General features: G+C 36.6%; 1 protein-coding gene across 1 annotated transcript; it reads right to left on the minus strand.

Annotated features, from left to right (window-relative positions):
* Positions 1-45,408: 45,408 nt before the first annotated feature.
* On the minus strand, positions 45,409-45,786 carry LOC100661739 (small ribosomal subunit protein eS25-like). The gene has a single exon (XM_064286287.1). The coding sequence runs from the start codon at positions 45,784-45,786 to the stop codon at positions 45,409-45,411; it is 378 nt and encodes a 125-aa protein (XP_064142357.1).
* Between the last annotated feature and the right edge of the window lie 98,393 nt (positions 45,787-144,179).

Genomic DNA, 144,179 nt, shown 5'->3' on the forward strand with positions numbered 1-144,179 from the left:
GCTTTGCACAATATAAAAAAGCTAATAAGGTGGAACAAAAATACAAACCTAAGTCTCTCTAATACACAAATCTATTTGCCTTTTTATTCTCACATCTGTGCTCCTCTTGATTACCAACTTAGATTAAATAAGAGGTAACAATTTGAGATGGTCTTTTCCCCTATGATTTGCAGTTTTATTCTCCAAAGAAGTATCCTTTCTTAGCCTTGATTTTCTGAAATAACTGTCACCACCACCCATTCCCCAACATAAGCACACATGCACTCCATTATTTAACCCATATACTTCAACTTTTTTTTTTTTTTAACATTTCAACATGGAGAATTTCAAACATATTCAAAGTAAACAAAACAGTATAATGAACTAGAATGCATCAGTATGCATGATCAACACCTTTAATCTGTAACCCAACCCACTAGACCCACTCCTCACTATCTCACCTAACTTTTCAAATAAAATTTGCATAAATTGAAATGCAAAAATATTGAATATATAAGTTTGATAAGTGGATATACATATAGTCCACATTTGACAACAAGACAGAATATTTCCATCACACCAAATATGTCCTCCTATACCTTGCCAGTCAATTTCCCTAAACTGCAGAGATAAATACAGATCTCATTTTTTTCACCATAGATTAGGTTTTCTTGTTCTTGAACTTCATGCACATTGAATAACAAAGCATATACTTTCTTGTATTCAGTTTCTTTACCGCAGCATACAATCTATGATTTCATACCCATGGTTGTGTGTATCAGTAACTTGGTGTTTTTGTTGTGTTATTGAGCCATTGTATGACTATCCCACACATCTATTATCCATTCTGGGCATTTGGAGTACATATATTTTGGAAGCTGTTATGAATGAAGCTGCTGTGAACATTTGGGTGCAAGTCTTTCTGTGGACAAATATATTTACTTTTCTTGTTAAGTACATGGAAGTAGGATTGAAGAACCAAATTTTGCGAGACATTCCAAAACTGCATATCCAAAGTGATTCTAGTATTTACTTTCCCATCCAAAAACCAAACCAAACTCATTGTTGTCGAGTTGATTCTGACTCATAGTGACCCTATAGGACAAGAGAAGAATTGCCCCATAGGGTTTCCAAGGAGCAGCTGGTGGATTCTAACTGCCAACCTTTTGGTTATAAAAGTTCTAGTTGCTTCTCATCAACACTGACATTTGAGTGTTGTCAGCCTTTATGATTGTAACCTTTCCGATGGGTGTTTAGTGGTATCTCATCATGGTTTTAACTTGCATTTATTGCATAACTAATGAGGTAAGTCACAAAGATATTCTTTTAGGTTTGTTTCTAAAAGCTTTCTGATATTAGCTTTTACAGTTAGGTATAGTATCTACCTTGAATTAATTTCTGATTGTTGTGTGCAGTAGAGGTCATAGTTCATGTAGTGTCCATATGGGTATATCCATTGGTTCCTGCATAATTTGTTAAAAAGATCCATTTAAGTGTGGCTGTATTTCTGGATTCTTAAATCATTATCACTGACCTATCTGTTTATTCTTAAGCCAACATAACATCATCTTCTCTTTGGCTTTTCCGCTGTACTGTTTTACATAATTTTTGGTGTTTGCTCTAGAAATTACAGTGTATACCTTTAACATACCACAATGTACATTGAGTTGAATTATTCACTCTGTGTGAAATACAGGAAACTTGCAACACTATAGTGCTCTTCCACATTCTATTGTGATATTTATATTTTATTATATAAATAAATAACACTATTTTGGTGTTTACATTACATGTAGACATAATATACATCTATATGTTTAAAACACATATAGATGTAATATATACATATACATATATATTATGTCTACATGTATTGTAAACATATATATAATGTCTACATGTATTGCAAATACCAAAATAGTGTTACAAATAAATTTTTATTTATGAATAAGTGATAGATAAATAACACTTTTGTTGTGTAGATATTATATATATACAATGTGTGTGTATGCATTATAAACATATATATGTATATAATGTCTACATCTACATGTATTATAAATACCAAAATAGTGTTATTTATTATTTATTCATTCATTCATTCATATATGTGATCATTTATTTACTTTAAAGAGTCAAATGATTTTAATGAAATGTTAAAAACATATTCTTGGTCTTTTTTTTAACTGTTTTGTTTTCACCTCTTTTATTGAGGTATAATTGACATACAATAAACTACACCTATGTACGTACTCATGAAACTATTAAAACAATCAAGTTAATGAACGCACGCATCAGTTCCATGAATTTGCTTGTTCTTCTTTGTAATCCTCCACTCACCCACGCTACCATCCCCAAACAGGTGACCACTGATCTGGTGTATACATCTTACAAAATAATTTAGTTTTCATTTCTTTTTAATTTTATTTAAATAAATTCATATAGTATTCCCTTTTTTTGGGGGGGGGAGGTCGGCCTTCTTTTACTTTTATCATTCATATATGTTGGTCTACCAAACAATTGTTTGTTTGTTTGTTTTTTCCATTTTGTTACTGAGTAGTATGCCATTGTATGGTTTGTTTAACGATTCAACCCTTAAGGGCATTTGTGTTATTTAAAGTTTTGGCCTATTACAATTAAAGATGTTATGAACACTCATGTGTAAGTCTTTTATAAACATATATATATAAATATATATGTATATATTATATATATATATATTTATCCCTTGGATAAATCATAGTAGGGAAAAGGGTAGATCATAGGTTAGCTGTATTTTTAATGTGCTAAGAAACTACAAACTGCTTTCCAAAGTGGTTGATAATATTCCTTTCATCAGTGTATGAGAGTTACAATCGTGTACATCTTTACTGACATTTGCTATCTTCAGTTTCTTTTTTCTTTTTAGATACTCTAATTGCTGGTTTATGTCATTGTGATTTTATTTGGCATTTCCTTAATGACTGAAGATTTTGAGAATCTTTTCAAGTACTTGTCATCTAAGTTTATTGATGAAGTGTGTATTCAAATCTTTTGCCCATTCTTTTTTTTTTGTATTTATTATATTTTTAGAGTATTTTATATTTTCTTTTAAAAGTTTTAGAAGGTATGTGATTTGCAAACTTTTCCTCACAATCTGTGTTTTGTCATTTCACTCTTTTAACTGAATAGATCAAAGGGCAGAAATTCTTAATTGTGTTGAAGTACACTTTATAATTTTTTGTTTTATAAGTCTGCTTTTGTTGCAGTTTCCAAAACAGTCTTTGAAAAACCTCTAGTCACAAAAATTTCCTGTTTTTTTCTAAACATTTTATAGTTCTGGATTTTGCACATACGGCTATGATCCATATTGAAATATTTTTATGTATGATATATAAAAATCTGAATTCATTTTTTGTGTATGAATACCCAACTATTCCAGTAATATTTATTAAAGTACTAATTTTCTCCAAAGATTCGACTCAACAGCACCTAACAATAATTTTCTCCACTGAATTGCCTTCATGCCTTTGTTGAAAATCAATAAAACGTATGATGCTGTTAGTTGCTGTCAAGTCAATTTTGACTCATATTTACCCCGTGTACAGCAGAACTAAATCCTGGCCTCTCCAGTGCCATCCTCACAAACACTGCTATGTTTAAGACCATTTTGCAGCTATTGTGACAATCCATCTTATTAAGGATCTTTCTCTTTTTCACTGACCCGATACTTTAACAAGTATAACGTATCCCCAGGGTCTGGTCCCTCCTGAAAACATGTTCAAAGTACATGAGGTGAAGTCTCCCCATCCTTGCTTCTAAGGCACATTCTGGCTGTACTTACCAAGGCAGATTTGATGATTCTTCTGGCAGTCCATGAAATATTCAAAATTTTTACCCACAGCATAATTCGGATGCATCAATAATTCTTCAGGGTCCCTTATTCATTGTCCAGCCTTTAAATGTATCTGAGGCAATTAAAATACCATGGTTTGGGCCAGGTACAGCTTAGTCCTCAAAGTGACATCTTTGCTTTTGAACACTTTGAAGAGGTCTTTTGCAGCAGATTTGCCCAACAATACATCCTTTGATTTGTTATTTCTTGACTACTGCTTCCATAGGCATGGATTGTGGATCCAAGTAAAATGAAATTCTTGACAGCTTCAGTATTTTCTCTGTTTATCATGGTATTGCTTATTGGTCCAGTTGTGAGGGTTTTTGTTTTTTTTTGTGTGTTGAAGAGTAATCCATACTGAAGACTGTGGTCTTTGATCTTCATCAGTAAGTGCTTCAAGTTCTGTTCACTTTCAGCAAGGAAGCTTGTGTCATCTGCATAAAGCAAGCTGTTAATGAGTCTTCCTCCAATTCTGCGGCCCCGTTCGTCTTCCTATAGTCCAGCTTCTTGGAGTATTTGCTCAGCATACAGATTGTCTAGGTATGATGAAAAGGTACAACCTTGACACACACCTTTCCTGACACTAAACCACTCAGTATCCCCTTGTTCTGTTTGAATGACTACCTCTTGATCTATGTACAGGTTCTTCAAGAGCACAATTAAGTGTTCTGGAATTTAAGTCCTTCACAATGTTATTCATAATTTGTTATGATTCACACTTTCAGATGCCTTTGCATAGTCAATAAAGCACAGGTCAATATCTTTTTGGTAAACATCTTTCTGGTATATTTACAATATACAGAAATATTATTATTATTATTTTTGCATTTTGATCTGATAGTCTACAACTTTGATAAATTAATCTATTTTAGGAGGTTTTCTGTAGGTTCCATATGATTGTCTCCGTAGATGATCATGCGATCTGTAAATAATACCATTTTACTTGTTCCTTTCTAACATGGATGACTTTTACTTAATATTTCCTTATCATATTATATAGGAAAAACCTACAGTACAATGGTCAATAGAAATGGTAACAGTAGCCCCCTTTGCATTGGTCCTTGTCTCACTCAGAAACAGTTATAGTCTTTCACCATTAGGTACAATGACAGCTCTAGGATCTTTATTGATACCTTATATAAGGCTGAGAAAGTTTCCCTCTTTTCTGAATTTACTGAGTACATTTTTTTTCTTTTCTCAGGAATGCATCCTGAATTTTATAAAATACATTTTCTTCTATTTAAATGAAAGTGAAGATGGCTTGAAGCACTTACTGATGAAGGTGAAAGACTATAGCTTTCACTATGGATTACATCTATACAAAAGAAAATGAAAATCCTCATAAGTGGACCAATAAACATCATCAAGGTAAATGACAAAGAAATTGAAGTTATCAAGGATTTTATTTTTCTCGAATCAACAATCAATGCCCATGGAAAAGTTGTCAAAAAATAAAATGATGTACTGCATTGGTAATATCAGCTGCAAAAGACCCCTTTTAGGCATTAAAAAACAAAGATGTCACTGTGATAAGGTGCACCTGACCCAAGCCACGGTATTTCCAATAGCTTATATGTACGCAAAGAGCCCTATTGGCGCAATGGTGAAGCACTCAGTTGCTAACGAAAGGTTGGCGGTTCAAATGCACCCAGCAGTTCCATGGGAGAAACACCCAACAATCTCCTTCTATAAAGTTTACAATCAAGAAAACCCTATGGAGCAGTTCTACTCTGTCACATGGGGTCACTCTGAGTCAGAATAGACTCCATGGTTCCCAACAACAATGATATGCATGTGAAAGCTAGACAATTAAAAAGGAAGAATGAAGAGGATTGATGCATTTGAATTGTGATGTTAGCAAAGAATATTTAATATACATGGATTGTCAGAAGAACTAAAAAAATCTGTTTTGGAGGAAGTACAGCCAGAATGCTACTTAAAAGAAAGGATAGCAAGACTTTGTTTCACTTAATTGGACATGTCATCATGAGACAATCACTGGAAAAAAACATTATGCATGGTAGGGTAGAGGGTAAGAGAAAAAGAGGGAGACCCTCAATGAGTTGGATTGACACAGTGGCTGTAACAATGTTCTTAAATATAGCAACGATTGTGAGATGGTACAAGACTGGGGAACATTTTGTTCTGTTATGTGTAAGATCACTATGAGTCAGAGGACTCAGTGGCACCTAACAAAAACATTGAAATGATTAATTGTTGTTGTTTTGTCTGTTAGTATGGTGTCCGAGTTACTCCTCTATGTTTCACAGCATAAAAATTTTCTCCAGGCTATAACCTAGGCAAATCGTATGGCTCACCTCATTTCTTGCCCATCTCTCAGGGATCACTTTTGTATTGCTCAATGTGATTCGTTGTTTCAGATATTTTGTCTGAGTTTTTAGTGGCTTCTTTTTTTAGTGGCTTCAGGTCGTAAGGTATATTTCCTCCCTTTTACTCCGTTTTGGCTAGAACCAAAATAGGTCTTTTATGTTTACTCATATTTAACATATATATTCCTTCATGTATATTTAGGTTACCATCTGATGTCATTTTCTTTCAGCCTGAATATCTTCTTTTAGCATTCATTGTATTCAGGTCTTGTGGCAATGAATTCTCTCAGTTTCGGTTTACTTAAAAACATCTCATTTTTCCATCATTTTCGAAGGATAATTTTGCTGGGTACAGCGTTACAAGTTGACAGTATTTTCTATTTCAGCACAGTAAAGCTAAGGCTCCATTGTAGTCAGCCATTCTAGTTCCTGTCCCCTGCTTGTAATGTATCATTTATCTCTTTCCGTTCTTTTTTTCTCTTTATCTTCAGTTTGAACATGATATGGCTATATGGGATTTTTTTTTTTATTCTTCTTAGAGTTTGCTGAAGTTCTTGTATCTGTAGTTTTATGCTTTTTCTCCAAATTTATGAATTCTGGGCCATAATATAAATTCAAATAGTTTTCTGACCCATCCTCTCTCTCTTCTTCTTTGAGGACTCTATTTTACATACTCTAGTGTTTTGGAGTGTGCTTAATATTTCTGTTACTTAAGTTTAATAATTTCAATTGATCTATCTTTATTTATTTATTTTCTGTTTCCTCTTATCTGCTATCAATTTCAGGGATTTAATTTTTTTATTTCAGTTATTATATTCCTTAGTACTTTTATTTCCTTTTTTCTTATACTTCTATTTCTGTTGATATTCATAATATGTTTATTCATTATGAACACATTTTCCTTTAAATCATTAAGCATATCTTAATAAAAAAAAAAAAATCTTAATAGCTGCTTTAAATTCCTAGACTGCTAATTGAAATACCTTAATAATTCTAGAAAAGTTTTCCATTGATTGCTTACTTCGTATTTTCTTCTTATTTTCTGCATTCTGCCAATTATTTTATTGTATGATGCACATTATAAATAATATATTGTAGGGACTCTGGATTTTATCATGAACTTCATCAGGGGGTTGATTTTTGTGTAAGAAGGGATTTTGCTTGAGTGAACCCAAAACCAATCTTGTGTCTCCCCTTTGTGGGCAACAACCGAAACCTCCAGTTCTTTGTAGTTTGAACTGCTACTTTTCTAGAGCCCTGCATTCCTCTTCATGCCTAAAAATTCCAGTGTTTTATTGAGATTTGTGCAGAGTTTTTATACTTTTGTTTTGTTTTTACCACCTATTCCATTCTCCCTCTTCCAGAATTCGTTCCATAAATGTCCAGATGTCTTCCTAGTCCCAAACCTTGTCCTCTGGCACTTGAAGTTTGTAAAGCTCTGATCTTCTACTGGAAGAGCAGTGATCAATTGTAAAGTGCCTTTAGGCAAAAATCGGTAAACTCACAAATCTCACTTGTTCCAGTTTCCATTTAAGAACAGACTTCCCTCCAGTTTATGCTAGCTTTTGATCACTCTACGTTTCCTTTAAATTTCAAACTTTGTAAAGATCAGATTCAGTGCTAATCATCATAAAACCTTTCCAAAGACAGGTGAAAGAAAATGTGTATGTTTGCCAGACTTTCTCCCTAAAATAAGTTACATACTATACATATGATTTTGTATATCCATGTAAATATATTTGGAGCCCTGGTGGTGCGGTGGTTAAAGAGCTCAGCTGCTAATCAAAAGGTCGGCAGTTCAAATCCACCAGCCTTTCCTTGGAAACCTTATGGGGCAGTTCTACTCTGTCTTATAGAGTCATTATGAGGCAGAATTGACTCGATGGCAACAGGTTTATTTGTTTTTTTGGTAAATATATTTGCATTAAGTTGTGAAATATTTTTCTACATGGAATGGAATTATTTTGCCCCAATTTGTCTGCTTAAATGAGTGTCATTTTCTCTTTAATACTTTTTCCAGTTGACCTTCTCGAGGAATATTTCCTCAGACTGTCCCATTTCTATCATAAGCTGAGTTTGGGCAGCCTTTTCGTGTGGACTTTTAGAATGCTACCTCACTTTTTTTAAAGAAATTTATTGTATTATACATTAACAGTTGGGTTATCTTGCCTGTCTTGCTAGTAGATTGTGAGTTCCTGGAAGTCAGGTATTGAATCATTTATCTCTCAGAAGTAGGTACTTAAAAATATTTATTTCATTAAATTGAACTTTTAGTAGGTGGGATAATATCACTTGTTTTGTAATTTCTCCTTAAGTTTTATAGGTCCGTGCTGTAACTTACAAAGGCGTATTTGGATGCTTTCAGTGTTAGCCATTGGATTTTTTTTTTTTTTTTTGATGTTTCCTTATCTCAAAATTCCTGAACCAGTACACTGTAATTTTTTCCCATTTTTAGCTCAATCAAGTCTATTCCTTATTCTAGTGTAGTTGATATAAAATAACAAAACCTACCCAATTTTCTTTTTAAAATTGTAAATGAATAATTTGGCAGGTTTTATTCTGCTCATCACAATCTGTAGTTATGTTTGTTTTCTTGCAGATAAATGCACAGTTGTAGCTGTTTAGTTCTTTAAATAAACTGTTTTACTATTAATTCCATTTTTTCCTTTAGTAGTACAGAGGTCATTTTAAAGATATTTAATCTTGTTTTATATTTTGATTGAAATTGTACCTTTTGTTCTCGCTTAAAATTAATCAGGTTTACCTTCCTTTGAAATGCAGAGTAAACAATAAATATAAGACATACAAAAGTTTAGAAAATAATAAAAATGTTTCTCTACCAACAATCCATTATAAACTGTTTAAATGGAGTCATTCACTATTCAAAATATACTGTTTAAACAGAATCAATATTCAGTATTTGTTGCTTTTACTCCTTGTAAAACTTTTACATATCACAAAAATATATATACATATATATAAGGCAAGCATCATAAAATAATGCCCTTCAAAAGAGGATAATTTCTGAATGACAGAGAACTGATTCTACAAATGTATATCATTAAAGATAGAGAAATATTTACTTAAACTCTGTTTTTGATCTATATGCCTACATATGTACACACATATACCTCATAAGATTTAAAATCACTCTTTTCAACCCAGTGTTTAAAAAATAAAGAGCAAAGGAAAAATTAAAAAATAATAATAAAATAAAAGAGAAAAACAACTTATTGTGGTCTTAAGGTTCATTCTTATTGTGAAACATCTGAATTGCTACCATTTTGGAGTAGGCTGTACCGTCTGCTGAGAACACTGCTGTTTTGTTGCCTGCAACACAGCTAGCAGGTGGTAAATATGAGAAAAAGGCAGAAAATGGAACGCGTGCCACAGAAAAGGAAATGGCTTGCTCTAACTAGTTCTAAAAATAATTAAATGGCAGTTCTACAATATGTTGTTTGAGAAATTGATAGCCAATGTCCTAAAAAATTTAAAGTATATTTTACCAAGAGACTGTAAATATTGGTGTTTATATTCTCTACAACACTAAGCTAGGAACGTTTAATAATAATTAATGTTATTACTCAGAGCCTTTCACTCTGAAAAACTGTGTAAGCTGGAAGGTGGATTGGTGACACGTTTCATTTTTGTCATATTGAAGCTCTATAAAATGACTTATTCATTTCCTGCCTGAGTTGACTCAGTTCTTCATTTTTTTTTTTAATATAGGTAAAATTGCTTACTGTAATGCTTACTGAGGTTTCTTCTTTAAATGATTCTTAATACTCAGTTTCTCTTTAACGTCCTTTTTTTTTTCCTCCTCAGGGGTTCCTTCAATAAGGCCCACTGATTTCCACCCTGAATCAGGGTTTATTTAAAGTAGGACCTAATCAATCTGTTACCTCACTAAGAGTGACTCTAAAATGTCTTAAGAGGGAGTAACAGAAGGAGATGAAAATTTATATTTCAGTGCTTACCACTATCTATAATGTCAATCATTAGACCAGCTGCTCCTTTTTCTGTAGTCATGTAGAATATTCTTTATAATCCTTACGCTTAAATTTGTAAATAAAGAGAAGAGAGGGAAACAAAAAAATAAATGAAGGGAGGGCAAGATGATGGGAGGAATAAAGGAAGGAAGGAAGGAAGCAAGCAAGGAAGGAAGGGAGGAAAAGGAGGAAAGAAATGAAGATTAGGTGGAAAATAAGTACGCAAGATAGTTGCATATGCTAAAAATTGCTATGAGAGCAGATCCAAAGGTTAATGTGATTGAAAGCGATTAGGGGCCTGCGATAGCCATGGAGGTTAGGGGAGACTCTGAGGAGGTGACATTGGATATCAGACTGGATGATTATGACCAAGTGGCTATATAGAGATTTAGGAAGGAATGTATGAAACAAATGACATGAGCAAAATGGGACCAATACAGCTATATGAGAAGGAAATCATTTTACCACTTCTCTTATATCTTATTATGTTAACCAAAAAAAAAAAAAAAAAAATCGTTATGGAGTTTTTTCTAACTCATGGTAACCTCATCTGTTTTGTGGTGTAGCTGCACATAGCTTTGTCCATGGCTGTCATCTTTTGGAAGTAGATCTCCAGGCCTTTCTTCTGTGGTGCCTCTGGGTGAATTCAAACTGCCACCTTTCATTTAGCAGTAGAACACTTAATCATTTGTGCCACTCAGGATGTTTTATTATGTTAATAGGGCATTTATATCATTCCCAGACTTTAGTCACTTTTCCAAAACCCCCCACTGTTACTTTGCCTTCTGTGACTTTTCTCTTCATTAGTTTTCAAAGGCACTCAATATACAACCGGGGAAGAGCTGCCTCCTCAAAGTACAGTCAACCTTAATGACTTGGATGGAGTAAAGCTTTTGGGACCTTCATCTGCCAATATGGCACAACTCAAAATGAGAAGAAACAGCTGCAAACATCCATTAATAATAGGGACATCAAATGTACGAAGTATGAATCAAGGAAAATTGGAAGTAATTAAAAATGCAATGGAATACTAGAATATAGTTACCCTGGGCATTAGTGAGCTGTAATTGACTGGTTTTGGCAATTTTAAATTGGACAATCATATGTACTACTATGCAAGGGTTGTCAAACTGAAGAGAAATTGTGTTACATTCATCGTCAAAGAAAGCATTACAAAATCTGTCCTGAACTTCAACACCATCAGTGATAGGAAAATATTCATATGCCTACCAGGCAGACCAGTTAATATGACTATTGGTCAAATTTATGCACCAAACTCTAATGCCAAAGATGAAGAAATTGAAGATTTTTACCAATTTATGCAGTCTGAAATTAATCAAACATGCAGTCAACATGCATGGATAATTACTGGTCATTGGAAGATGAAATTTGGAAACAAAGAAGAATCAGTACTTGGAAAATATGGCCTTGGTGACAGAAACAACACAGAAGATATCATGATAGAATCCAATGAGTTGAATTATTTGAAGAAGTAAGTGGCATTTGGATTGTAGGGAAAATCGTTAACAGCCTACATATGCAGATGACACAACCTTACTAGCTGAAAGTGAAGAGGACTTGAAGCACTTACTGATGAAGATCCTTCAGCATGGATTACACCTCCACATAAAGAAAACAAAAATCCTCACACCTGGACCAATAAACAACATCAAGATAAATGGAAAATATTGAAGTTTTTAAGGATTTCAGTTTATTTGGATCCACAATCAACACCCATGAAAGCAGCTGTCAAGAAATCAAACGATGTATTACATTGGACAAATCTGCTGCAAAAAACTTCTTTACAGTGTTAAAAAGCAAGGATATCACCTTGAGGACTAAGGTGCGCCTGACCCAAGCCATGGTATTTTCGACCATCTCATATGCGTGTGAAACCTGAACAATAAATAAGGAAGAACTAAGAGGAATTGATGAATTTGAATTACGGTGTTGGCAAAGATATTGAATATACCTTGGATTGCCAGAAGAATGAACAAATCTGTCTTGGATGAAGTACAGTCAGAAAGCTCCTTAGAAGGAAAAATGGGGAGACTTCATTTCACATACTTTGGAGGGACCAGTCCCTGGAGAAGGACGTCATGCTTGGTAAAGGGTCAGCGAACAAGAGGAAGCCTCTCAACAAGACGGATTGACACAGTGGCTTCAATAATGGACTCAAACATAGAAAGAATTGTGAGGATGGTATAGGACCAGTGGTTACTTCTGTTGTACATAGAGGGTTGCTATGAGTCAGAACCGACTTGACAGCACGTAACAACAACAACTTTGGCTCTAGGAGACACAAGCCTATAGTAGAGCAGTGGCCAAGGGAACTTTTCTTTTTTTGTTTTTTACTGCTACAATGAAATCCAGCCCCTATCTCTCTGGTCTTCATCTTTTTATAGGTAACTATCACTTTTATTTTCCAAGGTCCCCATTGACTTTAATTCCATTCGTGTTCCAGACTTGTTAGCTTCTTACCACCTCTACACAAACTATTTGTTTAGAATGTTTTTCACTCTAGTTTCCTCATGGCAGTGACTCCCTCTCTTCAGATCTTACCCCTCATAGAGTCTTTCACTGACTCCTCAATCTGTAGAATCCCTCCCCCCAATATTCTTTATTGTAATGTATAGCCACAATTGTGGACCATTAACTTAGTCGTTCAGTTCAAAAATCTGTAAATAATTTTTTGGGAACTTGCTTTCTCTCACACCCTACTCGCCATTTATCTGCATGCCCTGTGTCCTGACAGCTTTACCTTCACGATATATGCCAATTGTGCTATCTCACAGTGCCCACCTTGTCACAATGTCTTGCTTAGATTACACACTGGTGTCCTAACTCCCTGTTTTCATTTTTAACCCTATAATGTATGGTCTATACATAGCACATAGAATGATCTTTTTAAAAAAATAGTTGACATAACTATTACTTCTTTCCACAGTACCTTCCAGTCTCTTTATATCACATTTAAAATAAAATGCTGAAATGGACTGGTATTGGCAATTGGCCAGCCTTTCATCTTGAGGGCTACTCTCTACCTTACTCTAACCAAAAGCCACACAACAACCTTCTTAATGTTCTTTGAACACTGTGAGTTTGTTCTAACTGCTGAGTTTTGGCACTTACTGTGCCAAGATTCTCTGCCTAAGAGTTTTTTTTTCTCCTATCTGAATATAACACACTCCTTCTCATTATTTAGGTCTGTAAAAGTGATTTTGTTTTTTCTTCTTTTAGCCAGTGTCTTTTCTTTATCAGAGTACTCTAGCTCTTCCTAAAAAAGCTCTTCCTAGATCTCATAAATGCTATTTAAAATAGTGTTAATGTTATTTTCTAGATTTAGAGAGTATTTTAAGAAAGGGATCAAAAATCTTATCTAAAAGTTGACATTTTTCAAATCCTAAGTAATAGAGGCTCTACTTAAATGTTATTTCTTCAAAGAAACCTTCCATGCATATCCCATCTAGAATAGTACACCCACGCCTGCTGCTAAGATTATCCCTTTTTTATGATTTTTTTCATAGCCATTGTCATTTTCTGAGATTACAGATGTATTTATATTTATTTATGACTGTCTTTCCCACTAGAAGGTCAACTCCATGAGGACAGAGATTTTCTCTTTTTCACCGTTGATGCTAAACGCCTGTGCCTTGCACATAAAAAATGTTGAGTAAATATTTGTGGAATGAATGAATAAATGAATATTCTTTCAGATTTGTTTATTATGTGGAGAATCTCATTGAGAGAGTTCCTTGAGATCACAGATAATCCCTTGATGCTTTATTTCATACCACAATTAAGGAAATCAAAAAGTATCTTTTTGACATATGTTTTTCTAGACTTTTTCTGAAAGGCAGTATATTCATCAACTTCATCATTATAGGCCTGAGATTCATATTTGGTATCACTTGGCATAGGCTGTTGCCATAATCTGTAGCCTTTTCTAGCCATTCTGAAAGTAGCCATAATTTTAGAGAAATCTTTAATCTATTCTCCACACCCAGGCAGTAATTACAGCTGGGTGGTTAAATTTTTATTCCAATTTTGATAATTTTCCTCCCTGCCGATAATGCAGTAGCATATATATTCAAAAAAAATATGTAAGAGTGGACAAAGCATGCCGTTTTTCCCACAATTTACTCTCAGATATGGTGCGGGGGGAGAGGGCAAAATCAACTGGACTTCCAGAGACAAAGAGCACATAATGCCAGATGTATTTTTAGTATCAGTAACTAACAATATCACTTGGCCTTAGAAACTTTCCTTCAATTCTCTTGACCAAAAATCTGGTAGGATTTGTTTAATTTCTGTACCCTTATTGTAGCTTATGGAATTACCTTCATAAATGTGTGATTCTGTGCAGAAACATTTCTTCTTAAATCCTAAAACCTATTTTAGCAATTTGGGGATTTTTAATGCTAATATTTTATTATACAGCTGATTCTAATTTTGGTGTTGTTGTTGTAGTAGAACAATTATGACCATAAATATTTTATAAATAATGCAATTCACTTGGCTAGTGGCACCACTTACAGCCTTTTTTTTTTTAACAGAGTTCTCATTTAGGACCCAATTTAAAATCTTAGAAAAAGCTTAAATTAAATGGTGCAATACTAATAACCAAAAAAAAAACAAAAAACAAAAACACCCATTGCCATCGAGTCAATTCCAACTCATAGCGACCACACAGGTCAGAGTAGAACTGCTCCACAGAGATCCCAAGGCAATAATCTTTAAGAAACAGATTGCCACATCTTTCTCATGTGGAGTGGCTGATGGGTATGAACCACAGATCTTTCATTTAGCAGCTGAGTGCTTAACCACTGTGCCACTGAGGCTCCTAATACACTTTGTTTATTAAGCTCACTGCAACTATTGGTGATGCCATATTATTTATTTTAATAACAGGACAATTAACAAATGATTCAGCGCTTTTATTAACCAGTAGACAGGATTTTTTCTCAAAAATGGTGAAGCGATGAGTTAGATGCTTGATTGGTGCCTACATTTTCTCAGATCTGCTTTTCTCAGGCTTAAAAAAAAAAAAAAAAAATTTTTTTTTTTTTTTTTTTACTCAAATGCAAGCAAAGATTCTTAAACTTAGTAAATGTGTATGTTAGTCATCTAGTGCTGCCATAACAGAAATACCATAAATAGATGACTTTAACAAAGAGAAATGTATTTCCTCTCAGTAAAGTAGGCTAAAAGTCCAGATTCAGGGTACTGGCTCCAGGGAAAGGCTTTCTCTCTCTGTTGTCTCTGGAAGAAGGTCCTTGTCCTCAATCTTCCCCTGGTCGAAGAGCTTGTCAGGTGCAGGGACCCTGGGTCCAAAGGACGTGCTCTGCTCCTGGTGCTGCTTTCTTGGTGATATGAGGTCCCCAACTCTCTACTTGCTTCCCTTTCTTATCTCTTGAGAGATAAAAGGTGATGCGTGCTGCACCCTAGGGAAACTTCCTTTTCTCTGGAACAGGGAGGTGACCTGAGCAAGGGTAATGTTACAATCCTACCCTAATCCTCTTAACATAAAATTACACAAAATGGAGGACAACCACACAATACTGGGAATAATGGCCTAACCAAGTTGACACATATTTTTTGGGTGACAGAATTCAATCCATGACAATATGCACATGTACTGATGTGTTCATCAGTTAATGATGTGATGTGGGTTTCAACATTGATATTAGTTACAGTTAAAGACCTGAAAGCTAATGATTTTTTTTCCATTTTACATGAATTTAAAGAGATTAATATTATTGCCTCAACAATGATACTGTCATTTTTTTTTCATTCTGACTCCTTTCCTTTAGTTAAAGGAGAAGAGAAGTTTACCTCTTGTGCTTGAAATTTTTCACAAATGAGAAAGCAATTGTGTCCCAGAGAACATTGCTCTAACACAGACTCAGTTCTTGAACCAATTTCTGAGCAAGCACGTTTTATTAGTATGTGATGCTAGCAGCATTTGGTCTCTGAAATAAACTTCATAGTTTATAAACTCCATAGTGTAAGTACCTTGACACTATGTGGCGTTATGCTTAATGAGTTCTAGCGAGCTCATGGGGTTCCTGCCTTCTTTATCTGTCCTTGACATGGAAGTTTCATTTGGATTTTTTTTCCTAGTGGGGATAGCCTGACCTTGAATTCCAGCTGACCCTTCTCACCCAGGGCTCAGAAAACCTTCCTGACCAAGCCTGAGAGCTCACTGAGAATTATGACAGGCAGATTCCTCTAATTCTGAATATCACAACTGCATAGGCAATTTGGCCACCTTACTACAACGGGTTGCTCAACTTTCTGGCTCACAATTCTAGTCCAAACATAGCCCACACTTTTAATCACCTAAAGCACGAATCAGCAAACCAAAATCTGAAGGCCAAGTATGAGCCTTCCCTTGTTTTTGTAAATAAAGCTTTTTGAACACAGTTGTGCTCCTTCAGTCAAATATTGTCTATGGCTTCTTTCATGTTACAATGGCAGAGCTGAGTAGTTGTGATACAGGCCATATGGCCTACAGAAATGAAAATACTGACCATTTACAGAAGTTTCCTAATCCCAGCTATAAAGTTTCTATTTGAACAGTCGGGGACCGTAGAGATGGCCTTTCTGACAAGTAAATTAGCACCTCTACTACCAATCAAAATATTGTCGTTGCTCTTCCTGTCCAATGACATCCTGTGAATCCAGCATATCTCCCTAGGAAGCTCCTTGACATATAACATTATATTATTTCCTTATTGTTCTTTGCTTAATGTTTCCTGATAGGTACTCACAAGCATGATGATGATAATGATTTTGAGACCCGTAAGAGAGAATTTTTTTTTTTTAAAGAGATAATACTCTCTTTTTTATAGGTACTCTTCTCTGTGAAACACAAAGACCATCAAAGTTAATTAATTACTGAATGTTATGATGATAAAACCTCTAACAGAAATAACCTTGTGTCTTTTTTTACTCCCCCCCCTTAATTGGGTTTCTGTTTTGTTCTCTCTCTCACTCTTTTTTTCCCTAAACTGAGTTCATTTGAAACTGATGATTCTGGAATTTGCAGATGAAAAGTCACAGCTTAAGAGCTTGGGCATTGGAAAACAATGAGACTGGGTCTAATGCCCTGTAAATTAATTATAATATTGCATGCTAAAATTGTAATTACTAAAATAAGTTCAAAATAAATGAATTATGCTTTATTTGTATGACCAACGACACTGGCTAGAGTGGGGCTGTTCAGCTTTATTTTACATTTTCTGAGGCTTATTTGAAACATACGATTTTATATTTTGAACACACGCACATATAGACTTTATGTAGGTATGAGTAGATATGACATTTCAAAGGCTGTAAATCATCAGTATGCACTTGCCATAATCAGTCTCATCATTAATATTGAGCACCCCCACAGGGCCTGGCATATAATAAAGTGCTATGTGGATGAATCAGAGTGTTCATTCCATGTTTGAAACCATGCCATCTTTACTGTCAGTAGTGCTTAGGTGAAGCATGTAAGAGTTCTTTTGAAATGTTGATTACATCCTATCTTGGTTTGTACTAGAAGAAACTATGCTGTATATTGTTGGACTACCCCAGAGTGACCTAATGTAGCCCATTAAGCAATGGCAATGTTCTGTGTGCACTTCTTAAAGCCTATGAGAAAATTTTATATTTTAAAAGAAAAGTAATTTCAATTGCCAATACTATTGACCTTGTAATTAAATGTTCTAAGAGAATGTTAAATTCAAAATATACAGCAACACAGATATTTAAAGAATTTTCAAAAACACGAATTAAAGAAAAATAAAAGAAAAAATTCTCAGGTAAAACTACGAACATTTTTCGTGTTCCTCAGTATAAAAAAATATTAATGGTGTGACATTACAGATCCTTATTTATAGCACATGTATCTTCTAGATCCCACATTTGGCCTGATTATTTTTAAATTTTACCAAAAAGAACAAAAAAAGCTTGCTGTCAAGTCAATTCCGACTCAGAGCAACGCTATAGGACTGTGTAGAACTGCCCCATAGAGTTTTCAAGGAGTGGCTGGTGGATTCAGGCCATTGACGTTTTAGTTAGCAAGCAAACACTTTACCACTGTGCTACAAGGGAATACAAATAAAATATTTACATTATAAATTAATGTATAATGCAGTATAACATATATGTAATATAATATTTACATTTATATATGTACTATATGGTGAACAAATAAATTATAACATATTCTTGATTGCAGTGAGAAGGAAACCTTGTAAGATCAAGTAAATACAGTGTACCTATATGTCTATATAATACAAAGAAATATCAGAAAGGATATTTCTCTAATTAATGTTAACCTGAGTGGTAGATTTGGACTAGTTTTCTTTTTTTTCTCAATATTTTTCTATATTTCTCAAAATTTTTATTGATAATGTATTATTTTTATGATTCCAAAAACTATTCTATCCAAGAATACATCTGATCAATCTCTTTCTTACACTACCACTGAGTATACTTTGAAAGTGCAAAATTCTTTAGTATGACAATTTTCTTCATGATGACTCTTACTGTTCATCATCCAGCAATATATCTTATGCTTCACCAATATCAAAATTCTTAATATTTTCCAAACAGGCGATTTCTCTCATGCTTTCATGCACTTGCCAATCTCTTTTACTTAAGTTTTATTCAACCCATTTTCACCCTTCAAACCAGTGCTCAAGAAATATGGTACAGTCAACTCAACCAAAGCCCAGAAAATCTAACCAGGCCACATAATAAAAATTAATACTGGCTCTTCAGTGTTCCCACTCATCCAGTTGTACATTGTTTCATTTCTCATTTCCCAGATGTAATTCCTATCAAAATTTGGATCTAGAATTTTTACTTTCTTCTCCTCATTCTGGTATTTCTATAGACCGATAGTCATTAGGGAAAATAACAAACAAACGAACAAACAGGCAAGCACTTAAACAAACAAAATCTGCCCCTTTTGGTCATGGCCCAATCATCTCTGTCCCACTGAGTAGAATTGAAAAATCTTAGCCCTATTAAGCCTCTCTAATTTCCTTACTTCAATTATTTTGGACACTACTCTGTAACACAACAACTTGCAATGTATTGAGATGTGTCATGGATTGAACTGTGCTCCCAAAAAATATGTGTCAGCTTGGCTAGGCCATGATTCCCAGTATTGGGTGGCTGTCATCCATTTTGTGGTCTAATATAATTATCCTCCATTTTGTGGTATTATGTAACTATCCTCCATTTTATATGTTGTAAATCCTAAGACCCCTGAGGTAGGGTTAGTGTAGGGTGTGACTCAAGTCATTTCCTCACAGAAGTCACACCCTTGCTTGAGTCATACCTTTTATCTTACCCCACTGCCATCGAGTTGATTCCGACTCACAGCAACCCCATAGAACAGAGTAGAATTGCCCCATAGAGTTTCCAAGGAGTGCCTGGCGGATTTGAACTGCCAAGCTCTTGGTTAGCAGCTGTAGCACTTAACCACTACACCACCAGGGTTTCACTTTTTATCTTACAAGAGATAAAAGGAGAAAGAGCAAGCAGAGAACAAAGGGACCTCATTACCACCAAGAAAGAAGGATTGGGAAAGGAGCGAGTCTTTTGGACTCAGGATCCATGTATTGACCCTGGGGAAGACTGATGGCAAGACACATGGAGATTTCCTAGGAATACTGGGTGTAGAGATGTTGAAAGGAGACAAGGACCTTTCTCCAGAGCCAAAAGAGAGAGAAAGCTTTCTCCTAGAGCTGGGCCCTGTATTCTGACTTCTAGCCTCCTAAACTGTGAGAGAATGAATGTCTGTTTGTTAAAGCCATCCACTTGTGGTATTTCTGTTACAGCAGCATTAGATAGCTAAGACAAAATGTATCTTAAAATATATGGACTGGTGTGTTAGTATCATGACATTGTTTGATGGTTAACATAATTTTTAATTCTATAGTGGTGCATAAAATAATGGTGTGTCTTACAATGATATTTAGAATTTAGAAATTCTAGAAAGCATTGTCTGTGTTAGAATTGACTATATATATGCATGAATGCATGAGTATGTGAACTTCTTTATCAGAGTGCAGCTCTGTTTCCCTGGTATAGTTGGCACTTACTACCCACTCAATAATCATTAGTAAAACGATTGAATAAAATGCTACACACAGTAACATATGTGGATACATGTGGCCTCATTGGAATATTAATGATGATACTGGAATAGTCAAGTAAAACCTGGAACGTGTCCCAAGATCTCAGGACTGTAGGCAAGTCTCCAAAGCTGAATATGATCAGGGGAAACTAGGGTCAGCCTATGAAGTCTGATTAGAAATGCTAGTAAAAATGAGAAAACGTCAGTTAATCCAAATTCAAGTCTGCCAAGAATTTTGAAAAGAACCATGATCAGTATAATGAGGAAGCAGATGTACAAGGTCTACTCACAGTTGTGTGGAAAATGCTTTGTTGTGAATTCATCATCTTTGGTTAAACAAGGCAACAGTGTCTCCATTTTTTTTATTTTCCTCTGCTTCTTTGGATCCTCATTTTTTCAGTCATCATAAAGAACTCATCTTCCTCCATTAGTTTTTGATATGTGTTTTAGACTGAATCATGACCCCCAAAGGTGTCAACATCAGAGTCTCCAGAACTTATGATTATGTTATCTTACATGGTAAACGGGACTTCACAGATGTGATTAAGGTTAGGGTGATTATCCTGGATTATCTGGATGAGCCCAGTGTACTCACACATATTCTTATAATAGGGAAGCTGAGGGACATTTGACTACAGAAAAGGGTTGTGAGAAAGAAAATGGTAATGTGACAATAGAAGCAAAAAATGGAATGATGTGGCTACAACCCAAAGAAATTAGACAGCCTCTACAAGACGTAAGGAATGAATTCTCCCTGGAATCCGGAAAGATCCAGCCCTGTGAACACCTTGATTTTAGCCTTGTAAGGCTCATTTCAGACCTGACCTCCGTAACTGTTAAAGACTAAACCTGTGTTATTTTAAGTCGCTAAATTTGTGCTAATTTGCTACAGTAGCAATAAGAAAACTAATAAAACACATAGTTCTGTTATTAGCTGTCTCCTTACTACATACTCCCCTCTGAGATCTCTCTAAATGAACCTTGTTTTTCACAAATCACATTCAATCAATCACCAAATCTGAGTCCCGCAACTTAATTGCTCCTGATTAAGGCTTAATTTTTCATTTTTTTTTTCTTCTGTCAGCACTACTGCGATAAAATCTATCATTTTTTTTTCATATTTCTTAAAATATTCCTTTGTGAATAATACAAAATGTTATCTATTTGATAAGACACTTGCACTTTTTTATAGTTTTATCCCAACCTGGAACGGGCTCCTTGTACATTGGAGAATGTTCTACATGCCATATTTGTATGATTCTGTCCTAATGGTGTTGCTGACCTTGTTCTTTTATCCCCTATGTTTCCTATAACTAAACATAAGACATCCAGCTTGTTTTATCATATTTTTACAAAAATAATGTGCACCTTCTATGTTGATTTGTCATCGGCAGCCTCCCCCATGAGGTATTTTCGTAAATGCTGCTATGCCAATTTCTTTTAACATGTTGCTGTAAAATAAATTAGCATAGCATATTTATAAAAATACCTCATGGGGGGATATCCAAGTTGGCAAACAAATGTAGAAGACACTCGTTATTTGTGTAAAAATACGGTAATCAGATTATACAGTTTGGTAAGTGCTGTTTCATAGATGATGCTGGGTACTTTATATTGTACCACTAGAAGGACCATGAAGTCAGAATGTAAGTCCATGAGTGATACTGATTTTAATTATTTTTACAGGTGCATTTGTTTTTATTTACAATTAATTAATGTGTGGAGTGAAACATGGGCATTCTGTTCATATCTTTTTCTCCAATATATTTCCATGTAATGATTTTAGGATCCACTGATGATATACACTTGAGTGGATTATAACATGGGGTGCATAAAACGGTGACTTTCAAATTCAATCATTTATTAACCCTCATTTTTATGCAAAGAGCTTTTTTCATTATTTTTATTTTCCTTTTTTGAGGGGAGTAGCAACATCTACTCACAGATATTCACTTACTCAATTCGCTATAATCAAAATATTATATTAATTTTTCTGCTTAAATCAATATCTGCTCTCTACCACTGAAAACACTGGCTCCACTAAAAACATTGACTAACCCATTGTTCCGGAATCAATTCTGACAGCGACTGTGATGGTTAAGGTTGTGTATCAACTTAGTTGGACCATGATTCTCAGTGGTTTGGCAGTCATATGATATTGTAATCACTTCCATGGTAAGATTTAATACAATGTGATCACTTCCACGATAGGATCTGCTGTGTGTAGCCAGACAGTTGAAAGGGAGTTTCCTTGAGTGTGTGGCCTGCATTGAATGTAAGTGGACCCTCTGGCAAGGCTTGTGGGCTTTTTCTGGCTCTGGATCCTGCAGCTGGCTCCTGTTTCTCTAGTCATCGATTCTTGGGACTTGAGTTAGCAGTTTGCCTGCAGATCTTGGGATTCATTGATCTTTGCAGCCTGTGAACAAGAGCCTTGCTCTCTGACCTGCCGATCTTGGATTCATGAGCCCATGCAACTAAGTGAATCAGGAGAAGCCTCTATTCTGACCCATGGACTTGGGAAGTTCCAGCCTGTACAACCACATAAGCCATTTCCTTGATATAAATCTCTTTATATGTATATTTGGAAACCCTGGTGATGTAGTGGTTAAGTGCTACAGCTGCTAACCAAAGGGTCAGCAGTTCGAATCCACCAGGCACCCCTTGGAAACTCTATGGGGCAGCTCTGCTCTGTCCTATAAGGTCGCTATGAGTCGGAATCGACTGAACGGCACTGGGTTTGGTTTTTTTGTTTTTGTGTATACTTATAAACTTTACTGGTTTTGTTTCTCTAGAGAACCCAGCCTGACACAGGAACCGCATATGACAGAGTAGAATTTCCCCATAGGGTTTCTAAGACTGTAATCTTTATGAAAACAAATCACCACATTTTTGTCCCATAGACTCGATGGCACTGGGTGGGTTACTGGGTTTAGAGTGGCTGGTGTTTTTGAACTGCCATCCTTTCAGCTAGCAGCTGAGCACTTAATCCCTGTGTCACCAGGGCTCCTTAACCAATAATTTAAGGATATCTTCAGAAATCTTTGATTCATGAGATGTACTAAAATTAATGATTTTAGCAAAAGTGAATCTGAGTGTTTATGAGTTTTCCGTATCATGGAAGAAAAGAGCATCTAACCACTTATTTATAAAATTACTGTTCTAGGAATTCTCATGCATTTTTTCCCAATCAATCCTCAAAACATACCGTGAATCTCTCTTGTAGTACCCTCTACTTTCCATCTCATTTTACAAACAAGGAAATCAATACTCTCAAAGACAAATGGAACTGCTCAAGAGCATATAGTTAGTTAATGATTCACAAAATCTAAACCCAGGTCTATTGGGGTTTTCCTTACACCACAGTGGCTCTCTGAAATTCCTGTCACATTTATTTTATTATCGTAATACATAATGGTGATATGTAGTGCTAACAATACTAAATTTCTATTTTATTTGTATATGTTTAGAGTATCAGACTTAACACATTTGATCTTCCCTGTGAGTCTAACTTTTCTTTTCACTGAAATAGATGCCTGAATTTAAATTCCTTAAATATTTTGCTCTTTAACCCAAATAACCCATTGCCGTTGAGTCCGTTCTGACTCATAAAGACTGTATAGGAGGAGAGAGTAGAATTTCCCCATAGAGTTTCCAAGGAGCAGCTGACAGATTGGAACAGCTGACCTTTTGGTTAGCACCCACAGCTCTTAACCACTATGCCATCAGAGCTTCCATTTTGCTCTTTATTGGCTGCTTTTTTAAAAAAATAAATTTATTAAACTGTTACATCTGCCCATGTATCAATAATCTATTTAGTATTTATTAAGAAGCTTGATGCACTTTTAACTAGAAGCTATACTATAGGTAGACACTGTAAGTACAATATTTGTTTCCATTTGTTCATTGAGTCTCAAATTATATCAAACTCCTAAAATCCCCACTTTCAAGAATTACATGGAAATTCTCAAGAGTTCCCCTCTAATTCTCAAGTAGCTGTAAACCAAGGTGATACACCAACATGTCCAATAGCTGAATAAAAGCAAATGATAAACCCTGTATATCCTTTCTTGGCTATAGCCCAGGTAGGAGTTCAATTTGTTTCTGGCCTACTTTGATTTCTTACCAGTTCTGCCCTTTTTAATTCCTAGGGAATTTTATTTGTACCTTATTTTTTTTAGTTCTCAGAACTTTGGTTCACATTCAGCCCTTTAACTTTGATGTTCTTTAGATAGATAATCCAGCTTTTCAAAATAAATCAGATGATTACATTTATGTGCAGATATTCAGAGATCTTCCAGTAACTTGCATATATACACTTACATGAGACTTGTTCTAAAATAGCAGAACACATGGGGACTGGCAAAATAGGAAAGAAAGGGATCATCTGGACATATACACCACATCTGTAACAGCAGTTCATATCTTTAACGTGTTTTTAGGAACCACTGATAATTTTTTTTAAAATCCTTAAAAGCATTAGTTATTTATAATTGGAAGCCTTGATATTGTTTAGAAAAAGTAGATTATCATATTGATTATGAGGACCATAGAAGGAGTATAGTTACTTTTTATTTTCCTTATTTATATTAAAAGAGAGAAAAAAAAAAAACTATGTGGAAAGTCCTATGGCTCATAGTAAACTTGTATCCGGAATCGGAAAAGACCTGGTGACATTACCTGTTTAGATTTGCCTCTGACCTTCAATATGTCCTAGAGTTTCAGAAAGTATTCTTTCACTAAAAATGAATGAAACTGAAGCAGAGAATTTCAGGGATGGCTTGGGGTCTCAAGGGATAGGCCTGTACACAGATTAGCATGACTAGAAGTTGAACAAAGGGACAGCCGCAAGCTCTCAAGCTTTCTCCTGACCTTTTCCCTTCACTCAGTGGCATTTATATGAGCTTAGGCTGCAAGTATTCTAGAGATGGCAGAAGATCTGCACACAGTTCAAGCTTTACAGATTCTTTTTTGCTCCAAAGAAATGTAGTAAGTTATTATTTTTTTTCTATTTTTCTCCTGACCCCTGACAGAAACTAAAAAAGAAAAAAGAACTGTCTCAAAGTAAACATAGAAATCTAACAATATATTCTATATTGTTATACATAAAAATGTACTTTTTGATACTAAACTACAAGGTAATTAAATTATTATGAACTTAATCCTATTCATTTTGTGGACAGGAAATTCCTATGGGCATTTTTATAGAGAAAAATTTAAAGGACACAATGAAAAAAACAATTAAAATGAAAATGACTTTTATATTCAGTACTAATGTTTCCAGTAACCCTATTTCTGAGAAACTTCCCTATACAAGTATTGTACTTCTATGAAAGATGAAAATATTAATATGATATTTGCAAATTTAATGTATCAAGCACTAGTCTCATATGCTAACGTTTGTGTTGAACTCATTAATGTAGAAACTTTAATAGAGATGATTTTTAAGTTTTCACAAAATATCTGTGTGAAAGCGAAGTTAAAGTATACGCAAATCTACATAGCAAATATTGTCCTTAGTTTCAGGATTTCACATTGGAGATAACACATACACACACACACACACACATACACAGACATTAACCCAGATACATGCCACAAAGGACAAAAGTCATTGTACCAGGTGCTGTTGATGTCTACATATTCTTGCCTCATCTGAGTTCACCAGCAATTTCTGTTGACGATTTCCAGCACTTTCTTAGCTTTTTGTCTTAAGCTCTTCTTCCCTCCATTCATCTGTCTGAGGATTTTTTCAGCATCTTGAAAACTTGCTTGGATGCAAGTAGAGCAACTTAGAATTTCTAGAGAGTGAGGTAACCATGAGTCAGAGCCCACTGGACAGCAACTAATAACAACAATATCCCTAGGGTCAAACGGTGGAGGATGAATAAACGCCCAACTTCCCTTCCTCTGGAGAGATATCTCCGAAGCCTGTTCCACGTGATTTCCCAGAGGGTCCTTAGCAGGCTGAGCACTCATTCCCTATAGTAAAAATACCATTAACAAAAAAATTTTTAGCTTTCTCCCTTCTTCACCTCAATTTTCCTACTTCCTTACCTGTGTTTCCTGAAATCAATTGTCTCACACGTTACCTATCTCCGAGTTCTTGTCTATGAGTTTGTGTTTATGGCAACTCAAACTAGGCATGATAGATGATTTGGCACACAGCAAATATAATTTGTTCATTGAGTTATCTCTGTTTTTGGAATAATCAATATTAGAGATAGAAAAACTTATCAAAAAGAATTCTGACAGAAATATAAGATAACCAAAATATACTACTTTTCAATTTGATTATTTTGCAAATGTAGATCGAAATCCGCTTGTCTTAGTTATCTAGCGCTCCTGTGACAGAAATACGACACACAGGTGACTTTAAAGAACAGAAATTTATTTTCTCACAGTTTAGGAAGATAGAAGTTTGAATTTAGGGCACTGGCTCTAGGAGAAAGCCGTCTTTCTGTCTGCTTTAGAGAAAGATCCTTGTATCTTCCAGCATTCCTGGATTCTTTGTTATTTGACAGATGACATCTATCTTCCCCCAGTTTGTGCTTGTTTGTCTCTGTTTACTCCTTGTAACTCTCAAGTGATTAGGTTTAGGACACACACTGCACTGATAGGGCCTCGTTAACACAACAAAGAAAACCCCACTTCCAAATAGGATTATATCCACAGGCACAGGGGCTAGGATTCTAATACATATTTTAGGGAACACCATTCAATCCACAAAACCTCTTATGATATATACTACTGCATTAAAACTCTAAATAAAATAGAGCATTTCTAAGTGTATTACACACTTATTTACTTACATGGAACTGAACATAATTCCACAACAACAAAATAATTGGAGATTTCCCCCAATTCCTTTTAATAGGATTTCAATTGTTCATATTTGCTAATTGTTAAAAAGAAGGGAAATAATCCTAGTGAATATGCTTATCACTATTGTAACTAATATGTTCTCTCTTGAAAAACCTATGTTTTGTTTAACTTTGAAAGTTACTTAGCTATCTTCAGTGAACTCTGTTCCCAGTAAATTTTCTTGTTTCTTCTCTTCACAGAGAATAAAGCACTTTCCTAAGAGAAAATCCAACTGAGGTGTTTCATGCTACTTGTCTTAAAATAAATTTGTCTTTATTTCCTCTTAAATTAACTTGGAATATTTGTATATCCATAATACATAATCATTTACAGTATGTGAGAGTGAGATTGTACATTCAGGGTTGCCCACAGCCCAGCTCATTTCAAGTAAATGTAAATAGTAATTCGCATATTTTTTGTTATTGGCTAATGCTGTAAGGTGGCATCTGTCATCAGCATCCTCGTATAAACTCACCATTGCTACAGCATCTGTTCCATCACACAATGTTCTATTTCTGTGTCTCGCACATTTAACTACAGAGGAACAGAGAGACTATTTTAAAATAAGTTGCCAGTGTTTCTAAATGACAACTCAAAGCATCTTTGCCAGAAACGTATGTGACAGGATGGGAATAAGCTGACCTTAGACTTTATAGAATATAAAAAGTGACTTCATTAATTTGTTTAATTTAAAAATTAAGATTGTATAACTAAATAATTGGTGGAAAAGTTTATGCTTCTTCACATATTTTCTATTTTTTCTAATACGTGGACCTTAATTTTAATTTTGTAATCTAGGTTGGTTTGGGTGGGTATCAATGAGTAGCATACGAATGTGACAATTATTTTTGAAACTTGGTAAAGTTAATATAGTTAATTGTCTGTACCAAACACTTCTCATGGGACAGTGAATTAGAATCAAAATATGAATTCATCCATTCATCCATCCTTTCATTCATTCAATAAATGTTTATTGACCACATTATGTGCCAGGGCATGGGGATAAAATAACGATCAAAGGAGTGGCAAAAGTGCCTGGTTTCATGGAGCTCATCACTGTAGAGGAGCCCTGGTGGCTGCTAACTGAAAGGTTGCCAGTTCGAACCCACCACTCAGTGAGAGATAGATTTGGCAGTTAGCTTTCATAAAGATTTACAGCCCTGGAAACCCTATGGGGCACTTCCATTGTCCTATGGGGTCCCTATGAGTTGGAATCAACTCGGCAGCAGTGGATTTGGTTTTTGGTTTTGATATCACTCCACAAGAGGAAGGCAGAGAATAAGAAAATAAAACTAACATTATATCAAGTGGTAACAAAAACTTTGAAGAGAATTAATGCAGGGAGTCAGAATCGACTCTACGGCATCCGTACAGGGGTAAAAGTAACAAAAGAAGGTATTATTTTGAGAAAAATTATCTGAGAATCAATGTTTCATTAAGTGTGAGATATCTCAAGTGGAGTTAATAATTAAAATAAGATTGAGCAAGTGCATAAATTGCCACATTCTCTTTTTAAATATGATGATTAGGAAACGTACTAATGGTTAAAATATATTGATGCACTGCTGGCAAGAGCTACTTAGGGAAGCCATTTCCAAGAAAGTAAAAAAGAACAGGATTCCCCAAACACATTTTTCAGATATCTCTGCAATCCGTAGGCAAAGGGTAAAAATACTTAGGAAAATCTCTAACAAGCCAATCTCTAAGAGGGCTTTCTACTTCACTTCAAAACAAACATTATATTTTGAGGCATACCCTATACATAGCTTACATGACTTAATGGAGGAAAGGCTACTTTTTCTTTGTTTAAGAAGTGCAGCATAAATTATTACCATGATGCAAAATTATTCTTCCTTCTGATGCACAACTATCTGAGAACATTTTGCATGAGAAAAATTATGTCCAAATATAACTGAAGGCCACCCAATGTGTGAAAGGTAGCAGCATTTTGGGGCACATGCCATGTTGCTCAAAGAAAGAAAAGACATGACAAAATTCCTTATAGTCATTTATTTACTCAATTATTTTATCTGAATAGCATCCACTTCAGACTAAGAAGATATGCCACAGACCAGGCAAGAGCTTTTGGTTTTTATTGCTGTCCACTGAGCATGAAACACTTCCATTTTTTTCCTATTTGTGTGTTTTAATTAAACAAAGGCCTCTTTAAAGTGTTAAAAAGCAAAGATGTCACTTTTGCTGACTAAGGTGCACCTGACCCAAGCCATGGTATTTTCAATCACCACATATGTATGAAAAGCTGTACAATGAATAAAGAAGACTGAAGATGAATTGATACATTTGAATTACAGTGTTGGCAAAGAATATTGAATATACCATGGGCTGCCAGAATAATGAACAAATCTGTTTTGGAAGATGTACAGCCAGAGTGCTCCTTGGAAGGAAAGATGGCAAGACTTCATCTTATGTATTTTGGACATATTTTCAAGAGGGACCAGTCCCTGGAAAAGGGCATCATGCTTGGTAAAGTAGAGCGTCAGCAAAAAAGTGGAAGACCCTCAATGAGACAGGTTGACACAGGGACTGTAACAATGGGCTCAAACATAGCACTGATTGTGAGGATGATGCAGGACTACGCGGTGTTTCATTCTGTTGACATAGGGTTGCTATGAGTCAGAACCAACTTGAGGGCACCTAACAACAGTAGAAATATAGTACGTAATATTTAGTGCATATATTTATTATATATTTCCAGGGAATTATATTTAATGTAAAAATTTAAATGATACTACATTAAACCTTGCAAAGTTTATTTCCTAAATAAATATACACAATTTAGGCATAAATTGATGGAAATATTCTAGCAAATACAATCTCTCACTATCATATAAAGATAGGGCCTTTTCTTTCAAAAAGTATGCAATCTAGTTATAACAACAGTACTATTAAAATATTTGCGAAATACTAAAGAGAAGATAATTGCGCATTATATTCATGACACTGAATCTACACCCTGTCTGACAGTGTATATATTGTCGTGGTAATCATACAGGGTCAGGAGTCAAAAGACATGGATTCTTATTCTGCCACTGCAATTTCTTAATGGGGGAAAACTTGAGCCTCATTTTATACACCTGTAAAGAGTCAGTTATGTGTGTGAGAGAGAGACAGACACACACACACAGAAAAAGAGAGCGAGACTCAAATGAGATAATATATGTACCAAGTACCTAAACGTTTTGATTTTAACCACCATTAACACAGGATTCCAGAAGGTAGGGTTTATGGATTCTTTCATCTCCTCATTCAACAGATGTTTGTAGAGCCCCAATTATATGGCAGGCATCATTCAAGATGCTGGAATTATAGCTCAGACAGACCAGTCCCCTGTTCTGGGCAAAGCTTACATTCTAGGGGAGGAAGAAGAAGATAAACAAATGAACAGACGCATCAAATATCAGATGTTTGCAAGCACTAGAAAAGAGATGCGGAGTAACAAACTTTGGGAGGACTCTTAAATAGGGTGATCCCAGAAATTACTTCTAAGAAAATGACATTTAATAAAAGATCGGAATGAAATGAGGATACAGGTTATGAAGTTTTTTAGGGAAAAGAGTCTTAGGAAAAGGTAAATAAATGCAGAAATACTGAGGGCAAATAAGTGTGGTGTGTTGAAGAAAGAACAGGAAGGACAATGTTAATGAGGGGCAGCATAGTAGAAGATGGGATTCGAGGTTTGTGGAGGAGGAGGGCTTAATATTAAAAGAGCATGGGCAAAGTCAGAAAAGGCTTAGAGAGAATGTAGAACTTTACCAAAATCTGGAAGGATAGTTGAAATTTCAGAGAGAGAGAAAAAGGCAGGGACTCCATGATGAGAGCAAAATAGCAAAGAAAGTGAGTAAATAAGAGTTACAAAATAGAGAGATTTAGCGGCATAACCAAAAAATCCACTGCCGTTGAGTTGGTTCCGACTCGTAGCAACCCTATAGGACAGAGTAGAACTGCCCCATAGTTTCCAAGGAACTGCCGATCTTTTGGTTAGCTGCTGTAGCACTTAACCACTACGCCACCAGGGTTTTCTTAGTGGCATAAGGGGGAGTATAATAAGGATATTGAGCCAAAGGAATAATGTAGCAATGGCAAGCCATCAAAAGGCTGTTTGATAGAAAAATTAATCTGATAATGGTAAGGAGGATGGTTTGAAATGCTAAGTGTCTAAAGTAAGGTTCTCTTAATCAGGCTATGGGTCAAACACACCTGCAAGATGATGTTTTAGCCAGAGTTGGGTAACGATTTAACAAGCATGCCACTAAATCTCACTCGTTTTACAGTTTATATCTTGCATATCTCAGTGAGAGCAGACCATTTACAGGTCCTGGGCTACTCCACAGTCTTCTGGGCACTCAGGATCCTTTCAGGTCATGGCCTCACTTACCTCTAAGCTCTTGAACTCCTTTCCATTCAGTCCTTAGATGGGAAGATCATGATCTGGGCATAGAAGGGTGCTCATTGTCCAGACGAGCAGGAGAAACATGTTGTTCACGTTCAGTAAGCGAGACATGTGACCATACTTCACTGAGAAGGATCCTGGAATTGTAGTTCTAGTTGTGTGACCATGAAGAAAAAGTTCAGAGATGTACACGTATTAGATATAAGTAGGTAGCACATACGAAAGGCAGTGAAAGAGAAAGCCTAATTAGAAAGGGTTAATTGCACATATAAAATAAGAAGCACATAAGATATAAAACAAATTATCCAATATTATAGATAGTATCTCATTAATACATCTATTAAAATACATAGAAAAACTTGTTATCATTATAAAAATGCTTTTGGGTAACCATTACAGGACAAAGTCCATATAACAAAATGTTTCAGCTCTCATTAGAATATTACCTTTCAAATAGAATTTCTTTTCACATAGAGTACATCAATGACATTTGGGTAATAGAATTAATTTTAATCATTCATTTTCTCCTTGTTCCCTAAATGAATAATGCTGGTTCATTTTGTCCTCATTTTAAAATGCAATATGTGTATGCATCTGTGTGACATTTATTTATTGGAAAACTTACTTTCCTTCCCAATTAGGAACAAAGAGAGCTAAAAGTGAAAAGATTTTCCTCCTAATTTAAGGCAGAGATGTTTTGAAAACAGAAGTTTGCTATCTGGAAATATTTGGAAGCATCTTGATATTCAAATATCACCATGTTCCTTACAGATACGGTAATGGTAATAGTAATCAGCATATACAGAAAAGATGACCTTACAAATTTAACCTATAGATAGTCACTTGTAATGACCTGTGGAAAATTGCTTAAATTCCATATGTCCAAAATATAATGAACCTGTGTAATAGTGGAAACGCTGGTGGCGTAGTCGTTAAGTGCTATGTTTGCTAACCAAAAGGTCGGCAGTTCAAATCTACCAGGTACTCCTTGGAAACTCTATGAGGCAGTTCTATTCTGTCCTATAGGGTCTTTATGCGTTGGAATTGACTCGACAGCCATGTGTTTATGTAGTAGTAGTAGTGGCGGTGGTGGTAGTTGTTGTAGTGTTATAAAGCATTATACAAAAAAAAAAAAAAAATGCTTTGATGTAGACTCATCTCAAGTGCATAATCCATTAGATAACAATTCTCCCAATACAGAAGACATTATACAGAATTATTATTGATACCATTCAGGTGTTTGTTATTGTTATGTGCCTTCCAGTTGGTTCCTACTCATAGCTACCGTATGCACAATGGAACAAAACACTGCCCTGTCCTGTGCCATTCCCACAAACATTGCCATGTTTAAGCCCACTTTTGCAGCCACTGTGTCAGTCTATCTCACTGAGGTCTCTCTCATTTTCAATGACTTTACCAAGCATGATGTCTTTCCCAGGGACTGGTCTCTCCTGATAACATGTCCAAAGTATGTAAAATTGAAGTTTAGCCATCCTCCCATCTAAGGAACATACTGGTTGTACTTCCTCCAAGACAGATTTGTTCGTATTTCTGGCAGTCCATGGTATATTTCATATTCTTCACCAAAACCACAATTCAAATGCATCAATTTTTTTTCAGTCTTCCTTATTCATTGTCAATCATTCGTATGCACATGAGGCTATTGAAAATGCCATGACTTAGTCTTCAAGGTGACTTCTTTGCTTTTTAGCACTTTAAAGAGGTCTTCTACAGCAGATTTGCCCAATGCAATACAGCCTTTGATTTCTGGACTGCTGCCTCCACGGGCGTTGACTGTGAAAGTAAGCACAATAAAATCCTGGACAACTTCAATCTTTTCTCCATTTATTATGATGTCCTTTATTGGTTCAGTTGTGAGGATTTTTGTTTTCTTTATGTTGAGATGTAATCTATATTGAAAACTGTAATCTTTGATGTTCATTAGTAAGTGCTTCAAGTCCTCTTCACTTTCAGCAAGCAAAGCCTACCTTTTAAATCTAGTTGAGTGAAATAACTTGGTTTTACATCAGAAATAGATATAAAAACCTCCTATTATCCTCTTGTATTCTCCCTCCTCTCTCTCTCAAACTTCCTGTCATTCTTTCGTTATCTATTCTCCTCTGTCTCTGGCTCTCATTCTTGCTCCCTCTCTCTGCCCCCAAAATGAACACTATTATCTGGTGGTTATAATCTGACGGGATATGCTCATCTAAACCAATGGCTATTAATTTGTTTTTTTTGTCTACATACCCTCTGTGAAAATTTAGGGGAGAAAAAGTATCTCAAGGAAATGTCCAGTTAACAATTATCACAATTTAAAATACATAAAAATGTTTAAAAAGAAAATTTGCCTATTTTAAATATTAGCATTTTAAAATGACAGGTTATATCAATCTATTAATTACATTAGTCAGCTCTAGATATAAATATCATGATTTGATACTCTCCATCATAATTGAAAAGAAATACATGAATAGATATAATATCACATGTTTTTTTCTTCTTTAAATAATAATTCCATCCCACCCTCTCCATACAATTTTATTCAATTGTATAGAATACATTTAAGAATCTTATGAAGTCTTTTTTTCTTTATTGTGGTGAATGTACAAGTAACTGATTGTCATTTCAATGTTCTTCAAATTCAGTGACATCAGTTTCGTTCATTATATTGTTCAATTAATACCAAAATTCCCTATCGCCCTTAAAGGAAGCTCAGTGTCCCCTAAGCAGTGAGTCCTCCTTTTCCCTTCCCTGCAACTCGTTATTGTTTCTCTGCAACAAAAAATATGTACTTAAGTTTAAAATTTTTTAAATTCCCTGTGAACATAAGGCTCTAAAGAATAAAAATGTTCTTCTAGATTGACATATATTTACTATTTTCATAACAAATATAATGAACAATTGAAAAAGAAGATTATCGTATTGTGGATGAATATTATTTATTGTGAGACTAACACAGGGCTTTGTATCCATTCCATTCCTTAAAAAAAGGTCTGAGCATGACGAAACTGTGTTCATGTAAATGAGCCAATAGAAATAGAAAGACTTTTGTTACAAACATGTAACTCAACTCTTCGCACTTGGCACAAAACTCTTTGAACCCCCTCTGAGTTTTGTGCCAAAAAATATGCTTAATAATCTGTCTTGTCACAACTCAACATGATCCTCCTTCAATTTTACGTAAAGGTATAAATTGAAAACAACCTTATAAAGTATCAGTTGACTGCACTAGGGTGTACTCATTAGAGTAATTCATTTTTTCAATTTTGACACCCATATTTAGTTTGCCCTGTCTCAGAGCCCTGGTGGCTCAGTGCTTAAGTTCTATGGCTGCTAACAAAAAGGCTGGCAGTTTCAATCCACCATTTACTCCTTGGAAACCCTATGGAGCAGTTTTACTCTGTCTTATACGGTAGCTATGAGTCAGGATTTAGTTGATGGCCTCGGGTTTTTCTGTATGTGTGTGGGCTTGTGCACAACTCTGGAGAATTTTGTATCTTGGAACAATGCACCATATTTAGTCTTAGAATAGATGAGAAGTGTTCCTTTTTAGTATAAAGTGAGGATAAATGTAATTAAAGAAGGGAAAGAAGGAAAGGAGCTCCTTGACTCGGGAACATTCTCTGGTACAGTAGTCTTAGGACAGAACACAAATATCAGGAAATTAATTTTTATACAACTATCTGTGCTAATAGGGCCCTTGTGGCACAGTGGTTAAGAGTTTGGCTGCTAATCAAAAGGTCAGCAGTTTGGAAACCGCTCCTTGGAAACCCTGTGGGGCAGTTCCACTCTGTCCTGTAGGGTCTTTATGAGTAGGAATTAACTAGACAGAACAGGATTTTTTTGTGTGTGTGTGTGTGTGTGTGTGTGTTAATGTCTTATAATCCCAGTGCATGTGTACCCCAGTTGCAAAACAATTGGTATAAGCATGCTGCCTGAAACAGAGAGACAATTTTTTGGAGATTTAGAATATATTGACTGACTTGCCTTAACTCCTTGATTAGTCCTCTTTTTGGATGGTCACATGTCACAGATGATATGCAATGTATCCTGTGTAGAGAGTAGAAGGCCCACGACCTGGAGAAGTTGACAGTGACACTACTAATCTTTAATTTAACTCAGCGTTTTTTGTGTCTTATTGAAGTTTGCATGTACATGGTTGAATGGACTTAGACACTATATATTTTAGAGTTTTAATTAATAGTGTTCACAAAGTGCACAAGCAACTAACAAAGATTTCTACCAAATATACGTGGATTAAGGGAAAAAAAGGAATAATAGTCCAAACATCTGCAAACATCAAAAAAGGGCAGAACTGACACTTATTACTCAAGTTCAATCTTTTAGTAGGCCACACTGCAAGACAAAAATCACAAAGATCTAAAGTGAAATAACGAGATGTATGCAAAAAAAGTCTAAATCATAAAAAAATTAATATGAAATTTGAATTATACATGTAAATAATAAATTATTTAAAATAAACTTATATCATCTTTAACATCTCTGTATTTTGACATGATTTACAATGAAAGTAATATATTAGTAAAGATATAAGCATATGTGCTTTATAAATATATAACTGTACTTGGGGCTATTTATCCAAAAATGTTACGATGATATGGCGTGTTATTGAAAAACTTAAAGATTACTGATCTAGAGAAAGCATTAGTGTTAACTGTTCTATAAGATGGTAAAAACATTAGCTTAGTATCTGCTTGTCTAGCAACTTTATCATCATTTCTTCACTATATTTAGCACTAAATGGGAAAACGAGAAGAAGCAGTGAGGTTTTAGGACAGATGATCAATTACCAATGATGCTTATGACAACATAATTATGCTGTCCTTCGTGTGTGAATAGTATAGATGACATTATGATTTCCAGGTAACTGATATATAAAGAATTAAGGAAAAAAAATTAAATAATAGAATGTAAAGATTGGGAAACAGTGCATGTGATTAAACTCAATTTTCATTCAAGGTGAGCCTTTTCCATGGTAATATTTTTAGTCAATGCAAACTCCAATGCAACTTACAAAATTTTTTAATCCTGGGCTGAGCAGATCTTTGTCTCAGGTTTGCATCCCTATCCCAGGGAAGCAGAGGGCTCTGGATAAAAAAAAAAAGAAGCAGCCTTTACCAATTTCATTAGTTGGTCCAGCTATTTTCATCAATTCTTTCACAGATACAAATTTTGCATGGAAGATATTTTTTGTCTTATAGACCTTTGAAGGCACACGATTTTGTAATAACATTATCATTAAATTATGTGCTTCAGGTCAACAAACACTGAATAATCATTTACCTTTCACTGCTGAACAAATTGTAGATACTTAATTCCTAAAAGACGCATGACGTCAAACAGCACTGTATTTTAATATAACCAATGTGTATTTAAAATATCTTCTAACTGAGTTCCTTATGTAAGATCTGAGAACTGCACTCAGACAGGAAGAACACAAAGACAGTGCTATACAACTCCAAGCACAATTCACACAACTTAGAACACCTAATCACCTGAGAAAGAACCGGCATGAATAAATGAATTTATCTGCACTAATTAGCAATTCTCCAGCTAAGGCAGGTGTGAGCAAACTGGACGAGAGGCTGGGGCTGAGACTGATTTGAAAACAAGGAAAAACCTACTTCTGAAATAGCTGTAAGGAAGTATTAGAAAAAGTGTGGAAATGGCTCTTCATCAGACACTGACCTTTTTAAGCTGCACTTGCCAACACATTTGCTGCAATTTTACCAGTAGTTTTGTATGAATATGAAAAGTAATTCTATTAGATTCACAGAATTTCATTAGAAATCCAGTGCATGTCTCTCTAAGATATATAGCATTAATGGAAATTCAGTTTCTTTTTTTAGTTAAGTAAAATAGTGAGTAAAACACTTCAGTTTATAGTTACTAAAACAGTTTTCTGTTAGACTTTTACTATTGCTTTTAGATACCTAATTAAAATTTATACTTAGAATGGCATCTAAAATTTTTTGTTAAGGTAAAAGAACTTACTCCACACAAACAAACCAACAACAACAAAAAGTATACCCAGGACCAATCCTAATCAGAACTTAATTCTTAATAACATTAGCAGCTTTGCTTAGGGTAATACTAAAAAAAATGTAAAGCGATTCTCCTCAAATGATCACATTCTTGGTTTACTAATATTCCAAAACAGAACACATGAAGAGATCAGAAAAAATAATGTTTAGTAAGAATATAGGCAACAATGCCCATGTATGTCATTTTAATACGGTTTTGTGTTGCTAGAATGAAAATATGTACGTTTTCCAAATGCAAAGGTACATGAAAAAGGCAGCATTTGATCTCCAACATTTTGCTAGTTATTATACTATGACCTTAGAGCTTGAAAATATCCTTAACAAATTTGATAAATGAACTAGACATAATTCTAATATAGAGTACCCAGACCCAGTGCCATCGAGGCGGTAGTTATCACAAAATCACAAAGTGTGATAATTTCTAAAAAGTTTTTACCTCTGAATAATAACGTGGGTTACATAAAAAATCAGTTTAATTCAACTCATAAATACGGGTTGGATACATGTAAGTCTCATCTTATTCTAGACTTTGGCAATTAAAAAAATTAATAGTGCAAGTTTTCTGTCATCAAAGATTTAATGTTCTAGGAAAAGAGCCACTACCACTACTAAGCCTAAAACAATATGTCAAATGACACCTTAGTAGTAGTGGAAAAATGCAAATGTAGAGGGTCATTCATTCTTTAAGGTTATGGCCTATTGGTAAATACTTCAGTAAGAAGTGATATTTGAGAAGATAATTATAGAATGAGAAAGAAATCCATAGGTAAAAAAATTGAGGTTATTGCATTCCACCTCATTGCTATTACATCGTTGAATTTTCTCTCCATCATTTTAAATGTTGTTAAATGCCATGGAGTAGGTTCTGACACTAGCAACTAAATGAATAATTTGTTTTATAAGGATCAGCACAGAGCTGGATCCTATGAGGCAGAGGTTAAAGATGTCCAGCTTTTCCAAGCTGCTGCACCCCTCCATCGTGTCTAACATCAACTACTCCTTCTCCCCTCAGTATTCTCCCTCCTGTCATTGGGTTCCCTAATTCACTGCAAAGTATCACAGAACTCACAAACCATGTAAAGAAAATGGCTCATGCAGTTGTGGAGGCTGTTATGTTGTTGTTAGGTGCCGTCGAGTCTGTTCCGACTCATAGAGACCCTATGCGTAACAGAAGGAAACACTGCCCGGGCCTGCGCCGTTCTTACAATTCTTGCTATACTTGAGCTCATTGTTGAAGTCACTATGTCAATCCACCTCGTTGAGGGTCTTCCTCTTTTCCGCTGACCCTGTAATTTGTGAAGCATGATATCCTTCTCCAGGGGCTGATCCCTCCTGACAACATGTCCAAAGTATGTAACATGAAGTCTTGCCATCCTTGCTTCTAAGGAGCATTCTGGTTGTACCTCTTCCAAGACAAGATTTGTTCATTCTTTTGGCAGTCCGTGGTATATTCAATATTCTTCGCCAACACCACAATTCAAAGGCGTCAATTCTTCTTAGGTCTTCCTTATTCATTGTCCAGCTTTCATATGCATATGATGCAACCGAAAATACCATGGCAACATCCCTGCTTTTCAACACTTTAAAGAGGTCCTTTGCAGCAGATTTACCCAATGCAATGTGTCTTTTGATTTCTAGACTGCTGCTTCCATGGGTGTTGATTGTGGATCCAAGTAAAATGAAATCCTTGACCACTTCAGTCTTTTCTCCGTTTATCATGATGTTGCTCATTGATCCAGAAGGAAACACTGGGGGATCTTTGTTTTCTTTATGTTGAGGTGTTATCCATACTGAAGGCTGTGGTCTTTGATCTTCATTAGTAAGAACTTCAAGTCCTTTTCACTTTCAGCAAGCAAGGCTGTGTTATCTGCATAACACAGGTAGTTAATGAGTCTTCCTCCAATCCTCATGCCCCTTTCTTCTTCATATAGTCCAGCTTCTTAGATTATTTGCTCAGCATACACATTGAGTAGGTATGGTGAAAGGATACAACCCTTATGCACACCCTTCCTGACTTTAAACCAATCAATATTCCCTTGTTCTGTCCAAACAACTGCCTTTTGATCTATGTAAATGTTCTTCATGAGCACAATTACGTGTTCTGGAATTCCCGTTCTTCTCAATGTTATCCATAATTTGGTATGATCCGCACAGTCGAATGCCTTTGCATAGTCAATAAAACACAGGTAAACATCCTTCTGGTAATCTCTGCTTTCGGCCAGGATCCATCTGATATCAGCAATGATATCCCTGCTTCCACGTCATCTTCTGAAACCAGTCTGAATTTCTGGCAGTTCCCTGTTGATATACTCCTGCAGCCATTTTTGATTGATCTTCAGCAAAATTTTGCTTGTGTTTGATATTAATGATATTGTTCTATAATTTCCGCATTCAGTTGGATCACCTTTCTTGGGAATAGGCATCAGTATGGATCTTTTCCAGTCATTTGGTGGGAAGCTGTCTTCCATATTTCTTGGCATAGATGAGTGAGCATCTCCAGCACTGAGGAGGCTGGCAAGTCCCAAATTTGTGGGTCAGGCATAGGCTTCTTCTGACCCACATGGCTGCAGGAGCTGAGGAACTCAAACCAGCAGTTCAGACCACAGGCTCCTGGCTCACAAGGCTGCAGAACCTGGTGAATCAGGTCATACAATAGGCTGCTGGCTCAAGGGGCTGTGGAGGCTGGCGAATCCCAGAATCATCAGGTCAGACAGCAAGCTTCTGGGAAGATCAACTGATCATGAACCAGGCGAAGTATCTAGATACAGAGAGAGAGAGCCTCGACAACACATACATTTCTCTAAGATGTAGACCATACCACAAGGAAGGGCTTAATTTTAGTTAACAGTGGGGCTTGAGTCACACCTTCCTGTAAGGCTGCAATTCAAGATACACCTTATACCAATCCTGCCTCATCAACATGTAGAGGTCAGAATTCACAACACATAAAATGAAGGACAGTCACATAATGCTGAGAATCCTGGCCTAGCCAAGTTGACACATAACCTCAACCATCACAGGTTCAATATACCTTATTTGCATAGTCCCACTCAATCGTTGTGTGTGAGTCACAAAGACCATGGCTGGAAAGGCCATATTATGTAATTCATTGCACCACAGCAACCCTATGTACAAAAGAATGAAACACTGCCTGGTCCTGCCCCATCCACATAATTGTGGTTGTCCTCGAGCCCATGGTTACAATCACTGTGTTAATCCATTTCCTTGAGGGTCTTCCTATTTTTCCCTGACTCTCGACTTTACCAAGTATGATGTTATTCTGTAGGGACTGATCCGTCCAGATAACATGTTCAAAGTATGTGAGAGGGAGTCTTGCCATCCTTGCTTCTAAGGAGCATTTTGACTGTATTTCTTTCAAGACAGATTTGTTTGTTCTTCTGGCAATCCATGGTATATTCAATATTCTTTGCCAATGCCGTAATTCAAAGGCATCAATTTTTCTTCAGTCTTCCTTATTCATTGTCCAGCTTTTACATGCATATGAAGGAACTGAAAGCACCATGTCTTGAATCAGGAGCATATTAGTCCTTGAAGTCACATCTTTGCTTTTTAACACTTAAAGAAGTCTTTTGCAGCAGATTTGCCCAATGGAATGCATCCTTTGATTTCTTCACTGCAGCTTCCATGGATGTTGGTTGTGAATCCAAGTAAAATGAAATCCTTGGCAAGTTCAGTCTTTTCTCCCTTTATCATGACGCTGCTTACTGGTTCAGTTGTGAGGATTTTTGTTTTCTCTTTGCTGAGGTGTAATTCATACTGAAAGCTGTGGCCTTTGATCTTCATCATTAAGTGCTTCAAGTTCTCTTCACTTTCAGCAAGCAAGGTTGTGACATCTGCATAGCACAGGTTGTTAATCTTCCTCCAATCCTGATCACCTGTTCTTCTTCATAGAGTCCAACTTCTCAGATTCTTTGCTGAGCATACAGGCTGAATAACTATGTTGAAGATACACAACACTGACAAATACCATGTAAAAGTTCCTCATGAGCAAAAGTGAAATTCCTATCCTTCACTATGTTACCCATAATTGTTATGATCCACACAGTCCAATGCCTTTGCATAGTCAATAAAACACAGGTAAATTTTTTTTTTTTTTTCTGATATTCTCTGCTTTCTGCCAAGATTCAAATGATATCCCTTGTTCGGCATCCTCTGCTGAATCTGGCTTGAGTTTCTGGCACTTTCCTATGTATCACCGCAACTGCTTTTGAGTGATCTTCAGCAAAATTTTACTTGTGTGTTGTGTTAATGATATTGTTCAACAATTTTCACATTTGGTTGGATCACTTTTCTTTGGAATGGGCACAAAAATAAATCTCTTCCAGTCAGTTGTCCTAGTTGTCTTACAAATTTCTTGGCATCAAACAAGCACTGCTTTCGTTTTTTGAAACATCTTAATTCCTGGAATTTTTTTTTTTTTTTTTTTTCACTATTCCCCTCAGTGCAGCTTGGACTACTTTCTTCAGTATGATCGGTTCTTGATCATATGTTACCTCCTGAAATTGTTGAACATTGACTGATTCCTTTTGGTGATATGACTCTGTGTATCCCTTCCATCTCCTTTTGATGCTTCCTGCATTGTCCAATAGTTTCCCCAAAGAATCCTTCAATATTGTAACTCGAAGCTTGAGTTTTTTCATTCAGTTCTTTCAGCTTCACAAATGCCGATCATGTTCCATCCATTTAGTTTTTCAACTCCAGGTCTTTGTACGTGGCCTTATAATGCTTTACTTTGTCTTCTCAAGCCACCCTTTGGAATCTTTTGTTCAGCTCTTTTACTTCATCATTTCTTCCTTTGGCTTTAGCTATTCTATTTTCGAGAGCAAGTTTTAGAGCCTCTTTTGGTCTTTCCTTTGTTTTTTGTCTTTTTTAATGACCTCTTGCTTTCTTCATGTATGATGTCCTTGATATCATTTCACAACTTGTCTGGTCTTCATTAGCATACAATGCATCAAATCTGTTTTTGAGACGGTTTCCAAATTCAGGTGAAATATACTCAAGGTCGTTATTTTGGCTTTCATGGACTGCTTCTAATTTTCTTCAGTTTCAGCTTGAACTTGCATAGGAGCAATTGATGGTCTGTTCTGCAGTTGGCCTCTGGCCTTGTTCTAACTGGTGTTATCGAGTTTTTCCATTGTCTCTTTCCACAGATGTAGTCAGTTTGATTCATGTGTATTCCATCTGTGAGGTCCATGTGTATAGGTGCAGTTTATGTTGGTGAAAAAAAGATATTTGCAATGAAGAATTGATTGGTCTTGCCAAGTTCTATCATGGGATCTCCAGTGCCATTTCTATCACCAAGGCCATATTTCCCAACTACTCTTCTTTCTTTATTCCCAACTCTCACATTCCAATCACCAGTAATTATCAATGCATCTTGGTTGCATGTTTGATCAATTTCAAGCTGCAGAAGTTGGTAAAATCTTCAATTTCTTTATCTTTGACCTTAGTAGTTGGTGTGTAAATTTGAATAATAATCATATTAACTGGTCTTCCTTGTAGGTGTATGGATATTACCCTATCACTGACAGCATTGTACTTCAAGATAGGTCTTGAAATGTTCTTCTTGAAGATGAATGGAATACCATTCCTCTCCAATTTCTCATTCCTGGCATAGTAGAATAGGACAATATGATTGTCCTATTCAAAATGGCCAATACAAGCCCATTTCAACTCACTAATGCCTAGGATATTGATCTTTAGGTGTTCCATTTCATTATTGATGAGTTCCAATTTTCCTAGATTCATACATTCCGTGTTCCTACTAATAATGGATGTTTGCATATGTTTCTTCTCATGTTGGGTCATGCCACCTAAGCAAATGAAGGTCCCAAAAGCATGACTCCATCCATGTCATTAAGGTTGACTCTACTGTGAGGAGGCAGCTCTTCCCCAGTCTTACAATGAGTGCCTTCCAAACTGAGGCACTATATTTTCTGGCAATATATGAGACAATGTCAGGCTGCTATTCATAAAGTTTTTCAGAAGGAGGCTGCCATGTCCTTCTTCCTAGTCTGTCTTAGTCTGGAAGCTCAGCTGAAACCCATCCACCATGGGTAACCCTACTGGTATTTGAAATACTAGTGGCATAGCTTCCAGCATCAAGGAACATGAAAGCCACCAAAGTACGACAAAGTGACAGACAGGTGGAGTCATTTTAAATATCTAAATAATTTTTGAGTTTTCTTATTGTTCAGATTTTATTGAAAGGATATTTTTGAAGAAAGACCTTCAATTATCCAACAGTGCAAATGGTTTTCCTGTCATTGAGTTTGAGCATCTTCATTTTTTAACCTGGAGTTTAAGCTGGTCAAATTTATTTTCATAGTATTATATTTAGTCAAATGCATCACTTATGCTTTTTTGTGTGTTTTCTTTTTGATCCATTTTTTGTTTTACTTATTTCCTTCTGCAATGATTTAAAAAAAGGCACTAATTTCAAGCACTTAAATTTTTTTAACCAGTTTGTAAAAAAGTTATACTAATATGTAAATTAAACTTTATTTTTTACTTTTATTCATTTTCCTTATGTTGCTTCCCTACCATTGTTTCTAGTCCATACTGAATTTATCTTGAGGTCACAAACCTCATGTTTAAAGAAATACATTTATCTTTGAAGATTGTTTTAGACTTAAACATTCTATTTTGGAGTTATAATGACAACAGCTATTTGCATTCATTAACATACTACACATTCCTTAGAATTTAGTACTGTTATACATTTACCCCTGTTTTTAGTTGTGGAATGTCCGTAGCCATTCCAGAGCTCATATTTTGTTAATCTCATTGGTGGTATAGAAAAATTCTCCAAAAAAAATTTTTTTGAGGAAAATATATTTGGTTGTTATCCTATTGAAACTAAGCAGAGTTGTAAATTTTTCATCAAATATAAACAATATCATGTTGGGTATAAAGTTTTTGAATTGTAGTCATTTTTCTATTAAACCTCTATTGACTTTGTTTCACTGTCTTCCTGCTTTTATTGTTGCATAGAAAAGAAAATTGAAAAAAAAAAAAAAAGAAACCCCATGAACTCCTTAGAAAAAAGGCCAGCATGGAAATTTAATAATAAAGTAAATATTACTGAGAAATATTTAGAAAAGAACTACTTTTTCCAGTCTTAGGGGAATGAGGTGCAACAGCATTCTTCCCTTGTCAAACTTCAAATATTATAATTTAAAGATTTTTATGAAATTTTGTAAACTTCTGGCAATGTCTAGTTAAGATTAAAATGTCTGCATAATCTTTCAATTCCATTTCTAAGTGTGTGTCCTTAGAGAGTTCTCACAAATTATGTACAAGAGTCTTCGTTACGTTGCCAACAGTGGAAGAATGGATAATTAAACTGAGCAGTAACCTATATATCATAATGCTGTAAACCTACATAAAAAAATGAAGGATAAGCATTTTTTTTGACATATATAGAAATTGAAAATACAATACTGGAGTTAAATCAAATCAAAGGATGGTACATGTATGTTAAATATTTAAATATTTGTAAAATATTTAACACCACACAAAACTATGGTTATTTTACTTTTATTTTTATCAACGTTACGTTTGCATATAATCTAAAGATTCATACAGTTTTACAAGATTTCTTGTAACACGTTGGTTCATTGACCATACCCCGGTACCCCATATACAAAGTCAAACATTTTCAACCCTTTAACTGATATTTCTTTGTATTTAAAAAAGTTTTATTTTTCAAAATGTACAGTTGGTTAGACACGTTCATGCATCTTCACCAGCAGCTGTGGTATCTCCACCTTTAATGTTTCTGGTGTAAATTACTTGAGCTCTGTGTTTTGAAACTAGGTTGATAAATCCTTTACTAAGCAGCTCCTGAAGGGCTGTCCTGGCGAGGGAATCACGAATCTTCAGTCTCTCAGAGATGACAGTTGAGGTTATAAGCAAGTGGTTGAGAACTTCCTTAGAGAGCATGTCATATGCGGCTTTGTCAGACAAGACCAGGTTATAGAGCTTGTCCTGCCGTTTCACTTTGGACCACTTCTTCTTTTTGGCCTTGTCCCTAGATTTGTTCATTGGGTCTTTGTCTTTCTTGGCAGATTTTCCAGGGTCTTTCTTCTTCTCGTTGTCCATGAGCAGCATTGCTAAGCTCACAGAGTAACTGTGATAACTGGTTATTTTTGTATATAACTCTACATTCCTAAATCGCATGTACATACTTTGTATCTTAATTTTAAAGGTTTCTATATTATATGTGTAATGAAACTCAAAAATTACAAATTTAAATTTAAGTAAAACAAAAATATTGACAACTGGACCAATAAGCAACATCAAGATAAAAAACCCTTTGCCGTCGAGTTAGTTGATCCTGACTCATAGCGACCCTATAAGACAGAGAAGAGCTGCCCCATAGGGTTTCCAAGGAGCGCCTGGTAGATTTGAACTGGTGAGCTTTTGGTCAGCAGCCATAGCACTTAACCACTATGCCACCAGGGTTTCCAACAACAAGATAAACTGAGAAAATATTGAAGTGGTCAAAAATTTCATTTTACTTGGATCCACAGTCAATGTCCATGGAAGCAGCAGTGAAGAAATCAAACGACATATTACGTTGTATAAATGTGCTGCGAAAGATCTCTTTAAAGTGTTAAAAAGCAAAGATGTCACTTTGAGGACTAAGCTGCACTTGACCCAAGCCATGGCATTTTCAATCACCTCATATGCATGTATAAGCTGGACAATGAAACAGGAAGACTGGAGAAAAAGTGATACCTTTGAATTATGATGTTGGCAAAGAATATTGACTATACCATGAACTGCAGGAAGAACAAATAAATCTGTCTTGAAAGAAGTACAGTCAGAAGGCTCCTTAGAAGCACGGATCATGAGACTTCCTCTCACATACTTTGGACATGCTATCAGGAGAGACCAGTACCTGGTTAAGGGCATCATGTTTGGTGAATTAGAGGGACAGTGAAAGAAAGGGAGATCCTCAATGAAATGAACTGACACAGTGGCTGCAAGTGTGGTCTCAAGCACAGTAACGAATATGACGATGGTGCAGGACCAGGCAGTGTTTTCTTCTGTTGTACATAGGATTGCTAGGAGAAGGAACAAATTCAGAGGTACTTAAAAACAATAACAACAACAGGTATTATGTAAGGAGACTGATAGCATAGTGGCTAAGCACTTGGCTGTTAACTGGAAGCTCTGCTGTTGGAATCCACCAGTCTAATTGGGAGAAAGATGTGGCAGTTTGCTTCTATAAAGATTAACCTCCCCTCCCCCCCCCAAAAAATTGATGTCCAGTCAATTCCGACTCACAGCTACCCTACAGGACAAAGTAGAATTGCCCCATAGGGATTCTTTTTTTTTTTTTTAATTGTGCTTTAAGTGAAAGTTTACAAATCAAGTCAGTCTCACACAAAAACTTATATATACCTTGCTACATACACCCAATTGCTCTCCCCCTAATGAGACAGCCTGTTCCCTCCCTCCACTTTCTCTTTTCAAGTCCATTTCGTCAGCTACTAATCCCTTCTACCCTCTCATCTACCCTCCAGGCAGGAGATGCCAACGTAGTCTCAAGTGTCCACCTGATCCAAGAAGATCACTCCTCACCAGCAACTCTCTCCAACACGTTGTCCAGTCCAATTCCTGTCTGAAGAGTTGGCTTCAGGAATGGTTCCTGTCCTGGGTCAACAGAAGGTCTGGGGGCCATGACCACCAGGGTCTTTTTAGACACAGTCAGACCATTAAGTACGGTCTCTTTATGAGAATTTGGGGTCTGCACCCCACTGCTCTCCTGCACCCTCAGGAGCTCTCTATTGTGTTCCCTGTCAGGGAAGTCATCGGTTGTAGCCAGGCTCCATCTAGTTCTTCTGGTCTCAGGCTGATGTAGTCTCTGGTTTATGTGGCCCTTTCTGTCTCTTGGGCTCATAATCACCTTGTGTCCTTGGTGTTCTTCATTTTCTTTTGATCCAGGTGGGTTGAGACCAATTGATGCATCTTAGATGGCCTCTTGCTAGCATTTAAGACCCCAGATGTCACTCTCCAAAGTGGGATGCAGAATGTTTTCTTAACAGATTTTCTTATGCCAATTGACTTAGATGTCCCCTGAAACCATGGTCCCCAAACCCCTGCCCCTGCTACGCTGGCCTTCGAAGCATCCAGTTTATTCAGGAAACTTCTTTGCTTTTGGTTTAGTACAGTTGTGCCGACCTTGCCTGTATTGTGTGTTATCTTTCCTGTCACCTAATGTAGTTCTTATCTACTATCTAATTAGTGAATCCTCCTCTCTCGCCTTCCCTCCCTCCCTCCCCCCCGTAACCATCAAAGAATATTTTCTTCTCTGTTTAAACTGTTTCTCAAGTTCTTATAATAGTGGTCTTATACAATATTTGTCCTTTTGCAACTGACTAATTTCACTCAGCATGATGCCTTCCAGGTTCCTCAATGTTATGAAATATTTCACAGATTCAACACTGTTCTTTATCGATGGGTAGTATTCAATTGTGTGAATGTACCATAATTTATTGATCCATTCATCCATTGATGGGCACCTTGGTTGCTTCCACCTTTTTGCTATTGTAAACAGTGCTGCAATAAACATGGGTGTGCATATATCTGTTTGTGTAAAGGCTCTTATTTCTCTAGGACATATTCCAAGGAGTAGGATTGCTGAATCTTATGGTAATTCTATTTCTAGTTTTTAAGGAAGCACCAAATCTATTTTCAAAGTAGTTGTACCATTTTATATTCCCACCAGCAGTGTATAAGTGTTCTAATCTCTCCACAGCCTCTCCAATATTTATTTTGTGTTTTTTGGATTAATGCCAGCCTTGTTGGAGTGAGATGAAATCTCATGTATGTGTTAGCTACATAAATGCTTTCTTTAGTGAAGTGTATGTTCATATCTTTTGCCCATTTTTAATTAGGTAATTTGTTTTTCCGTAGTTGAATTTTTGCAGTATTATGTAGATTTAGAGATCGGGAGCTGATCAGAAATGTTATAGCTAAAAACTTTTCCCCAGTCTGTAGGTAATCTTTTTACTCTTGGTGAAATCCTAGGGTGAGCATAGGTGTTTGATTTTTAGGAGCACCCAGTTACCTAGTTTTCATTCTGCTTTCTTAATAATGTTTTGTATATTGTTTACGCCATCTATTAGAGCTCCTAACTTTGTCCTTATTTTTTCTTCTGAGATCTTTATCATTTTCAATTTTATATTTAGGTCCTTGATCATTTTGAGCTTGTTTTTGTGCATGGAGTGAGGTATAGGTCTTGTTTGTTTTTTTTTTTGCAGATGGATACCCAGTTATGCCAGCATCATTTGTTAAAAAGACTCTTTTCCCCATTTAATAGTTTTGGGGACTTTGTCAAATATCAACTGCTCATATGTGGATGGATTTATGTCTGGATTCTCAATTCTATTCCATTGGTCTATGTATCTGTTGTTGTACCAGTTATACCAGGCTCTTTTGACTACTATGGCGGTATAATAGGTTCTAAAATCAGGTAAAGTAAGGCCTCCCACTTTGTTCTTCTTTTTCGGTAATGCCTTAGTTATCCGGGGCCTCTTTCCCTTCCACATGAAGTTGGTGATTTTTTTCTCCATCTCATTAAAGAATGTCTTTGGCATTTGGATCGGAATTGCATTAAATGTATAAATCGCTTTTGGTAGAATAAACATTTTTATAATGTTAAGTCTTCCTATCCATGAGGAAGGTATGTTTTTCCACTTATGTAAGTCTTTTTTGGTTTCTTGCAGAAGTGTACTATAGTTTTCTTTGTGTAAGTCTTTTACATCTCTGCTATGAATTATTCCTAAGTAGTTTATCTTCTTGGGGGATACTGTAAATGGCATTGATTTGGTGATTTCCTCTTCGATGTTCTTTTTGTTGGTGTAGAGGAATCCAACTGATTTTTGTGTGTTTCTCTTGTATCCTGATACTCTGCTGAACTCTTCTATTAGTTTCAGTAGCTCTCTGGAGGATTCCTTAGGGTTTTTTGTGTCTAAGATCATGTCATCTGCAAATAAAGATGCTTTACTTCCTCTTTGCCAATCTGGATGCCCTTTATTTCTTTATCGGGCCTAATTGCTCTGGCTAGGACCTCCAACACAATGCTGAATAAGAGCAGTGCTAAAGGGCATCCTTGTCTGGCTCCCGATATCAATGGGAATGCTTTCAGTCTCTCTCCATTTAGGGTGATGTTGGCCTTTGGATTTGTATAAATGCCCTTTATTATGTTGAGGAATTTTCCTTCAATTCCTATTTTGCTGAGAGTTTTTATCATGAATGGTTGTTGAACTTTGTCAAATGCCTTTTCTGCATAAATTGGTAAAATCATGAAATTCTAGTCTTTTGTTTTATTTATATGATGTATTACCTGAATTGTTTTTCTTATGTTGAACCATCGCTTTATACCTGGTATGAATCCCACTTGGTCATGGTGAATTATTTTTTTTATATGTTGTTGAATTCTATTGGCTAGAATTTTGAAGATTTTTGCATCTACATTCATGAGGGATATAGGTGTATAATTTTCTTTTCTTGTGGTGTCTTTACCTGGTTTTCGTATCAGGGATGTGGTGGCTTCAAAGAATGAGTTTGGTAGTATTCCGTCCTTTTTTACGCTCTGAAATACCTTTAGTTGTAGTGGTGTTAACACCGCTCTGAAAGTTTGGTAGAACTCTGCGGTGAAGCCAGCTGGGCCAGGGCTTTTTTTTTGTTGGGAGTTTTTGATTACCTTTTCAATCTCTTCTTTTGTTATGGGTCTATTTAGTTGTTCTAACTCTGTTTGTGTTTGTTTAGGTAGGTAGTGTGTTTCTAGGATTTCATCCATTTCTTCTAGGTTTTCAAGTTTGTTAGAGTACAGTTTTTCATAGTAATCTGATATGATTCTTTTGATTTCTGTTGGGTCTGTTGTAATATCACCCGTCTCATTTCTTATTCAGGTTATTTGCTTCCTCTTCTGTTTTTCTTTTGTTAGTTTGTCCAGTGGTTTATCAATTTTGCTGATTTTTTTCTGAAACCCAGCTTTTGTTCTTGTTAATTCTTTCAATTGTTCTTCTCTTTTCTATTTCATTTAGTTCAGCTCTAATTTTTATTATTTGTTTTCTTCTGGTGCCTGTGGGTTTCTTTTGTTGTTCCCTTTCTATTTGTTCAAGTTGTAGGGATAATTCTTTGATTCTGGCCCTTTCTTCTTTTTGGATGTATGCATTTATTGGTATAAATTGGCCTCTGAGCACCGCTTTTGCTGTGTCCCAAAGGTTCTGATAGGAAGTGTTTTCATTCTCACTGGATTCTCTGAATTTCTTTATTCCATCCTTAATGTCTTCTCTAATCCAGTCTTTTTTGAGCAAGGTATTGTTCAATTTCCAAGTGTTTGATTTCTTTTTCCTGATTTTTCTGTTATTGATTCTTACTTTTATGACCTTATTTTGTAATATGTAATATTTTGTAATATTTCGATGTTTTGGATTCTGCTAAGGCTTGCTTTATGACCTAATAGGTGGTCTATTCTAGAGAATGTTCCATGTGCACTAGAAAAAAAAGTATACTTTGCAGCTGTTGGGTGGAGTGTTCTGTATAAATCTACGAGGTCAAGTTGGTTGATTGTGGCAATTAGATCTTCCGTGTCTTTATTGAGCTTCTGGGTGTCCTGTCCTTCACCAAAAGTGGTGTGTTGAAGTCTCCTACTATTATTGTGGAGCTGTCTATCTCACTTTTCAATGCTGATAGAGTTTGTTTTATGTATCTTGCAGCCCTGCATTGGGTGCATATTTAATAAGGTTATATCTTATTGGTGTATTGTCCCTTTAATCATTATATAGTGTTCTTCCTTATCCTTTCTGATGGATTTAACTTTAAAGTCTATTTTGTCAGAAATTAATATTGCCACTCCTGCTCTTTTTTGATTGTTGTTTGCTTGATATATTTTTTTCCATCCTGTGAGTTTTAGTTTGTTTGTGTCTCTAAGTCTAAGGTGTGTCTCCTGTAGGCAGCATATAGACGGATCTTTTTTTTTAATCCATTCTGCCACTGTCTGTCTCTTTATTGGTGCATTTAGTCCATTTACATTCAGGGTAATTACGGATAGGTATGAATTTAGTGCTATCATTTTGATATCTTTTTTTGTGTGTTGATAGTTTCTTTTTCCCACTGGAGTTTATGTGCAGAGTAGATTTTTTTATATATTGTCCTTTCCTCATATTTGTTGTTGTTGATTTTGTTTGTGGTGAGTCTTTATTTTTTCCTTGTATTTTATTTGGATGAGTAGGATAGTTGCTCTCCTTTGTAGTTACCTAATTATTTACCCTTATTTTTCTAAATTTAAAACTTTTATTTCTTTGTATTGCCATATCTTCCTCTCCGTATGGAAGGAGTGTTGTTACATTTCTTAGTCCCTCTTTAGTATTTTAATGTTGTCTTCTTTTATATAATAACATTGCTGTTACCCTGTTTTGAGGTTTTTTTTTTTTTTTTTAATAGTCTTGCTTTGATTTTTTGGATTTCCCTGTCTGGGTTGACTTCTGGTTGCTCTGCCCAATGTTCTAGGCTTGGGTTGATACCTGATATTATTGATTTTCTAACCAAAGAACTCCCTTTAGTATTTCTTGTAGGTTTGGTTTGGTCTTTACAAATTCCCCAAACTTGTGTTTATCTGGAAATGTCTTAATTTCACCTTCATATTTAAGAGACAGTTTTGCAGGATATATGATTCTTGGCTGGCGATTTTCTCCTTTCAGTTTTTTAAATATGTCATTCCATTGCCTTCTTGCCTGCATGGTTTCTGCTGAGTAGTCTGAGCTTATTCTTATTGGCTCTCCTTTGTTGGTGACTTTTCGTTTATCCCTCGCTGCTCTTATAATTCTCTCTTAATCTTTGGCTTTGGTAAGTTTGATTATACTGTGCCTTGGTGACTTTCTTTTAACATCTACCTTATGTGGAGTTCGATGAGCATCTTGGATAGATAACTTCTCATCTTTTACAATATCACGGAAATTTTCTGCCAACAAATCTTCAACAATTTTCTCTGTATTTTCTGTTATGCCTCCCTGTTCTGGTACTCCAATCACTCGTAGGTTATTTCTCTTGATAGAGTCCCAGATGATTCTTAAGGTTTCTTCATTTTTTTTAATTCTTTTATCTGATTTTTCTTCGAATGTATTAGTGCCAAGTGATTTAACTTCAAGTTCAGAAATTCTAGCTTGTACTTGCTCAATTCTGCTCCTCTGACTTTCTGTTGAGTTGTCTAATTCTGTAATTTTATTGTTAATCTTCTGAATTTCTGATTGCTGTTTGTCTATGGATTTTTCCAGCTTATTAAACTTTTCATTATGTTCCTGAATAATCTTTCCTGATTTCTTCAGTTGCTTTATTTGTGTGTTCCTTGGCTTGTTCTGCATATTGCCTCATTTCCTTCCTGATGTCTTGAAGGGGTCTGTATATTAAACTATTGTATTCTGCATCTGGTAATTCCAGGAATTCACTTTCATCTAAAAGATCCCTGGATTTGTTTTGAGAGCCTGTTGAGGTGATCATGGTCTGTTTTTTTATGTGACTTGATATTGACTGTTCTCCCTGAGCCATCTATAAACTTACTGTATTAGTTTATGCTTGCTTACTGTGTCATAGCTGCTTGTTTTGTTTTGGCATACCCCTATGGGTTGCTTAAGTGAGTTAGTTTGATTATTTTCACCTTTGGAGCGCTGACGTCCTGTCCCCAGCTGGCTAGAGCTATTATCAGGTATATCAGTCTAGGAGTCCATTCAGTTTTCTTTTATGAATTCAGCTCAGGTTTCCAGGTAGCTGATCGAGTGTGTGGTACAGGCTCTGTCCCACAGTCTTAGAGGGCCGGGGTGATTGGCATATACGCTAGTGTCTGATTGCAGCAGGGGGTCACATGCTGAACAAGGCAGGGGGCTGATAACGGACCCCCAAGTGTCTCTGAGGAAAACGTGTCTCTGTTCCCTACAGCGTGCTGGTGGGTGGGTTCTGCAGAGGGACCATGGGCACCCAAAGTTTTTGGTTGTAAGGAGTGGGAGGTACCAGTTATCATTGGACCTCTGTTGCAGGTGGCTGGGTGACCTAAGTGGAGCTACCAGTCCTTAGGTCCCTGTTGTGGGTAGGTGAGGGTCTTGTTTAATAGGCAAAGCAATGTCAAACATCAAACACCCATCTCTCCACCATACAGAGGAAATGGTTGGAGTTTGTCAACAAGGGCCTATTCTCCCGCAATAGGCCTACACAGGTCCATGTAGAAGGGAAAGGTGCTCAAGGTCCACGGACGGTTTATGCCTGGACAGGAGCCGCTTCTGTCCTGAGCTCCCCCAGTTAATGGAGCTAGCAAATTATCTTTTCCCCCAGTGGTAAATTTTTTCCTTCCCCAAGGCCAGAAGGATGGCTCTCGGTGCTCACCAGGGTCTATCTCAGGCCCAGGGATTCAGCCACTGAAGCCAGCTTGGGGGTGGGGGGGGTGTGGTAAAATATAAGCAAGTACTTAGCTTTTGCCAACAGCACCATTCTCCTCAGGTCCCGGAGGTTTGAGTAGGCTGTGTGGCTGGCTTCTCTTCCCTGAGGAAACTGCGGCTAAACACTAGTACCAGCCTGCTGCTGTCACTGCTGCTCAGGGAATAGTGCCTGAGGGCTCCCCCCGATTCGGGTCCATAACTCCTCTCCACTTCTGAAAGGCCTCTTCCTCCTCCTGCCCCTCAGTTCGGTGTCTAAGCTTACCTTTGATGCTCAGGACCCCCAGCTTGTCACAAATATACTCTTTTCACTCATTTTTTCGGGTCTTTGTTGTAGAGGGCTAGCCGGAAGAGTCTGTCTATTCCACCATCTTCTGATCTGTTTCTTTATGTGACTTGATATTGACTGTTGTCTCTGAGCCATCTATAAGTTATTGTATTAGCTTATTTTATGTTTGTTTACTGGGTCACGTCTTGCTTTGTTTTGTTTTGATATGCCCAAATGAGTTGCTTGAGTGAACTAGCTTGATTATTTTTGCCTTTGGAGCTCTGACCTCCTGTCCCCAGAAGGCTAGAGCTGTCATCAGGTATATCAGTCTAGCAGTCCATTCACTTTTCTTGTATGAATTCAGCTCAGGTTTCCAGGTAGCTGATCATCATGTGTGTGGCACAGGCTCCGTCCTACAGTCTTAGAGGGGCAGGCGTGATTGGTGTAAGTACCGGTACCTGGTTGCAGCAGGGCGTCACACTCTGAACGTGGCAGGGGCTGAGAATCATCCCCCACACGTCTCTGAGGAAAGTGTGTCCCTATTCCCTAGAGTATACAGATGGGTGGGTTCTGCGGATGGACTATGGGCACCCAATATTTTTGGTTTTAAGGACTGGGAGGTACCAGTTATCCTTGGTCCCCTGTCATAGGTGGCTGTGACCTGAGTGGAGCCACCAGTCCATAGGACCCTGATGTGGGCAGGTGATGACCCTGTTTAATAGGAAAAGCAATGTCAAACACCAAACACCCACCTCTCCGCTGCACAGCTGAAAAGGTTGGAGTCTGCCAACAAGGGCCTGTTTTCCTGAAGTAGGCCCACACAGGTCCATGTTTAGGGAAAGGTACTCAAAGTCTACAGACCATTTATGCCTGGACAGGAGCCGCTTCTGTCCTGAGCTCCCTTGGTTAGTGGAGCTGGCAAATCATCTTCTCCCCCAATTGCAAATGAATTCGTTCTCCAAGGCCAGGAGGATGACTCTAGGTGCTCAACAGGGCCTATCTCAGGGCCAGCGAATTCAGCCGCTGAAGCCAGCTTGTGGGCGGGCGGGGGGCGGTAAAATATATGCAAGTACTTAGCTTTTGCCGAGAGTGCCATTCTTTTCTGGTTCTGGAGGTGTGAGTAGGCTGTGTGGCTGGCTGCTTCTCCCTGAGGAATCTGTGGCTGAACACTAGTACCAGCCCGCCACCACCGCTCCTGGGAATGGTGCCTGATGGCTCCCCACGTTTCAGGTCCGGTAACTCTTCTCCACTTCTGATCCGTCTCTTTTCCCCGTGCCCCTCAGTTCTTCTAAGCTTGCCTTTGATGTTCAGGGCTCCTAGCTTGTCATAAATATACTCATTTCACTTGTTTGTTCGCGTCTTTGTTGTAAAGAGGGCTTGCCGGAAGCAGCTGCCTGTTGCGCCATCTTGTCTCTGCCTCTCCCCATAGGGGAGATTCGAACTGCTAACCTTTTGTTTAGCAACTGACCTCATAATCACCTTGTCTCTAGGGCTCCTCCATAAGTATTGTAGCCTTGGAAACCCTTTTGGGGGCAGTTCTACTCTGTTCTATAGGGTTGCTGTGAGCTGGAATATTCTGGAAGGCAATGGGTTTGCTTTTTTGTTTTTTTGGAAGTACTAGCTACTGATTGTGCAATAAAAAAGGTAAGGATTTAGCTCTCTCTCATCATTCTCCTCAACAACCAGTCCTTTCTATCTTCCTATCATTCATACTTACTTTTTATTTATATCTACATTCACTATATACTTTGTAATTACTATGTAAAAGCTATTGACATCTGAACCAAGATTTTTCATACGATTACTTTTCCTTTCCTTAAAACATTTTTGTTTTCCTGACAATGCACCACTGTTTTATAAGAAACCTTATAGAATTTTGTGAATCTTGAAATTATTTGTATGTAAATTTGATAAAAATAAAGGCTAAAATAGTTACACTGTTCTTTTCTTCCTTTATGTAGTTTCCTATGTATCTCACTAAAATAACTCCACACTCTTTACCAAATAAATATATTAAATTCCTTTATTCGCATAAAGATGCATGAGGCATTCTATCAATTTTGTCTTCATAAAGAATCTAAGGGCTTTCTGATCTTTCCAATCAGTGTTGGTTGGTCTACATCCCTGATTTACATGTCCCACCTTGGGATCAATCCCTGACCATATTCTGAAAATTCTCTTCTCCTTTCCCAGTACTGGAGACATGTTTTTTGCATTCATGTGTTATTATTTTTCAGTTAATACAGTGGGTTTGGTACAGCACACCACCCAGCAGCTTCCTAGGAATGGTGGCATGAGAGATACTTGAAACCCGCACACATTAATTCAATCTTGATACATATTGGTAATTTAGCTGGGTGTCAAATTTAAGGTTGAAAGTATGATTTTCTTTTCTAGTATATTTAAAACATTGTATCCAGTGTTGCTATTGACACATTCAAAGCAATTGTGCTTCTTGTTTTATGTTTTCTATCTCTCTAAAAGCTAATAGCATCTTCTGTTTTTCAACATTGTTCTGACATGTCATATAGACATACCATGCTGTGAGTCTATTTTTATCCATTTATCCACTAGGAGTAGGTATGCACTTTCAATATACTAATGCAAATCCTTTATTTTTAGAAATTTTACTTTAATTACTTTAATGATTTTCCTTCTTGCCTTCTCTTTTCTGTCTTGGAATTATTACAGCTCCTGTCATGTCCTATGAACTTTTTGTATTTGCTTTGCTGGGTCCTAGATTTTTGCTTTCTCATTTTATTTTCCTTCACTTTACAATCAAATTTTATTTTTTAATTTGTATCATATAATTAATTTCTAACAGCTATTTTTGGTGTGTGTGTGCCATTCCATTTGCATATTCTGTTCCCATTTTATTGACTCAAAACTGAGTAGACAAAGAAGTCTGGCAATACTGGGGTTCAGGATACCAATGCCAGGTATGGTAGGCACACTTTTGAGATGTCCCTTATGATCCTGTCTCTGTACCTATACCCTTGTGTGATCTTCTTGTGTTTGGACTGACCTAATGAATCAAATAGGCAAAAGTTATGCAGTATTACTTCTGAAATTAGATTGTAAAAGATTATAACTTCTGTTTTGCTCACATGCTCTCTCTCTTATCTTCTTGGCTTTCTCACTTTGAGAAAGAAGATGTGATGTTGAAGAGGCCCACGTGGCAAGGAACTGAGGATGGACTCTGACCAAGAGTCCAGAGGAACTGAATTCTGCCACAAACAAATTGAGTGAGCTTGGAAGCAGATCTGTTACCAGTTATTCCTTGAAGTAATTACAGTTCCATTCAACACCTTAATTTCAGCCTCTGAGAGACTAAGAACCATGGAACTCACAAAGGTGTGCCAGAGTCCTGATCTACAGAAAGTGTAAGATAATAAGTTTTATTGTTTCAAGCCAAAAACCCATTGGGTATTTGTTGAACGGCAATAGATAGCTAACACAGCAGGTAATCCTCCTATATTCAGGATGCAAATGAATAAGGAAGATGGAAGAAGAATTTATGCATTTGAATTACGGTGTTGGTGAAGAATATTGAATATACCATGGACTCTCAGAAGAACAAATAAATCTCTCTTAGAAAGTGCAGGTAGGATGCTCCTTAGAAGGGAGGATGGCGAGACTTCATCTCACGTACTTTGGATATGTTGTTAGGAGGGACCTGTCCATAGGGAAAGACATCATGCTTGGTAGAGGGCCAGTGAAAAAGAGGAAGACCCTCAATGAGATGGACTGGCACAGTGGATGCAATAATGGGCTTAAACATAGCAATGATTGTGAGGATGGCACAGGACTGGACAGTGTTTCTTTCGGTTGTACATAGGGTTGGTATGAGTAGGAACTGACTCGACAGCATCTAACAACAACAATCTTATCCTCATTCCCCCTGCTATAAATCAGAACAAAGGCCTTCTGTTTTATACGTTCCAGAGAATAAAGCTCAGTTTTGAATGGATTAGGGAAGAGGGCAACCCAGCTAATTATAAAGTTTACAGAACAGGATCTGGGAATATAATTCTTTCTAATACACACTTTCCATCCATACTCTTGTTTTTATTCTTATCATTATTTCTCTTTCAGAGATATGTAATGCCATAAATTTCAGAGCCTTATGGGGCAGGTGACAATAAATATCAGGATGTTATTTAGTTTTTCCACCTGTTGATTTTAAATTAAAGTTTCTTAAGCCTGTTAAATCTTTTACCACATATCCACTTACTTTCCACCTTCCAAAATGTTTTTCTGTTATATACCTTTCCTATTCTCTTGGTCCTGTGGCTGTTTTTGTTTTTTTTTTTAATCTCTTCATTAATAATTTTAGGAGTTCCTGGGTGGAGCAAACAGTTAAGCACTCAACTACTAACCACAAGTTTGGCTATTCTAGCCCACCCATGGTTGCCTCAAAAGATGGGCCTGGCAATCTCTTCTGAAAGCTCACGACCTTGAAAACCTTATGGAGCATTTCTACTCTGCACACATGGGGTTGCCATGAGTCAGGACCAACTTGACAGCAACTAACAAAAACATTAATAATTTTAGTAAAGTTTCAGGAGTGAGCTAAGATGAATTCAGGTGGCCAATCTACTGTCTATACAATATTCAAATTTGTGTATATTTTAAAATTTTGAATATATGAGTTGTCATAATTATTTATGTAAGGTAAAGTGCACCAGAATGTTTTCATATCTTTTTTTTGCAATTTTCTCTTTTTAATTTCATATGTAAATTTCAAAAATTCTATTAAAATATTTAGTCTGCATCATACAGTTCTTGGGTTTTCGTACCATTACATTACTGACTGATAATAAGTTACAACATTTAACCTGTTTAAACCCACCAGCCAATCCAAAATGAGAGAACCTATAAGGGGACTTGAAGTAGAACTCTCAGATACAAAGTAATTAAGATGGTTGGTTTATGCTTTTTTAGTTTTTTTTTTCCCCCTGTACAGAAGGATTTTTTACTTAATCATGACAATCTTCCCATCATGTTCCTGGAGAAACCAAGCCATAATTCTATCCCCACATGTCTGACGATGTTTAAAAAGAGATCTGTTTCCATTTTTCTCAGACCAAACACCTGACATTTCCAAAGATAAGAAATACAGCTCAGATTGAATGAACTCAAAGACTATCTTTGCAAATGTATTTGAACTCATTTTTTGAAATGTCAGTTTGGGACCAAGTGATATGAGTTACTTGTTTGCATACCAGAATATGAGTTAAGACTCTAGCAAAAAATAAAAATGAGATAGATTGAAAATGAAGAATATATTTTGAATAAACCAAGGAAGTAAAAGTTTGTGTGGCTATTTAATTTTTCATTAAGATAATTAGTTATCTATTATAGGATATGTAGGTGCAAGTATTATAGACTTTATCAAAATATTCATTTTCTGAATTTTCCCCTTTTAATTTTCTTTTCACTTACTAAATATTCTATTCAGCTATTTCACATACTGTTTTTTGAACATGTTAAACAATTTTGAATTTTTTTTTTTTTTTTTTGACACTGAGTCAATTCTGGCTCATGGCAACTCATACATGCAGAGTAGAATTGCTCCATGGGGTTTTCAAGGCTGTAACTTTTAGAAAGCTGTTTTCCAAGCCTTTCTTCCAAGGTGACTCTGAGTGAGTTCGAACCACCAACCTTTCTGTTAGTAGTCAAGCATTTAACCATTCTACTCAGTCCTATAGTGCTGCTATGAATCTGAATCGCAGACTCCTCTTAACAGCACACAATATTTTTTTAATCAAATTTATTATACAATTGGATTTGATAACTGCATTTTTGGTTGATAAGTTTAGGATGTAACTGAGAACCATAAACATATATTATTAAAAATTCATGAGGAAAATGGACTTACCGTGTTATTGTTGTTGAGTTGCTTCTAAACCATAGTGACCTCATGTGTGCTGAGTAGAACTGCTCCATAGAGTTTTCAAGGCTGTGGCCCTTTGGAACAGATTACTAGGCTATTCTTCTGAAGCACCTTTGGGTGGGTTCAAACTACCAGCCTCCTGGCTAGTAACAAAGCACTTAGCCATTTCTGCCACTTAGGGACTCCTTGGACTTACCATATGACCCAGCAACTGCATTGTTAGGCATTTATCCCAGAGAAATGAAGACTTGTTTTCACACAGGAACTTGTACACAAAAGTTTGTAGCAGCTTTATTTGTAATAGCCCCAAACTGGAAACTACCCAAATACCCTTGAGGAGTGAATGGTTAAACAGACTATCTGCCACAAAATACTACTCACCAACAAAAAGAAATTAACTATTGATATACCAACAACTTGGACGAACCACAAGAAAATTATTCTAAGTGAAAAGTTAATGTCAACGAACACATACTCAATCATTCTATTTATCTAACATTTGTGAAATAGCATACCAAATGGAGAATTGATTAGTGGTTTCCAGGGTTTAGGGGTAAAGGGGTGGAAGTGGCTATAAAGGGGTAAGATCAGAGAATTTTTTCGTGATGATGTAGTTGAGTTCTTGATTGTCCTGGTAGTTGCATAAGGCTATGTGTGTGATAAAATTTCATAGGCATACAAACACACACATCTGAATAAGCTCTATAAATTTTACCAATGTCAATTCCTTGGCTTTAACTTCATCTTATAAATGTTAACATTGAGAAGACTCGGAGACTGGGACACAGGGCTTCTTTGTATATTTCTTTGCAACTTCCTCTGAATCTATAATTATTTCAAAATAAATTTTTTTCTAAAAACCCAAAGTAAATTAATTTTGTGAGGCAAAATCTTAAGAGAAAATGTGATGTTACAAAAATTTATATTTTGGGAGCCTGTCATGTTTTTTGAGAACTAATGTTCACTTCTATTGATTATGCAAAGGCATTCGACTGTGTGGATCATAACAAATTATCGATACCATTGTAAAGAATGGGAATTTACAAACACTTAACTGTGCTCATAGAGAACCTGTACATGGACCAAGAGACTATCATTCTAACAGAACAAAGGGATACTGCAAGGTTTAAATCAAGAGAACTGTGTGTCAGGGTTGTATCTTTTCACCATACTTATTCAATCTGTATGAAGAGAAAATATTTCATAAACTGGATTATATGAAGAAGAGCATTGTATCAGGATATCAAGATTGGAGGAACAGTCATTAACAACCTGTAATATGCAGATGACTACCTTGCTTCCTGGAAGTGTATACGACTTGAAGCACTTACAGATGAAGATCAAAGATTATAGTCTTGGGTATGGATTACACCTCAACATGAAGAAAACCAAAATCCTCACAACTGGACCAATAAGCAACATCATTATAAATGGAGAAAAGATTGAGGTTATCAAGGATTTCACTTTACTTGGATTTCTTTCAACACCCATGGAAGCAGCAGTCAAGAAATCAAAGGACATACTGCACTGGGCAAATCTGCTGCAAAAGACTTCTTTAAAGTGTTAAAAAATAGTGATGTCCCCTTGAGGACTACGGTGCACTTGTTCCAAGCTATGATCGACTCCAAAGCACTGGGGTTATGGTGCTTTCAATAGCTTCCTACACATGTGAAGCTAGACAATGAATGAGAAAGATCAAAGAACTGATGGCTTTGAATTATGATGTTGGTGAAGAATATTGAATATATCAAGGACTTCCAGGAAAAGGAACAAATCTGTCTTGGAAGATGCATAGCCAGAATGCTTATTAGAAGCAAGGATGGCGAGACTTTGCCTCACATACTTTGAACATGTTATCAGGAGGGGCCAGTCCCTGGAGAAGGACATCGTGGTTGGTAAAGTACAGGGTCAAAAAAAAGAGAAAGACCTTCAAAGAGACAAATTGACACGGTGGCTGCAACAACAAGCTCAAACATAGCAACAATTGTGAGGATGGTGCAGGGCCTGGCAGTGTTTCTTTCTGTTGTACACGGGATTACTGTCAGAATTGACTGAACAGAACCTAACTACAACAACAACAGTGTTCACTTTTGTTGTGATCCATAGTCAGGAAAAGGAAAAAATAAGTCTTGGAATAAGTAAAACCAATGTTCCTTAGAAGTGAGAATGGTGAGACTTCGATTTGCTTACTTTGGACATATCATCAGGAAAGAGCAATTGCTATTTGGTAAATTCTAGGGTAAGCAAAAATGAGGGAAACCCCTGGTGACATAGGTTGGCGTAATAGCTGCAACAGTGGACACAAATATACCAGTGATCATGAAGACGGCACAGAACCTGCAATATTTCTTTCTATTACTCATAGATCGCCATGAATAGGAGCTGACTCCATGGCAACTAACAGCAGCAATTTTTAATTTTATTCACTTCCACTTGGAGGCCCACAGAAATCTTTGTCCTCATCATAGTCTAACCATTTAAGTTTGCAAGAAGGCCTCATATACATGCCCGTGAGCAAGAGCAATGACAGGGGCTTTTCAAATACTGAAGAGTGCATTCCCAGTCTGTCTTTTTTCTTTTGGCATTTTAAATTTTTCTTTGTAAACATCTAATTGAGCCTTCTTATAGGACACAATATAATCAGGGTCAATTAGATGTTTACACACCTCTGTCGGTATGTCGTACTGTGGGGGCTAGTGTGGTCCTGTAATGCTGAAAGCTATACCCCTGGTATTCAAATATCAGCAGGGTCATTCACGGTGGACGGGTTTCAGCTGAGCTTCCAGGGTAAGACGGACTAGGAAGAAGGACCTGGTGGTCTACTTCTGAAAACAATTAGCCAGTGAAAACCTTATGAATAGCAGCAGAACATTGTCTGATATAGTGCCAGGAGATGAGCCCCTCAGGTTGGAAGGCACTCAAAATACCACTGGGGAAGAGCTGGCTGCTCAAAGAATAGTTGACCGTAATGACATGGAGGGAGTCAAGCTTTCGGGACCTTCATTTGCTGATGTGGCATGACTCAAAATGAGAAGAAACAGCTGCAAACATCCATTGATAATTGGAACCTGGAATGTGCAATGTATGAATCTAGGAAAATTGGAAATCGTCAAAAATGAAATGGAGCACATAAACATTGATATCCTAGTCATTTCTGAGCTGAAATGGACTGGTATTGGTCATTTTCAATCAGGCAATCATATGGTCTGCTATGCCAGGAATGACAACTTGAAGAGGAATGGCATTGCATTCATTGTCAAAAAGAGCATTTCAAGATCTAACCTGATGTACAACACTATCAGTGATAGAATAATGGTCATACACCTACAAGGAAGACCAGATAATATGACTATATTCAAATTTATGCAGCAACCACGAAGGCCAAAGATTTTGAAGATTTTTACCAACTTCTGCAGTCTGAAACTGATTGAGAATGCAATCAGGATGCACTGACAATCACTGGTGATTGGAATGCAAAAGTAGGAAACAAAGAACAAGGGTCAATAGTTGGAGAATATGGCCTTGGTGATAAAAATGATGCCTGAGATCGCATGAATTAATTTTGCAAGACCAGCAACTTCTTCATTCCAAATACCTTTCGTCACCAACATAAATGGGGACTATATATGCATAGACCTCACCAGATGGAATGCACAGGAATCAAATCGACCACACCTGTGGAAAGAGACGATGGAAAAGCTTAATATCATCAGTCAGAACAAGGCCCGGGGCAGACTGAGGATCAGACCATCAATTACACATACACAAGTTCAAGATGAAACTGAAGAAAATCACAGCAAGTCCATGAGAGCCAAAGTATGACCTTGAGCATATCCAATCTGAATTTACAGACAATCCCAAGAATAGATACGACGCACTGAACACTAATGACCAAGGACCAGACGAGCTGTGGAATGATATCAAGGAAATCATACATGAAGAAAGCAAGAGGTCATTAAAAAGACAGGAAAGAAAGAAAAGACTAAAATGGATGTCAGAAGAGACACTGAAATTTGCTCTCGAAAGTCGAATAGCTAAACAAAAGGAAAAAATGATGAAGTAAAACACTAAAGAGAAGATTTCAAGGTGCAGCTCAAGAAGACAAAATACCATATTACGATGACATGCATGAAGACCTGGAAACAGAAAACCAAAAGGGAAGAACACACTCAGCGTTTCTCAAGCCGAAAGAATTGAAGAAAAAATTCAAGCCTCAAGTTGCAATACTGAAGGATTCTACAGTGAAAATATTAAAGTACACAGGAAGAAAAAGAAAATGGGAGGAATACACAGAGCCACCATATCAAAAAGATACACAGAGTCACCATACCAAAAAGAGTTCATCAATGTTCAACCATTTCAGGAAATAACATATGATCAGGAACTGATGGTACTGAAGGAAGAAGTCCAAGCTGCACTGAAGGCATTGGTCAAAAACAAGGCTCCGGGAACTGACAATATACCAATTGAAATGTTTTAACAAACTTATGCAGCACTGGAAGTGCTCACTCATCTATGCCAAGAAATTTGGAAACTGGGCCAACCGACTGGAAGAGATCCATATTCATGCCTCTTCCCAAGAAAGGTGATCCAACCTAACGCGGAAATTATCAAACAATATCATTAATATCACATGCAAGCAAAATTTTGCTTAAGATCATCCAAATATGACTGAAGGAGTATATTGGCAGGGAACTACCAGAAATTCAAGCTGGATTAGAAGAACATGTGGAACCAGGGATAGCATTGCTAATGTCAGATGTACCCTGGCTGAAAGCAGAGCAAAGAATATCAGAAAGATGTTTACCTGTGTTTTATTGACTATGCTAAGGCATTCAACTGTGTGGATCACACCAAATTATGGATAACGTTGCGGAGAATGGGAATTTGGGAACATTTAATTGTGCTTATGAGGAATCTGTACATGGATCAAGAGGCAGTCATTTGAACAGAACAAGGGAATATTACATGGTTTAAGAAAAAGTCAGGAAAGGTGTGCATCAGGGTTGTATCCTTTCACCATACCTGTTCAACATACAGATTGAACAAATAATCTGAGAAGATGGACTATAGGAAGAAGAACGGGGCATCAGGATTAGAGAAAAACTCATTAACAACCTGTGATATGCAGATGACACAACCTGCTTGCTGAAAGTAAAGAGGACTTGAAGCATTTACTGATGAAGATTTAAAGACCACAGCCCTCAGTATGGATTACATCTCAACATAAAAAAAACAAAAATCCTCACAAGTGGACCAATAACTAACAGCATGATAAATGGAGAAAAAACTGAGGTTGTCAAGGGTTTCATTTTACTTGGATCCACAGCCAACACCCATGCAAGCAGAGGTCAAGAAATCAAAAGATGCTTTGGACTGGGCAAATAGGCAGCAAGAATCTCTTTAAAGGGTTAAAAAGCAAAGAAGTCGCCTTGAGGGCTAAGGTATGCCTGACCCAGGCCATTGTGTTTTCAAATGCCTCATATGCATATGAAAGCTGGGCAATGAACAAAGAAGACTGAAGAACTGATGCCTTTGAACTGTGATGTTGGCAAAGAATACTGAATATACCTTGGATTGCCAAAAGCAGGAACAAATCTGTCTTGGAGGAAGTACAACCAGAATGCTCCTTAGAAGCAAGGATGGTGAGACTGTGTCTCACATATTTTGGACATGTTGTCAGGAGGGATCAGTCCCTGGAGAAGGACATCATGTTTGTTAAAGCAGAGGGTCAGCGAAAAAGAGGAAGACCCACAAGGAAAACAATTGACACAGTGGCTGCAACACTGGGCTCAAGCATAGCAACAATTGCGGGGGTGGCTCAGGAGTATGCAGTTTCGTTCTGTTGTGCATAGTGTTGCTGTGAGTTGGAACTGACTTGACGGCACCAAACGGCAATATAACATAGGACACAAATGATACTGAGAAAATATTTTGTAAAAACAGTGGAAAATAATTTTCTCCCTTAGACTTTTTGCTTTCTGGAAAAAGAATTATTTGTGTAATATTTAAATATACATATTTTATGAAATAATATATTAATCCATGTTCATATTTCTAAATAGTTCCCCTTTGGTAACCAAATTCAGATTTAATGATAAAAATTGTTGGTAGATTCCAAAGCATGGTTTGTATTTTTGACTTATGATTCATAGTCGGGCCCTTTGTTGAGTCATGTTCTTCCGCAGAGGGCATCAAGTTTTGATGGATGGATTTATTTTCAATCACCAAAGAGTTCTGATAGTACCTTTAAATTTAATCAACCTGTTTTAGTAACATTCACCAAAATTTTTATATTTTCCTCATGTCCTTTTATCACTTTAAAGTTAATGATATATTAGTCCTATCTATATAAATTTCATTTTTTATAAAATTTTAAGAATCTTATATGGAGAAAACATGAAGGAAAAGTGTTTTTTCCAAAACTGGCTCCATTTTGAGCCAGTAGATCTTGGGACAGATCTTTATGGATTTTTTGAGCTATCACTGCTGAAGATGTGTGGGCATAGCCACAATGAGAGAGATTGGGCAAAGAAGAGTTTACTGAAGAAAATGATTTTGGAAATCTTTGGCTGCTTTGTTTGGGAAGATAAAATTTAGGTGCTTGAAGAAGGGAAAGATGGAAAAAGATGTTCAAAAAAGGAGAAAGACAGGAAGATGGAAACCAGGAATGAATTTGATGAAAAATATTTCCCTTGAGAAATTATCTGTGCTATTTTTTTTGTCAGGTCATGACACTTGAGAACACTTGAAGTCAAACATCAGTTTTCATTAGTTCTGTGATACAATCCTCCTCTGTTTTCACATGTTAAGACAATAAGCTATTTAAAACCTACACATTAATTGTAGCAAAGGAAGAGAGACATTGACTATTATGGGATAAATCGGTGTGGAAAGAGAAGACCATAACTGCAGTCAACAAAGTAGGGTGTTGGAATCATGAGGTACGCCACAGAAATTATCCACCTCAGAATTTTCAGAATACTTGGAAAATTTATGGACATGCCACAGAAAACCAGTAAGCCTAACAAGTAATTACCCCTGTTTCTAGAATAAGGGGCTAATTTGAAATACTTTTATTTTACTAACTTATGTTAATAGATTACTCATCAACATCTTTCTACTCCATTCTCTCCTTCCCTATCTCCCTTTCTTTAACTTTTCCTGGCCTGCTTTTGTTTTGTATGTGCGTGAGGGCATACGTAAGGGCATACACATTTTCTTTTAGATTTCTTTAATACATATGTTCTCTTGTTATACAAGTAATAAATGCTAAGTGTAGAAAATATAAAGTTAAAAAGTTGAAAGAGAAATCCTAAATATCCCACCAGCCACATACAAATATTATTAATGACATATAGCTTTCCAAACCTAAAAGAAATCATTTAAACTTATATTGTGTCTTCATAACTTGATATTTTAGAATTATCCTTTTATATACATCAACATGCATCCAAGGATTTCAATGGTTTCATTATATTCTAATATACAGATATCCTATTTTTGAAATTTCTTATTGAACATTAGAGTTCTTCCAATTTTTGTAGATTAGAAACATATTATCTTAAACTTTTGGCTCACCTTAATTAGTTCATTTGCTTATACTTTTAAAGTGTAATTGCTGGATCTAAAACTTCCAACATTTTAAATGATGATATAATGCAACTCCCCACCCTAAAAAGGATGTTCCAGATTAATTTCCCGCAAGTAGAGTGTGAGAGGATATGAGATTTTTTAAATTAATTAATTTATTTATTGTGCTTTTAAGTGAAAGCTCACAAATCAAGTCAGCCTCTCATACAAACAGTTGTACACACCTTGCTATGTACTCTTAGCTGCTCTCCCCCTAATGAGACAGCACATTCCTCCTCTCCTCCCTGTATTCCCCTTGTCCATTCAATTAGCTCCTGTTCCCCTCTACCTTCTCACCTCCAGACAACTGCCCACATAGTCTCCTGTGTCTACTTGAGCCAAGAAGCTCACTCCTCACCAGAATCATTATTTACCCTACAGATCAATCCAATCCCTGGCTGGAGAGTTGGCTTCAGGAATGGTTCCCATCTTGGGCTAACAAAGGGTCTGGGGACCCTGACCTACAGGGTCTCCCTAGTCTCAGTCAGACCACGTAGCCTGGTCTTTTTACGAGAATTTGAGATCTGTATCCCTCTCTTCTCCTGCTCCATCAGGGATTCTCTCTTGTGTTCCAAGGACATGAGATTTTTATTTCTAAATTTACCTAATCTGTTCCATGGACAATCAACAGTGGTCTCCAAGCCTGGTCGCATGTAAATTTCTTTTTTATTTATACCATTGAGCAAATTTATCACCTCTCAGCAAATCAAAGCCAGTTATAAAATATGTGCTTGTATAGGTGGATTGCCTATGGATTTCATGTCAGTATATGAAGTTTAATAAAAAAGTCCTCCTCTGAATATGAAAAATATTATAGTTTATTCTTCGCATATTATCAAATGACTCCAGAATCCAGAAGATGGATTAGAACAAGTGGAATTTTTAGCAAAGTGAACCACTCACACAATAGCGGCATCTGTATCTTCTGACTCTTGTGTACTTATTTCTACTTCCTCAGCCATGAAAGTCCTTTTTATTTCAATGCCCATATTTGTATAATGCTATTTGTCTAAGATGCTGGGGGCAAACAATAACCAAAGAACTTCCCAGAAAGTTAATTTGGCTCATCATAAGCTACAGCAATCTTGGCCTAATCAGTGTTGCAAATTTGACAATCCTAAAAAAAAAAAAAAATTTTTTTTTTTTTTAACTCACTAGTATAAGAATGATTAAAGAATAAACCACCATCAACAACAAAATCTGTGATTGGTTCTTTGGTTAACTATAATTGTGCTGAGCATTTTGCTCCCTTTTCTTTGCTATAAAATCATCTATTAATAATCCTGAATACTGTGAGAATTTTATTCTGTTCTCAATACTCATAGAAAAAAGAAGAAAACAAGTGCTATGATATGAGCATTTTTAATATGCGAGGTTTCTGATGAGTACTACTGTAACATACTGTTAAGTAATGGAATAATTTATATAATTAAACCTTTCTTACCTTATAAAATGGTATTATTATTTTTTAAATTAAACATGCAACTGATAACTGATTAAATTTAAATAAAATTAACATTATTAGTCAAAATATGGGTCATTAGTAAAAAGAGGATTTTAGGAAGTCAGAAAAAAATCTTAAAAAAAAATCCTGAATGAATATTAAAATAAAATAAAAATGTTTGTTTTTATGTTAATAAATTAAAATTAAACAAGTTAAGTAATGAATATATTGACATTATCTCAGTTGTAAACTTGAAGAGCTATTGATTGCTTAAATATAGTTTAGTTAATATTTACCTTTGGGATCAAGATATTTTGATATTCTCTGTGATCAAAATTAACATTACCATGTATCTAGCCTCTTCTATAAAACACGGACCTGAAAAATTTACTTCTTTGAGTATAATACCTTATAGAAATTATTATATCTTCTTTGGATTAAATTTTTTCTTTGCCTTTTTTTCCCCCTCAAATTGTTCCAAAGAGAGAATGTAACTAGGTGACAAAAACATTGAACACAATCATATATTAAAAAGAGCTAAAAAACCAAAACCAAACCCAGTGCCATCGAGTTGATTCCGACTTATAGCGACCCTATAGGACAGAGAAGAACTGCCCCCATAGAGTTTCCAAGGAGTGCCTGGCGGATTCAAATTGCCGACCCTTTGGTTAGCAGCTGTAGCACTTAACCACTACGCCACCAGGGTTTTCAAAAAGAGCTAAGATTATAAAATAATTTAGGGAAAAGTGATACATGAATTAAGGAATTTTGGCTTTTTTGTAAACACTGTTGCTTATGTTTTTTACCATGCTTTTTTTTTTTACATGGGCTTTGTGCCATCTGTTTATTCTAATATTACCTGTTCACAGACCTAAATCTTGTTATTTTTTTTAATTGGTCCATTATGTCCATTGTACACAAACCACATATGTATGTCTTTTTCTCTAAGTAATGCTTATTTTAGGATGCTTAGTTTCTTGTTTTCTCCTATTAAATTATTTGGTCTGTACTATATTATTTTTTTTTATATTATTTAGTTGCTTTTGGATTTAAATGAACCTGAAAATTATAATATTTATCTATTAATTGCTCATATTAACGCAGAATTTTTGAGTAGACTTTTTTCTTTCCTTTTTTTTTTGACCAACTGGTTATTAAATGTATTATTTACTTTTGTTTCATTATAATTTTCTCAATTTATTTCTCAAATAGAGTCAGCACCAGCAATGGATCAAAATCCTCAAGTCTTACCAGTTATGAGATCACTCAGAACATCTAATCTTGTTTCTTCAGAATTTTCATTATTAACATGGGGGTAATAATTACACCAATATCATGGTTGAAGGGTGAGCATTTAATACAATAATGTAAAAAGATCATCAAATACCTTTCACATTGCAAGTCTTTAGTAAGTACTAGCAAGTCCTCCTGTATTTTGTATTTTTCTGTTTTGAATACAATGAAGAGACATCAAAGCTTATTAATACATTGAACTTACTAATAATATTAAAACCTTATATAAGATAGTAAACCTTCGAGGTGCCTAATCAAGGTGACTCTGAATACTCTTTCTTCATGAAATGTTAGTACTAAAGCCAGATCCAGTCAGAAACCTAGGAAAACAGCAGCCATGTTGAACTTTCGCTGCCATAGCAGCCATGGCAAACAATGAGAAATGAAAACAATAGCACACCCAAACCACTACTGATGTGCAAAGCAGTAAGTATGGAGGAAAAAACACATTTAGTTTTCATGCAATTCCAAGGTACAAGGTAAGTATAATACATACATTCACATGCCAAGAAATCAACACATGTCCAAATAAAAGATCTTAGAATTTGAAGCTCAAGGCAAACCTCCTTCGCTGTCTTCTTGATAAATTCTCATTAGAACAAAAAATAACTTTTACTGGGCTTCATTTTACAGCAATTCGTTTTTTTGAAGATATGTAATAAATATTTATTAAATAGCCAAGTGAAAGACGGCTGCTATTTAAGGTGGCAAATACAAAGGATTTTTTTTTTTTTTTTTTTTTTATTCTGAGTCACTTAAGGAGTTAGTAACCTTGGATAGGAGATCATACAATTACTTATCATAGTCATCAGTGTCCCAGGTTTTCTTTAATATTCCTAGTTTAAATTCTCTCACTCTCTCAGATATATATAACCAACTGCCATCGAGTCAATTCCAACTCATAGTGACTCTATAGGAAAGAGCAGAATTGTCCCATAGAGTTTACAAGGAGAGGCTGGTGGATTGAAACTACCAACTATTTGGTTAGCAGTCGAGCTCTTAACCACTGCACCACCAGGGGTCTAAGATATATATATATATATATACATATCTTTGATATATATGTATATATATATATATACACACACACATATGTGGAAGTTGAATGCTTTGTTCAAGTTTCCCATTCAGAAATATTTCATTGTTTTAATTGATATAAACCATAAATCTTTGGATACTGAGGAGGAGGGTCAAGTCATTTCCTCCCGGGAAAAGCAGGAATCAGGCTTTAGTACCATTGGGCTGTCCTTGGAAACTAGGTAGGAAGATGGGAACAATGTGTATGTATTAAATATTTTCTGGAGGTGGAAATTCTGCAGAATGGAGAGGCATGAGTAAAAAACAGAGGTATGAGGCAGTTAATGGGAATATTGAGCTACAAATTTTAATGAAACTAAAAAAATTAAGCCCTTTGTAGTGGAAGGTTTTAAATGCTAGGCTAAAGAAATTCATTTATTTTGTAGTCAATAGTAAATAACTAAAGACAGATGAGCAGGGCAGTAACATAGAAATGTACAGAATAGAGAAGAAGGGAGCTTGAAAATAATTTTCTTTAAAGTCTCAATTTTATTGATGAGGATACTGAGGCCTACCGAAGTAAAGCAAGTAGCTCAAAGGCCCATTGAACTGCCTGTGTCTCATATTAGCTTTATTACATATCACTAGGCTTTAATTAAAGTAGTTGGTATTCTATTTAGATATTGTTAAGTAACTCGGCTATAAATGTGGGGAGAGGGGCTTACATTCTTAATGGTCTTCAAATAGAAACATAAATTTTAACTTTCCAACTTACTGTGAGGCTTTTTGCCCAACTGAAAGACCGATTCACTGCCATTCCTCTCAATTTGCCTCATGCATTTGGAGCACATTAAAACAGAAAAAAGCTGCTTTCAGACTTCTGATGCCAAAACATTTAAGGAAAAAAAAAATCAAAGATGAGCTGCTGCCTCTTTCCAAAATTGCATCTTTGCTGTTTTATTCTTCAGCTTTATTGCAAATATTTAAACAAACAACAAATGTCATCAGCTAAAGATTATGAGAATTTTATTGTGGAGGCAACCACACTCTAGATGTCAAGCTGGTGACTGTTCACCTCTTTTAGGTGAGAATGCAAGATCAATCTTTACAGTAGTTACCACACACCAAAATTAAATGATAGCCTTATTTCTACAATGACACTTTTTTGTAGATGCTTCTTTTGCAGTCTCTCACTTTCCCCTCAATCTATAAAACTGTCCTTCAGATTAATTTCTTTGAAAGAATGAATGAGACAGTTGAGGAAAAAATATTAAGGCAGAAGACACAGTAGAGGCAAAGCACAGAAAGTTTAACATTTTAAAGTGTTTTTTTTTCTTATCAATTTGAAAGACTTTCCATGTAGAACACAAAAAAATATACTTACACCAAAAAAAAAAAAAGGAAACAAACAACAACAAAACACTGAAATCATCTGACCCATGTTTTTAACTGGAATTAATTGCATGTACCTGCATACCATATAATTTCTAAAATCCTAAAACATCTCAATAAAATTAATGAATTAAATCGTGACATCTTAAAGTACCTAGCACACTATAAACCTCAATAGCCAAATTCTATTTATTCCGTTAAACCTAAAACATAGCTAACGTCTCTGTATTTAGATATTCTGCAATTTGGTTCTGAAGAAAATGTTGCGTAATAATCCCGTTCTAGCCGCAAAACTACAGGAAGAATAGAAATGGTCATTAACAGTGAGCGATATGGGGTGTTTAAGAAACTAGCCACGGACCAGCAAAGCCCGCGAAAGCGCGGCTATGTGACAACAAGGTTGTTGGTGCCACAAGCTTGTGATGGGGAGCAGGCAATGTGCCAAACCAAGGGATCCGCTTCTCTTAAGTGCTGCGGGGAGAGCCAGAGCTGTTTTCCCTTCCGCCTCCCGGGAATCCCGGTCCTCGCAGGCGTCGTCAGGGGGATTCTTCGCCCTAATTATCCGGGGAGGAAGACGTGCCTTTCCCGGAGACCGCTAGGCAACACTCACCACGGCAGCCTTCAGATTACTTCCCTCCGTGGGTGTGTGACTTCGTCTAAGCAACTCACACTTACAGTAGATTCTCACTGGCGAGGCTGCGAGCAGCAGAGGGCGGTGGAGCTGGGAAGAGGAGGAGGGAAGGGGAGGCGCAGAGCGGAGACGACGGAGCTCCAGACACAGCAGGAGCGCGCAGCGGCGGTGCAGTTTCCACCTCGCCTTCCCAGCCGCGCACGCACCGCCTCCCCCTCGAGCAGAAGGAACGGCAGCAGCTCCGGGCCGCTGCAGCCGGGCTCCGCGCTTCTGCGCGCTCGCCGCCGTCAGTACCTCCCCCTCGTCAGCACTCAGCCCGCAGCTCTTGCCTTCTGCCAACCGCTTTGAACTCTCGGGATCTTTTTTTCTCTTCTCGCCTCTCTCTTCTTTCCCCACACCAAAATTCTCAAGTCCTCTCCCTTTATCCTTAGCCACCTTCCTCGTTTCTCCTTTTTACTGGGGATTTCGTCTCGACTTCAGATGACTTGTCTTCCTTACACTCGTCCACTTCAGTCCTAAAGACTGAAAAGGAACCTTTACCTTTTCCTCCCAGTGGCATTTTAAAAACTTCAATCCTTAAAAAGTCTTAAGAAGCAAAGGCACGGGACGCGAGACCTTCTCGACACCCTTGAGCCCCTTCCGGCACTGCCCGAGCAACCATAACTAGCATTTTATTGAACCCTCCTGGAGGGGAGGGCTCTTCAGAGAAGCCAGGAGCAAACTTCAGCCGTCTCAGCGGATCCGTTGTTCCCGCATTTGGAGGAGCTGCGTGCCAGTAGGTGAAGGACCCACAAGGGACAAGGAGGAACCCTGCGTCTCCCTCGCCCCCTCCCGGAGGCCGAAGACTGGTACTGAGCCGCGCCGGACAGCGGCGGAGGAGGAGAGGAGAAAATGCGGGGCTCGGGGCCCCGGGGCGCGGGGCGCCGGCGGCCCCTGGGCGGCGGTGGCGGCAGCGACTACCCCAGCACTCCTGCGTCTCTGGCCGGCTGCTACTCCGCACCTCGCAGGGCCCCTCTCTGGACTTGCCTTCTCCTGTGCGCCGCGCTCCGGACCCTCCTGGCCAGCCCCAGCAACGAAGGTAGGGAGATGGGGGTGGGGGGGGACCGCGGCGACCAGGGTCGGAGAGGCAAGGCGGGGCCTGAGAGCACAGGTCGCGGCTCTCTGGACGCAGCTGTAGCCGACTTAATCTCACTCTTCGCCTCGAATTTACATTTATGGTTCGCTTTCTACTGTCTCTGGTTGCATTGTTTGACATTAGCTGTGGGAGTGGTGGAGGAGGAACCTGCATGTGGACAGGGACTGGTTGGGGGGCTGAAAGTTGGAAGCCAGGGGGAGAGAGGGGACTGAGACCAGCACCGGGAGGCTGGGTGCGGCTGGGTCTCACTTGAAGCGCGTGGGGAAGTGATATTTCGGGCTTGAAAGAGTGGGAGCTGTTTGGAGCACAGCTACAAGGATCGAGGGAGCGGTGGGGCTTTTAGAAACCGTTATTTGAGGCAGGTGATGAAAAACGTTGTGGGGGCGGCCGAATGCTTTTATTTTGCGGGAAAGTTCCCACTGAGAGTTGTTATTTAGGGCATCACCAGCTGCTATTCTGGGGTGGGTGGTATGAGCATTTATTTTTCTTGGGAGGTGGATGGCGAAAAACAGAAGGCACCCCACACCGTTGGTTTGGGAGGCTCTTGATCACACCAAGGAGGGGAAAAAAAAAAAAAAGAAAAAAAAAAGGAGACTGCCCTGAAAAGGCGGGAAGGTGGGATGCAGAGGGTGAGGGAGAGAGTGTCGCTGCCAGCAAGTTGCCGCTGGAACCCATGGGGGAACGTCTCCCGGGTTTCAGAGAGGAAAAAGCTCAGCTCCGGATTCTGGAGTCCCCAGCCGGCCTTTCCCACCCCCAATCCTGCGCGCCGGACCTGGAAGGCTGTCCCCGCCTTCCTCTGAGAGTGCGGGGCTGACAGAGGGAGCGACACCTGTATGGCGCTCGCTCCTCCTGGGGAGGTGCGCAGTGCCTCCGCCGGCGGGTGGCAAGGTCCTCAGCCTTTGGCCTCCGGGTCTCTAGCCTAGCTCGCTCTTTGATCACACGGGACTGCGCTCGAGTCTCAGCTCAAGGGCGCATTCCTTTGAGGGTAGGAGGTCAGCATTTTAGATTCGGATCAGGGCTATGATTGAGGGGTCAGCTACACAACGAAAGCTCTGAAAACCCTATGCTCTAGGGTGGTAGGATGGGGTTTCAATTTGAGGCTCGGATGGGTTGTGTGAGGAGCAGAACCTGGTAGAATTCCTTTCATTCGTAGAGCAGGGAACGCTGGAACGAAAAGATGAAGCAGCCGCGGCAGAGTCCTGCATGTCCCCGTGACTTCCACGGGTTCAATCTAGGCTGTAGGGTAAGGCGCTGAGCTGATTTCGAGCGCTGCCAGTTTCCAAGAAACAGTGCAAAAGCAGAACAGAGACGCCCGCCCACCATGAATTTTCTCTTTAACGCCTAAGTTTATTTTGTAAAGTCTGATTTAAGGAGGATGCATGTAAGTGTGTAAATATATATGTGTGTGTATGTGTGTGTATACATATATCCCCATGCCTAAACCAAGCAATTTACATTCCCTTTCCCAATAAAATTAAGTCGAATAAGTGTTTTCTGAAGTCGTAGTCTTTATATTAACATCCCTTGTTTGATTCAGTCTTTTAGTGCCAACCCGTACAAGTTGCCGCCCAGTCGGTTCCAACTCATACAGACCCTATAGGAGAGAGTAGAACCTCCCATAGGGTTTCCAGGGAGTTCCTGGTGATTCCAACTGCCGACGTTTTGGTTAGCAGCCATAGCTCTTAACCACTACGCCACCAGGGTTTCCCTTTTTAATGCCAGGAGGGTTTTAATAGGTTTGGGGTCTTTTTATTAAATGTCCTATTTAACGGAAGGGGACAGATATCCTGGTTTAGATTTAAAGAAGTTTAATAGTGATAATATGATCCTTGCGTGTTTCTGTTATATTTCAAGTCTGTTTCTCCAGGTGTGATGGGGGCGTGGCATTTATGTAGAGATGAAAGGGAGTCGCTCTTGGTGAAGTGAAGTGAAGAAGTAAAGGCTCAGGGTTGGTGATGCTGATTAGAAACAAGGGCGAGGGTGTGCGGGGAGGGAAAGAAGCCAGAAGGAACTGGAAGGAAGCAAGGGAAGAGCATTGGTCTTCTAAAGTGGTGTTAAGTACGGGATACTATGGCAGGTAGGCTGTTTGATACTACAGATTTAACGCAGATTGCCTGACCTCCAGCCAGTCAAACACAGCAGAATTCAGGCTAACGTGAACCAGGATTTGGGGAGATACCTAACCAAAATTGAGCACAAGTTTACCTCTCAGTATTCTGAAGTCACCAAGAATAAAAATGTGCCTGCTGTTTGGGGCACGTTTTGTAACATGTCACTCTTTTACATAATTAACAATAAAATCTTACTAATATCTGTGGCTGTGCTGCCCTCATCTCACCAGTGTTGTACAGTTTTCCGTCTTTCCATTAGTGTCATCCAGGACCTGTGTTTCTGTTCCTCTGTAAAATTGACGTTCTTTTTATTTCTCCATGCCAGTGCTGTTATAAATCAAACAGCGAAAATATATTGATGTATTTATAAACAGCAGTTAATTTGTTTATTTAGGGAGTGGAGTAGAGCTTTTAAACTAGTTTGTAAATTTTGGGGATGATCAGGGCAAGAGAGATGTGATGTATCCATTGTATTCATTAGTACTTGCTCTTGTAAACTTCGCTGTCTGCAACCCATAGATGTTTAGTGATTTCTTAGACTGTACTGTGTATATATATATATATATGTATGTTACATATATGTATAATAAGAATATTCTTGTTATGTGAGAAAAAATCTTTCAAGGCAAATGAAATAAATTTGAGTTTACATACAAAAATTAGTATTCTAATCATTTTTAAAGTGTACTTTGGTAGTCATAAATGAGAAAAATTAAACAGAAAAAGCCAAACATACATATCAACCTTGTGCTGATATAACTTGACAGTTAGAATATTTTGGATAAGAGACAATAAGAGGAAACTTTACTCTTTAGCTTGAATTCTAAAGAATTTACAAGAAGAGAAATATGTATTCTTAGTTGTCTTATTACATTAGGAATAAATTACATGCAGAAGAAACCTTGAACTACATTATAATACACAAAATTTAAAACATAATTCAGAGGCATATTTAGGAAGAAATTTGTTTCATATTGATGGCAGGACAACTATTAGCAAGTATATCAACAAATGAAAATTTTAACAGATTTAGTAAGTAAAAAGACATGTCTACTGTTATGAAATTTAGTGGTGGCCCTGAACTTAGTCAGTAACTGCCACTTTTTTACTGTCTGGAGATATATTTGTAAACAAGCATTATTTGACAAGTGCTTTTTGCAGCAGGGATTCTTGGCCAATTACTGCTGAACAGCTCTGCATTGAAAATGATTCCCAAGCAGTGAATCAAGCTTAATTCATTGAGGCTACAGTCAGTAATGTCCCAATAAAGTGCTTCTGACAGTTGTCAGCAGTTTGTTTATGAAAAGTCCAGTTTCTTGTCTCCGAATGTTTGTGTATTTGAGAAAAAGGGATAGAGGGGCTCTGGGAAAAACCACGTAAGGGTAAAAACAGCTAAACTGTTAGAAAACAATCATAAAATTGTATATGTGTTTTCACGGGAAAGGGAGAAAAGGAAGAAAGTTTGTTTTAGGGTTTTCTTTCTTTTGGTTTATAATAGGACCGGGCCCATAAAACAGACTGGATGACATTTTACATTTGTAATACTAAATGGCTCAGTTTTGTGGCCTTGTCATCCTGTTGTAATTCATTTCCTTTCAGATAAGCCTGGAGGACCCCACAGAAAAGAGACGGTAAAATCATTCCCTCACCAGGATGCTAGTGAACAAAAAAAGAGCTATTACTCCTGTTGAAATTATAAATTGTTGGAATTAAAGGAGGCCATGAAGAGTTTTGGCTTTTTGCTTTACAAACTATCAAAAGGGGGACTGGGTTTTGAGATTTTAAGATTTTTTTTGTTTTGTTTTGAGGTACACAAAACCTTAGGTATCAGGGTGACAGGTAAGATTATTTAATTTCCTCATATAAAGCAGAGAAAAAAGTAGGAAATGGCTTACATTTACAATGGAGATTTCTCCTTTGATTAAAATTATCCTTGTTGTAGTATCATCATCTATAAATACTGTTAATATTTTATTTCAATCTTGTTAGTTGCTCTGGAGTCACAGGCCTTTCTTCCTAGTCTGTTTTAGTCTGGAAGCCCCACCTTGGGTAATCCTGCTGGTATTTGAAATACCAGTGGCATAGCTTCCAGCGTCATAGCAACATGCAAGCCACCACAGTATGAAAAAGTGACAGATGAGTGGTGGTTATTTCATTTCAATCTACATAGAATATAATTGGTATGTGAAAAGAGTTCACTTTTTATATTTAAAAATATCATTTTTTATCTTATTAGTGCTATACAAAACATGACCAGTTGGCTTATGTGCTAACTTTTCAAAATTTTTTTTTATCTTTTTTTAATCTTTACAGAAAATATCAAACTGAGGTAATACAGATATTTATAGACAAACATTATCAAACTATTTAATTAAATATTACCAAAAAAAACCCCAAACCCAGTGCCATTGAGTCGATTCTGACTCACAGCGACCCTATAGGACAGAGTAGAACTGCCCGATACGGTTTCCAAGGAGCGCCTGGCAGATTCGAACTGCCAACCCTTTGGTTAGCAGCTTAGCACTTAACCACTACATCACCAGGGTTTCCATAATTAAATATTAGACTTTACAAAATAATGCTACTGGTAGAAAATGCCTATGCTTTACTTATTCAAACTACATTTTTGTTGCTTGGTGCTGCCTCATAACTCTCCTTTGTTTAGAGTGCTTTTTAAATGTATTTGCTTCGATGGCTAATTTATCTTTCATTTAGAAGAAACTTTTCTACTTTTGACTGTATAAAATATAGTATCATGTGTATGATTATTTTAACTTATATTCCTTTTAGAAGGCAAATTTAATGTTCTTTTCTGAAAAAAACAAAGAAATGTTTTGTTTATATCTTTAAGAAGAGATTATATTGTGCAAAGTATTCATAACTGTTTATACATTATTTTTTCAGTTTACATTAGAAAATATACTTAATTACTAATGAATAGATTGAATTTAAATTAACAGAGGTACCTAATTATTTACAGACTTTTGGGAATTTTTAAAATCTCAAAAGAGTTATAAAATGGTTTTCATAAAGTGTCAGAATTAACTGAAACTTGAATATTCAGTGCTGCTCATTGATTATTGAAAACTATAGTAATAAGTTCTACCTCAGTCTAATTGGTATACATATGTATGAATATAAAGATAAATGAAAGCAAAATGAGTTCTAAAGGCTTTGTAAACAGAGTCTGAAATGGTTCATATATTCTTTAAATCTTTAGTAATATATGTTTTTAAAATAATCAGCAAAATCTTTTTATTCTGTGAGATACAGGAAAATAAATGCATATCTTGGGAGAATTTCTGATATATTCTTAACAATTTTGAAAGCACTACCAATTGGAAAACTGGAATATTTGACTATTATCTACTGTGTAAATTTTGACTGAATTATTGATTTGATTTGAAATGTTTAAGTGTTTCATTTAGAACATCCAAAACAATTCGGTTGAGTACTTAGAGATTACACCTAGTTTTTTAGTTTCTGACTTTCCAGACATTTCTACACTCAGAGTTATTGAAATATGTTTTAAAATGTTTGAAGAAGGCAAAAATGAACTCCAATGTAAAAAGTTTAAATCCAAATTTTGTACAATAGCATGTTTTTGATAATGCATTTATTAGTATATGCAAATTATTCTTGCAATGAAAAATTTTTGACCAAAATAGTGGGATCACTGATGCCAAAAATTATACTATGAAATAGCTATTTAAAAATCAAGTTACAAATTCATGCTACAAATATTCTTGAAGATTAAATTTTGATTGGAATTTGCATCTGTCTCAAGACAGTATCAATTTAATGTATATAGGATTTATTTATTCCATTTACTCTGATCCCGTAAAATCAAGGTACAGCTCTAATTTAAAATTCATATCATAATAACAATAGAAAATATTTAATTGGAGGTTTTAAAACATAATTCTAATAATGGATTTGAAGAGAGTAGATTTTTATATTCCCACGTATCTTTCTTTACCATCTTAAAGAAAAAAGAAACTTACCCTACATAATGTGATAGTCTAAAGTAAAAAATAAAGGAAAAGAAAAAAAGAAAACCAAAAAAACCCCATCAGACACAAATCTAATTCAGAATTAGATTTGTGTCTGATGAAATGATGAAAGGTGCAGTAATTTATGGTCTTGCTCTTGTTTTTTTTTTTTTTTTCCCTTGAAAGCTTAAATTTTTCATCTACCATCCCTAATTAGAATCCCAGGTGTTACAAAATCATGAAATGAAATCGTGATTTAGAAGGTGTCACATTTAGAGCTTTTAAAATACTCTGTGGTTCAGTATGTTGACATTTATTAACTGTCATTTAATATTAGTATTTGAAATTATTTTTTATCTGTAGTGATTGAAAGGAAACATAAGGGGTCATTTCTGCTGTTTAAAAATTGCCTGAGAACCCTCTAAAATGTGTGTGAGCTTTGCCTTTAGAGTACAATTTACATTGTATTCCAGTTAGAGAAAACTTAGTACGACCTGTTCATAATCAAACTATTCTACCATGTCTTTTCCTACAGAGTCCACAGCCTTTAGTCATTGCTCAGCTCGTGTGCTATTTTACTAATATTATTTAAATTGTTTCTTAAACTGTGGGAGAAAATAGAAACCCCTGTTAATCAAAAGTAGTCTTAGGTCATACATATTTTTCTTCTGCAGCTTGATTTGATTCAGTCTTGATGACTTTAATTGCGGTGCATTTATTAAGCAGAGGGCAGTAACTTGGCTGGGATGTCTGTGTGTATGTGTGGGCACATGGACAGGTGTTTAGGTGTGTGTAAAGATTGTGGTGAGGCTGGAAGAAAGGGTATGGAGGAATATCAGGGGTATCACCATACACTAGATATTAAAAAGGTGTTGGGTGTTATTTTTATCTTATATAAAAAATACCATACCCACACACCAATGCACATACCTACACACACGCACACATTCTAATTTTTAGTCTCACCATGATTCTGATAATATGAAACCCAAGCTAAAGAGAAAAATAATAGCTCTTCAGTTATGTTTTGTCCATTTAGTTTTTCTTCTTCTTCTTCTTCTATTTCCCTATTAGGCCTACCATTTTGTTGATTCATACCAAACACTTGTGGCTTTAAACACCCCACCAATTAAACAAGTAGGATTAAAAAAGTCTGTGAAAATTCTGATTGTGTTTTAGTTGCTGGATTCTTCCTCAAGCTATCTTCTCCATCCACCACACATCTTCAGCTCCAAATAAACTGGGCCCCTAACTCTCTTAAGTAAATGATTTCATTATAAAATCAAAGAACCAAACTTGAGGACTGAAATATTGTGCATATGCTTTTAGAGAAAATGTTCCCACTTGGAAACATGTTTTGGGCTAAGTATTGGAAGATTTAGAGAAAATACAGTCTGTTCCCTTACTCTGTGGTGGGTAACTTCTTCTCTTATATTAATTCCTCACCCTTGTTTTAATGTCTGCCTCGCTCTCTGTCTTTCTCTCTACCAAACAAAACCAAACCCAGTACCATCGAGTCAATTCCAACTCATAGCGACCGTATAGGACAGAGAAGAACTGCCGCATAGAGTTTCCAAGGAGAGCCTGGCAGATTCGAACTGCCAACCCTTTGGTTAGCAGCTGTAGCACTTAATCACTACGCCACGAGGGTTTCCTTTCTCTCCACACACACACACATATATATATATATATATATATAACCAAAACCCAGTGTCGTCGAGTCGATCCCGACTCATAGCGAACCTATAGGACAGAGAAGAACTGCCCCATAGAGTTTCCAAGGAGTGCCTGGCGGATTCGAGCTGCCGACCCTTTGGTTAGCAGCCATAGCACTTAACCACTATGCCACCAGGGTTTCCATATATATATCAGACATTCCCTTTATACAAAATCAAAAAACAAGATCAGAAGGTAAGAGCCCATGCCCGTAATTTTCTAAGTACCAACACTCCAGAGAAAGTCATGATTTCAAATCAGGTGTTAAAACCATACATTCTTGCTTAAATAAATCATGGGATCCAGTCCCTAAGGGTAAATAATAGATTGTGTCAAATCCAGTCATATATTTTCACTTAATTCATAAATCAGAAGTACAAGAGTTTACGATGTTTCTGCAGTTTCGCTTTTCTTATAAGATAGCTCACTTATGTACTTGCCAAGGCTGTACCTTCCAGTTCCAGGATGCTTGCTGATGTCTTCTCTGTGGTAAAACAAACTCATCAGGTAGATCTGGCTGGCACCAGTTCAGCCCACAGTCCACAGCGGGAGCTCTCTCTGTTAGCTAAGTTTTAGCTTTCACCCAAAGTCCTCACCTTGTAGACTGACGTGAATGGTGAGGCCTACATCACAGTCCTGTGGAAGATGGTAGTAGACATTCTTCTTACTCAAGAGTTTCACTCTAGACAATGTAACACTCCCCCAACCCACACACACACACACACACACACAAACATCAGTTGCCTTAGATGGAGACTCCTAGTGTGTCAGAGTAGAACTCTGCTTCCTAGGATTTTAACAAGTTTCCTAAAAGGGTTAGAGCCAGACTTCCTAGGTAGAAAATAGTTGGAAACTGCTGTGTCTGAAGGATTTTAAACATGTCTAGATTCTATCATATTTGGTTTCTCTGGAAGAGAGAGAGGCAACAACAAAATAACAGCAAAGAACCTCCTTAATTCCACAGGTTTGGAGTCACTCTTTGACTTAAGCCTGTAAAACAAGGTTGGGAAAGAATTAGACATTATAGTATAAAAGAAAAATAAATAAAGCAAGACCACAAAGAAAATCCTCTGCCTTTGGAATTTAAAAACAAATTAGTTTTGTTTTTTTCTTGTTCTCCATAACACAGTAACACTGTGTTAAGCTCTGTGGATACTTGTCATGTATTTTCTTTTAACCTTAGTTCATTTACCTATAGTATGATGATAAAAGTACCAACTACTTCATTTAATTATTGCAGAGATCAAACTAAATGAAAAAATTTTCTAATTGATAGTGCAAATGTACGTTGTAGAAGGGCAGGGGAGGTGTCCAGTGAAAATTAGGTGATGAATGCCCTACATAATCCATGTATGTTAATGCCTCACTTGCTGGGTAAGGATCAGGGAATAAGAAAGCACTAGGTGCAGCAGTTTTGAGGGTCTAAGTAATGTTATTTGGAGGGAACTTCCTTAAGAAAAGGAAGACAAAGATACCTTTTAAAAATTTAACAGAAGCATGACTTTGCAAAACACTTGGCTAATGTGTCAATGGCTTGGAAGTAGCCCATGTCACTGAGGACCCTGTTGCTTTATATTCATTGACTCATGATATTTGTGCCTCTTACTGAGTATGTAATTCAGAATGTACCAGAATGGGGGGGGGAGGGAGGATGTGAGGGGTACATACCCTTCTCTGCCATGTACTTGTGGTGTGGTCTTGAAGCACTCACTTCATGTTCCACATAGTTAAAATGGGGATATGAATGCATGCTCACAGGATTGTTGTGAAAATAAAGTAATAATGTATATGGTGCCTAGTAACATTCTTATAGCAACGTGGGTACACACAATAAATGCTAGTCCCCGTCTTACCCTCACTAGTAAATATGGGGGTGTTTGGGATAAGATTTGGCAGTCATAGGTCATCATCTCCCTTGAACTGAATGATTAAGGGCAACCTGGACTGGGGGAATGATCTAACAAGAGCTGCATATGCAGATTTTTCACAGCACTATCCAAGATAAAAACCAAACACATAACATTGTCCTGATTTTCTGCTGATTTTCCTCATTATTTAATATTGAATGCTGGCATTTGATTAGGAAATAAAGGAAAATCATCAGTACAAAGATCATGGTTCTAAATATTTCATTTACCTCATCTTTCCTGGGGTAGGGAGCAGATGTTTCATATTAGCCACAAAGCACATCAGGAGATATCTTCAAATATTTTGGATCTATCATCGTATCATAGCATGTGATCAGTTACTGTTTTTTGTTTCCTAACTTCAGGAAATTCAAAATTCAGAATAGTCATGAAAATGACCATGAGATGCTGCTGAAAATGGATAATTGGAACAATTAAATCCTTAAAAGTTTCCTGAAAGAGGTGCCTGACATTATAATTTGACACCTCTATTTTAGTTTGAAATATACAGTTTTTCTTATCTGCCCAATCACATGTTGAGGTTAAAATAATTGGATATTCATATTTTCAGAAAGAATTCAGGATAAATCTGTGAGGACTTATCTTTTTCTGGATGTGAACAGATTGTTGTTAGGTGCTGTCGAGTAGGTTCCAACTCATAGTGACTCCATGTACGACAGAACAAAGCACTGCCAGGTCCTTTGCTGTCCTCACAATCGTTGCTATGTTTGAGTCCGTTGTTGCAGCCATTGTGTCAGTGCATCTGGTTGAGGATCCTCCTCTTTTTTGCTCACCTTCTGCTTTACCTAGCATGATATCCTTCTCCAGGGTTTGGTCCCTCCTGATAGCATGTCCAAAGTACCTAAGACAAAGTCTTATCATCCTCGCGTCTAACGAGCATTCTGGCTGTACTTCTTCCAAGACAGATTTGCTGCTTCTTCTGGAGGTTCATGGTATATACAGTATTCTTTGCCAACAACGTAATTCAAAAGTTTCAATTCTTATTTGGTTTTCTTATTCATTGTCCATCTTTCATATGCATAAGAGGTGATTGAAAATACCATGGCTTGGGTCAGGTGCGCCTCAGTCCTCAATGTGACATCTTTGCTTTTACGAGGGCTATATTAAATATTTTTAGTTACTTTTACATGTTTTATATTATTAAAGTGCTTTGTACTTTACAAAATTTTTAAACCTACGTTATTCCACAAGTGTCTCATTAAAAAAGACTGTAGGAGAGATTAGAGAAGATCATTATTGTAAGAGAAGGAACTGAGACAAGAAAGGTTAACTCATCAAAAATTAGAACTAGTCTCACAGTTAAAGTCTTGGGACTGCAAAATCAGTGCTAGACTTTGCAGGGGTAGTATCGCCTCTGGACCCTGACTTCACTTATAGCTCTGTCACTTTGAACTAGATAGAAAAGCTTCCTGTGCCTACATTTTCTGATCTATAAAATGGGGATATTAATACATTTTAGAATTGTAAAGATTCACTGAGTTAACATCAGTAAAATGCTTTGAAAAAGTTCTGGTATATATTAAGCATTATGTAAGTGCTAAGCATTGCATGTGCTAAAAAATAGTGTGTCTTGGCATTCTGACATTTAACAATGTCTAATTTTTGCATTAGCCAGTGAGTACTGTCTAATGTTTATTGTAAGTGGAAATACCAGAATAAAACCACTTGAATTCAGTTCAATAGCTCAAGGAGTCCTTGTTTACTCCCTGGGTAAAAGTCTCAATGGTCTTTCATTGTCCTCAGGATAAAATCTAAGCTTCTTGAACCTGAGTATAAAGCTCTCAGTGATTTGCTTCTGGCCCACCTCTCTTGCTGCTTTCCCACTACCCCTGTACTCCAGGCTCTGGTGGTAGAGAACTGTGCCAAGTGGCTTAGTCAGTACCTTTGACTCTTTGTGCTCAGTCTGAAACCCTCACCATTTTTCTCCTGGATACTTTGATATTTATGCCTGGGTCTAGACAGAAGACTCTTCCTTGATTTCTCATAGATGGTGTGCCCATTTATATTCTGGTTGTAGCATATCACCACTGAGCCATAATTGTGTTTTTACTTATCTGCACCTTTCTGATATTCAATCTGAGTAGAAATCCCAGTAAAAGTTTAACCAGGGAACAAGTTCTCTTCTGAACTGAGAATTCCGTACTTACAGAGATAGTGTGATTACCAACCAAAACAAATTAATTCCAAGAAATCTGGCAGTAGAATGTCTTACATTGCATTTACCAAGCACGTCAATATAAAGAAAGCTTTGCCTGTTCGTAATCTTATTGATAGTTAACCCCGATGCCTAATACTGCTTATGGAGTTTCTATTAAATATGTTATACTCCATAAATTTATATTTAATGAATGAAAGTTATAGTTACTGCTTTTAACCATACCCAGTCTCACCTCATTACCATCTTGCTGGTGGATCCAGCATAGCCCTTTTCCTAAATTTACAGAATCTGTGTTATTATATAGTATGTTCTAAGCTGGGAGGTTGCCAGCTCATGGATTTTATGATTTGCCAACCCCAGCAAGATAATATCAAGAAATTAGGCAGTAAAATATTTTATTTTAGATTTACAAGAAGTATCTGTATGAAAAAAAAAAAAATTCTACTGAGGTTAGGAGACCCTAGAAAATAATTAGTGCATATCCTGTGGTTATTAACTCTGTGATTTAATCAACTACTGTTTTTTTTTCTCTTTTCTTATGCTAAATTTTTAAAACTCATGTGAATATCAGCCAACAAAAAATAGATTTTTCTGCTTTATGCATGACTTATTTATTTATTTACCTCTTGAAAACAATTAATATAAAACATCTGTTTTATAAAGCTTTAAATTTCTTGGAAGGGGATGGATTTATTCTTTCATTTATTGTAGATTTCCTGTCACTTACTTTATGAAGCTCTTTAGATTTATAACTTCGTAGGAATTCTTATTTCTGCAGGGAAAATAGGGAAATGGATACAATTAACAATATGAATAAAATAGCATTAAAATAGATATACAGGGCAGAAAGTTTAAAACGTAATGATAAATGATTTTTTAAATTTTGTTTGGTTAGTGTCTCTTTAGTGTGCTCCATTCCCTATGAAAAATTCGAGTGTGGATTCAATTCTTATTTTTTTTTCCTCTATATATTATTGATCATGGAAGTTCTCTTGAGTTCTTTTTAGACTTTGGGAGATAGTAGCAATATTTGTTGCATGGCTCCCTGTATCTTTTCTCTCATGTTGTTATGTCATTGTCCCGAATATGTTTTTATTTACTCTAAAAATAATGGAAAATTTATCAGCGATACCAAAGGGTTACTATTAGATTCTACTAAGCTATAAGAATTCATTCAAATCCATTTTGTTATAGGTGGAAGGAATAGTAATAATAACTGCACAAAGACTATTGTCACACATCTCCTTTAATTCTCCAAACAATCCTGCAAGATAGTTATTATTATTCCAGTTTTACTGATAGGAAATTGAATTGGCAGAGGTTAAGTAACTTGCACTAGGTCATACAACCAAGATGACAGCATAGGAATCAGGTATGTCTGAAGCTGAAGCCTTTCGTTGTACCCACTAGAAGTCCCTGGGTAGTGAAAAAGTTAAGTGCTCGACTACTAGACAAAAGGTTGGTGATTCGGACATACCCAGGGTGACACACCCAGAGTCGAAGGCAGGCCTTGCAATCTGCTTCCAAAAAGTCATAGTCTTGAAAACCCTATGGAGCAGTTCTACTCTGACACACATTGAGTCACCATGAGTTGGAATCACTTCTATGGCCACTAAAAAGAATAACAAAGTTAACAGCTGGAAGTTCTTAGGTGGTGCAAATGATGAACACACTCAGCTTAGAGGTTCCAGTCTACTCATAGGTGCCTCGGAAGAAAAGCCTAGTGATCTATTTTGAAAAATCAGCCATTGAAAACCTCATGGAGCACAGTTCTACTCTGACACACAGGAGGTCGCCATGAGTCAGGGTCAACTTGATGGCAGCTGGTATGTTAGATTTTACATTTTTATAAAAGTATTAAGTAATATAATTTATATTTTATTTATACATACCAAATTTCAAGGAAAGAAAGTCTTATTTTTATAAGAAAATCAATTACCATAAGAATAATAAATATAAGCTCTATATAAGAAGACAGAAAACTCGTAACAAACTCGTAACAAGAAAATCTCACTGAAAAATGCTAAAGCAATTGAAGCAAATTTGAGTATGAGCTTTTGGTTACAAAGCTCTTATTTCTTGGTGGAAAACCTGTCAGTTCATTAGGAAATACATTTTTTTCCCTGACTCTGGGGTTTGAAAGACGTAGGTCACAGTGGTGTTTGTGTTTGGGGTATTCAGTGATGCCATGAACAGTACTCTGAACGATTTTACAAATGTTCAGAACTGATTTTCATCTACTAGTTTCTTATGTAAGTCGTTTTGAAAGCCAAGGACATAATGAGAGCAGTGGTTTCCAAACTCTTTTATTTTTAATCAGAAGAAACTCTCATTCAAAAAAAAAAAAAAAATGCGTTATGGAAGCTGAGCACGTAAAGCAGCTAACAACAGAGTTAGTGGGTTTCCTTTCTATGTTTTTGTCCCCTCCTTCCCTTCACGTGCTCGTGCCTCTGGGAGATCTCTCCAGAACCCCAGGCTTATCTACTGTGAGATCAATTTAAAAACAACTGTGTTAAAATATAAAGGGGATGTTGTGTAGAAGATCAGTTGTAATATGACCTGACTTGTCGTGTTTTAAAAATCTAGCTAAGAAAGCAAATTATAATGCATGGTAAAGTTTGCTTTCACTCAAGTGTTTGTAATCCAGAGGTGCTCATCAGATTCAACCTCAGAACATTGTTAGATACACTATGTCTGCGCCACCTACACTCAATGAATTAAAATTTATTAAACCAAGGCTGCGGATATCTATATTTTTAGAATCTGGGACTCTGTAGTTTTAGAATATCCATAGATAATTCTGATTTGGAGTCCCTGGTTGGATACAAATGGTTAAGAGGCTTGTCTGCTAACCTAAAGTTTGGAGGTTCAAGTCTACCCAGAGGTGCCTCAGAAGAAAGGCCTGTTCATCTACTTCTGGAAAATCAGCCACTGAAAACGTTATGGAACATAGTTTTATCCTGACACACACAGGGTCCCCATGATTTAGAATTGACTTGATAACAAGTGGTGCCAGTCTCTGAAAATGACAACACAAAGATCCTGAATTAATTTTTTTTTTTTTTGTTAGGTGCCTTTGAGCCAGTTTCAACTCATAGCAGCCCTATGTACAACAGAACGGAACACTGCCAGGTCCTGTACCATCCACACAATCCTTGCTATGCCTGAGCCCATTGTTGCAGTCACTGTGTAAATCCATATCATCAAGGGTCTTCCTCTTTTTGCTGACCCTCTACTACGGAGTTGCTATGAATTGGAATTGACTTGACAGCAATTTTTTTTTTCCTATTTTACCAACCATGATGTCCTCCAGGGACTGGTCCTTCCTGATAACATGCCCAGAGTATGTGAGATGAAGTCTCACCCTCCTCCCTTCCAGTGAGCATTCTGGCTGTATTCTTCCAGGAGAGATTTTTTGTTCTTCTAGAGGTCCATGGTATATTCAGTATTCTTTGCCAACACCATAATTCAAAGGTATCGGTTCTTCTTTGGTCTTCCTTATTTATTGTCCAGCTTTCACATGCATATAAGATGACTGAGAATATTATGGCTTGGGTTAGGTGCACCTTAATCATCAAAGTGACATCTTGGCTTTTCAATACTTTAAAGAGATCTTTTGCAGCAGATTTGCCCAACGCAGTAAGTCATTTGATTGCTTGACTGCTGCTTTCATAGGTGTTGATTGTGGATCCCAGTAAAATGAAGCCCTTCCTTGGCAACTTCAATCTTTTCTCCATTTGTCATCCTGTTGCTTATTGGTCCAGTTGTGAGATTTTTTTAATTTTTTTTATGTTGAGGTGTTAGCTTTTAGAAACTCTTAGTGCAATTACGATTGCCACACAAAGTGACTTGCCTAATGGATGAGGGTATAGCCCAGTTCTACTGTTGTCTAACTCAAATTAAGTGAGCATCAGAATCACTTGGAGAAGGAAGTCTTTCTAAAAGTTAGGATCCTATGCTCCATCTAGTATCATAATTCTGTAGGTTTGAGAAGGAGCACATGGATTTACATTTTTAAAAAGCACTACAGGTGATTCTAATGCAGGAGATAGAAACCATACTTAAAAGCAAAAAAAACACTCAGTTAAATATATGTCAAGCACTTAAAATATGATTAACACACTTTGTGGAGTATTGTATGTCCCCTCTCAGTAATCTCACAAAGGGAAATGTCCTAAGACTAAAGGCGATATTGATTATTATCAGATAATAGTATGGAACGTAAAGAAATACAAGATGTTAAAGAGCTGTAAAAATACGTACAAATGTGAAGAAAAAAATAATTCTAGGATGGTTTGATAATTAATCAACAATATAACCACTGATTTCAGAACTGATCCTTAGTGTATACTTTGGTTAATATCTCCCGTTTACCTTCTCAAATAATATTAAATTTATTTTGACTTAATTTATATTATATCCCTAAGTGCCAAATGCTAACTCAGACAATTATACCCTAATAATTCCTGTTTACTCACTGATTGCTCAACTCTCCAACTGTATGCTCAACTTTCCAATTGTTTGGTCCTGAGAGGAAAATCTTGCTTGGATTTATACTACCTGTGAAATAATCCTTCTATATCCCTGGAGTCAGACTCTCTTAGGGTATAATTAGGTCCAATTCACTAGGGCTTGGAACAGTTTTTGGTACTTAAGCAGACAGTAAATATTTATTAAGTGAACGAGCTTTATTGCAGGTATGATATTCTATAGAATTTGAAAATAAGTTAAGGCAATGAATTGGACCTTTTGCTTGATTGAGTATATATTATCTGTATCAGATGTAGGAAACTGATGACGTAGTGGTTAAGAGCTATGGCTGCTAACCAAAAAGGCTGGCAGTTCAAATCCACCAGGTGCTCCCTGGAAACCCTATGGGGCAGTTCTACTCTGCCCTGTAGGGTTGCTGTGAGTAGTAATCGACTCCATGGCAACAAGTCATGTTTTCGTATCAGATAGAATTGTATTGGCCTGTAAGTAATAGAAAAACTGTTCAAGAATGGCTTAAAAAACAGAAGCTTTCTTTTTTTTCATGTTTGAGAAAGAAATGTCTAGAGGTTAGGTTTCAGTGACTTAATCATGTAAGGGCTGGAATCATTGTGATTTTCTTGGCCTCACAATTGCAAGAAGGCTGGTTCATCTTGAACCAGAGAGAAGTGCCAAGAACCATATCAACTACATTATTTTTTTAACTAAGATAACAAAACTTTCCCAGAAACTGGTGAGCAGATTTCTGTTTGCCTCTCATTGACCACACGTATGTAATAAGGCCACTGGATTGAATGGAGACTAATACAATAGAAATGCGATTATCATCATTTGTTATGATTCATTGTCTAGCAGTGGGCCCATTGCCACTTCAAACATGATTGAGATTCTGATACCAAGGAAAGAGAATGGATGTGAATAATTAATAGGCAAAAAACAGTGTTTGTAGAAATGCCACAGAAAAGAGTAAATGCTTTTATTTCCTTTTTTCCATTTTCCTTTGTAATCACCTGATTAAAAGGACAGATAACTAATTACTGAGCTTATATTTTGACTAAAAATTCATTGTAAGCACTAGGTTAACTAGGCAAAAATGATTTGCTACTGATCATTAATTGTATACCCTGTTAAGATATATAAATTATGCTTTTTAATTGACTGACTGAAACAATACTTTCCTGCTATCATGAATGCTGCTAGCTATTTCAAGATGACTTATTGGAGCTGGGTGCTAAAATGCTTAGTTTTGGCCAGCTAAATGTATTGGGCATACTATTTCTTAGTACCTCTGTCTGGATTGCTTTATTTTCACTAGTTTTTGATGACCTGTGTCCAAAGATTTCTTGTAACATCTATTTTTTTTTCCTATTTCAGAAAATAATGAAAAAATCATTATGCAAGGTTTACATAGAATTAAATTTTAATTAAGCTACAAGATTTATTTAGATTGTACTTAAATTGTCAGCAAAATTTTGATCCCTGTCATGTTATAAAGAGAGCTACTGGGTCCACCCAGCTGTTTGGTTATTTTTGGTAAATGCCGTCACCTTAAAATACAGACTGTGAACACTTGCAATTGTCTGTCTGCTTTAGTGGATATGTAGATCTAATCATCATTTATTTTACCCTGAAGGCTAGAAGGCTAATGATTATATAGACTGTTCTTGCAGTTTGGTATAGTTTAGTCAAACATTAGGGGTAATTAGAGGCTGGGATAAGGATTCTTTCAAAACAAAGAATAAGCCTTGCATGTATTTTCCATTTCATTCTAACAGTTTTTATGTGCTTTTTGACATTTAAGGACAAGGTATGGACAAGTCCATGTCCCTGTGTTAACTGGCTTGTTCCAATTAACATGCTTAAAGCATAATGAAAAACAAGATAGAAAAATAAGAAATGAAGGTTCACCATTACTTTATTGTTTACCTTTCCACTATCTGGAATCATGTAATTTCATGTCCGAAATTTATTAGTGAACTGTGATTCTGCCCCCAGGAAAAACTAATGTTTGCTCTCTTTAGATTAATATGTCTGAAGATTTCCACATTATATACAGTGCTTCTAGACTATTATAGTATATGCTGGCTACTGTAGCATACTATTCACAATTCATTGATTTAATATTGTTGTTGTTAGGTGCCGTCGAGTCGGTTTTGACTCATAGCGACCCTATGCACAACAGAACGAAACACTGCGCAGTCCTGCGCCATCCTTACAATCGTTGTTATGCTTGAGCTCCTTGTTGCAGCCACTGTGTCAGTCCACCTCGTTGAGGGTCTTCCTCTTTTCTGCTGACCCTGTACCCTGCCAAGCGTGATGTCCTTCTCCAGGGACTGATCCCTCCTGACAACATGTCCTAAGTATGTAAGGCGCAGCCTCGCCATCCTTGCTTCCAAGGAGCATTCTGGTTGTACTTCTTCCAAGACAGATTTGTTCGTTCTTTTGGCAGTCCATGGTATATTCAATATTCTTCACCAACACCTCAATTCAAAGGCATGAATTCTTCTTCGGTCTTCCTTATTCATTGTCCAGCTTTCACACGCATACGATGCAATTGAAAATACCATGGCTTGGGTCAGGCGCACCTTAGTCTTCAAGGTGACATCTTTGCTCTTCAATACTTTAAAGAGGTCCTTTGCAGCAGATCTACCCAATGCAATGCGTCTTTTGACTTCTTGACTGCTGCTTCCATGGGTGTTGATAGTGGATCCAAGTAAAATGAAATCCTTGACAACTTCCATCTTTTCTCCGTTTATCATGATGTTGCTCATTGGTCCAGTTGTGAGGACTTTTGTTTTCTTTATGTTGAGGTGCAGTCCATACTGAAGGCTGTGGTCTTTGATCTTCATTAGTAAGTGCTTCAAGTCCTCTTCACTTTCAGCAAGCAAGGTTGTGTCATCTGCATAATGCAGGTTGTGAATGAGTCTTCCTCCAATCCTGATGCCCCGTTCTTCTTCATATAGTTTGGCTTCTCGTATTAGTTGCTCAGCATACAGACTGAATAGGTATGCTGAAAAAATACAACCCTGATGCACACCTTTCCTGACTTTAAGCCCATCAGTATCCCCTCGTTCTGTCCGAACCACTACCTTTTGATCTAATTGATTTAATGTAACTCTTTAATATACAGGATTTAAGAGTTGTAAAGGAATGAACCTTTGGATTCAGCAAAGTCAGTACTGGGGCTAGTGTCATACAGAAGCAAGGCAAGAGCTTCGGAGTTAGATAGACTTGGGTTTAGGTGATGCAGTGGCTAAACACTCCAGCCAAAAATGTTGGAAGCTTGAACCCACCAGCTGCTCTGTGGGAAAAAGAGGTGGCAGCCTGTTCCAGTAATGATTTGCAGCCTTGTAAGCCCTATGGGACAGTTCTACTCCATCCTATAGAATTGCTATGAAATGGAATACACTCGATGGCAATGTTTTTGTTTTTGGATGTGCTTTTTAGCCATTGGCTTTTCTCAGGTTCAATTTCCTTATCTTTAAAATTAAGAGATAATATTTACGTTAAAAGATCACTGTTAGGTTTAAGTGATACAATGCATGCTCAGTGCCAAACCCATTGCCATCAAGTCAATTCCAACTCATAGTGACCCTACAGGACAGTTAAGTGCTACGGCTGCCTAGTAAAAAAAAAAAAAAAAAAAAAAAAAAATCCATGCAAGGGTTTCAAAAAAACCAAACCCACTCCAGTCGAGTTGATTCTGACTCAGAGCAACCCTATAGGACAGAGTAAAACTGCACCATAGGGTTTCCAAGGAGTGCCTGGCGGATTCAAACTGCCCGACAGTTTCTAAGCAGCACCTGGTAGATTCAAATTGCCGACCTTTTGGTTAGCAGCCGTAGCACTTAATCACTACTCCACCAGGGATTCCTATGCTAAGAGAAGACCCTGTAACCCTGTAATTTTAATAGTCACAATGACTGTTGGAACAGAAAAGATAACTGAGGTCATCAAAGTAGAATGGCTTTCACAAGGTCACGTAGTAACAAAAACCATAAAACTTCTGTGTAGAGAACTATTCTCAAATTGCATTGTGAATAAGCACATTTCTCTCAGGTGTTGAGGACTTAGAATATTTTATTTTTAAAAGGCATAGCTTTATACCAAACCAAAAAATAAACCAAACCCGTTGCCATCAAGTGGATTCCAACTCATTGCAACCCTACAGGACAGAGTAGAAATGCTCCATAGGGCTTCCAAGAAGTGCTGGTGGATTCAAACTGCTGACCTTTTAGTTAGCTGCCGTAGCTCGCTATAGCTCTTAACCACTGCACAACCAGCTGTAAGTATATTGGTATGGAATTAAGCAGATGTTAAGTGAGAGTATTCTGTGATGTGAAGATTCCCAAGCCTGTTATGTTACCTAATGTCGACTTTTCTTATCAGAATACAAATAATATGTAAGATTTGACAAGTTTGGTTACCACACCTGACAAGGTAGCCACTGAAAACCATATGGTATTGCTCTTTTCATGCCATGTGTCCTGTGAATGTAGCAGACTGCTCATTAGTCTTAATTTAGCTTTGTCTAAACACCTTGCAGGAAACCCTGGTGGCATAGTGGTTAAGTGCTACGGTTGCTAACTAAGAGGTCAGCAGTTTGAATCCTCCAGGCGCTCCTTGGAAACTCTATGGTGCAGTTCTACTCTGTTCTGTGGGGTTGCTATAAGTCGGAATCAACTCGAGGGCAGTGGGTTTAGTTTTTTTGAAACACCTTGCATGTACTAACCAGTGGATAAGTGGTTACTAATTCTAAATTCATCCTGGATATCTCCCTGGGATTACAATTTTTAGTGTATTGACAATTCAAAATGTTTAGTATCCATTTCTGATTGATTTTCACTTCCTTCATAGTGGCACAATGGTATACTTGATGATATGAATATTCTACTGTTGAATTTTTAAAGATTAGTGACAAACTTCTTTCTTTATAAGGATGGAGAAAATATTTTAAAACAAAAAGAAGAAGAAAATAAGATAAAAATATGTTTTAGCAGATAAAGGCAATGTTTGTTCTTCACAGTCAGAATTAATCATAATACATTAAGATGGAAGTGGACAACAAATGTCATCTATTTCAGTAATCACTTCACAGTAGAATAATCTGGGAGGTTAAGTGACTCAGTTGATTATCCTCTTGGAATTCTGTAAGTAGAATTCGTGATGGAAAGAGAAGACTGGTATGAGAGGCTAGAGTTTGCCTCAAACTGCCATTTGCCAGTTGTAATAGGATGCCTTCCTCTGCAAATAATAGCAAATAATTTCCCCACTTGATTAAGCAATAGGAAAAATGATTTTTCCTATACTAAAGCAAGTCCTAAGAGAGGCAGGTTTCAACTTTAGACTGGTTAAAACAAAATCAAACCAAACTGGTTGTCGTCAAGTCAATTTTAACACATAGCGACCCTATAGGACAAAGTAGTACTGCCCCATAAGGTTTCCAAGGAGTGGCTGGTGGATTCAAACTGCCAGTCTTTTGGTTAGCAGGCAATCTCTTAGCCACTGTGCCACCAGGGTTCCTTAGGCTGATTAGCACCCCTGTAATATAATTTGGAATCAGATCCTCCGCATCCTCTTACTCCTTAGTCTAGCTTTTGTCTCCGGCTGCCTCTCTTTATTTTCTCTAGATGGCTACAACAGCTCCAGGAGTTGCATTGACACTCAGCAACTTCTAAGGTAGTCAGGAGCTTTCTTTTCTAATGCTTTCTTCTCCGTATGTCTCTTCCCTTGCATATACCCTTCACAGCTCATTACATTACCTTTGAGTCAATTCCAACTCATAAAGATCCTATAGGACAGAGTAGAATTGCCCTATATGGTTTCCAAGGAGCAGCTGGTGGATTTGAACTGTCAACCTTTTGATTAGCAGCTGAGCTCTTAACCACTCTTAACCATTGCTCCATCAGGGTTCCTACAGCTCATTGGACAGAACTAAATCAAAATGGGAGTACATGATTGGAACTAAAAAAAGCTCAATATTCTTTCCTAAAATGTGGAAATAGAGGGAGGAAAAATCCTGAAAGAAACTAGAGAATACAATATAGACCAAACCTAGACTGTCTTATATTAGAGACTATGAAACATTATTGCAGGACTTGAAATGGAGGAAATAAATGATCCTATTGGGACTGAAAAATTATGAGGAGATTGTTGAAGATCATGCCTTTCTACCAGGAAGCCAGTTAGGGGATTTTTCAAGTCAAGAATTATGGGAGGGATTTGGTTTAGATAGTTTCACTGTGGGATAAAACAAAGCAGACAGTTTAGAAATTTATATATAGAATATAGTTAGAATCACTGGACCTTGGTTAATGTGGTGATAAAGGATAAGAAAGACAAGCTTTCTGGATTGAGCAGCTAGTTCCATGGTATTTTATTCCTTGAAATAGGGAACACAGAAAGATATTTTTTTCTTGTTCTTTTTGGAACAGTCTAAATTTGAGATAACTACATATCATATATGTGTCGATAACAAAAAGCAGTTTTATAAATTGTTACGAATTTCAGGAGAGAGAAATAGACTAAATATATGGATTAGTGGAGTCATTAATGTTATAAGTAGAGCCTTGGAAGTGCATGAGCTCTTCTATAGGTATCCTTAAATAAGGGTATGCGCTAATACTATCTTTAAAACCAATTAACCAACCAATCGGAAACCCTGGTGCAGTAGTGGTTAAGTGTTACGGCTGCTAACCAAACGGTCGGCAGTTCAGATCCACCAGGTGCTCCTTGGAAACTCTGTGGGGGAGTTCTACACTGTCCTATGGGGTTGCTATGAGTCGGAATTGACCCGACAGCACTGGGTTTGGTTTTGGTTGGGTAACCAGCCAATCAACAAACAAACACTAAATTGTTGTGGTTGGTTTTAGGTGCCATCAGTTCTGACTCATAGTGACCCTATGCACAACAGAAGGAAACATTGCCCAGTCCTGAGCCGTCCTTAAAATCGTTGTTATGCTTGAGCTTCTTGCTGCAGCCACTATGTCAGTCCACCTCTTTGAGGGTCTTCCTCTTTTCCACTCACCCTGTACTCTGCCAAGCATGATGTCCAGCTCCAGGGACTGATCCCTCCTGACAACATGTCCAAAATATGTAAGATGCAGTCTCTCCATCCTTGCTTCCAAGGAGCATTCTGGTTGTACTTCTTCTAAGATAGATTCGTTCATTCTTTTGGCAGTCCATGGTATATTCAATATTCTTCACCAACACCTCAACTCAAAGGCGTCAACTCTTCTTCGGTCTTCCTTATTCATTGTCCAGCTTTCACACACATACGATGCAATTGAAAATACCATGGCTTGGGTCAGGCGCACCTTAGTCTTCAAGATGACATCTTTGCTCTTCAATACTTTAAAGAGGTCCTTTGCAACAGATCTACCCAATGCAATGCATCTTTTGATTTCTTGACTGCTGCTTCCATGGCTGTTGATTGTGGATCCAAGTAAAATGAAATCCTTGACAACTTCAATCTTTTCTCCGTTTATTATGACGTTGCTCATTGGTCCAGTTGTGAGGACTTTTTGTTTTCTTTATGTTGAGGTGCAATCCATACTGAAGGCTGTGGTCTTTGATTTTCATTAGTAAGTGCTTCAAGTCCTCTTCGCTTTCAGCAAGCAAGGTTGTTGTCATCTGCATAATGCAGGTTGTGAATGAGTCTTCCTCCAATCCTGATGCCCTGTTCTTCTTCATATAGTTCAGTTTCTCGTATTTGTTGCTCAGCATACAGATTGAATAGGTATGGTGAAAGAATACAACCCTGATGCACACCTTTCCTGACTTTAAACCAATCAGTATCCCCTTGTTCTGTCTGAACAACTGGCTCTTGATCTATGTAACGGTTCCTCATGCGCACAATTAAGTGTTCTGGAATTCCCATCCTGTCTGTCAGTTTGTCATACTGTGGGGGCCTGCATGTTGCTGTGATGCTGGAAGCTATGCCACTGGTATTCAGATACTAGCAGAGTCACCCATAGAGGACAGATTTCAGCTGAGCTTCCAGACTAAGACAGACTAGGAAGAAGGACCCGGCGGTCTACTTCTGAAAAGCATTAGCCAGTGAAAACCTCATGAATAGCAGCAGAACATTGTCGAAAACTAAATATGTTCGTCATTTTCCATCCTTAATGCAGCCTGTAATGAGTTCGGTTAGAAATGAAGAGGATGTGAAAAAATTGAAAAAGTGTTGACAATATATTCAGTAATTTGATTTAACAAGTTGGAAGATAAGGTGGGGAATATTTTAGAATATATTTCAGTTAAGTTTTTTACAAAGTACTTTGTGGTTAATGGGCAAGAAAATACTTACCCAAAGATAGTAGATTTGCCAGATAATGTTGAGGGCCCATTGGAGGCCACTGTTAACTTACAGTGGAACCAACCTCCTTGGTTGCATGGTTTTTCTCCAACAGTGTTCAAAAGTGCCAGTTCACATACAAAGGAGGTATATTCATTCATGATTAGAGTTTAGCTCATGGTGTTTGAATGTTCAGGGATGTAGGTGACTGTAAGTAAGGGAGATTTATGTCCAGGTCCTAAGTGAGGGACTTGGCTGTAAGAGACAGTGAGCAGCGCTCATGGTCTGGCATAAAGGCCTCAGATATAGCTTCATGCATTCTTTCTTTATTTACCTTTTGGAGCTCTAAACAGGACTGTAACCTGTCAGTGCCTAAAGGTTTGTTGAGATATTTAAATGAAAGAACATATGTAAATAGCCTAGTAGAACAACTGACACACATAAAAGGCACTCAATTATCTCCTTTCCTCATATTTTTTCTTTTTTCTAAAAGATATTGTGTATATGGATTGTTCAGAATTGAGAAAGAAGTGTGTACTTTCCCATTCACTGTCCGTGGCATTATTGTAAGTTATGGAGTCTTGCCTTCAAGTCAGGAGATGCCAGAAATATACGTAACACTCTTACACCTGTAACATAATTTTTACCAGATACATAAATTTAGTTTTCCAATGGGAAACACATGCCCTCTTTTCCTGCACTCTTTATGTCAACTGTTCTTGTTCCTTGCAGCAGGTGTCAATTGATAAACTTCAGCCTAGAAGCTAGAAATCACATCTGTGCTGAATGGGGCCATGGTGAGAAGCTGGACAGTTGTAGATCTGAGATTTTTTCCCACAGATTAGTTAAGTATGTGCTGTAATTGAATCCAGTAGCATTTCTGATATTGTTAAATGTAAATCAACAAGCAAGCATTCATCAAAAGTCTACTGTATGCAATGGAACTTTGAAGCAATACATTTAAAGAGAGAGAATGCCATATGAACTACTACTAACCCAAATTTTTCTCTGTTTATACTGTGGTGGAAGTCCAATTGCCATTAAAATTGTGTTTGGGTGTTAACGTGGATTGCAGAAAAATAGTAACAGTATAAGAATAACAGTATGCTTTCTGGGTCTCTCTTTCACCTTCATGTCATGAAGGGTTACACATTCTCTCAAGGCTTTTCTCATTGACAGTGGTGGGATCAAATGTCCTTGGCTCTTAAAAGTCTTAAAACACATTAACCAGTTAAAACCGATGAAATTTTTTTCTGCTGTTTTTGTAACTAACGTTAGCAATATATTAAGAAGAAAGCAGTGGACTCAAGTGATACATAGCAATTGTATACATATCAATACGTATACATGAATGTTTAAAGGTTATAATTATTGAAGAACACATTTGTGTTATTAAGTCAAATAAATCTGTAATTGTTAGAGTACGGGAGGTTGAGGATTTAAGAGTCTTCTTATACATATTCCATTTTATTCATTCTGTGGTCTTCTTGTCCTCCTTAGTTCCCCCCTCCCACCCCCCAAAAAAAAGTTAGCAACCCTCTGCCTTTATTGAATGTAAACCAAACCCAATGCAGGTGAGTCGATTCCACTTATAGCGACCCTACAGAACCGTCCTGTAGGGTTTCCAAGGCTGTAAATCTTTATGGAAGCAGAATGCCACATCTTTCCCCTGCGGAGTGGCTGAATGGTTTTAACCACTGACCTTTTGGTTATCAGCCAAGCTCTTAACCACAGCGCCACTAGGGCTGGCTTTCCCCTGTTTGTTCAAGAAAGCATTAAAATTATCTATCAGTGTTTAAGTGCTCAGCTGCTACCTGAAAGGTCAGTGGGGCAGTCTGCTTCTGTAAAGATTACAGCCTGGAAAATCCTGTGGGGAGTTTTACTCTGTCCTATAGGGCCGCTATGGTGGCACAGTGGTTAAGAGCTATGACTGCTCATTCAAATCCAGCAGCCGCACCTTGGAAACCCTATGACGCAGTTCTCCTTGTCTTCTAGGGTCCTTATGAATCAGAATCCACTTGATGGCATTGGGTTTTTGTGTTTGTTTGTTTTGTATAGAGTTGCTGTGAGTTGACATGACTCAACAGCAATGGGTAATAATAAAATTATACTTAAAACTTTTTAGTTTCTATTATAATTTGTTATTTGGTTTGGAAGAGAGTTAAGTGATTTTTACTTATTAAAAAGGTTCATATGTTAGTGAGATTTTCCACCCTGTATGTTACCTTTAGGAATTTGCGATAGACTAAATACTCACTGACTCCTATACAGTTATTTCTCATGGAGAATCTGTCTTCTTAATCACTGATTAGAGTACAACCAATATGCTAATCTTTATCATAATTACACAATGGCTGAGGGAAAATGACCTTGAAGACTGTTTCGCAGTTTAATGGTGTGGTTTTATTTTAAAATATAAATAATAGAATAAAAACATTTTCCATAAAATTTCTGATATCTAATTAATGTCTTCCAGAGTAACTCTGTGGTATCAAACATTTCCTCTAATTATATTCATTAGTGTCTTCTCCCAGACAAGTTTTAATTAAGTTGTACCATGAAGATCAATACTCATTGTGGATTTATTGCAATTTACAACAAGCATATATAGTGTTCAGAACAATTTAATTACTGTAATTGTAGCACAGAAGATACTTAGCCACTGTGCCATTTTACTGCCAAAATCCTCCCTTTTTATAAATTCAGTAAAGAAATTAGGAAATAAAGTTCTGAAAATTCACATTTACATACCTCCTATTTGTAAGCTTATGTTTTCTATATAATGAGTTGAAATAGTGGGGGAAAGAGAATATAAATAACACCAGTGGCATGGCACATTTTCATACATGGCATTGTGAATGTTGAGGAATTATTAGAACATAAAAGAGAACATCAGCAATAATAGTTGTATTGGTTACATGAAAAATAATTTAAGGGCATTGGGTAGTCAGAACACTCTTTTTTATTTTCCTATATGATGGTAAAATTATTACTGTTTCCTTAAATACAAGTATTATTTGGTTTCCAAGGAATGTCCCCAAATATTCCAACTTCTGTTCAGGAAGATCATGCCTGATGTACTATACAAAGAATGTGAAAGTAGAGATTTTTCTACTAACATCAATAGGTATAAGCCAGGGATTCTCAGCCTTGGCACTAGTGCCATTTTCAGCCAGATGATACTTCGTTGGGTGTGTGGGCGGGGGGAGGTGGGGACTTTGTGTGCATTGCAGAACATTTAGCAGCATCCCTGGACACTACACACTAGATGCTGGTAGGAAATATCCTCACCTCATTTCTCAGCTGTAAGAATCAAAAATATCTCTAGATATTGCCAAATATTGATACCGAGAACCATTGGGGTATGCTGATTCAGCCACACCTCTTCTGATCTGCTCAGTGATCATATGATTCATTCATAAGACAGCTATTCAATGGTTCTGAATGCAGGGCAGGTGCATAGGCATGAGTTAAACATGGGCCTTTCCTTAAGGGAGCCATATAATTCCTGTATCAGCATTTTAGAGATAGAAATTGGATACTAATAGAATACTTACCCCAGATTCAGAAAAGGGGGACTCAGATATGGCTTCCTCGGGAAGGTAGTTCTTGAAATATGTTTTGAAGAACAAAGAAAGAATTAGCACTTGGCAAAGGAAGAAGAGCATTTGAGCCAGCTAAAACAGTATGTGCAACAATTAAAAGTGTAAAAAAGCATTACATATATATATATGAAACCCTGGTGGCATAGTGCTTAAGTGCTACGGCTGCTAACCAAAAGGTCGGCAGTTTGAATCCGCCAGGCACTCCTTGGAAACTCTATGGGGCAGTTCTACTCTGCCCTATAGGGTCACTATAGGGTCACTATGGGTAGGAATCGACTCGACGGCAATAGGTTTGGTTTTTGGTTTATATATATATGTATATATACACACACTTAATATATGCACACATACACATATTATTTTCTCTAAGGCATCAGACCAAAGCCCACTTTACTCTGCGTTTAGTGGAAAAGATTACAATATAGTAATCTGCATTGGGTTGGGTTAATCTGCAAGGTAATTGCCAAAAACACCTAATTTTACTTTTTTTCCCTCAATTTTCAATTTAGTAAAGTTGTATGTAAATATTTTCTTTGCATTGTGAATTTTACTGTCTTCTATTTCCAGGAGTAAAGCAACTTTAGATAGTAAGTGAAAGCAGTGTGCATATAAAAAAAAAAACTTGCATATACTTTCCTATAAATCTGCTAATCTATTTATCTGAAGAACACCTTGTTTCTAAATCACCAGAAGAAAATATACATTCCTATTGTTGTCATTTTCACTTATTCTGTTATGTATTTCAATATGGAAAGCTATTAAATTATACTGATAGACAAACCAGAATTGAAGGTCATCATTTTCTTCCACACATAGGTATATTTCAAGCCATAAAAGATAAAAATCATAATTTAGTATTAAAGGTAATTCAAGTGAGAATAACAAAACATTAAGAGGATATCTGGAATTCTGTTGGTAATAATGAATTTTTCAAGATCCCCATAATACTAAAAAGTCTGTTAGGAATGCTGTGTTTCTTCTGTCAGCTGCTTATGAAATTCTAGAATTACTATGCACATCTGTTTGCCACCACAGGGTTAAGTTCAAATTGACAGCCATCATATTAGAACTCCATTAGTTTACTGACTTGCTCTACTTTATCTAGCCTATACAGATATGCCGCTGCTCAATATCAAAGGTGAATCAAACGAATCATTAAGATGAATAAACATAACAATTTAGGTTTTACACTCCCTTGGTATTTAGTCATGTCTAGACACAGCTCCAGTGTCCCAGAAAAACTAAAATGAGGACAAGGACATTTAAGTTTAATGCAGCCTTATTCCCATGGAAACCAGAGAAGCCAACAATAAAGAGACAAGAGCATGGATCTAACTGAAAATTTAGATTTAGTGAAGTGATCGCCAGGGTTTGCAAGGTCAGTGGGTAGTAGAAGAGTTTTGGCTTGTTTGTTTTATTTTTGGTTATTTTACACAAGAGTTTCTCAGTTTATCATCTCCCTAAGAAAATTATAATTCAATTAATTATTTTATGATTCTATAAACTAATGTGATGGAAATAAGCTGAGGGTAATATGAATATTATATAGCTATATATTTTTATATACATTTTTATCAAGAGCCCAGAATGTAGTGAGAAAAATCGACAAGTGTATTGAAATATGTATACATATATTTAACAATATGCATCTCCATTTATTTATAAGGCTATCAAACTTACCATGTATGTGTGTGTGTATTTATATATCTATGCAGTAGTTAGGAAACCCTGGTGGCGTAGTAGTTAAGAGCTATGGCTGCTAACCAAAAGGTCCGCAGTTTGAATCTACCAGGCCCTCCTTGGAAACCGTATGGGGCAGTTCTACTCTGCTCTATAGGGTCCATATGAGTTGGAATCAACTGGATGACAACGGGTTTATACAGTGGTTAAGCGTTTGGCTGCTAATCAAAAGGTCGGCAATTTGAATTCACCAGCCACTCCTTGGATGTATGGATGTGGGTATTCAGGATATTTCTATTCTATAAATTTTAAGCTGTTGACATATCTTAATTTTACTAATATTATAAATAGTCAATTTGATTTACAAGATATATATACTTGAATATGTATCTCAGTGAGTTCTGTTGTGAAATAAAATGACAGATAATAATTTTTAAATGCATATAATTTATATAACATGTAGACAATTTCAGTGAAATTTGGTGTAGTGAAACATATCCTGATTTTTATTTTAAATTCTCTTATTAAAGTACTAGGATAAACAATCGACTATTATATCTTTAGCATCCAGGCTTATACCTTCAGATATAATCATCCTTTTGAATGGTGGCATTTTGAGATACTGGCTTTTGATTGTAATTTAAGGACATTTCATTACCTCTTACCTGAGATAACCCAGTTGCTTTCCTTTTGGGTCTACATGCCATGCTCATTCAAAGTGGCTCAGTTGAGTAGATGCCTTTGGCTCATATGCAGTAGCTTAGAAAGAAAATAATCTTTGATCTAGATCTAAATCATATTGACTAGACAGCACCCTTTAAGCTAGTTTGATTTCCCCAGGAAAGTGGACGAACCTGTTGAAATATAAACACTGAGTGTGTGTGTGTGTGTGTGAGTGTATGTACACTTGTATACATATGCAGCCATGGCTTTCTTTTGCATGATAGTATTCAGACTTCCACCTGGGGGTTTCCAAATGTCTTAAGATTTCCATCCATAATTGAAGTCTACTTTTCAAAAGTGTAGCTGACAGCTCTGTATTAACCACATTTTAAACTATAGTTTCATCTAATCTGTGGGGAATGCAATGGACTCTTAAAATACAGCAACAGCTCTGAGAGCTTCTGTAATTTCCTTGGTTTAGTTAAAAATGCGTAGATTTCTTTCTTCATTAAACTTGCAATTTGGATTACAGATTTTGGTTAATACCACAAAAAAAATGTTACAAACTTGGGAATAGTTTATTGCTGCTTAATGTAAAGTATTTGTTAGTTGTTTCATAACAGCTTTACAAGATAAAATACATTTAGCCACAATTTTATGGCTGTAGCTTAATCCTAAGACCTAGAAATTTAAAAAAAAAGAAAGAAAAGAAACCATGGACCTTTGTTTGTAGGCCTTTCTTTTTTTCCATTCTTTATTTTTCTTTATATTAACTTTTTTTTCTTTATTACACTTTGCCAAAAAAGCATTTAGGGTATTGACTTGTTTATATATGTTTGGCTGTAATTGTTCTCCAAATGTTTATTCAAAATCACTTGCTCTCTTGCATCCAAATAATGCGTTCTTTAAATTATACCTCTTATTCATCATAATGGGGGCATAATTGAATTCCAGTCCTGTAAGCAAAATGCACCTTTAACAACACTATCAAAATAACAATGCATTTGTGTATATATATAAGATATGTGTACAAATTACTCAGTTCTGCCTTTTTTCTCTTTTAGTGAACTTACTGGATTCACGTACTGTCATGGGGGATCTGGGATGGATTGCTTTTCCAAAAAATGGGGTAAGTCTTTATGACATGTTTCCCTAAAACTAAAGCTACCTGAGTAGGCATCATGCTAAATGATCACACGTGGTTGAAAATGTCCTGGAGGTGTTAAGAGACAAAGGAGGATGGGTAAGGAAAAATTCAGACTACCTCTGCTGAAAAAAAGAACCAAATGTGGAGAGGGGGGTTTGAATTACTTATTTTCCTTTGTGAGTTTCCTCTACATATAAATGTTCAGCATTCAGGAATGTTTCAGACTGAAGAAACTGACAAATTTTCAAAATAATTTTCCATAAAGGAAGAGTATTTGACTTGCTGCTGATTTACTGTCACTCATGATTATATAATACAGGAAATACAAGCTAATGCTACGGCTGTGAACCAAGAAGTCGGCAGTTCAAATCCTCCAGGCGCTCCTTGGAAACTCTACGGGGCAGTTCTGCTCTGTCCTATAGGGTCACTATGAATTGGAATCGACTTGGCGGCAGTGGGTTTTGTTTTATTTTATTTTTGGTTGGTCTCTATGACCAGTGTTGATTCAACATTGGGGTCTGTTGATTTTTTTCTTTCATTCATTATGTTAATGAAGAAAATATTATAAGAAATTCTTTTAAAGTCCATTGAGGTTAAGAGTTTCTCAGATTATTACCTCAGTCACTATTCAGTGATTTTCTTTCAAGCTTTGAATTTTTCTTCACTGGCAATTTTTCAGAAAAGGTGTTTTCACTGGAATGTTTTTATTAACAGTGATTGTTTTTAATATTAAATTGTTCTACTACTATACATTAAAAATAGAGTTTTTTGGGTGAAAATGCATCTAAATGTATCAGGAATGCTATCAGTCTAAATAGATAAAGTGTTTAAAAAGTACTCTTTCACTACCTTTTAGTCAGTTAAAAACACACCCATAATATCAAGTGGATTGAAAGTGTCCTGAAAAAATACGTAAAATATTATGATATAAAATCAATTGATTGTGCAGAAATCATTAAATGTATTGTGTGAAAATTATGTTAAAAAACAATTCAGACTTACATAGAAAGCTTTTTATTCCTGAATAACTTTAATATTTTAACATTATACTAATTTCTAGTTAAAACTGAACTCATCATAGAACTACAGTGTTACAATGACACATAATAACTTCAAATCTCAATTTTATGAAAAAATATTTAAGCAATTGATTATTTAAAACATATAATCTAGCTTATATGTGAAATAAATTTTTGAAAATTATACACAATAATATTTCATATGATTTTAAGGATAATTTCACTGAAGCAATAGAATATTTTTAGCAAATATGGTCATAATAAAAACCCAAATAAACAAAATTTTTTAAGTTTATAACTAATTCATGAGAAAACCAGGTCTGTAAATTGGTTCTTAAACCCAAAACCAAACTGCCTTCAAGTCGATTCCTACTCATAACTACCCTATAGGATGGAGAACTGCTCCCTAGGGTTTCTAAGGCTGCCACATTTTTCTCCTGGTGGATTTACACTGCTGACCCGTCAGTTAGCAGCTGAGCGCTTTAAGTACTGTGCCACCAGGGCTTCTTAGAAAGGTTTTGTTATAATTATTCTAATTCATAGTTATTTGTACGTCAACATCCTAATCTCAATGTGCTTTATCTTCATCAATTTCGTATTTCTTTTGGTTGTTAAAAATTGTGGTTGCATTTGTACATAGAATACTGTAATATAAGTAGATTGTTAAGATACTAGAAAATAAACTAAAGGAAAGAAGTGCATCACCCACATATAGCCAGTGTCAAAATAATGATATATATTCTCTTAATCTGTCCCTCTTTTGTATCTTCTTTCTACTTCTCTTCCTTCAGTCCTTTCTCTTTTCTTCCCTTCCCCACTTCCTACATTTTTTTCTTTAATCTTCCCACCCTTCACCTACATACAGTAAGATGGCTGGGTAACATTTATCTATGGGACTCTATGCACATATTTTACACTCTACATTTTTTTCACATACCTAAAATGATGTATGGACGGTTTTGAAATTCACTTTGTGAGAAGATGGTTGGTACGGTGGTTTGAAATAAATTTTTAAAAGCCTTAGAATATATGTCATATTATCTTTGAATTTAACTTGTGTTTTTCCTCCTGCTTCCACTCCGAAGTTATTCAGAAGGGTTTTGATGAGAAGTACCTGTGAGGGTATAAGTACGATATAGTTGCTTTTGCAACTAGAAATTTTGTGGGGAAATTACTCACGTTTGTACATAAAAACAATGCTTTTCTGCATAAATAAACACATATACATGTAGAAACACCATTGATTCCTTTATAAAAACACACCCCTCTCTATAAAGAGGAGCCTCTTTTGAATTATTCTAACAAACTCATGTTTTCTTTATACTTTAATTGTTTGCATATAATTAATATTATGTAGTATTTTTATGAGTTACTTTTCCCAAATTCCTGTAGTTTTTTTTATAATAATTTTTATTGAGCTTTAAGCGAACGTTTACAAATCACGTCAGTCTGTCACATATAAGCTTATATACACCTTACTCCTTACTCCCACTTACTCTCCCCCTAATGAGTCAGCCCTTCCAGTCTCTCCTTTCGTGACAATTTTGCCAGTTTCTAACCCTCTCTACCCTCCCATCTCCCCTCCAGACAGGAGATGCCAACACAGTCTCAAGTGTCCACCTGATACAAGTAGCTCACTCTTCATCAGCATCTCTCTCCAACCCATTGTCCAGTCCCTTCCATGTCTGATGAGTTGTCTTTGGGACTGGTTCCTGTCCTGAGCCAACAGAAGGTTTGGGGACCATGACTGCTGGGATTCCTCTAGTCTCAGTCAGACCATTAAGTCTGGTCTTTTTATGAGAATTTGGGGTCTGCATCCCACTGATCTCCTGCTCCCTCAGGGGTTCTCTGTTGTGCTCCCTGTCAGGGCAGTCATCTGTTGTGGCTGGGCACCATCTAGTTCTTCTGGCCTCAGGATGATGTAAGTCTCTGGTTCATGTGGCCCTTTCTGTCTCTTGGGCTCATAGTTACCGTGTGACCTTGGTGTTCTTCATTCTTCTTTGATCCAGGTGGGTTGAGACAAATTGATGCATCTTAGATGGCCGCTTGCTAGCATTTAAGACCCCAGACACCACATTTCAAAGTGGGATGCAGAATGTCTTCATAATAGGATTATTTTGCCAATTGACTTAGAAGTCCCCTTAAGCCACAGTCCCCAAACCCCCACCCTTGCTCCGCTGACCTTTGAAGCATTCATTTTATCCCAGAAACTTCTTTGCTTTTGGTCCAGTCCAGTTGAGCTGACCTTCCATGTATTGTGTATTGAGTATTGTCCTTCTCTTCACCTAAAGTAGTTCTTATCTACTAACTAATCAGTAAAGAACCCTCTCCCACCCTCCCTCCCTACCCCCCCTCGTAACCACAAAAGTATGTGTTCTTCTCAGTTTATACTATTTCTCTAGATCTTATAATAGTGGTCTTATACAATATTTGTCCTTTTGCCTCTGACTAATTTCGTTCAGCATAATGCCTTCCAGGTTCCTCCAAGTCATGAAATGTTTCCCAGATTCGTCACTGTTCTTTATCGATGCGTAGTACTCCATTGTGTGAATATACCACAATTTATTTAACCGTTCATCCATTGATGGACACCTTGGTTGCTTCCAGCTTTTTGCTATTGTAAACAGAGCTGCAATAAACATGGGTGTGCATATATCTGTTCGTGTGAAGGCTCTTATTTCTCTAGGGTATATTCCGAGGAGTGGGATTTCTGGGTTATATGGTAGTTCTATTTCTGTTTACGATAACGCCAGATAGATTTCCAAAGTGGTTGTACCATTTTACATTCCCACCAGCAGTGTATAAGAGTTTCAGTCTCTCCGCAGCCTCTCCAACATTTATTATTTTGTGTTTTTTGGATTAATGCCAGCCTCGTTGGAGTGAGATGGAATCTCATCGTAGTTTTAATTTGCATTTCTCTAATGGCTAATGATTGAGAGCATTTTCTCATGTATCTGTTAGCTGCTTGAATATCTTCTTTAGTGAAGTGTGTGTTCATATCCTTTGCCCACTTCTTGATTGGGTTGTTTGTCTTTTTGTGGTTGAGTTTTGACCGAATCATGTAGATTTTAGAGATCAGGCGCTGGTCGGAGATGTCATAGCTGAAAATTCTTTCCCAATCTGTAGGTGGTCTTTTTACTCTTCTGGTGAAGTCTTTAGATGAGCATAGGTGTTTGATTTTTAGGAGCTCCCAGTTATCTGGTTTCTCTTTGTCATTTTTGGTAATGTTTGTATTCCATTTATGCCTTGTATTAGGGCTCCTAAAGTTGTCTCTAGTTTTCTTCCATGATCTTTATCGTATTAGTCTTTATGTTTAGGTCTTTGATCCACTTGGAGTTAGTTTTTGTGCATGGTGTGAGGTATGGGTCCTGTTTCATTTTTTTGCAAATGGATATCCAGTTATGCCAGCACCATTTGTTAAAAAGACTATCTTTTCCCCAATTAGCTGACACTGGGCCTTTGTCAAATATCAGCTGCTCATATGTGGATGGATTTATATCTGGATTCTCAATTCTGTTCCATTGGTCTATGTGCCTGTTGTTGTACCAGTACCAGGCTATTTTGACTACTGTGGCTGTATAATAGCTTCTAAAATCAGGTAGAGTGAGGCCTCCCACTTTCTTCTTCTTTTTCAGTAATGCTTTACTTATCCGAGGCTTCTTTCCCTTCCATATGAAGTTGGTGATTTGTTTCTCCATCACATTAAAAAATGTCATTGGAATTTGGATCGGAAGTGCATTGTATGTATAGATGGCTTTTGGTAGAATAGACATTTTTACTATGTTAAGTCTTCCTATCCATGAGCAAGGTACGTTTTTCCACTGAAGTAGGTCCTTTTTAGTTTCTTGTAGTAGTACTTTGTAGTTTTATTTATATAGGTCTTTTACATCTTTGGTAAGATTTATTCCTAAGTATTTTATCTTCTTGGGGGCTACTGTGAATGGTATTGATTTGGTTATTTCCTCTTCGGTGTTCTTTTTGTTGATGTAGAGGAATCCAAGTGATTTTTGTATGTTTATCTTATAACCTGAGACTCTGCCAAACTCTTCTATTAGTTTCAGTAGTTTTCTGGAGGATTCCTTAGGGTTTTCTGTGTATAAGATCATGTCGTCTGCAAATAGAGATAATTTTACTTCCTCCTTGCCAATCCGGATGCCCTTTATTTCTTCGTCTAGCCTAATTGCTCTGGCTAGGACCTCTAGCACAATGTTGAATAAGAGTGGTGATAAAGGGCATCCTTGTCTGGTTCCCATTCTCAAGGGAAATGCTTTCAGTCTCTCTCCATTTAGAGTGATCTTGGCTGTTGGCTTTGTATAGATGCCCTTTATTATGTTGAGGAATTTTCCTTGAATTCCTATTTTGCTGAGAGTTTTTATCATGAATGGGTGTTGGACTTTGTCAAGTGCCTTTTCTGCATCAATTGATAAGATCCTGTGGTTTTTGTCTTTTGTTTTATTTATATGGTGGATTACATTAATGGTTTTTCTAATATTAAACCAGCCTTGCATACCTGGTATAGATCCCACTTGGTCGTGGTGGATTATTTTTTTGATATGTTGTTGAATTCTATTGGCTAGAATTTTGTTGAGGATTTTTGCGTCTATGTTCATGAGAGATATAGGTCTGTAATTTTCTTTTTTTGTGGTGTCTTTTTTTTTTACCTGGTTTTGGTGTCAGGGAGATGGTGGCTTCATAGAATGAGTTAGGCAGTATTCCGTCATTTTCTATGCTTTGAAAGACCTTTAGTAGTAGTGGTGTTAACTCTTCTCTGAAAGTTTGGTAGAACTCTGCAGTAAAGCCATCCAGGCCAGGGCTTTTTTTTGTTGGGAGTTTTTTGATTACTGTTTCAATCTCTTTTTTTGTTATGGGTCTATTTAGTTGTTCTACTTCTGATTGTGTTAGTTTAGGTAGGTAGTGTTTTTCCAGGAATTCATCCATTTCTTCTAGGTTTGCAAATTTGTTAGAGTACACTTTTTTGTAATAATCTGATATGATTCTTTTAATTTCAGTTGGGTCTGTTGTGATTGGCCTCTCTCATGTCTTATTCGGGTTATTTGTTTCCTTTACTGTATTTCTTTAGTCAGTCTGGCCAATGGATTATCAATTTTGTTAATTTTTTCAAAGAACCAGCTTTTGGCTTTGTTAATTCTTTCAATTGTTTTTCTGTTCTCTAATTCATTTACTTCAGCTCTAATTTTTATTATTTGTTTTCTTCTGGTGCCTGATGGATTCTTTTGTTGCTCACTTTCTATTTGTTCAAGTTGTAGGGACAGTTCTCTGATTTTGGCTCTTTCTTCTTTTTGTATGTGTGCATTTATCAATATAAATTGGCCTCTGAGCACTGCTTTTGCTGTGTCCCAGAGGTTTTGATAGGAAGTATTTTCATTCTCATTGCATTCTATGAATTTCTTTATTCCTTCCTTAATGTCTTCTATAACCCAGTCTTTTTTCAGGAAGGTATTGTTCACTTTCCATGTATTTGATTTATTTTCCCTGATTTTTCTGTTATTGATTTCCACTTTCATGGCCTTGTGGTCTGAGAAGATGCTTTGTAATATTTAGATGTTTTGGATTCTGCAAAGGTTTGTTTTATGACCTAATATGTGGTCTATTCTAGAGAATGTTCCATGTGTGCTAGAAAAAAAAGTATTCTTTGCAGCAGTTGGGTGGAGAGTTCTGTATAAGTCAGAGGTGAAATTGGTTGATTGTAGTAAGTAGGTCTTCTGTGTCTCTATTGAGCTTTTTACTGGATGTCCTGTCCTTCTCTGAAAGTGGTGTGTTGAAGTCTCCTACTGTAATTGTGGAGGTGTCTATCTCACTTTTCAGTTCTGTTAAAATTTGTTTTATGTATCTTGCAGCCTTGTCATTGGGTGCATAAATATTTAATATGGTTATACCTTCCTGGTCAATTGTCCCTTTTATCATTATGTAGTGTCGTTCTTTATCCTTTGTGTTGGATTTAAGTTTAAAGTCTATTTTGTCAGAAATTAATATTGCTACTTCTCTTCTTTTTTGCTTATTGTTTCCTTGATATATTTTTTCCATCCTTTTTTTTTTTTTTTGAGTTTTAGTTTGTTTGTGTCTCTAAGTCTAAGGTGTGTCTCTTGTAGGCAGCATATAGACGGATCGTGTTTCTTTATCCAGTCTGAGACTCTGTCTCTTTATTGGTGCATTTAGTCCATTTATATTCAGTGTAATTATAGATAAGTATGTGTTTAGTGCTGTCATTTTGATGCCTTTTTATGTGTGTTGTTGACAACTTCATATTTCCATTTACTTTTTTGTGCTGAGACATTTTTCTTTGTAAATTGTGTGTTCCTCATTTTCATAGTATTTGACTTTATGTTTGCTGAGTTGTTACGTTTTTCCTGGTTTTTATTTTGAGTTATGGAGTTGTTATACCTCTTTGTGGTTACCTTAATATTTACCCCTATTTTTCTAAGTAAAAACCTAACTTGTATTGTCCTATATCGACTTGTATCCCTCTCCATATGGCAATTCTATGCCACCTGTATTTAGTCCCTCTTTTTGATTATTGTGATCTTTTATATATTGACTTCAATGATTCCCTGTTTTGAGCGTTTTTTTTTTTTTTAATTAATCTTAATTTGTTTTTGTGATTTCCCTATTTGAGTTGATATCAGGATGCTCTGTTCTGTGACCTTGTGTTGTGCTGTTATCTGATATTATTGGTTTTCTGACCAAACAATTTCCTTTAGTATTTCTTGTAGCTTTGGTTTGGTTTTTGCAAATTCTCTAAGCTTGTGTTTATCTGTAAATGTCTTAATTTCACCTTCATTTTTCAGAGAGAGTTTTGCTGGATATATGATCCTTGGCTGGCAGTTTTTCTCTTTCAGTACTCTGTATATGTCATCCCATTGCGTTCTTGCCTGCATGGTTTCTGCTGAGTAGTCTGAACTTATTCTTATTGATTCTCCCTTGTAGGAGACCTTTCTTTTCTCCCTGGCTGCTTTTAAAATTTTCTCTTTATCTTTGGTTTTGGCAAGTTTGATGATAATATGTCTTGGTGATTTTCTTTTTGGATCAATCTTAAATGGGGTTCGATGAGCATTTTGAATAGATATCCTTTCATCTTTCATGATGTCAGGGAAGTTTTCTGCCAACAGATCTTCAACTATTCTGTGTTTTCTGTTGTCCCTCTCTGTTCTGGGACTCCAATCACACGGAAGTTATCCTTCTTGGTAGAGTCCCACATGATTCTTAGGGTTTCTTCATTTTTTTAAATTCTTTTATCTGAATTTTTTTCAGCTATATTGATGTTAACTCCCTGGACCTCCAGATCTCCCAGTCTACATTCTAATTTCTCAAGTCTGCTCCTCTGACTTCGTACTGCATTGTCTAATTCTGTAATTGTATTGTTAATCTTTTGGATTTCTGAATGCTATCTCTCTATGGATTCTTGCAACTTATTAATTTTTCCACTATGTTCTTGAATAATCTTTTCGAGTTCTTCAACTGCTTTATCAGTGTGTTCCTTGGCTTTTTCTGTAGATTGCCTTATTTCATTTCTGAGGCCATCCCTGATGTCTTGAAGCATTCTGTAAATTAGTTTTTTATAATCTGTATCTGGCAATTCCAGGATTCTATCTTCATTTGTGAAAGATTTTGATTCTTTAGTTTTGGGGGTTGTAGAAGCGGTCATGGTCTGCTTCTTTATGTGGTTTGATATCGACTGCTGTCTCCGAGCCATCACTAAGATATTGTAGTGATTTATTCTATATTTGCTCACTGAGTCTTATCTTGTTTTGTTTTCTTTCAATATACGTAGATGGGGTACTAGATTGCACTGTCTTGATTGTTGTAGCCCTTGACTCACTTATGTCCTGTTACCAGCTGGTTTGGGCTGTTACCAGATATATAAGCCTGAGTCCATTCACTGTTCTTGAGTAGAATCTGATTTTGGGTCCACCTAGAGAAGTAGTGGTGATAGTTGTGTGCACCAGACCTTAGGCCCCCAATGCAAGTACCTCTACAGATTGGTAGGTGTCACCCTCCTTAGACCCCTAAGGCAGGCGGCTAGGTGGTCTGGGGGGAGCTTCAGCCCTCAGTTCCCTGTTGTGGGTCAGTGAGGGCTCTGTTGAATACCCAGAGATATCAGACCTGGGAAACTTGTCTTTCCATTAAATCCGCTAAAACAATTGCAGTCACATCCCTATCAGAAATGCCTTTGCATTATAATAGCCACCTTGTTCTCTGTAGGGATGAAAGCCCGATACTGTGGATCACCTATGCTTGGCTGGAGCTGGTTCTGTGTTTTTAGTCCAATTAGGGAAGGATTTTTGGTCCCTGGGTTTTTTGTGGTTGCTTCTCTCAGGCCAGAAGAATGGGTTAGGAAAAGACCAAAAAAAAAAAAAAGGAAAGGAAAAAAAGAAAAACCACGAAGCAGTTCTCCCTTTGGCTCAGGAAATTCCAATGTTAATGAAGCCGCCTGGGAAGGGGAGGGGAGGGTTCAGATAAACAGGAGAGAGTAGCACCCGAGAATATAGACAAAGTTACTTATCTTGCTTGGGATGACTGTTTTACCTGAGATTCCCGAGGGGCGCGTCGACTTTGTTCGCTGGGTGGGTAGAGATTGTCCCCGATGGTCAGGCCCACGTCCCGTGCTTGCGCTGTCTCAGAAGCCGTGGTTAGTTCCTCTGCTCCCAGTCCAAAGCCCAGCGCCAAGGTTCTCCGGCTGGGACGCTGCACTCCCGGCTCCAAAACCAGTCGCTGCCTCCCAGTGACTTCTCCTCCTGTCAGCTGCGTCGCTGTGCTGCCTGCGTACACTGGCTGGGCTTCCCCCGAGGTCAGTTCAGGGGGCTAGGGCTGCCCCCCGTTTTTGTGCGGTCTCAGGGTGCCGTGCTTAGCTCCCCTGCGCCCAGTCCAAAGCCTGGCGCCAAGGTTTCCTGACTGGGACGCTGGCTCCAGGCCCCGAAAACAGTCGCTGCTTCCCCTTGGTTGTTGGTTCTCAGTCTCTGTCACTCAGGTCAACTCTTTAGATCTGTGTTTGATGGTCAGGGTTTGTAGATTGTCATGTATGTGATCGATGCACTTGTTTTTCTGAGTTTTCGTTGCAAGAGGGATCTGAGGTAGCGTCTATCTAGTCAGCCATCTTGGCCCCGCCTGCCTGCAGTTTTTTTTAATGAACGATGTTTTCTTTGATATGGTTATAGAAAATGTCAGCATTGAAGACAGAGAAGTTAGAGGAGCTTAGTGAATATGACACAGTGGCTGCAGAAGTGGGCTCAAGCATATCAATAATCATGAGGATGGTGCAGGACTGGGTAGTATTTTGTTCTGTTGTACATAGGGTCACTATGGGTCGGAACTGACTCAACGGCACCTTACAACGGTGAATATGAATTTGTCCAAGTGGGATGAATAAGTGTAGAGTCTAGGTGTTAGAGTTTGTGTTATGCCACTCAAATGCAAAATGAAGAAAATGATGAAAAACTTTTTAAAATTGTATTTTAAAGAAAATGAGTGTCCAAAGATATAAATAATTCTAATAAGAAATATTTTTGTATGTATATCTATTTGAAAAATATTATATTATTAACAGTTGCTATGGATTTAATTGTGTCCCCCAAAACATATATGTGAAAGTCCTAACCCCTGTATCTATGAATGTGATCCTCTTTGAAAATAGGTTTTTTTTCTTTTCTTACATTGACAAGGTCATACTGGAGTAGGGTGGGTTCTAAACCTAATCCCTTCAGACTGTCGTCTTATCATGGGGAGTACAGACAAAGAGACAGACACACAAGAGGAGACCCTACGTGAGGAAGGAGGAAGGTGCACCTATAAGTAGCAAAGGAAATCCAAGGGTTGCTGGTAGTCATCCTAAAACAGGAGAGAGTTCCTTGGAAGGAACTGACATGGCTGAAACTCTGATACAGACTTTCTAAAATAGGTGCACAAACCTCATAGCAATACATTTGCTCTAATTTTCTGACAAAATCCTTTGGCCAAATAACAGTAGACCTATTAGACTCCTTCTAAAGTAAACATTTTCTCACTTAAGGTTCTCTTCTCTCTTTTTCTGTTTTATACTGTCAGTCCCATATTCATCCACACACACTTAGAAGATGTATTTTGCTCCCTTCTAATTTCATTGCAGTTATTTCAGTCAATTTCTGCAACATCTAATGTTGACTAATCTATATAGTCTAAGCAAGGATGTAAACATTATGGTTTCCTAGAATTTTTAACAAATGTTTTCAAGGCTTGTGCCTGTGAGAGTAAAATTAACAGTTATGGTGTTTGTTTAGAACAGATTATGATCTTATGTCTTAGAAATTCCACTATTGCTTTTTTTTTTTTTTTTCCATATGTTGTTGTTACAAATGATCACAAGATACACCTGCCTCCTTTGCTTTGGTGGAACCAGCTCTTCCCCCACTGAGTTCTTTGTGCTTCCTGTAGCACACAAGGGGAAACCTCCGTATTCCCCTGAGCTCCACCTCTGAGTTCTAGCACATGTTCTGCTTTTATTTTTGCTGTACTTCCCTCCTAGTCAAAGAAAGAGGATAAACATTATTCAGAAATCTTCTCTTGTGCTGACTTTAGAGGCTATTAGGATCATTCATAATAGTTTATTCATTTGAGGTATATTTTAGAATATTGACTGCTTACTTCATATTTGTACAAAAATGGAGACAGCAATTTTCTGTCTGCCTGGGAAAGAAAAAGCAATAGCCCTAGTCAGCGGAGTCTTCAAACAGTAGTTTATGGCTTTTCTTGTTTTATTGTCATTTTGTAATATTTCCTGATTTCTTTGAGACAGAGAGGCTGTGTATTTGGTTTTGAAGTTGAAAGTGACTAACGTTCAGTCAAAAAAGCCTGTGAATTTATCATTAGTGTTGTATGTGGGTTCATCTGAATCAAGAAAAACTTGAGGTGGCTTTTCTCCTCTAATACTAAGATTTTGGCAAAAGTAGGGAAGGATTTTGTGCATGATTCTCTTTCCTGAAAATGAAAGGCAAAGAATGAGGAGCAATATTTGAACACTACTTATTTCTTATATTTTGGTTACGATCACAGTGGGTATTGCCAGAAACTTATTTTGGCATTGCTTCATATTGAATGAGAGGAAAGATAATGACAAGCACTGAGGCTCATGCTGAGCATGGAGAGTAATAAAGGTTAAAGTAATGCTGAAGTGGTTAAAAAAGAACACATTAATGGATATACAAAAGCTCTTTATTTGGGCAGTGATAGAAAATAATTCTAAAGGGAATGGATGTTATATAATGCAAATGCCAGTATAATGAAGAACCCGGTCCAATCTCAAGTAGTTTTATAATCATTATTTTTTTTAGAAAAAGAAAAAGCACATCACCGAACCCGTAACGTAATTAAGATAAATAATTGAAGGAATTCAAGACAGCCATTAAGCATACACAGAAGTCTATAGGAAGCAAAAGTTGGCATTTAGATTTCCCACATGGAAATTTAGCAATCGTCTTAGTTATCTAGTGCTGCTACAATAGAAATACCATAAGGAGATGGCTTTAACAAACGGAGATTTATTTTCCCACAGTTTCAGAGACTAGAAGTCAGAGTTTAGAGCGCTGGCTCTTGAGGAAGCCTTTCTCTCTGTTGGCTTGGAAGGAAGGTCCCTGTCTCTTCAGCTTCTGCTTCCTGGTCCCTTGGAGATCTCCATGTGTCTTAGCATCTATCTTATCCATCTCTGCTAGATCACTTGCTTGTTTAATCTCAAAAGAGTTTGACTCAAAACACACCCTGCACTAATCCCAAGTGGGATTATAACCCTGGGTTATAACCACAGGCATAGAGGTTAGGAATTACAATACATATTTTTTAGGGACAGGATTCAATCATTAAGAGCAGTTATGAAGGAAGTTCTTTAAAATGTCCAACTCTGCATCTGCATCTGAGACAAATGTTGTAGTTAGTCTTTGCTATAAGCAAATATATTGAATGAATTAGCAATTTTTTCTTTTTTCATATATTCCTAAAAATAGGAATGAGACATACATTTATTATTTGCTCATTACATATAATTCTGATTGTACACTCAAAGTCAATATAAAGTAATGCAAATATTTTTTTACTTAAACCAAAAGGACCAAACCCATTGCTGTTGAGTCGATTCCTATAGCGCCCCTTAGGACAGAGTAAAACTACTGCTCCGTAGGGTTTCCAAGGAGCTGCTGATGGATTAGTATTGCTGACCTTGTTGTTAGCAGCCAAACTCTTAACCACTGTATCACCAGGGCTTCTTTCTTCCTTACCCCCAAACCCCAGTGCCGTTTTTATTCCTTAAAACAAACAAATAAATAGACTCGTTGCCTTCGCGTCAGTTGAACACTTTGCCCACATTATATGGAAGCTCATAAATGTAAACTGGAAAATGACTTTTATCCATTGGTATCCTCTTCTTAATCCTTTCTCTCTACCCTCACCCCACTTGGTTAGTTAAAAGCTTCATCCTTTAAAAGATCACAGTTTAAATACTACTCCCTCAGAGAAGTATAGCTGTAAGACTAAGTCTAATCCTACCTGATAGAAATCACACTGTGAAATTCTTCTTTTTCCCTCCATCTCAAACCCATCTGTGTTTTTTTCTCTCCAGATTGCAATGTGTACAGCTATGTTGTCCATAGTCATCATCTTGCCTACCTGTGTCTTCAAACTCTTAATTCTTCTGATTTGTTCCATTTTTGGATTCCCCCTCCCCCCATTTTTCTATATAACAAACAGGGGGCATAAATGTGAACAAAGAGATCCAGGTGATTTCTAAAAAATCATCTACAAGTAACTATGACCTGTTTTATGATGTGAGGTACCAGCGTGCAAACTGGCATAAAACAACAATTTCCCTGTATAATCTTTTACATATTGATCCTAGTACCTTCTTTTCCCCTCTTCTCTGTAAGGATATTTTTAGTTTTCTGTATATATGTTTCTTTGCCAGATAATATTATAAACCAAAGCCAAACTCATTGCTGTCAAGTTGATTCTGACTATAGGACAGAGTAGAGCTCCTCTATAGGGTTTCCAAGGAGTGCCTGGTGGATTTGAACTGCTGACCTCTTGGTTGGCAGTCGTAGCTCTTAACCACTCCAGCACCAGGGTTTCCAAATTTTTTTTTTTTTTATATAGTCCATGTAAAATTGGGCCTAAAGTCATTTGCCACCTGAAAAACATTATCTGTTCTCATTGGCATTTGCACCAGTTTTCGTGTATGAATACAATGATTTTTTGTTTGTTTACTCCCTTTTTCCCATTCATTAATGAAGACGTTAAATAAAACTGGGCCTTACAGCGGGTCCCAGGGACCAAACACCAGATATTCTTCTGACTGGTTTGATTGCTGTTTATCATGATCCTTTTTTTTTTTTTTTAACCATCCTTCAGCTGTTTTCAATTCATGTGATAGTGCTCCCTTGCAAGTCAATTTGAATTAATTTTGCCAGCAAAATGCTTTATGGTTCTGAGTGCATAATCTCCCTCTCCCACAGAGAAAAAAATATACTATAATCATCCAGCATTCCTGTTGATTATTTCCATTAAAGGCAGCAGGGGAAGAGAGAATGCTCAAGACTCCCCCCGTGCTTCAAGTTTTTTGAGGCTTTTGCTGTTCATTGCCTTACTTTCTTTTTTTCTTCGCTCTCTGCTGTTCAGTACTTGCACTAAGATAAATAGTGAGAGTCCAAACTCACTGTTTAGCCCGGAATCAGGATCCTCTCAAGCTTGCTGTTGCTGTCCCTGACAATCTCATGTCTCACTATTATTTCCCCCAAAATGAACTGATTTCTTCCTTCTTAACTCCCCAAAGGATTCATATAAATTTCTACCTGTAGTCTTTTGCAGTATAGTGCTTGAAATACTTCACCATTTACCCCCTTTACCCCTTCATTCAACCCATCTAATGCTAATAATTGTTTCAAGACCCAACTGAAGTTATATAACATGAAACCTTTCATTGCAACCGCAAGAAGGGTAACCACTTTCTAGACTGAATTGTATTACCTATTGTTTGTATGAATATTGCCACCTTTTCTAGTGTAGAGATCTTGGCTTTACCTCTAAAGTGTCATCCTATGCCTTAAATACAAATTTGTAGTAAATGTATTGGTTACTGACTGATATACATTTTGGTATCTTACTCTTTTGTAAGCACTGGCTTTTTGGAACCCAAAGGCTACAGAATTTTAGCTGAAAATGGAGCTGTGAAAAGAGACACTAAAATTTGGATTTAGAGGTATTTATTTGGTAGGAGTCCTGGTGACACCATGGTTAAGCACTCAGCTGCTAACTGAAAGATCAGCAGTTCAAACCCACCAGCTGATCTGTGGGAGAAAGATGTGGCAGTCCATGTTCCTAAAGATTACATCCTTGGAAACCCTATGGGGCAGTTCTGTTCTGTCCTATGAAGTCACTGGGAGTCAGAATTGACTCTTTGGAAAGGGTTTATTTATTGGTGTCATTCAAGACTGAGCTAGAAACAGGTTATTTAATTACACAACTTATTTTATCAGAAGACAGTTATATGCCAAAAACTGCAGTTAAATGGTGAACAGGACCTAGTTCCTCTCCTCAGCTATTCAAATAAATAAATTGTGCGTGATGTGCCTTACAGTTGTGAAATACACAACCTACACAAACATACACAACTCAGGGATCACCTTTCCATTGAGCTCAATCAAAATTACTAACTTATATTAACGCCTACCTTCTTAGAGGCAGTATGATTAACGTGGAGAGTTTGAAATCAGCTAATCTAGATTCAAAATCTCCCTATATCTCAGTTTCATCATCTATATTTTACGTATGCTACCTACTACAGAAGAATGTTGTAAGAATTAGAATAAGATAATGATGCAATGTTTAGCACAATGCCTGGTCCATATTAAGCACTCAAATGTGGTGCTGCTAGTATCCTTAGTCCTGGTTTCTGTTCTGGCTTCTTATTCTTATTTTTCTTCTCCCCAAGAGGTGGGTAGTAACTAAGATATATTTATAAGGGCATTATGTTTTGATGATTACTATTTTTTTTTCTGGTATCCTTGAAATATATTTTAAGTAAAACTTAAGGATGGGAAAGGCATTCAAGTAAAGCATCTAGATAATTTATTAATAAAGACTTGAGTGGTTTTCCCAAAAGCCGCCTTGACACTTTACTCTGTAATACATTTAATTGCTTTTTACTGATGAAAACAATACAATTTTACAAATCAAAAGAGGGTTACACACTAATTGCAGCAAGCATGGTAAATTTATAGTGAAGGAAGGAAATAATTATTGAAAGCAAACTGAATAATTATAATTTTACAGATTATTTGATGGTGGCCTTATAGAAATCTATGTAAACCTATTACTCTTGAAGACCATTTGGTACTGTATCACTTTACCTTGGGTTAGAACAGAAGTACAATGATAAGCATATATCTGATAATAAGCTTGATCTTCAAAAAACTTAAGTATTGCTATGCTTATTTATTGGAAACCCTGGTGGTGTAGTGGTTAAGTGCTACGGCTGCTAACCAAAGGGTTGGTAGTTCGAATCTGTCTATGCACTCCTTAGAAACTCTATGGGGCAGTTCTGCTCTGTCCTATAGAGTTGCTATGAGTCAGAATCGACTCAACGGCACTGAATTTGGTTTTTGGTTTTGGTATGCTTATTTATTAAGTTGTTTTAGCATGCAAGAAATATTTCAATCAAAAACGACTGAGATAAAATACATTTCTTATGGGGATAGTCTTCAAGAGGTCTTCAACTTACAAAGTTAAATTTGTGAGTTGTCCACATAACTAAAGCTGATTTAATTATGTATTGTACTATTTGTCAAATTAAAATTGGCTTCAAGTCACATAAACTTACTTCAGCTAGACTGAGGGAAAGAAAAAGATATGTTGTTAAGTCACAGAACCAAAGGTAAATTGGGTTCTTGAAATAATGGAACCAAGATGTTGGATAAACTCCCATGAACCAGGCAATAATCTTTCTGACTCCTATTTCTGGCTTGTCATTTTCTTCATTTTCCTCTCTCTACAACAGAATCCTCTGTTTTACTTTGAACTGATGGCTTCCCCACAATTCCAAATTTGATTTCCTGTATTAAAGAGACCACCTCAAACTGAGCAGGAATGTTCCAAATTCCACACATAGAAAGATTCTGATAGGCTGTACTTGGTTCACCTATCCATCACTGATACAAACAACTCTAGTTGGATGGGGAAGAAGAGATATCTTAATTTTCTAGTGATGCCATAGCAAAATGCCACAAAGTGAGTGGTTTCAAAGAACAGAAATTTATTTTTTCATTGTTCCAGAGGTTGTAAATTTGATTTCAGGGTTTCAGCAGGACTATGCTCCTCTCTCTCTGTTGGCTGCAGGAGAAGATCCTTCCTTGTGTCTTTCAGCTTCTGGCAGCTCTGGTTGTTTCTTGGTGTCCCTTGACTTGTAGGTGGATCCTCACATGCTCTCTTGCCCCTGTGTGAGACTGACCTTTGATAAGACAATATTCAGAAGGGACTAGGTTTAGGACTCACCCTACATTTGTATGACTGCCTGTACTTTAACTGTAACATCTGCAGGGACATAACGTATTTCTTCAAACGAGGTCACATTTACCAGTGCAAGGGTTAGGACTTCAACATGTATTTTTTGGGGAAAAAAATTAATTCAGAACAGGAAGAAAGCATGCAATATAAGCATAGCTCTTGGTAGCCATCGCTGCAAGGAAGAGAAGACCTTTCCAAAAAAAAAAAAAGTATTTGGCCTGTATCCCAGCTAGTGTCTTCTCTGGTGAGAAAGCATTTTTCTAATGTAAACTAATTTTTCTATATAAAGCTGGTTAAGTAAATAATTACTAATGTGAAATATTTTGTTCTCAAAATTGTGCAGTGAAATGGGTTGTTACATGTATTGTATCTCTACTCTCTGATTTATATAATGCATATGAATTTTATCCAACACTTGATATTTTTATTTGATTAGTCTCTTCATTCTATTTAAAATCTTAGCAGTATTTGTCCCAATGATCTTATATTTTGCTCTTTTCAGTCATGGATTCTGTCTTTTGGTTATCATCATTCTTTTCTATAACACGAACACCTCTGTTCCCCCATGTCACTTTGAGCGCATAACATCCTTAGGCTCCTGTCTACAATTAGCTATTATGAGTAGGCATAATACTAACAATATCCTGTTAGCTCATTCTTTCCTTAGAGCCTGAGAAAATCACCCTGTGATTGCTGACCTGGTTCTGAAAGTCCCTATGTTGCATCTAAAGTCTAGTCTCTTACTTAAAAGCAGGTTATAAATATATATATACAGAAACAAAAGAGAAAGGCAATCTTTACTATGTTTATATTGCATTTGTTGCACGGAAATTTCTTAGATAATTTGTACATTTCCAGAATGTTATTATGGGTGTTTAATGACATGGGTTATGAATCTATACTCACTTAGCCAATATATTCAGATTCAGCTGTATTTCCTGACAGAATACAGAAATGGTGTGCATATGCTTCCTAATGTGTAACGGTGCTTCATGTATTTCACTCTACATTGCATATATCAGGATAGAACAGCTGCTAAGGCTCTTGGAGAAGTTTCATTTTCAAGAGTTTTAGATAGTTTGACATTCATGGACTTTTAGTTGATTATAACATGCAACTGTGTAGTAAGCCAGTGAATCACAGTCTTCTGCCTTGATTACTAATTAATACAATAACACAAGATTATTCTGTTTGTGTCACAAATCCTTCCAGTCTGCACACTTAAAGGCATAACCACGAGTATAATCCTGAGAGATAAAGTTACTTCATTAAACAAGACTCTTTGATTTATTGATGGCTTTATTTTGATGCCAGATTAAATAATGGAATTTTTTAGGTAATTAACTATAGTGACAGTAGACAGCATTTATCTCCCCTTATAATTCTGGAGTTCTTTTTGATTCTTAAAATTTACAGATTAAGATTATTACAATAAAAAAGGAGCATATGTAATTTCAATGTTAATAGTAGGAAATTAATATGGTTCCAAAAGGCGATACTTGAATGTCATTAATCTGAAAAGGTCGAAGCTAGCTATCCTGTCATCAGATGTTAACAGCGCTTTCCAGGAAGCCAGTCATCAGTAATTTTCATGGTAGGATTAGTCATTAGTGTACTGAAGTTCGTTTCTAACATCCAAGTGCACTGTGCTGTCCTTTGAAAGTAGAAGTCAACATGAAGATATGTCATTTAACATAATGTAACAAATCTCTAATTATTGAAAGGAAGATTCTCCCACACCCACATCCCAAATCTGTAAATTTGGGGCATAGCTGTGAAAAATAATAAATGAATAATGAACCATAAAATTTTATAGTTTGGAGATTCTTCATAGTTTGGAGATTCTTCATGTTCCAATATATTTTAAAGATTTTTTTTTTTTTTTTAGTGAATTCATACAGGGTAAAACCATGAAAATCACTACCGCAAAAACAGTTAAAACAACAGCAATGTGAGTCCAGGCTGAGTTAAATTTGTACTTTGTTCCAAGGCATTTAATTATCTCAGTTTACTCATCTATTAAAAAAGTATGTTGATAATTTTTAAAATTGTTTGTAACATCCAAGTTTTCAGCTTTTATGTTTTTGACTTTGACTTGAAATCAGAAATGATAATTAAATGTACAAAGGCGTTAGAGTTAGTTCATAGTCAGAATTTGTATAAAGCTAATGAAGAAATCACTTCTTGTTTTTAGGTGAGGTGGTAAAATCTTAGAACTGAAGTGCCAATTTGATGAAGTTTGAGATTTAGATGCCAAGTTGCTAATTTCTGTTTTTTGAATGGAGTAACAAGATGTAGTGTGGTAGCACACAGAATAGGCTATGGGTAAGTGGGAAATCTCTCCTGCTCTAACTACACATCCTGTCAAGTGAGAAGGTGTTTACTAAACAAGACAAACTTTTCAGATGCAAATAAGGAGGACTAAAACTCCCAAATTGATTCCCAATATTTTCCAAAGTGAGATTTTACTAAGATTGTCTGAAACAGGAAATAATTGTGTTCAACAAAAAGGGTTCTAAGCTCAAGTAAGTTTGGGAACTATTAAGTTAAATTGATTTAAAGAGGTTTACCTATGATATTATACAGAACCTTTGATATATGAAAGAGCATGCAAGTTCTTTCAAATTAGTTGATAAGGAAACATTTTACCCACTATACTTATCAACATCTTCAGGAAGAATGTTCAGCAGAAGGCAATTAAGGAAACACTTTATTCAGACAAATATATTCTCCCTTTAAAGCCTATCTGAATGCAGAGGTGTAGAGAAATAAGAGAAAGGATTTTTTTTTCTTTTAATTACAATGGCATGTGGAACAGTGCCTAAGATTCACTTTCCTACGAATTCCTGGAAATTTTGTCTAAGGCATCATAATGTCACCGGCTAGCCTGTCACTGGAAATCATAGCCTGTAAGTGATTTCTAGTATGGTGCGTGGCCAAGGTCAGGCTTGTTAAACATGAGTATTTCAGAGGTGCTGCAGTCTACATATGCAAGCTATAGTTGGAGAGGATTTCAGAGCTACCTTTTTGAAGGAGGCCAATGAAAAAATTTCCCTTTTCATTTAATAAATAAGATACTAAGTAATTTATTTAGCCCATGCGGTAATTAAACAGAGTCCCTGGGTAGTGCAGATGATTAAGTGCTAGACTACTAACCAAAATGTTGGTGGTTTGGACCCACCCAGAGGCACCTCAGAAGACCTGGCAATCTACTTTTGAAAAGTCACAGCCTTGGAAAGCTTATGGAGTGCAGTAATTCAGCATCTATATAATCTCCTCTGGTACCTCTTGGTAGAGAAGGTTGACATGCAAAATTCCGCATAAAGCTATATTGAGCTAATGTCTTCTAAAAAGAAATGTATCTTTTCCCTAAGTCTACAGTATCACATGCAGAAGTAGATTTTCTAAACATAAATTACACTCGAAATTGTATGTATTTTCCTATGATCTTGAAATCAGGCCTTTGAACTTAATTTTTGATATAGTTGTGGATTCATTTGTTCATTAGTTTGTCTAACAATCATTTATCCAACAAACCCTGTGCTAGAATTACAATAAGCACACAGGATGCAAAGATATAGTACATATTCATTGACTTTAACAAGTTCTAAGACTGGAGGTTATATCATTATATAATTAGACACACAAGGCAGTATACATTTTGCAAGGAGTATATATACACATTTATAAAATTATGTATGTGTGTGTATATTTATATATATATTTATATATGTATATATACCAAACCCATTGCCATCAAGTCGATTCTAACTCATAGAGACCCTGTAGGACAGAGTAGAACTGCCTTATAGGGTTTCCAAGGAGCAGATGGTGGATTTGGACTGCCAACCTCTGGTTAGAAGCAGAGCTCTTAACCACTGTGAGATATATATATATATATATATATATATATATATATATATATATATATATTTGTTGTTGTTGTTAGCTGCCATCGAGTCAGTTCTGACTCATAGCAACCCTGTGTACAACAGAATGAAACACTGCCCAGTCCTATGCCATCCTCACAATCATTGTTACAGCCACTGTGTCAATCCATCTTGTTGCAGGTTTTCCTCTTTTTCGCTGTTTTTTTTTTTTTTCTACTTTACCACGTATGAGGTCCTTCTCCAGGGACTGAGCCCTCCTGATAATGTGTGTAAAGTATGTGAGACACAGTCTTGCCATCCTTGCTGTTAAGGAGCATTCTGGCTTACTTCTTCTAAGGCAGATTCATTCGTTCTCTTGGTAGTCCCTGGTTTATTCAGTATTCTTCACCAAACCATAATTCAGCGCCATCAATTGTTCTCCAGTCTTCATTATTCATTCCCAGTTTTCACATGCATATGAAGGGTTTGAAAGCACCATGGCTTGAGTCAGACACACCTTAGTCCTTAAAGTGACATCTTTGCTTTTTAACACTTGAAAGAGGTCTTTTGTAGCACATTTGCCCAATGCAATGCTTGTTTGATTTCTTGACTGCTGCTACCATGGGCGTTGATTGTGAATTCAAGTAAAATGAAACCATTGACAACTTCAGTCTTTTCTCTTTATCATGATGTTGCTCACTGGTCCAGTTGTGAGGATTATTGTTTTCTTTATGTTGAGGTATAATCCGTACTGAAGGTTGTGGTCTTTAATCTTCATCAGTAGGTGCTTCAAGTCCTCTTCACTTTCAGCAAACAAAGTTGTGTCATCTGCATATTGCAGGTTATTAATGAGTCTTCCTCCAATCCTGATGCCCCATTCTTCTTCATATAGTCCAGCTTCGCTGAATATTTGCTCATCATATAGATTGATGCATACCTTTCCTGGTATTAAACCATGCAGAACTGCTATGATGTTAATGAGGCAGGATTAGAGGTAGTTATGATAATGAGGCAGGACCCAATCTACAAGATTTGATTGTGTCTTAGTCAGTCTCTTTCAAGATATAAAAGAGAGAAGTGAGCAGAGAGACAGGGAGATGTCATACCACCAAGAAAGTAGTGCCAGGAGCAGAGTATGTCCTTTGGACCCAGGGTTCCTGTGCTGAGAAGCCCCTGGCCTAGAGCAAGATTGATGACAAGAACCTTCCTCCAGAGCCAACACAGAGTGAAAGCCTTCCCCTGGAGCTGATGCCCTGAATTTGGACTTCTGGCCTACTAGACTGTGAGAATAAATTTCTGTTTGTTAAAGCCATTCACTTGTGGTATTTCTGTTATAGCAGCACTAGATAACCAAGACACATTTCAATTACCAGTAATTATCAATGCATCATGATTGCATGTTTGATCAATTTCAGACTGTAGAAGTTGGTAAAAATCTTCAATTTCTTCATCTTTGGCCTTAGTGGTTGGTGTGTAAATTTTAATAATAGTCGTATTAACTGGTCTTCCTTGTAGGTGTATAGTTATTACTCTATCATTGACAGCATTGTACTTCAGGATAGATCTTGAAATGTTCTTTTTGCTGGTGAATGCCAACCCCATTCATCTTCAAGTTGTCATTCCTGGCATAGTAGAGTTTATGATTGTCCGATTCAAAATGGCCAGTACAATCCATTTCAACTCACTAATGCCTAGCATATTAATGTTTATGCATTCCATTTCAGTTTTGATGATTTCCAATTTTCCTAGATTCATACTTCATACATTTCACATTTCTATTATTAATGGTTGTTTGCAGCTATGTCTTCTCATTTTGAATGATGCCGCATCAGCAGATGAAGGGCCTGAAAGTTTGACTCCATCCATGTCATTAAGTCGACTCTACTTTGGGGGGCAACTCTTTTCCCCAGTCGTCTTTTGAGTGCCTTCCACCCTGGGGGGCTCATCTTCTGGTACTATATTAGTCAGTGTTCTGCTGCTATTCATAAGGTTTTCACTGGCTAATTTTTTTTTTTTTTTTTCCAGGAGACTGCCAGGCCCATCATACTAGTCAGTTTTAATCTGGTTGCTCAGCTGAAAAGCCTGTTCATTATGGGTGACCGTGCTGGTATTTGAATACTGGTGGCAAAGCTTCCAGTATCACAGCAACGAACAAGTCCCCATAGTATGACAAACTTTACATATATATATATATAAAAGTTGCAGAATATTTTCACAGCTAACAAAATGAAAGTGAATTCCAAATTTAGATGAATTAATAACATTTATGAATTTGATCAAAATTTAAGATAATGAAATAGCCAGATAGCCAGTAGTGGTATTAGCTGGGAAATATAGTAAGCAATTCTTATATCCCTGAGTGGCACAAACAGTTTGCACTTGCCTACTAACCGAAAGATTGGAAGTTCTAACCCACCCAACACCATTGCTAAAGAAAGGCCTGGGCGATCTGCTTCCATAAATATTACAGCCAAGAAAACCCAATGGAGCTCAGTTGTACTCCGCATGGGGTCGCCATGAGTCAGAATCAACATCACAGCAAAGGGTTTGGTCTGGTTTTTGTTTGTTTTGTTAGGATTATATTGCAGTATTTATAAAACTCCCTAAGTTCAAACATATTTTTATTGCATTAAGATAATGACCACAGCTTTCAGTATGGATTATACTTCAAAGACCACAGCCTGCAGCATGGATTGCACCTCACAACATAAAGAAAACAAAAATCCGCACAACTGGACCAATGTGCAACATCATGATAAATGGAGAAAAGATTGAAGTTGTCAGGGATTTTGTTTTACCTGGATGCACAATCAACAGCCATGGAAATAGCAGTCAGGAACCCAAAAGATGCATTGCATTGGGTAGATCTGCAGCAAAGGATCTCTTAAAAGTGTTGAAGAGCAAAGATGTCACCTTGAAGACTAAGGTGCGCCTGACCCAAGCCATGGCATTTTCAATTGCATCATATGCATGTGAAAGCTGGACAGTGAATAAGGAAGACCGAAGAAGAGTTGACGCTTTGAATTGTGGTGTTGGCGAAGAATATTGAATATACCATGGACTGCCAAAAGAACAAACAAACCTGTCTTAGAAGAAGTACAACCAGAATGCTCCTTAGAAGCAAAGATGGCAAGACTGCGTCTTACATACTTTGGACATATTGTCAGGAGGGAGAAGGACATCATGCTTGGCAGAGTACAGGGTCAGCGGAAGAGAGGAAGAGCCTCAACGAGGTGGATTGACACAGTGGCTGCAACAATGAGCTCAAGTATAACAATGATCATAAGGATGGCTCAGGACCGGGCAGTGTTTCGTTCTGTTGTGCATGGGGTCGCTATGAGTCGGAACCGACTCGACCGCACCTAACAACAACAACAAGATAATGACAAGTCTTATTTTTTCATTGCCAATAATAAATTTAAATAGCAAGCTATGTGTTACATAATGCATCTTTTCTAAATGTAAACTTGTAGCTCAAACTGTGATTTAGTTTTATGTGATAATATGTAACTCCATTAAATTATACTTTTAAAATTAAATATTAAAATGATTGCTAACAAACGACTAGGATTTGGATGCTGGCTATGTCAATTGAATGATAATGAAATCAATTTTATACATTTTTAACTGCCAATTGAATAAATTACTATTATATTGTGAGCAATCTCATCTCATGTAACCACAACCACAGCAACAAGGAGACTTTTCAGTTTAGCTCGCCTTTTTTTTTTTTGCAAAGAACTCCTTGTGAGAATTAGGTCAAGTAGGTCAATTACTAAATCTTTCTAGAGATGTGAATATTGACTTACCTTAGGAGAACTGGGAGAGATATTAAGAACTGTTTAAACGGTTGACATCCTAATATTCCTCAATGTCATCATAGCTAACATTATTTGTTGGCTGAAGGTGACAGTTTATACTCTGTATTATATATTGTATGATTGAATCTGCACATAAAAGGAGGTACATGTGTAATTTGCAAAAATCTTCTATAGACATGTTTTTCTTTTTTTCTTTCTGTACATATAAGAAGACAAGTCGTGGTTTTAAATATCGTATATGGTAAATTGGCAATTTCAGAAAATACTAGATTGAAGAGGCAAGATAATTCTCTTCACGTGGCTTTCCCTTATACAATTAGTACATTTAATAGGCTGTCCCCCCTCCCCAGCAAAGCTCTCTGTATTTCTTTTCATGTTGCTACAATAATTTATATATGAGAAGGCATATTATTATAAAACTTAATATGTTCTATCATAACATAACTTAAAAACCCTGTTTTCTTATTTATCTAAATCCTAAATATTATTGGTGCTATAGTTAATAAGAACAAATATGCATGTTAAACACTGAATTTGAGGGGACAGTTTCATCTATGCGTGTAACTTTCATTTTTTTCTATAGCGGTTGTTTTTAAATGCCCATGTCATTTATTGAGTTTATAAATTCTTTTAATTATGAAATAATTTCCAAAATTTTGTGCTATTAAAAACATCTAACTTCAAATTTATTAAAATGTTATGAAGAATTTAACAGTGAGGTTTCTTCTTTTTTTTTTTTGAGGTTTATTCTTTTATGATTTCAGAGAGGAGTACACTGTACACAGTAAATGGAAGTTCTTGAGCCCTGGTGGTGCAGTGGTTAAGAGCTCGGCTGCTAACCAAAATGTTGGCAATTTGAATCCACTGCCGCTCCTTGGAAACTCTATGGGGCAGTTCTGCTCTGTCCTATAGGGTCCCTATGAGTTATAATCAGTTTGAAGGCAATGGTTTTTTTTTTTTTTTTTTACCTGTGTCTGTAGCCAGCAAATTGTGTATCCGTCAATGTGTGGCAACTATACTCTGCCATGAATTTGTGAATCACCGACAAGGAAGACATTGATTAATGATGAGTGAACTGTGAAGTATTAACTTTTTGGTTTTGAAGTGTCCCCAAACCAATTTTTCTATTTAAAATCATTTAATAAATGTTTATTATCTCTTTTTTTTTGTCTTATAATTACTTCATCCTCTCCTGGGTTTTTGGCTTTTCCTGAAGCATAACAATTCTCTCCACTTTAGTCTTACCTCTATTATCGTAAATCTCTACAGATTTATCAACCTAGTTCTGTTTTCCAAGTCTCTGATCTATATCATAATTGGTAACACATGGGGCTGCCAAGAGTTGAACTTGACTAGATGGCAACTAATGATGACTTAAGAGTGGACTGTAAAGCATAGCTTTTAGAGCTATAGATTTTACCTTAATTTTTTTTGTCCATTGTCCATTGTACTGAAGGTACAAAAGTATATATATTTTAGCCTTTTTGGAATTTTTGCTTAGGGTTTAGTGTATTTTGTCAAATAAATCCTTAAACTTTCATTATTAGTTACAACAGTTGTCATGGTGTTGTCAAAGCACAAGATTCATTGTCAAAGCGTATAGATCGTGAATTTCTAAGAACGAGCTAAGTACTTATCCTGTACCTCTTACAGCCTTGAATATGATTTCCTCATAGATTTTCATCGTATATTTTTGTATAGTTTATAGTCGCACTATTTTATGCCTCCTATGATAGCATGCAAACTATATGAGAAGAGTGAGACTGTTTTGTTCACTATTGTACCCCCCAGTACAATATAATAGCTGAATGAATAAATGAATGAATAAGATTTTTCAAGGGATTTGTTTGTTTGGAAGGGAAACTTTTCTTTATTGACAGGAAATATGGATTCAGGTTCTTGGCATTGTTGCCACAGATCTATTAGCACCAAACCGAAACCAAACATGTTGCCATTGAGTCGATTCCAACTCATACCGACCCTGTAGGACAGAGTAGAACTGCCCTATAGAGTTTCCAAGGACTGGCTGGTGGATTCAAACTGCTGACTTTTTGGTTAGCAGCCTAGCTGTTAACCACTATACCACCGTGGCTACGGTTTATGCTAATGGTGATATGAGTTAATTCTTAGAAAAACTGAATTAGGACTTAAGAAATTGACTTGGAATGTGAAAGTATTTAGGTCAGATGCTGGAAAAAAAAAATGGTTGTAGCATGGAAAGAGGATTTAGTATGTAATGTTTTCTTGGTAAATTTCTACTTGGGGAATTTGAAAAGAAGAATCAATTCAGCAAATATTTACTGAAAACTCAAGTATTTTGATGAAGGATCTAAAATATGAATATGATACCACTCCTTTTATCCAGGAACTTTCGGTTTAGTTTGAGGAGCAGGCACACTAGGAATATCTAGGTTTCATTGTACTGTAGTCATCCACATATCTTGGATTACTACTGTGAAGACATTTTTATAGAAATCTGTCTAAACATGGGATTCGCCCAAGAAAGGCAGCATATGTGGCAAGAGGTCAAGAGGCAGGATGCTAAAGGAATATTGTTAGAATCATACCCCTACAAGTCCTGAGCTTTCCTAATCTTGCTGAGTTTTGCCATGTAAGTAACAGTGTCTTCTTATTCGGGGTGTGATGAGGGTAGGATGTTTTGATATGTCTAAAGTGCTGAGGAAAGTTCTAGGCACGTTTTAAGTTCTCAATTAATTTTGGAAAATTCTTATTATGTATTATTAAAATACGTATTTTTGGGTCCCAGGATTTTGTAGGTCTGGGATAGGTCACAAAACCTATATTTTTTAAATCTGTCAAATGTAGTTATGATACTATTGATAATTAAATCAGTGTTTGGAAACCTCATTTCTGGGCAATCTGAGCATAAGAAGAAAACAAAGTAGGAACTTCAAAATAGATCAGTTGACAAAGGATACTAGTAAAATAAATATTTTAGAGAAATAAAAAGTAGGTTTTATATATAGAAGTATTACACTAATGTTTTCTGGAAATGTATCCATTTTTATGTAAGCATGATCCCATTAAATTAAATGGGAATTCTTTGCACATAGATACTTATCTTGGAAAATCTAGCATCTATATATTAATGAGACTCCCTCAGTATATGTCTTTCTGAATATTTAATTCTGTCAGCTTTAAAGTATTTTAGTTGAGAAAAAAAATTGAGTTAAGGTGGTTAAAACAGAAAAAAATATATACCCAGTTATTACTCATTTTTCATTTAGAAATATATTTTCAAAACCATGCAGCATAAATCAAATCCAATTATTTAATTGGAGCCCTGGTAGCTCAGTGTTTAAGAGCTATGGCTGCTAACCAAAACGTCGGCAGTTGGAAACCACCACCTGCTCGTAGGAAACCCTATGGGGCAGTTCTACTCTCTCCTGTAGGGTTGCTATGAGTTGGAATTGATGGTAACAGGTTAATTGGAGCCCTGGTGGTACAATGGTTAAGAGCCCCACTGCTAACCAAAAGGTCAGCAGTTAGAATCCAGCAGCCACTCCTTGGAAATCCTATTTAGCAGTTCTGCTCTGTCCTATAGGGTTGCTTTGAGTTGGAATCGACTTGATGGCAAAGGGCTTTTAATACCAATGTACAGTTTGTATAGTTATATATTCTTTATGGTTACTGAACTAACGAATAAAATTTTACACTGTATTCTTATTAGAATTCTTATATTCTGTTCTTAAATTGATGGCTTTTTAAAATATCTTTCTTTGAGAAAAATAGTTCAGATTAAGCAACAACAACAAAAAAGTTAGTTACTGAGATTTATAGTTTGTGTGTTGGGAAATATCTGTATATATCTACATCTGTAGCTGGAAACCCTGGTGGTGTACTCGTTACGAGCTACAGCTGCTAACCAAAAGGCCGGCAGTTTGAATCCACCAGGCCCTCCTTGGAAACCCTATGTGGCAGCTCTACTTTGTCCTATAGGGTCACTGAGTTAGAATCAGCTTGACAGCAACAGTTTTGTTTGTTTGTTTTTGGTATAGCTACAGCTGTAGCTATCTATATTATCTATCTCTGTATCACCTTCCCAATATTGGCTTATGCAAATCTGAAGAATCTTAATTCCTCAAATATAACTTGCAGTCTCTATTTAAAGAAGGAGTTTTTCAGTTATGCATAAGATAGTGAATTGCTTACAATAAAGGAGTGTGAATGCCTAGGAAGTAAGGCTTATGCACAAGTGTATGCGTGTGCACTGCCTGGAAGCTGTCAGTGTGCTTAGTTTACTCTGTTATGTGCCCTATGTGACATACTTCTGCAACTGGGACAAGTATGTGTTTTACTCATTTGTTATCTCTATTTAATTATAGGTGGAATGCTTCAATATGGTAATTTGTCAGAATTATAAGCATAATTATCTTTTAATGAATTTAGGAGTATATATTATCACTGAATATGAGAAAAAACAGAAGCCAGAACATTTGGGACATATTATTTACTTGGTAAAAATCGTTACAGAAATGAATTCTGTCAGTAATAATGTTGTATAAATCTGAAAAGTACTCAAGGAAAGATTATCAGGAAAGTGTACCTGCCTTGACATTGTGACAAGATGGTCAGTTCTAAAATATGACTCTAAATTCTTGTGAAAATTAATGAATTAGTAGTACGCACAGATCTTCAATCAAAGCAATAAATTAATTATGCATATTGAGATCTATTAAAATGTTCTTTGGTTTTTAATATTTTCCAATAAGCATATGCTTTGTTACATTTTAGAATAATTCCTGTTTGTTGTTTTGTATTTTTATTCTTTTAAAATAGGTATGATTAAATTTTATCACAAAATGAAAGAGACTCTGCTTCTTAACAGATGTATATAAACTAACTTTTTTATTTAATCTTCTGACTTACCTTCTTCATATGGGCCAAGGTGCTCTTTCCTAAGAAATGAGCCCACAGTATGTGAACTGGAATCATTAGGTTCATATTCTTCAATTTTGAGGGTAAATGAAAAAGAATATGGGTCCCAGTGTTTGTACTTTATATTTAGTCCAATTAATTAGATCTTGTTCTCTGACATGATAGGAATTCCAGATACTTTTATATTACTGGAGTATCCTGTTTAACATGAAGAAAACGAACACACCTGGTTAGAGTAAGCCTCAATATCATATAATATTAGCCATGCTTTTATTTATATGAATCATTGAAGCTTTTAAATACCATGTTTTGACTACTTAATACAATTTGAATAATCTTTCGAGAGCCCTCTGGGATTGCTGTCACTTATCGTTGATAATTAACAGAAATACACAGATAAATGAAATCCACAGTCATTCAAGTGTACCCTTTTCACCATATTCAATTCTCTTCACTACAAATCCTCTCCTGGAGCTGCCAACCCCTAACAACATTTGACAGAATTGAGTTTAACCTTCTCTTTCTTTCCTTGCCATTCTTCTGCTGGAGGTTATTACCGAAAGAAGGGAAAAAAAAAATAGCTGCCAGAGCAAAAGGCAGGCAACATTTCAGTGTGGACATGCCAAGTGTTCTTTGACTAAAAAAGAGGGAGAAATGAGTGCCACCCAGAAGTTTTTTCTATTCGCCTGCAGTAGATGTCAGCATACCATGGACTGACACAGACGGTAAAGCAGTTCGCTCTTGGCATTTTTGTTCATTTGTACATTTTTTTTTTCTTCCCTCCATTTTTATATACATACATTGAATAAATATATATTAAATAAACAGATCTTCAGAAATTATTTTAAACATTGGGGTTGCACACACAATTGAAGGTATGTTTCTTTGAGATTGAAGCAAATAGAACTCTTTGGGAGATACAGATATGTAAACTGAAAACAGAGTATCAATTACACAGGGGAGGAAACATAATTTAAGCCATTATCATTTGATATTCCAGGAAGTGGCTGCAACTAGCAACAGATACCCTTATGTAGAATTTCCCAAAATATGTTTGGTAGAATGTTCCACAGAATTCTAATATATGTTAGGAATAAAAGAGTACTCTGTTAATACAAGCATGGAAACAATTACATCGTATACAACTGAGTAGGATAATTTACTGTACAGCTCCTCCAAACCATTAATATAGAGATAAGCATAGAGTTCTCAAGCCTTGAATTTAATATCTTGAAGAGAGATAAACTAAGAAGAGCTCCATGGTTGTCTGGGTAAACAGTTCTCTTCTTGTCCATGAAATACATTCTGGGACTCTAGTTGCATAGAAAATACCTTGGAGGCGTTACTTTAATGTTTCATTCAAAGGTAAAGAAAATAAAGATGAAATACAGATAGAACTTTGTAAATAAAAAATATTGCTGTGCCTTTGTAAGAATACCGGTGACAGACTTCACTTACTCCACTCATTAGTTTGCCTAAGGATACTGAACTGAGCAGTGCTGATACCTAAAGGGTCTCTAACGTCACCCTTCCCTATAACTTCTTTCTTTTACTTTGGGAGGCATCGTGGTGTAGTAGTTTAAAACATGAACTTGGAAGTAGGGTAAATCTGACTTGTTGATGTTGACATGAACTGTGTAACCACTCCTCTTGGCTTCTCTTCTCCCTATCTCACTTGATTCTTTCTCTCCTTCTCTCTTTTCTTTTCTTGGCTGGGGGTGGATGGTTTAAATTCCTGGGGAGGGGCATCATACACCCCTATGACTTCTTATATGGAAAATCTGAAAAACGTCCATTACAGAGGGATAAAAACTGTTTCAAGCAGAGTTTGTTTATGATGGTTTTGGAAAGCCAGCTGCTGTGCACCAGAGGACACTGGGGAATGTGGCGAGTTGCAGCACTCTGTGGAGAATGGTGTTGTGATTCAATGAAAAAGAAGCCAAATCCTCAGGGAAGCTGATTTTGGACTCAGTACCTCCCAATGGCAACTGTGCTCCATAGGGCTTTTTACTTTTGGAAGTAAATCACCAGATCTTCCTTCTGAGGCATTCTGGGTGGACTAGAACCTCCAACAGCAGCTGAGGGAATATCTGTTTGAATTGCCCAAGGTCTGGCCTCTAAGTAAAAAAAAAAAAAAGTAAAGAGGAGTTTTAAAAGATGAGAGAAGACATCTAGATTTAATACCAATTACCTTAAGAAACTGTCTCACAAGAGATAAGACTACATTTTTAATGCTTGTTTTTAGTATTATTTTACTAAACCTCGAGAGGAGTTTAAATACTTTTTCAGGTAATTGTAGACTGGCATACGGTTTTAGAAATATCACAGAGATAGGCATCTATTATATATTTTGCCAAGTTTTCCACCAATTACATTTTACAGTGATATTCTACAATAGTATAATATCACAACCAGAATATTATCATTGATATCGTTCATTGATCCTATTTAGATTTCCTGAGTGATAGTTGTACTAGTGTGTGTGTGTCTGTGCATGTGTGTGTGTTTGTGAAAATCCATACAATTGTATTACCTGTGCCAGTTCATTCGCCCTTATACGATAGTGCCAATACCAAAAGAATCTCTAATGTCATCCTTTTATAACCACACTCATATCTCCTCTGTTCTCTAGCCTCTTATCCCTAACCCTGGGTACCGCTAAGCTGTTCTACATTTCTGAAATTTTGTTATTTCGAAAATATTGCATAAAGGGAAGTATTTAACCTTTATGGATATTTTAAAATTGAAAATAATTCCATTTAGATTCATTCAAGTTGTTGCATGTGTCTATAGTTCACTTCTTTTTATTGCTGAGTCATATTCCATGGTGTGGATGTACCACAGTTCGTTTAACCGTTTACCTGTTGAAAAACATCCGTGTCGATTCCAGTTTTTGACTACTACAAATAACACCGCTCTGGACTTTTGGATATAGGTTTTTGTGTGAATATAAGTTTTCATTTACCTTGGGTAAATGTCCAAAAGTGAAATTGCTGTGATGTGTGATACGTGCCATGTTTAATTTTCTAAGAAACTTCCAAACGATTTTTCAAAGTAGCTGTACCATTTTACCTTCTCACCAGCAAGTTATGAGTGATCTAGTTGCTACATCTCCATACCACAGCAAATTTGGTTTTCGTAATATTTTAGGTATTTATTTATTTATAGTCATTTCAGAGAATTGTATAGTGATAGCTATTGTGGTTTAAGTTGGAACTTCTCTGATGTCTACTGATGTTCATTCAGCATCTTTTCATGCCCTTTTCTTGCTCTATGTATCCTCTTCGGTGAAATACCTGTACTATTTCCTATTTGTTTTTTTTATATTTCATTGTTGAGGTTTGAGTCACCTTCATTTTTGAGTTAGTTTTGCTAGATATAGAATTATTGGTTACAAGTTTTCTCTTTCAGCACTTTGAATACATCATCCCATTGTTTTAGCTGACATTGTTTCTGTTGAGAACCAGCTATTGACCATATTGTTGATCCCCTCAACCTGATTAGTTTTTTTTTTTTCTGCTGCTGCTTTCAAGATTCCATTTTTTTAAATGTCTTTAGCCTTTCGCAGTTTGACTATAACATACCTAAATGTGGATGTCTTCGTGTGCGTAGTAATTGGGCTTAGCAAGATTTTTGAATATGTAGATAAATGTTATTCATCAAATTTGGGCAATTATCAGTTATTATTTCTTCAAATATTGTGTTTTCCATTTTTCCTCTCTTCTCTCATTTTGAGATTAACATTAACCCGTAAGTTGGTATGGTCGATGTTGTTCCACAGGTCTCTGAGGCTCTGGTTTCTTGTTGTTTTTTTCAACTGTTTTTCTCTGTGTTCTTTTAGTTATATAATTTTCATTGATCTAATTTCATGAAGGAACCCTGGTGGAGCAAGGCGTAAGAGCTCGGCTACTAACCGAAAGGTCAGCAGTTCAAATCCACCAGCAGTTGGAAACCGTATGGGACAGTTCTAATCTGACCTATAAGGTCGCTAGGAGTTGGAATTGACTTGATGACAACGGGTTTTTTTATTTTCATGAGTTTTGTGTGACTTTCTGTTCTTACACTTTTATCACCATTTCATTATATGAATATAATGAAATAGTGTATGGTATTGCTTTATTTTTTTTGAATTATAGCAAAATATTTTAATTTTTTCATTATATATTTGCAACCTTCATACAATTGAGTTAATGTTAATTCTTGTATAGTTATTGATAGTATGAATGTAACACAATTTATTCATTTCTTCTATTGATGGTTATGTAGGTGGTTTCTAATCTTTGGCTATTATAGTATTGGCAAGCTCGTCTTGGCACATGTGAAGCAGGCAGTCATGAAAGGGTTATTAACCATTGCATAATGGTTGTTTTTTAGAAAAGTCTACTCTTGTTACGTTTTTGTTACGACTTTTACGGCACTTAACCACGATTGGTGGAATCCCCAGGTTTCTTCCCCTCTCCTGGCAAGAGGCCGAGGTGCAGTCGCACTGACACCGAATCTACCCTCTCTATGAGCTTCTTGGAGTGGGCAGTAGCATGCTGTCCCCATTTTTTTAGGGCTGTGCGCGATATTTTTAGAGCTGTGTGCAAAAAAACTCATTCACTAAAATTATGCGGACTGCACGTGCATCACAAGACTGAAGATCCTCCCCTCACTGTTCGTGCATATGTATGTCGCTCCCTGTGAAAGGAGCAAATCTGCCTTGGTTCAGGGAGCTGGCAGCCTTAGGTCAGGAGACCCTGCCTATATCCCAGTTTGCAAACCGAATAAACATTTCTGTTCTTCCAACCTTGCGTCTGGCTGACTTCAATACACTAGTCTGCTTGACAAGAACCTATTAGTTGACGACTTCACATGTATACCTGATTACATGTGGAAATTATGAGTTTTAAGAATTTCACATTTCACTATTATTTACAAACAGTTTTCCTAATTTTGCTACCAATATACACTACCAGAAGCAGCAAAATGGAATCCCTGTTTTCCTACAGCCTTTCTAACACTTAATCTTATATCTGCCTGGTTTTCCCCTATAAGCACACATCTCAGTGTACAAAGCATTAGTCTATATTCAGTGTACCCAGTCAAAAATGGAATGGAGAAATATTATTAAGGAATTTGAGATTTCAAGGAGTCCACTGAACTATCTTTGCTAAGGACTTTTAGTGCTGTAGCAGACTATTAGTTTTATTGCAAAGAGAATAATAAATGTAAGTCAGGGAGTATTTACCTTATGTCATTATGGATATCTCCTTATCATTTCAAGAGTGGTTTGCTCACTCTTATATTGATATGAAAGTACCAGATGATATGTACGTTCAATTAGGCTAGAACAAAATAATGTTTCTGTGCCATAACTAGCCTTCCTGTTTGCTATCTGCATTTAATCTCTTCATTTTTCCTATAATCAGGGCATATTGGTGAAAAGGATGGTGTTGATAAACACAGGAAAAAGCAATTAGCAGCTTGTTTTAATATTCACACTGGAAAATTGATTTCACTTTTCCCATCTGTAGTTACCAACCCAAAACAATAAAGCCTCAAAATTATTAAGGGGCAAGTTAGGGAGATAAAGAACAAATACATAAAGCAGAGCCAAATAGGAAGAATAACGTAAATACTTATGTTCCCTACCGTTTCAGTGTCACTAATACTGTAAAGATTTTTAATGCCGTAGAGGATTCTCAGAAATATCTATTTCCAGTAGGATTCACAAAAATAAATAAAGTACAATAAAACATTTAGATTAATACTTGATGAACAAAGAAACATTTCTCTGAATATTACTCTCGTTCTTCTCAATCTAACAGATCAAAATTAAATTTGCATTAAATCAATGTTCAAAACATGTAAAAATAAACCCTGAAGATTTGAAATTGTTATTTTAGAACTGTAGAACTATCACAAATGTTTTTAAACTTTCATATTAAATTTTTGGAGAGAAATGTATGTTTTTATACAAACATGTTTTATTGATATCAGTTTGTGGCTAGACACTGGCTTAACAAATGCAGGAGAAGGAATTTGCAATGGACCCAGGGCTATTCTTTCTTTTACTTTCTTCTCTATCAGAACAGCATTGGCCGGTGAAAAATAAAGCCATTCCCTGCGAAAGTTCAGCTACTGACTGAAAAACACACTGACTATGGATGGCTTCCATTCCCACAGACTCTCATTAGTATGGCTGTGGCAAGTGGATGGAATAGGTTTTATATTATGGCAATACAATCACTTAAACTTGAATAATCTCAAAGCCCTAATGTAGCTGTTTCCCAACAAAAAATGAGATGGAAATTTTTGTTGAATAGTCACTGATTACAAGAACATGATTAATAGGATTTTGGGAATTGATTTATGAATGCTATTGTCAAGGCCTACACTACAAGTGTAATATTATCTATTGAAAAATGGGGACAGAATAAAGATCAAGGAGCACAGGCAACATTATGTTTTCTGGTATATTTTACAGTTTGGCTAAATATTGCAGAGTTGCTAATAGTTTACTGAAACTCTCTTTTGCCCTGAATAGCAAGGGTGTAATTGTGTTTATTTTTCTAAAACATTAAACACATCAAAGGTTAACCTACTTTATTTTCATTGTCCCAAGTGAAATAGTTTTGTTATGTTTTTCATTTACTGGAACTTTCATATTGCTTTTGAAAAGATACTTTCCCTCAGAATTTCTAGCTATCCGTAATAGGTATAACCCAAACCCATTGCTGCCGAGTTGATTCCAACTCATGATGACCCTATGGGACAGAGTAGAGCTATCCCTGGGGTTTCCAAGGCTGTAATCTTTACGCAAGTGGACTACCATATCTTTCTCTGGCAGAGCGGCTGGTAGGTTCAAACCAGTGACCTTTCAGTTAGCAGCTGAGCTCTTAATCACTATGCCACCAGGGTTTCTTAATAATAAGTACTATTGATAAATATATATATATAGTATTTATATCAAAGAGATATTCATTTTTAAAATGTAACTGAACTGCAGTCACTTTTAAATTTTAAGTGTTTGTGAGAACGTATACATTTATGTAATACTAGGAAGACCATCTCTAACATTTCACAATGACTGTCGTGAAGGAATTCTCTATTGTGTGTGGGTGTCCACTGTGAAGTCCTGAAACATGGAAGCAATATATGACTTGCCATAAATCCTAAAATCTTCTCAGTAAAAGTCTACTTCTGTTTAAGCAAGTATGTAATTAAGATCACAAACATCTGTTTAGAATAATATGAACTTACTAATTATCTAAACTTTCGTATGAGTACATAAAGGATCATTTATATTGCTGCAGTTCTGCAGATATCAAAGATTGGGTTGATCATCTTTTGGTATAAAGTGATAGAAAATACATAAAGTAAGGCTTCTGGACCTTAACCATGGAGATGTCCCAGTATACAGTGAAACCGTAGTGGAACAGAACTAG

Source organism: Loxodonta africana, chromosome 5, assembly GCF_030014295.1.
Source record: "Loxodonta africana isolate mLoxAfr1 chromosome 5, mLoxAfr1.hap2, whole genome shotgun sequence".
Taxonomy (NCBI): domain Eukaryota; kingdom Metazoa; phylum Chordata; class Mammalia; order Proboscidea; family Elephantidae; genus Loxodonta; species Loxodonta africana.

What these genes read in the sequence shown, in the direction of transcription:
- LOC100661739 (XM_064286287.1), bottom strand. Translation starts at nt 45,786, where the DNA reads ATGCTGCTCATGGACAACGAGAAGAAGAAAGACCCTGGAAAATCTGCC.